This window comes from Dermacentor albipictus, chromosome 3, assembly GCF_038994185.2.
Source record: "Dermacentor albipictus isolate Rhodes 1998 colony chromosome 3, USDA_Dalb.pri_finalv2, whole genome shotgun sequence".
NCBI lineage: Eukaryota > Metazoa > Arthropoda > Arachnida > Ixodida > Ixodidae > Dermacentor > Dermacentor albipictus.
The window spans coordinates 69578698-69722876 of NC_091823.1; the positions used below are offsets into that span (position 1 = coordinate 69578698).

General features: G+C 47.0%; 2 protein-coding genes across 2 annotated transcripts in view; one reads left to right on the plus strand and one right to left on the minus strand.

Annotated features, from left to right (window-relative positions):
* The first annotated feature begins 28069 nt into the window (after nt 1-28069).
* On the plus strand, nt 28070-70204 carry LOC135918990 (phospholipid-transporting ATPase ABCA3-like). Its single transcript, XM_065452721.1, has 26 exons — nt 28070-28243; nt 32280-32557; nt 33931-34194; nt 36101-36339; nt 40343-40580; nt 41502-41690; nt 42867-43048; nt 43789-43926; nt 45386-45661; nt 46641-46796; nt 47411-47621; nt 48582-48742; nt 49346-49642; nt 51078-51238; nt 54476-54695; nt 55684-55920; nt 57944-58118; nt 59971-60096; nt 60605-60768; nt 61509-61629; nt 62767-63017; nt 64637-64852; nt 65526-65713; nt 66647-66820; nt 68009-68151; nt 69767-70204. Coding segments are annotated over exons 1-26 (5088 nt in total). The 5' UTR covers nt 28070-28241; the 3' UTR covers nt 70048-70204.
* A 71038-nt stretch (nt 70205-141242) lies between these two features.
* LOC139057709 (uncharacterized) overlaps nt 141243-144179 on the minus strand; it is a 531286-nt gene continuing 528349 nt past the window's right edge. The window contains exon 6 of the mRNA XM_070536455.1: nt 141243-141482. Within this exon, the coding sequence (XP_070392556.1) occupies nt 141243-141482 (240 nt within the window). The remainder of the gene's footprint in view (nt 141483-144179) is intronic.

The following is a 144179-nucleotide window of genomic DNA, read 5'->3' on the forward strand; positions in this document are numbered from 1 at the left end:
GTATTTTAGCTAGCTTTTCGTAATGCATTCACTCACATTTGAAATGAAAAAATTTTGCATGGAAGCTGCTCTGTACGAAACTAGGCTGTTTACGTCCGAAATTTCATTTCAGCTGGTCTTTAATGGGATACTGAATAAAAATTTGAAAAATGAAAAACACACTAGCATTGCACTTTTAAGGCACTATTATTCCAATGCACAATGATCATAATTGAACTAGTAACGTAGCACGATGAAAACCACAGAGACAAGAAAGGTGCACAAAGACAAGTGCTACTCACAACTGTTTAATGGAAGGATAGAATTGTACATAAAGGCACGCACTAGTAACACTGGAAGTCGAGGTTGAAGAAGTGTGCGTGGTAGCTGCGGCAGAAATGAACAGTAAACGGCCGTTCACTTGGAACTGACTGCTTGCCTTTTCCTCTCGCGACAAAGGTATGCATCCGCCCTATGCCTACTGGTCCTGAACCAGAAGCTACCAACGCCAGTGCCTTGGGGATGGCAGAAATACATCGAAGCAGCCATCGCCTCCAAGGTCTTCCACTGCAATAGTCCCCTGGCAAGCTCGGTGAGGAAGATGTCAACAACAGCCGCAAGCCAAACCAAGGGGATCCCAAATGCTGCTGTACCATGCATTATCAATGCGCCTCGCACGCCTAACCCGTTCCACTGCGACCCCTTTGAAGACGTTGAAGACTGGTTGGATCATTTCGACCGGGTCACCACCTTTAATGACTGGGCCGATCACCGTAAGTTGTCCTCTTTCCATTTTGGATGTGGCAAGAGTGTGGTACGAGAACCACGAAGCTTCATTTACCAGCTTTTAGGAGTTTTACCGACTACTTCGCAACGCCTTCAGCAATCCCGAAAGGAAAGAAAGAGCCGAACAGGCACTTTCTTCGAGGTTCCAAATGCCGAATGAAACTGTCGCCATGTTCATCAAAGACATGACGCGATTGTTCCATCGGGCTGACCCACTAATGCCAGAAGACAAGAAGGTGCGCCTGTTAATGCGAGGTGTAAAGGAACAGCTTTTCGCGGGCCTTGTGTGCAATCCTCCAAGAGTTCGTGAGGCAACAGTCATGGAATGCATGCTTCGGCAGTGGCTCTCGCAGTACGAACGCCAGACCACCATGACTGCTGCATGCTGTCTTGTACCTGCAAATGATGACAGGGAGTCCCTTACCAAACTAATATGGCAGATTGTTCGAGAAGAACTGCAGAAGTCTTATGCATCAGCTCCGGCACCTTCGAGTGCCGTGGCTCTTACGGACATCATTTGGGAGGAAATTGGCAATGTGGTTCATCCCTTGCCACCAACACATACTGAACCCCCCACGTTTTCGTACACGGATGCTCTTCGGGTTTCTGCACCGTCGACAGGCTGTTTCTCGCAACTGCCTGCTGGGATTCCTCGACGCTTCCCAAGTGTAATCTACGCACGAATCTGCAAGCAGCCTTTCATCCTGGTCCACGCAAGACAGTATGGCGTGCTCCCGACAACAGTCTGTTGTGCTACCACTGTAGGGAGGCTGGTCACTTGTATCGCGACTGCCAGTACCAACGCATTGGTCAGCGAGGATACCACCCGGACGCCCGTTGCCCACGCTATGGTTACCGCCTGCACGAAACCGAGGAATACTTGGAAAGTAACCGGCTTCCACCTGCCCTGCAGTGAAGACAGTTACGGTTGCCATCACCTCGTCGGCACGCGTCACCAAACTGCGCTCGACCTGCCATTGATTCCGCTGGAGTCAATGGTCGAAACCCGCGCCAAGGAAACTGAAAACGGCGACCTCTGGGGTTGAGGCCGCTGTCATGCGAGCCATCAAATATCCTCCGCTGACGCCACCCCCTTTTGACATACTGCTGACGCCTTCATTCGAAACTGCCAAAAGAACTTCCGCTGTTATTACTGTTTTGGTCTACGGTTATCTGGTAACTGCACTTGTTGATGCGGGAGCTGATTACTCGGTTATGAGTGCCACACTAGCCACTCGGCTACGCAAAGTGTGGACAGCGTGGGATGGCCCACATCTGATTACGGCTGGAGGACACCTCATGTCACCATTGGACAATGCACCGCCAGACTTGTAATTTGTACTTCGACCTTCGTAGCATCTTTCCTTGTGCTGCCCAACTGTTCTCGGCTGGTTATATTGGGCATGGATTTTCTCCAGGAATATTGGGCGGCCATTAACCTGCGTGACTTGTTCGTGACTTTTTCTAACTATGTTTCTTTAGATTCGAGTGTGGAGGATGAACATCATCGCGCATATTTACGCGTGATCGATGACTGCGTGACGTTACCGCCTCAAAGTAGGATCTTCGTCCTCGTTGTATGCCCCCAAGAACAACTAGAAATAGGCATCACCGAAGGTAACCTCACCATTTTGCTGGATCGAGAAGTCGGCATCGCACGAGGTCTCATAGAGCTCCAAAATAGGCAAACCACGATCCTAGTTACCAACTTCAGTAATGAGTACAAGCACTTTGCAAGGCATACCACCATGGCCTACTTTGAAACAGTGGCCAAGTCCAACGCCTGTGCTTTTGTAACTACAATCGCACTTCCGGAACCCAGCGATGTGGACTTGACCAGTCACAGCAACATCAATCCACACCTAGAACAACTCGAAAAGGAGAGGCTCCTCACTCTACTATCATCATTTAGCGACTGTTTCGTGACCACGTCAAAGGTCAAGCAGACTCCTTTAACCAAAAACAGAATCGTCTCTGAACCGATTGTCCAACCTGTTCGTCAACACGCTTACTGCATGTCGCAGAGAGAACAGGATGCTATTCATCAACAAGTTAAACAAATGCTAGATGATGATGTCATTCAACCATTGACAAGTCCTTGGTCTTCACCTGTTGTACTAGTTAAGAAGAAAAATGGTTCACTACGATTCTGTGTAGCGAATCGCAAATGGAACAAGATCACGAAAAAAGACGTTTACCTGATTCCTCGGATTAACGACTCTTTGGAGCGCCTGCGACATGCCCATTACTATTCATCAATGGATCTGCGTATTGGGTGCTGGCAGATTGTGACAAACGGGACCATGAAAAAATGGCGTTTGTAACATCCGACGATCTCTATCAATTTAAGGTCCTCCCTTTTGGATTGTGTTCCGCTCCGGCCACATTTCAACGCATGATGGACACAGTTTTATCTGACCTCAAGTGGCACTCCTGTTTAGCCCACTTTGACGATGTAGTTGTTTTTTCCACCACGTTTGAGCTCCACATCGAGCTGCTTGAGGCGGTTCTTCAAGCCATCCGCATCGCTGGCCTGTCTCTGACGCCCGAAAAATGTCACTTTGGATACAAGGAGCTTAAATTTCTAGGTCATATTGTCAGCAGCACCGGTGTGCACCCTGACCCTGACAAAGCCATGGCAGTTGCTCTGTTCTCGATACCGGAGACAAAGCATGATGTCTACTGATTTTTAGGGCTTTGTGCGTATTACCGTCGTATTGTGGCCAATTTTTGTTAGATTGCTGAACCTTTGCAACGACTCATCAAGAATGACATCACATTTGTTTGGGGCCCGGCACAATCTGACACCTTCCACGACCTTCAGTGACGTCTACAGACAGCACTGATCCTTGGTCACTTTGACACAGAGGCCAACACAGAAGTGCATACTGACACTACTACTGGCAAGTACTACTGGCAAAAACTTGCAAAAACCTTAAAGCAGTACATCAGAAGTTGTCGAGATTGCCAGCATTGCAAAGTTCTACCAATGAAACCAGCCGGTCTGCTTCAACCTGCACGACCTCCTTGCTCACCTTTTCAACAAGTCGGGATGGATTTACTTGGCCCAGTTCCCAAGTGTTTGGCTGATAACCGCTGGATTGTTGTCGCCACCGATTACCTCACTTGACACTGCGAAACATAAGCCACTCAGCGAGCTACTGTTTCAGATGTAGCCAACTTCCTTGTCAAAAATATAGTCCTTCGACGTGGTGCTCCTGTTGTCGTCATCACAGACCGTGGTACGGCCTTCACCGCACAGTTGGTCTGAGATATTCTGCAGCTGAGTGGAACAACACACTGTACGACAACTGCGTATCACCCGCAGACTAATGGGTTAACTGAGCGTCTCAACAAAACGATTGCAGATATGCTTTCTATGTCGCCATGGTTCATAAAAATTGGGACGAACTGCTCCTTATTCGCGTATAACACTGTGCTTCAAGGAACCACAGGGTTTCCTCCATTTCGTCTGGTCTACGGACGCGATGCCACAACTTAGCTCTATGTGATGCTCCTTTCAACTTCGTCTCAACCTACCATACCATATACAGACGCTTTTGTTCAGCGTGCTGAAGCAACGTGGCAACGAATTCTTACTCGCCAAAGTCAAGATGATCGTCGATACAACATACACCATCGAGACGTCACATACAACCCGCATGATCTCGTATGGTTTTGGACCCCTATACGTCAATGAGACTGCTCAGAAAAATTATTGCACCAGAACTTTGGACCTTACATAGTTTTGCATCGTCTAAGTCCCGTCAACTATGAAGTTATTCCAGCTGAAACGTCGCACCACTCTTGTAGACCACATTCCTCTGACATTCTTCATGTTACCAGGATGAAGTCCTACCACTTGCGCTGACTCCCATTCATAAACTTTGCGGTAAGGCCCTGTCGTCATGTCCGTCGTCTTTCTCATTTCTTTTATTTTCTCCTTGTGGCATTTAACATCTCCCCAACTTTTTTCTTTTTGGCCTAACTTTTGTCTAGTCGCATCGAGAAGTCATCTCTCTGCTTTTTCTTTTCTTGGGGAGGGAGGGGTAATGGCACGCACTAGTAACGCCGGAAGCCGAGGATGAAGAAGTGTGTGGGGTAGCTGCTGCAGAAACGAACAGTAAACGGCCATTCGCTTGGAACTGACTGCTTGCCTTTTCCTCTCGCGACTATATATGTATATCCTCTTGTCACGCATGTGCATACCAAGCAAAAAGAAGAGGCACATGCACATCAAAGGCGGTTGCGCAAGAAGTCAAATTCAGCATCAAGTAATGAGATAGAAGTTTCACCTACACACCGACTGCTGTTCTTGATAAAGAAGGCCTTCAGTGCAAGTCTAGAAGAGGCATGGTGTGGGTCTGATGCTCGATTTTCTGAGACTACCATTCTGGGCAGGAACAGCAATGCCTCTTCTAGACTTCCACGGGAGGCCTTCTTTATCAAGAACAGAGATAGGTGTATAAGCGGGCCTTCTATCTCATTACTTGATGCTGAATTTGACTTCTTCCGCAACCGCCTTTGATGTGCATGTGCCTGTTCTTTTTTCTTGGTATGCGCATGCGTGACAAGAGGATAAATATCTACAATTCTATCCTCCCATTAAACAGTTGTGAGTAGCACTTGTCTTTTCCCACCTCTCTTGTCTCTGTGGCTTTTATTGTGCTGAGTTACTAGTTCAATTACGGAAAAACCAACTAGCCCAACAATCAACTCTTCCACAGTGATCAGAGCACATAATATTTAACAGATGGCTTTATTTTCAGAGTTTTATGAGCATGCGCGGGCTGCAAACTAGCTTTCGCAGGTCGGTGCACTGGTGGGAAATGATGTCATGCCTACCCGTGACAGCAGCGTATAGATGCGGATAGCCTGCACTTCGCATAACTTGGCTTATGTTCGCACGCCTTGTGCTGTGTTCTGTGAGTGCACATAGAGAGAAATAAAAATAAAGGGAAGGACAGGGAGATTAACCAAACAGAAATATCCAGTTTGTAATCCTGCATTGAGTAAGGGGGCGAGTAAAGGAGGAAGGAAGTACACCATCGGGGCAAGCGCAGGTGAACAAAAAAGGGAAGTTATTGCAGAAGTGTAAGTGCTTGCACTTGTGAGTATCTAACTATGCAAAGTGCTATCTGAAGGGGCGTTGTCTTGAGTGTGGCCGAGCTACCCTGAGTTCGCCATCAAGGACATACTGCACCAAGCTGTTTGCCATCACTTGAATAATTCCGACTTTACTTTTATGATGCAATATAAGCATTTGGAAAGTTCCACCATGCAGTCACTTAGAGCATGTCTTTTGTACCTTGTATACCTCCCTCCAACCCCCCTTTTCAGGACTATGGGTTTGTAACAAAGCAAAGCTTACCATATTGGTTTGCCTAGTGAAGCAACCTAAACAAGCACATACCAACAGCCCGGTAGGAGAAAGAAAACAGAAGCTGTACATATGGAACTGGATATATCAGTCCAGTCTGTGGAGTGTTTTAACTAACCGGCCGAAAAAGGTGTACTGCCTCTCTGGTGACCCTGAGAGCACAGGTTTAGCTGGTGGGCTGCCACTGTCCTCACGGTCATGTGACGAGTGCACAGTCTGGAGCTGGACTGTTATTGGCACTGGCACTGACACTGCCATGAGCAGATCCAGGTGACATTTGTTGGCTGGCGCATGGGACAAGGTGCCATTGATTTCTTACCAGGCCTCTCACAGGCATCTGCACAATGTACGAACATGGCCTCCGGACTATACTGAGGACAGTGGTCCTTGTCCAGGTATCTTGAACCCATACTTCCTCCCCTTCTTCGAGGGTGTGAAGATCATGAGCAGCATGGCACCTGTTGAAATTCTGTGCCTCACGATACCTTTGTGCCATGTCCCTCTCCCTCAAGTTTGCAACGTGCGGCCATCTGGAGCTAACTTTTGCTATGGGAACTGGAATGCAGGTTCTGAGTGAGTGACTCAAGAGAAGTTGAGTGGGACTGTAGCCAGACACTACAGCAGTGTTTTGGTATGCCAGCAAAGCCAGGAATGAGCTTCTGGCTTTCCAGAGCAAGTCCTCAATTGTGCGGAGCATTCGCATTGCTTCACCATTAGACTGGGGAAAGCAAGGACTGCTTGTGCTATGCGTAAACCTGTAGCTGTTTGCTAAGTCCTGAAAAGCTTTGCACGCAAACTGAGGCCCTTTGTCACTAAGTGCAGTGTCGGGAATGCTGTGTCTGGGAAGGGTGCTGTTCAGCGTCATCATTACAGCCTCGGATGACGTGCACATGAAGGTGATGACTTCCGGGTAACAAGAACTGTAGTGCACCACTAGCCGAAACTCCTGGCTGTCCAAATGAAACAGGCCTGTGGCCACTCGCTCCTAGGATACTGGAGCCATTTCTGTTGGCATCATCGGTTCGGCATGCTGAACCCTCGTAGTAGCACACACACACACATACTGCAGTTTGCCACTGCAGTTTTCACTTGGCTGCTGAGTACTGGCCACCACACAGACTCTCTAGCTCATGCCCAACACCAGTTGACACGCTGGTGACCGTTGTGGAGGAGGTTCGTGTGTTGGTGCAGTAGACCTGGCACAAAAGGCATTCTTTGATTGCTGCTGATAAATATTTTCATTTTTTCACGTGTTCTAGAGCATTCTGTAGAAAGCATCCACTGTTTCGCCGGGCATCTGTGCACGTCGGTGGAACCGGCTAGATTCGTATACTAGATTGATCAGAAGCAGCAGGTGGCCTGTGAGCACTTCTCTGATGGCTTCGAAGAAGCCTCGGTGTCCGTCATGAGCGAAGCAAGAATGACCTGTGTTTGAGTGCCTATGCAGTACAGGATCGTGCGAACCTCTTAGTCTGTTTGGAAGTAGTGGTAAAGCTTGACACGAACGCATAATCCTCAAATTGGAGTTGCCTTGCTGGCCACTGACTTGGCTTGTAGAATGCGAAGGGTGGTGGAGAATGATGCTGGCAGAAACCGATGGAGCTGTGGGCAGCTTGGTGTTCGATTCTGACACCATGAAGGGGTGTTGCTCTGAGCTCGCCGGTAAGGAGCAACTGCACCGCACCATTGCCGTGGCTTGAAGAACTCCGACTTTATTTTTACTGCGCAATATATACGTACATTTGGGGGACGCCACCAACCATTCAGTTTGGGCATGTCTTTTGCACCCTCTACACTAAGAAAAGCGATGGCACGAGCGGTAATTGCAACTGCGACATAAGACAAAAGGTATGACATAGAATAAGGAACCAGCTTTAAACAAGGGTGTAGAAAAAGATGAATAAACGGAGCAGGCGGGCACTGCGAAGAGAAGATGTTGGAACAGTGAGTAACTCTATGTCTGGTTTCTTTGCGTCTCGTTAGTTTTATACATTTTGGTGCCGAAAACCTTCGTGCGGACTTGTTGCCTTCATCGCACGTCTCCAAGGGCCTTCTACTCCACCGCTTCGCACTGCAAGTGGCGAGAAATGACTGGATAACACATTGTTCATGATCGGCGTGGAGACCAGACATCTATCAAGAGCTAATCGGATGGATCGCCTGAAGACCAAGCGGTCGGCTCGACGAGCACAGAATATGAAGATTCTGAAGGAAGCACAGCTGCTACTTACAGATCCTACCGTGTACAAGCCCAAGCTTTCAGATATTTTTGACCGCCTATCTGCTAGCAACAACGAGCTCTCTAAGCTTAATGATGCACTTGAAGAGCACATTGCCTACGATGAGCTTGAAGCAGAATACATAACTGCTGCACAATATAACGATCAAGCTATCAGCATGCTTGCCAAAATTCGGTGCAAGATCGACGCTTTGGGACACGTGTACAGTACAGCGGAGCCTGCTACTCAGAATGCAACCCCAACAGTTCCTGACGCTGTGCCCAGAATTGGCTCAAGGCTACCGAATCTTGATATGCCAACATTTAAAGGCAACATTCACAAATGGGCACCTTTCTGGGAGCAGTTCGAGCAGACTGTTAATCCCAACAACGCTATATCGACAACAAAGTTTTTCTATTTACAGCATTATCTTGCTGGGGAAGCGGCAGCGGCCATGGCCACTTTACTGACTTCTGAAGCTTGCTGCTCAGATGCCGTAGAACTTCTCAAAGAATGTTTTGGCGATCGTCAAAGAATAGTGCAGCACCACCTGACAGTGCTTTGCCATCTACTTCATATAAAGTCTGGAAGCAACATAGCGGCCTCAGGCAGCTGTATGATGCCGCGCAACTAAATATCCGCTGTCTGACTGCGCTAAAAGTACCCACTCTCAGTTTCTCTGCAATGCTGATAGATATTCTACACAAGGCATTGCCATACGAGATCATTCTTGCATATCACGAGGAAAGCGGAGTCAGACTTTACGTCAACATGGGCCTGATACGAACCTCTTGGAGCCAGCACTGGCAGCTGCAACATCGGAAGCGGAGTTAAAAGAGCTGCTCATGTTCACACGTGCTGAGTTAGAATGCGGAGAGCAGTGCAACACATCGTCACAACGATCTGTCGATGACCGTGCTGAGAGAATTCGAGGGAGCAGCATCACTTCCATACTGCACAGTCCATCATACAGCTGGAGCAATGTTTCTTCTGTCGATCTAAGAAGCACGGTATATGCGCCTGTGGCGCCAACCTATCTCTTGTTTCCAAAAAAGTGAAGCTAGCTAAGGATAACCGCTGTTATAGATGTACATCACGAGGTCACCAGGCACGGTCTTGCCATGTCAAACTTACGTGCTCAGCTTGTCGTGGAATAAAGTTCATGAGAGTTGCAATGTGGGCTTGTTGGTAACGCATCTTCAAGGGGTGTACGGTAGCGCGATTAAAAGACGAGACAAAAGAAGACACACAGGGACACACACAGGGACACACACAGCACTGTGTGTGTCCCTGTGTGTCTTCTTCTGTCCCGTCTTTTAATCGCGCTACCATACAACCCTTGTCATGGAAGGCACGCCTAGAGTATGTGTGATCCGAACTACAGAAAAAAAGATACTACAGCGGAAACTTTGAGACCAGCGGTAGCTTCAGGTGGCATAGCAGGGATAGTCTTGTCGCAATCGGTAATGCTTTGCGACAGAGATTCCACAAACGCTTGCGCAAAGACGGACGAAGAAGTGTACCCGCAGGCTTTTCGCACTTTTGTCATTAAAAATAACGGGTCCAAATACATCAGAGGGGTTATGGATGGAGGTAGTCGGAGATAATTTATTACAGAAGATCTGGCTGTAAAACTACAACTGCAGGTACTGGGAGAAACCAGAGTTTCATTCAATATGTTTGGAAACGCATCCCCACGTTCCGCTGAAATACGAAAGGTTGTTGAAGTACCACTGCGTAGTCATCACTGTTCTGACATCCATATTGTTCAAGCAATTATAGTGCCAGTTATCTGCCACGACATTGCTGCGCCGACAGCTGATAACTTAATTTGGAAGCTGCGATGTGAGGGCAAATTTCTTGCTGACGAATTTTCTTGAAGCAGATACTGAGAACGGCCTCAACTTGTTGATTGGAGCTGACCATCTTTGGGGAACCGTGACTGGAGAAGTTGCAAGGAGCATAGAAATTCCAGGACTGGTCGCAATCAACATGGCATTCGGATGGACACTGCAAGGACCGAGTCGCCAAAAAGCCTTTCTTGACTGCGATGCTAACATCATGGTCTACGTTCTGTGAGTGCAAAGGATTACTGACGATGACACAACCTCGCAGATTCTACAGTTGTTCTGGCAGCTCAAAGCAATGGGTATCACAGATTCTGGCGAACCTCCCTCCCCTGAGTCCATTGCACAGTTACGAGGAACAATTCGCAAGAAAAATGGCAGATACACCGGGGCGCTGCCTTGGAAAGAAAATCAGAAATAGCTACTTGGAAGCAACCGTGATACCGTGCTCGCACGTCTACAAAAACTGGCAAAGAAGCTATCAATGAATGAAGGATTATTGGAGCGATACAACGCAGTCATCCGACAATACCTGGAGCTAGGACACGCTGAAGTGGTACCTAAGAGTGTTCCTATTGATCGGGCCACCTATTATATGCCTCATAGGGAACTTATATGAGAGGAATCGCTGACCACCAAGCTCCGGGTTGTGTTCGACGCATCGTCACACGCTCAAGGCTTTCCATCACTCAACGACTGGCTGGATAAAGGGGTAAACCTCAACCCAGAGTTACTACAAGTACTGTTTCGCTTTCGGTGGTTTTCGGTCGCCATCCACTCGGATATTGAGAAGGCATTCTTACAAATTGAGACACGGGAGACCGACCGAGATGCATTCCGCTTTCTCTGGTTTGATGCCATTCCTGTCACCCAAAACAGTAACAATGTCGAATGGCGCATGACTCAGGTACCATTTGGATCAACATCAAGCCCTTTCTTGCTCATGGCGGCTATTCATCACCGCTTGGACAACACTTGTGAGGACAAAGCGTTTGCTTCTATTTTGAAGAAGTCCTCTTATGTAGGCGATTTACTGGTGGGTACAGAGACATTCGAAAATGGCCTGAGCATCTATGAGCGATCGAAGGCAATTATGCGAGATGCAGGCATGAATCTCAGAAAATGGAAGACCAATAACCAGCAACTACAGAACATTTTCGAAAACCAGGAGGAGCAAGTGGAAGGTGCATCAAGGGAATCAACTGCAGTTTTGGGAATGCACTGGGATACCGAAACTTGTTACTTCAAATTTTCTTCCAAATCTATAGCCCAATACTTATACCCCTGCCACACGGGCACACTAAAGTCCTTTAGGTAAGGGGACATCTACCGGAAAGGCGTTCAAATGCAGTGACACACGACAAAGGAGTATCTCCTTTATGGCAAAGTTCCTTTTCGGAAAAGGAGATCGTGCAACTACTTTTCGAGCGGAAAAGGAGTTACTCTCGCACACAGCGTGCACAACTCGTCAATAGATGGAAACCTGCCACACAACTATGGTGCCCATAGGTATTTTTTTATCTTGCGAAAATGTTTGAATTGTTAGCGGTAATATAATTTGTCGAATAGTGAGCATTTCCTCTAGCTATACTCTCAAACGCTCGCATAACGTCGCTAGTGCCGCCATATTGAATTCCGGCAGTGTCGTCGTCGTTTGCTGCGCGTATGTGGTGTGTTCACGTCGCGAGATGGAGACTGCACAATCAGCGGCCACAGGAAATACCCAGAAGAAACCACAGTTGTTGGAATAACATATTGAATAAAACTCGTTACGCCTGCGCGCACAAAGGAAGGGACGACATAGACGTGAAAAAGGACGACAGAAACGGGGGCATCACCAATGAACAGCACGCACAGCAAAACACCGGCTGCACATAGTTGCTGGACCAAGTTAAATGGCTGCTAACAACGCAAAAACGCGAATAAAATAAACGACCATAAGCATTATTAGCCATCAACGATGAAAAAAATGTATTTTTAGGTTCTACAGTAGCTAAGTGTAAATAAATGCGCAGCTTTTTAGGAATGTTTTCTCTCTTGTGCCTTTAACAGCCAGCGCTATTTTTCTTGCGGCGTTCATCTGAGGAACTACCTGAAGAAGTTCAGTGCGGTGCCGTGTGTCATCGGCGCAACTCCTTTCTGCAAAGGGTCCTTCAGAGTAGCAAAAGGGGTTTACTGGAAAGAACTTTAGTTTTGCCCGTGTGTCAGGGGTATTAGCCTCAGCTCAGCCGGACACAATACGTACACTTCTCAAGGCTGCTTCCCAAATTTTTGACCCTCTTGGTGTTCTCTTGCCTTTCACCGTCACTGCAACGCTTTTGTTTCAACGTCTGTGAGTTTTAGGGCAGTCTTGGGATGACCAGTTACCAGAGGAGATCAAGACGACATGGACAGCATGGTGCACAGACGTAATCCAGATTGGCTTCAAGATTCCGCGCTGCGTGAGAGATGGGCTATATGGAGCGGTCGAGAAGGCAGCGCTGCATATATTCGTCGACGCCAGCCTGAAGGCTTATGGAGCATGTGCCTATTTGAGAACAGTTGATGACGGCGGAAATGCAGCTACTTCACTAATAGTAGCGAAGTCTCGAGTAGCACCTACCAAGATTTTAATACTGCCAAAGCTCGAGCTTATGGCTGCAGTAGTAGGAGCCAGATTATTAAAATACATCCACTCACCGTGGGATTCAATGCGTTTTCCCTGTGTCATGTGAACAGATTCAGCGATCACACTGAGCTGGATCCGGGGTGACCGTAACAAGTTGGGTCAGTTTGTAAAGCACAGAGTGACTGAAATCGCAGCATTTGCTGACGCCCTGCTATGGCGTAACTGCCCAGGAGAAGACAGCCGTCAGATTTATTGACTAGGGGAGTATGTTTAAAGATTCTACGTACATGTCGCAGCTGGTGGAGGGGATCTGAATGGTTATCCCAGCCAAGATCAACCTGGCCTACAGACTCGGACATGAGCACACCGATCTACGAAGAGTCAGAGTGTGACACACAACATGTACTACTTCTTCAAGCGCCGAGAATAGTGGACACCCGGATTGACTTAAGGAAGTTTGGCAACCTACAGAAGCTCCTGCGCATCACGGCCTGGGTATTTGATTTGTGGATCGATGTCGTCATATTCAAACGTCACTCGGTGCAACTATTTCGACAGAGGAGCTAAACAAGACTAAAATGTTCTGGATCTGTCGGGTCCAGCTCGAGGTATTCATTAATGACATTGAACACCTTCGGCTTAGAGACACTGTCCAGAAACGCTGTACTGTGTAATCTCCACCCTTACCTTGATCACAGCGAGCAGCTTCGACTTGGTGGCTGACTTGAAAGAATGAACGCTACGTATGACGAAAAGCACCCCATTATTCTACTGCAAAGGCATCCCTTCACGGCCTTAGTTGTTACTGTGGCTCACTGTAGAGTTTTACATGGCGGTGTGGCAAGCACTATGATGCAGATTCGACAGAGTTAATGGGTTATACATGCTCGACAAGAAGTTAAACGCATCATCAATACTTGCTTTCTCTGCAAAAAATAACAACGGCAAACTTGTAAAGGTGCAATTTGCACCAATGACTGAATACGGGCTTCTCACATCACGGCCGTTTGAAGTTGTGGGATTAGACTTTGAATGCCCACTATATGTAAAGCAACATGAGTCTGATGGAGTTGCATACAAAACTTATAGTATTGTGTTGTTCACATGTGTTCACATGTTCTAATTGACGAATGGAATCTCTACGAGCTCCTTCTTACTAGCGTTCCGTAGGTTTTTGGCTCGTAGAGGAGTGCCCGCAATGCCGTACTCCGATAATGCTCTCGCATTTAAGAGAGCATCGCAAGACCTATGGGACATTTGGAACACCATGAAGAGCTCTCCATTTGCATCTTTGCTCTTGACGCATCACATAGAATGCAAACTTATTATGCCAAGTGCGTCTTGGTGGGGCAGCTGGTGGGAGAGACTGATCCGATGAGTCAAGTCATCTTTACGCAAAGTGCTGGGAAAGAGCAAGCTCAACAGCAAACAAACTGAGACTGTACTGCTGGAGGTAGAGGCAGTTATCAATTCAAGACCCCTAACCTACACGTATACGGACGTTAGAGAGCCCTCTCCACTATGTCGTGCTCATTTTCTGGTCGGGAGCTCATATCTTGCCTCTCCAGAGCAAACCAACAGTGACGAAGAAGCTCGAAGTGCACAGGCTATGTGACGTGACCTCAGCAAGAAGTTGCGATACCGCCAGAAGCTCGTGGACCACCTGTGGATCCGATGGAAGAAAGAATACCTCCTCAAGCTGCGGACACTTCACCTCTACCCATCGCATTCTAGTAGCAGTCTACAAGTAGATGATGTAGTACTCATCGAGGAACCTAACATCTCTAGAGGTATTTGGCCACTGGGACGAGTCGTGGACATCTTCCCTGGTCAAGATGGAATAATCCGAGCCTGCCGTGTGAAAGCTCAAGATGGCAAGCTTATAAAAAGGCCAGTGCAGAAATTGTACAAGCTTAAATTGGACAACGCTACTGGAGGGCGGGAGTATGTAGAAGAAGACGAATAAACGGGGCAGGCGGGCACTGCGATGAGAAGAAGAAGAAGAAGTTGGAACGATGAGTAGCTCTTTGTCTGGTTTCTTCGCGTCTCATTAGTTTTATACAAAGGGAAACTGTATCTTCGACAGTGGTAAGAAAATAAGCACTGGAAGCACATGCAACTTATCGAGGAATCTGACAGATGGTGTGACTCGCATAGGAAGCAGGAAAACAATATGGCTGGCTGTTCCGATTGTATTACTCTCTGGTTGCGCTTATTTTGCTGCTGCTCGTGCTGCGTTTGCCTTTACCAATATTTGTTTTTTATCAGGCCAGGTGACCCAGAGGCTTTGTCTAGCACTAGAAATAACACAATATTCATGGGACAGCATCAATTTATTGACAGCATCAAAGCAACAGGAAGTTGAAGGTGCTCATTCCAGTTGGCACTTCGTGGCATTCATTACAGTATGGGGCAAGCCGCCAATGAATGCCTTGGAATTCACCACGAGCTGGAATTGTGAAGCAAATTTCGACACTTTCTATAGCTAACGTAGCTTTTTCTAAACTATTGTGCTGCATATTAGTGAATGCAGTCATAGTTAAAATTTAGGTTATCAGTGCACTTTTGTGAAACTTAAGTTTCTTTTGTTTAAGAGATAGAGAAGAAAACATGTTGCAATGTACAATGCCTCCCAACATTCTATTTAGGACCAGCCTCTCGTAGTGTCAAGTTAATCAAATATACTTGTTTATAACTTTTTGCAGACTCTTACGAATTTAGCTAGGATATCTGTACAGTGAGGCAAGATTACCATGCAAAACAGCATGCAAAACTAACATGAATATTGTTTATTTATTTATTTATTTATTTATTTATTTATTCATTCATTTCCTCAAAGGTCTCTGTTGAGACATTACATGAGGGTGTGGGGAGTTAGTGACAAAAAGATACTACAAATTACAAAGGGATATTTCCTATGGGTCGCTTGAATGCAAGTGGGTCGATGATAGTGGCAACTTCGGCGGGCAGGCCATTCCAGTCTCGTGTTGTGCGCAGAAAAAAATGATTGCTGAAAAGTAACGGTATGGGCTTGTGGGCGATATACTGTATTAGAGTGACTGGTGCGGGCAATGCGGTGTGCTCTTTTTATGTACGGGCTGTCAAAAGGCAAGGAATGAAAGAATTTATGAAAATGATTAAGACGGGCTATTCTACGGCGTGAGGCTAGAGAGGGTAGGTTTATTTGGGCTTTTAGTGCCGAGATGCTTGTATTGTATGAATAAGTTGACAGGATAAATCGTGTCGCGCGGTTCTGAACCGACTCGAGGGCTTTAATAAGGTTATTGTGGTGGGGGTCAAAAATAGCTTCGGCATACTCAAGCTTAGGCTGCACAAAGGTTAGAAAAGCAAGTTGTTTAATAGCGGGAGGAGCGAGGAAAAGGTTACGGCGTAGATAACCTAGAGTACGATTAGCAGAGTTTATTATGTGGTTAACATGACAGGTTCAAGTTAAGTCACGCGAGATGTACACACCAAGATAATTGAATGAATCCGTTGTTGCAATCTGCGTGTTATTGATGCTATAATTAGGGATAACGTAATTACGACGACAATGAATAGACATTAACATGGTTTTAGCTACATTTAATGACATGAGCCAAGTGGTACACCAGTTTTGTATGCGCGATAGGTCATTTTGTAACGCCAAATGGTCGCTGGGGTTAGTAACTGCTCGGTAAACCACACAATCATCAGCGAAGAGTCGGATATGAGAAGAAATATTACAAGGTAGGTCATTGATGTATATTAAGAAAAGGAGGGGACCAAGTACGGTACCTTGAGGTACGCCTGAAAGCACGGGTGTTAAGGATGAAGAGTGTGAGTTAGCGTATACGAATTGCTCACGGTTAGTTAAAAATCCTCGAACCCAGCTTAGAACACAAGGATGAATGTTACTCACAGCTTCATCGAATATCTTTACTATGCCATTCATGCTAATTTTAACAATGCACACTATGTGGCTAAATGTCCTTGCATCTGTAGCTCTTCTTGAGTGAACATAAAAACCATTGGTACTAAAAAGATCACATGATTGTGCACTAATTCTGCTGCTAGCTGGTTGACTGACCGCTGCAGACCATTATTGAACAGCTCTTGAACAGGTTCATTAACTGTACGATAGAATTGACCAGGACGGAAGCTTGCACAAGATGGTTCAACATTAGCAATGATAAGCAACACAAAAGGCATAGATTAAAAAAAGAAAAAAAAAGACCTAAGACGGGCACAAACGCTGTGAGCTTTACATTTTAATTTCATGCACATCTCCACTGATTTAGCATTATTGAAGTTCAATAGAAATAACCCTACTATGCATTTTTTGTAGCCTCACTAACCATTCCACTGGCTCGTTCTGCACTTCTATGCCTCACTGTTCAAGCACCTGCCTAGGCATGTTCCTGCAGTAAAAAAATTGTTCATCCTACCACAGATTCTGCAACATTGCTTAGAGTCTGTGTCGGAATAGTGTTCAGTCTATTCACAACGTCCTTGCTGTTAAAAGAAAGACGGGAACTGTGGTAGGCGAACAAGTCATGAGGATGCAAAATGATTTCTCAAGTCTCATTTTGCAATCATTCTAGGAAGATATAACTGCTAGCCAGTACATTGCCATGAAGGTATGAGTACCACAACTTCTTCATATCATAGAAGTCTAGGGAAATGTAAATGTTCTTTTTAGGAATGTGAATGTGTTTTTCCTGACTTCATGTAGTCTCTGCAAGTTGGAGCTTTTTTTGTGTGCGCATGTAATGCAAACCATGATCTAGTTGGAAGACAGCAATGCCTGCATTTCTGGTACCCTCCGTGGTTGCTTAGTGGCAATTGTGTTGGGCTGCTAAGCATGAGGTCATGGGACCAAATCCCGGCCATGGCAGCCACATTTCGCTGGAGGTGAAATGCGAAAGCACTGGAGTACTTAGATTTAGGTGCGCCCCCAGAGGTGCACTAAGAGCCCCCAGGCGGTCCAAATTTCCGGAGTCTCCCGCTACAGCGTGCCTCATAATCAAATCATGGTTTTGGCACGTGAAACCCTATTATTAAGTTTTAATTTTTTACATTTGCAGCTTCTCCTGCATGCTTGTGTACTGTCTCTTGCTAATGTAAGTCATCAGTGCTACCTCCTTTTAACACCTATGGTGTGGAAAATCTCAAAATGTGAATAATCTGAGGTGTGTCATGCTGCAGGTGCTGGTGAACAAAAGTTGGGTGTGAGGCGCTAATATATGTGTTGGCAAATTTTATGGCTAACTTTGCATTTAATGCCTCGGCAAGTTCGTACAGCAAAGGTGACTAACAATAAAACTAAAATTCACTGCACATGTACATGACACCTAACTTGCTGTGCAATCAGTGCGGTTTTATAGGCTGTCTTGAATAGAAATTTTTTTTCTTGGGCAAATAGTTTATCCACGTAAAATTTTTGTCCCTAGTTTTCACTATCTGTTTTCTATATTAAGATTTACTAATGTTCTTTGCTGGCTAATAACAATTCGTCTCTTGTGTTTTCAGTCTTGAACAATGATATATTCTATGTATTAAAATGCACGAGAAATATGGTTAGCTGTTGCGATCACGAAAGCATGTTACACACCAGCCATTAATAAGGCTATGCAACTAGACATTCAGAGATGAGCAGTCTCAATCAGCAAGACGTTAATCGCAGTGATAGGTGCAAACGCCTGATAAGCTACAGTAGGCACCTAAAGATGTGCTGCCTTTTGGTAAAATGATTGGCCCCCCGCACTAGCCTTGAAGGTGCCCCTAATTTCACTCCATTTTGTTCCCAGCACGAACGTTTTGTGACAATAGCAAACACAGGTGAGATTTTCATGCAGTTTCCAACTCTATTATTTTAAATGCTTGTTGCTCCCATGAGACAAGCTTAATTTTATACAACTTGGAACCTTGTTATGCTGCTGTGCACTATGTTGCATGCAAAAGCTGACCTTTTCCAGATCTGAGCTTCAAAAAAAGTCACACCTTCCCAATTATTTCGGGCTTAATATTCCAAACACTATATAGAAACAAGTACTTATAGCCTTATCTATCAACACTAGAGCTCTTTCTTGCTCCTATTGACAAAATTTCATCTTTGCATATGAGTGATGTTGCTTGCCAGCTTGCAAATTGCCAGAATTCAAAGGTACTACTTGTTGATTACTGAAAGGTGACCTCAGACAAGAATAGTAATTACTACTGGCATTACAAGAATATTAGTCTGATGCTGCAAATATTCTACTCTTCTGCAAGAATAAGTGCCTACAGCTGCACATTTGAGGATAAATAATCCAAAGCGAAAAGCAAGCTTGGTTATTTGGTAGTCACTCGTAGAATGTATAGTAATGTTAGCATGCACACAAGACATTTTAGGGTTTCAAGTAGGTTTTATTTCACTGAGCTACACTGCAATAGACCTATGCACTGAAGCTTCACAGGGCAGGTGGTAATTGGGTGTCAACTCTATTCACAAAAGCATTTTTAGGGGAATCGGTACTTTATTTTTTGTTCATGCTGCTGAATTGGTGATGACTGGTGCTACAGGCAATTACATGTTGAAAGTTGTCACCTTTCAAAACCAGCAAATTGATGACATTCAGGTTCCGGTATTTGCTTTTTTCTTTGCAAGTTAGTACACACAGTTGCCTCTGCAGGTGCGAGGTGTTCCTGATACTACCTGCTGCAGTGAGTATCAGAAGCCCAGCGTCTGTTTTCTAAGCTATTTGCTCGCTAGATTCCATCCAACTGCTATGCAAGCAACAATGTCCAAGCAGAGATTCAGTGGTATGCCCTTCTGCAGAGTTGAAGCAGCTGCAATCCGGATCTGCGTATGATGCAGACCGCATATCACACAGCCAAAAAAAACTTTTCCACTTCTGAACGCGTCACTTCAAACAAGCAAGATAATCGGAGAAATCATAGCACAAAAGACTTCTTAGCTCATGAACCAAGAAGCCATTAACCAGAAAGCCGTGCCACAAATCACTGCAAATTTTAACCTCAAGCGTCACATGGAAAGTCACTAAATTCATGCCACAAATCACAAAAATTTTGAACCACATAGGTCACGTGAAAAGTCGACGATGCTGAATATTATTTGGCGTTTACGATCGCTAAACAACAGACTTAGTATTCAAGGTATTATTAAGTACTCAATGTATAATTAAGAATAATAATTTAGTACTCTTTGGCATATGAGAAAAACATCATGATAAGTGTATTGATGAATGGATGGGTGCTATGAGCGTCCCCTTTGGAACGGGTAGAAGGGTTGCGCGACCAATCTCATTATATTCCTGAATGTCCTACCTATGTTAAAAAAAAAACCACAATGAATTGTAATTACTGAAATTTCTGAACCCCTCTTGTGAAGTTTGTTTTTGCACACCTCCATTGTTTGTTGTTTCCCTACTTTTCTTCCACCAATCTTCCAATCACTGCTTACTAATCTCTACTGTGCACATGTTTACTTTTCCCCTGCTCTCTCTAAACCCATGGGCTTCAAGGAGGCCAGAGACACCTAAATCGTCTGCTGAGCAGATGTCCTCACATTCTAATAAAACATGCTCCATCGTTTCCCTAGCTTTACCGCAGCAAGCACATGCTTCTTCCTTTGTATATTTCGCTTTATAGGTGTGTGCTCTAAGGCATCCTGATCTTGCTTCGAAAAGTAATGAGCTTCCCTTTGAGTTATCATTAATTGTTTCTTTCCTGATTTCGTTTTTTCCTCTTAAGTAGTTACTCATGGCAGGTTTCTTTTCCATTGCCGCCACCCATGAGATTATTTCAGCCTCTCTGACTTTCTGCTTGACGTTCTTTGTTGCTGTGTAGCTCACCCTACAGGCCGCATACTTGCTGGTAAGCTTGCTAGTTCTTTTCCTCCATTTTGAATCAATGTTTTTTTCTGTATAAATGCATCAACACTACCAGCCCATTTACTTTCTTCCATATTCCTCAGTAGTTCTTCATAATCAATTTTGCTGTGAGCTTCCATAACTTCAAAACTTGTCCAGCCCATATAACCCTGCACAGCTTCATATGTAGTCTTCCTGTGAGCGCCCAATGCGAGGTGGCTCACTGACTTTTGGTTGGCATCGAGTCCTGATTGTACTCCTGGTTTTCAAGCAAACAACCGCATTTCCAAAAGTAAGTCCTGGAACCATTACACCTTTCCACATACCCCAGAGCACCTCGTACCTATTTTATCCCCATTGCACTCTGTGCTTCATTATGGTTGCATTTGTCTTCCCCTTTACTGTTATTGTTTTTTCCTGTGTTTCCATATATCTATTGCCATCGTTAATCCATATACCAAGACATTTATATTCTTTTATCTGAGGTATTTCCTGGCCCTGTATTGCCACTGTCTAATCACTGTTTTCATTGAATACCATAACACCTGATTTTCTAACACTAAATTTCAAACCTAAATTCTCGCCTTCCTCTGCACATATATTAGCCAGACGTTGCAAATAATTTTGCTCATTAGCTAGCAACACAATGTTGTGCGCATAAAATAAACATGGAAGCTGCTGCACTACTACTGTGCCGGACTGTTTGTATGAGAGATTAAACCCGATATTACTTCCTTCTAGCACCTTCTCCATCTTCACCATGTACATTATAAATAGCAGTGAAGATAAAGGGCACCGCTGCTTCAGTCCCTTGTTGATATGAACTTTCTCCTCGCTCCTCATCCCTTTCCATTCAACGCAAATGGTATTTTCTAGGTAAATCTCTCTCAAAAACTGTAGACAATTGTTGCCTAAGCCTTCCCCTTCCAGAATATCCCAGAAATTGTTGCAGTCTACGTTGTCATACGCTCCTGTAATTTCTAAAGAGGTATTCTGCTTTCTACTTGTGATATTTCTATACACTGAAGAACAAATAAGTTATCATCCAAATGCCTACCTATCCTGAAGCCATTCTGAAGTTCTCCCAAGATGCGATTATTCTCTGCCCATGCTTGCAGCTTTAATTTGATTGCCTACATTCCTAACCTGTATATTACCGATGTAATGGTCAACGGTCTAATACTAGTGAATTCTATCTTTCTCCCCGTTACCTTTATGAATTAAATTCTACCTTGTTGCCAACTTTCTGGTATTCTTCTATCTTTTAAAGTTTTTTCCACTTATTTCACCAGAGCTTCCTTACTTTTTGGTCCTAGTTCATTAATCAGCCTAACGGGAACCTCGTCTAGCCCTGTGGCTGTGCGCTTAGGAATTTTGGGGACGGCAACGCCATCTGTGAGTGATGGCTCACACTACTACACGTATAGCACGGCCGCCTGGATTGGCGCGCGCGGCAGGCCCCGCGCCAATCCAGGCGGCCATGCCCACAGCAGTGGCAGGTAGAGGGGTTGAAATCTGGGCCAGTTGGTACATACTTGAACGGAAAAAACCAGTCGTTGTGTCGTGAACTTCTCCTCTGGTCCTTTGTGTTTTTGACTGGTTTTTTCCGTTCAAGCAGGTAGAGGAGGTAGCCGATCTGCACATGCGAGCCGTTGGTTGCCGGCATAGAGGGCGAGGGGCTGCGACGCGGAGAGCCGCGATGAGACGGGAGAGAGGGCACCGAAGGAGATGGCCTCACATTGCTAAAGCCCCTAAAACTTTCAGGGGTTTTACACATCGCGCATACGTTGCACTGCCTGGTAACCGCTCCAAGTTGAGGTCGGGTACCCCCCAAAAAAGGTGCAGAACGCCAGCTTGCCTCTTTCAACCCCTTATTAAAGCTGGTTCCGCTCAAAGGCGCATTGTGTTGCAGAGCACCTCGTTCAGGGCATCCTTGAGCCAGACGAGAAGGTGCGCGTGAACACTGCCTCGTAAGCTTCGCTGTAGATAGATTCCAACAGGCCACATTGGATCTGCAGCATTTTTTTATTAACTCGCACGTTGTTGCCTGTATTATAAATGTGATATATCAAGGCAATTGGAGTATCCCGAATCCCATAAATAAGTAGTAAAATGTTGTGTATAATGTAATCAGTCTCCATCAAAGTTTCCATAGCTCTCGTTTATTGCTGGGCGAGGTTCACAACCGACACCATGCGGCCAGCGTTCTTGGTGCATGGCGTGCATTGGCACCTTTCTGCCGCCATCTATACCGTGTCGCTATACTTCTTCCGAGTGGTGAACACAACACAGGAAGAAGGCAGAGACACGTGTTCAGTACTACAGCGCGTTGCACTGTAAATAAAATGCCTGAAATGAGAGTAGATGCACTTTAGTGCGAAAGCATTATATGCCCCATTACGCAAAAATCCATTAGCGTCGGCGTGATCGTAAGATGGTACCAAAAATGGATAAAAGTCAAGTGAGTGACTTGTCCACGAGACGCACAAAGAGAATTCCAGGAAAGTCGCTTGCACAGCAGAAACGCCGGCGGTCGATCGACGCCATCTCCATCTCTGGGACAGCAGGCTCAACCTCCTCAAAAGATGGTAACGCCTTATTAGCCACGACCATTACAGACACATAGCGGCCCTCTGTAGGAAGCCATAGAATACGCCACACAGCTGGCCACACACAGTTGGGTACAGTTGCAGCTCCCTTAGGGACACCTTGAGCACTGCTCGGGCTTGGGTAATTCGGTGTTTACTCCGGGAGAGGCCGTTTTCAAAAATCTGCCCAATCCGTCAGTATGACAATCCTCACTACCCTGCGTAATTTTGGTGACGTTATTGACGTACTGATGATAAAGTGGTCGCTGCCTAGATTTTCGTCTAGGTTTGACCACGCGACGTTCTTAATGTAAAAAGGGAACGTGAGGTTCGTGAAAATATCCCTATTCACACTTTTACCCAGCCTCATTGGTGCCTTTTGGTGGGTGGCCAAGTGAAAGCCTTGTGAAGTGAAGGCCCCAGTAAATCCATATAGCAACCCAATTGGTGACGTCACTGATATATCCAAGATGACCGCCAATGACGTTGATGGCGGCCTTTATAGTAAATCAATAGCAACTGAATTGGTGATGTCACGTGACTGACGCCATAATCCAAGATGGCGGCCAAATTCTGGTGCCAATGGTGACGTAATCCACTATGGCGGATAAAAGTCAATTCACGGAATTATGACGTCATAATCAAAGATTTGGCATAGTTTAGGAATCTGAAATCAAAGATGGCGGCCCAACGCGAGTGAATATGCTGGATAGAAGTGAATCCACGTAAGTGTGACGTCATAATCAAAGATGGCAGCATAGTTTTGGAATCTGAAATCAAAGATGGCGTCAAATTCGGGTGCCAATGATGACGCAATGTCCCAACATGGCTGATAGAGGTGGAACCACGTAATTGCAACGTCACAGGGCGAACTGGCGCCATAGTTTCGGTTTCCGAAATTCAAGATGGTGTCATTAAAATTAGTTGTGTTATATATATATATATATATATATATATATATATATATATATATATATATATATATATATATATATATATATATAAACAAGGGTTACCCATCCAGGGGCAGTTGTGTACCTAATTTGGCATGCAAATAAAGAAATAAGGCCGTATTGGTGGTGGCATATAAATAAAGCCATGAATAAATACAGAAACATGGTATACATGGAATTGCTAATTGAAACACACAGATCGCACCGAAAGCCGAATTCTAGGCCCACCTTTACCCCCCAACGAAGCAAATTCCGATTTCGGACGTATTTTGAGGGATTTGTAACTCGACAAGGGGTAGACGTATACATATGGGACCGGCACCAAACGATTTGTCTCGACGAGATCAACAGGAAAATACGGGTAAATTAAACTAATCACGTGAGCGTAATTTGCCCCATGGCGCTAGGCGTCCATCGCTCTTCTAGGCGGCGTGCGTACAGGCGTATGTAAAGAGCCGTCTCCCTCGGGAGCTCCGCTCAGATGCGCTCCTTTCGCCGATTCGCCGATACGTTCACTACCACAGTGTGTTTGAAGGACATGGATGATCCTAAACTATCGATGTCTTATGCCGCAGCCGAAGACCCGGGAGTAAACAAAACACCTAACGCTCGTCGCTTCAACGCCTTCCAGACGGTGGCGGAAATTTTTTAGATCTGAATGTCTGGCTTCGGGGCCCAGGACCGGGATGAGGTACGTACTTGCTCTGGACGAGGCTCTCGATTTGTGATCACGATTCCACCGACGTCTCTAGTTCTGAGCTGAACCAGCGCGGGCGATATGCTGCATGCTGCTTCGCCCTATACTTACGGCAAGGTCTTTCTTGATTCAAGGCAGATCTCTTGGGTAGTGCCTTAAGTCGACGCTTGCACTTTGTCACAGGTGGCGTGGGCTTTGCGGCAGGCGGCGCACATGAGACTGCACTCCGTCTGTAGGGTTTTGCGTTCCTCACGTGTGGCACACCGAGACGTTCGGGGTGGGGCACACGTCCGGGCTGTGGCTGGTTTGATCGCAAACTCAGCAGACTTGGGTGGTTGCTTTATAGAGTAACAAGGAAGCTCAGCTTCTCTGCATATCATATTGACCGCAAATAAAGACTGGGACAGCGGAAGAGAACAGAAAAACGACTCTTCCGCTGTCCCGTCTTCATTTGCGGTCAATATGATACGCAGTAAACACCAACTAGGCCAAACTGAAGTTCATCTCAATTCCTCTGTAGTTGACGTATTTCGGCAAGTAGTCGCCCACGAAGGCGATGACTGCAGTCTTCGAGGGGTCAAGCATCCTGGTTTTCAGGACTTCCACCCCATGGGTTCGAAGTTGGCTTTGAGTTCTTCTGGACTGGTGTTGGGCTCGATCCCGTGAATAACACCTTCCGACGGCAAGCTCCGTCTGGAGTGGCCACATAGGCGTTGAGAGGGTGAAGACGGCTGTTAATGGCGAGACAGGCATCGCACTTGGCCTTCTGCATGTTGTTGCGGCGTCGACACCAATACAATGTAGGAGCCCAGTCGTAAATGAAGCATATAAATTGGATGCCGGTCACCTGGTTCTCATCCTTGGGTAGCGGCGGCGGGTGTCGGCGTCGTCTTGGGCGGAAGCCTGCCTTTTTCTGGGTTAGTTCTGTGGAGCTGGTCGTCAGGATAGGGGCAATATCTCGTGCGGTTGCATTCTTTTCACTCGCCATTTTCTTCTTTTGGCGTAGCGTGAGGACGGCTTGCCATCCCACTTATATTCTTTCGGTGGATGGGGGCCGTCGGACGTGGCGGCTTTCCTGTTCTTTTTTGGGAAATCCAACAACGATATATCCGGGAAATCTATGGCATTCGGTCCAGTGCTTCAAGCGCAGCACTCGTAATGGGTAGATTTAGGTGCTGGAGAAATCCGGTTGCTTGCTCGGAGGCCGCCATATGGTGGCTCGACGCGACCACGCCTAGGCTTAGCAGCGGCCTTGCTAGGCCTATGTCGTTCTCGCTCGCTCGATCGGGCGATTAAGAGTCCGTTGAAAGGAAATAAATTGGTCTCTCATGGCCGAAACTTGTCTCAGACCGTGCGGAATCCCTTCGCGGACACGACGAGACCCAAAATTCGAGTTCAAAAAAGGGGTTGGGCGCACAGAAAACGCAGGTTAGCGGAGCGCATGAGAGCGCGTCAGCTCTCGCCGGCGATCCAAAGGAAACTATCAAAGTGTTAGCTAAATAAAGAACAAAGAGAAATTCACACTGATCCTGATTTACTTCACAAGCGCAAAGGTTGGGCAGCTTGGAATACATTTCTAGCTTCACTTCTAGTACAAGCACTGCATAGGCTGCTTGCGCCGTTTGGATGAGGCGTAATGAGCTCCTTCAGTGCTCACATGTCTGAAGCTGGCCAAAGCTTCGTGCCATCGACCTAGCCACTGTTTACAATATGCGCCGAAACAGGTTTGCTGAGCCGCACTGGGCATCGTGCGAATCCATTGTAAACACGGAGGCAGCTGATCGAGGACAGCAACGGACGCGTCAACACGTGATCAAACATGGCGGCGGCCACGGGATCACGATGAAAATATATAGCCTCTGTAATGAAAAAGGTCTATATACTTAAGCCATCTATCAAATGGTGGTTCTGATTGGTTGCCCAGCACGGACGTGTCCACGGCAGTAGACTTGCAGGACGAAGCGACGTTGTCCTGGTACTTGAGCGTACGTTAAAGGACGTGAAGAGTAGCCGCAGGGCGCGTACGGTTCGCACCTTGTCTTGTGTCCTCGACAGTGGCGCGTACCCACTATGGGGGATTGACCAAGGAGCAGGCGGTTTTCCGTATGGTTAGAAGTAGAGAGAAACTAGATTTGTATAGCGGAGCGTGGGACGATAGTACTGCAATTTAGAAGTGTAATTAAATATTGTTAGGAATTCCGATAAAATAAGTAAACGTAAAGAAATGAAATAATATAAATTATGGATAATTTTAGAAATTCAGCAAAGTACTCTTTTTGTGTCTCTAATAAAATTGTAAGCTGCCAGAAAAGCATCCCTGTGGCTGGATCCCAGTGAAGTCGCCCCAAAAGAAAGAATGGTTGGCGAGGTTAGCGAGAGGCCAAGTTTGGTAAATGAGTATTCTAATAGTTTTCTTTGTTTTAGAAAGCGGCGGCACGAGAGAAAATAATGTTCGATCTGGACAATATTGGTGATGCTTATTGTGTAGCAATGATGCAGCAATGAGGATTCAGGAATGGAGTCTGACGACGACGACGATGATGATGATGATGATGATGATGATAACCTTAATATCGGCGGCACCTACGCACTCATGGGGAGTGGCCAAGCGCCGAGCGTATCTTATAAATTTATTAGAAATACGTAATTGTGATAAATATCTTAACGGGAAGTAGGACAGAGATGTTATTACTTGAACGTCACTATGAAGGAACAAAAACAAAAAATAAAAAGGAGTGATCGAAGAAAGAAATTGCCTGTGAGATTAAAATTCAATTGATGAGGTTTGCTGATACATTTCTGTACGCCGAGGCATATATTATACCAGTGGCAGTTTCCCAGCACTGAAGCACAGAAGACAGCAGAACAGGAGAGTCCAATATAGCAGGCCAAGCTGACAAAGTGTAATTTGCCAAGTCATTTTCCTCGAAGAGGAGGATAAACGCTGGCAATCCAGTAAGCAGTGGTCAAGTGACTCGAAGTTGCTAAAGTGGCATAATGGAGAACTCTCTCTCTCTCGTCAGACAAGACCGAAGCATGCGTAAATTTAGGGGCGGAATTTGACATCACAGTCTCGTCAGTGTAAATACTGGAGTTTATCATGCGCATATGTATAAAGCAAAGAAGAAAACGAAAAATGGCACCACGTGCGCTTGTGCCAAGCGCTCGAGGTGGAGAAGACGAAGATACTCATCGAACGTGGCGCGCGTGTCAACGCGCTAGACCGTGCCTCCACAGTACGACCTGCTGGCCTGGATCGCCCGCTCGCTGTCCTTACGCGATCACTTCACCTTGACAAGCTAACTACAGGAAAAGCAGGAAGCCGTCCACGATGTGAGTAGCATGTTGCTCTTGTGATAGCAGTGACACTTAAGTGGTGAATTCCAATGGCGGATTCGGAGCACTTCAGGTAGTTTTTGTGCTCCTTGCGGAGCAAGTCTATTCCGTTGGGAGATTGAGAGCTAGTGCCTCCCGTATCTTTCATTGGCTGATTGAGAGCAGCTTCGCCACTAGATCCGCTCCACGGTGCAACGCTCTCTACTTCCCTACTCCGCAAAAATTGAATTGACGGAGGCGACCGGCAGTCGCGTGATGTCAGGCCACACGCAGCCAACGTTTACTGCTATGATGTGCGCGCCCGTGAAGTCGAATCGCGGTCTCTCGGAAGCATTGAGTAGTGCTTCGTATAGTCTACTTGCGCTTTCACTGCTTGCGGAGAGCGACGATTCATCTAGCTCAAGTTCCAAATAGACCAGCTGGGACTCGAGCTACGAAGAAGCTTCGGAATATATGTATTCAAGCGATCTTTCGACATCATGTTTCGGCCACCGGCCTAGAGGCCGAAAGTTGGCGCGTTTCGTCTCCGATGTCGTTCGCCAGTATTCGGACGGAGAGATAACGACTCCTTTTTGGAAGTTCTCATTCTAACAGCCCTTACCTTTTTTGTTGGAATGCAGTTCCGAAGGCACTTCAGGCTGTCTCGATGTGTTGCCACCGAAGTGACCGCAGGCTTCGGTGCGTCCTCCGATGTGCCCGACGCACAATCACGGCGGACGAGAGACGCAGACTTACAAGGGGCGTCTTCCATTAGAGCGCAGGAGGTTAAAAAACAAACACGAAACTTCTAAACACAACGCGTGCGCAAGTTCAAGCCGTAAAGGCCGGACAGGATAAAAAAGGCTAGGAATACTGGGCGTTTCGGAAGCGGATCAGCGCTAGCCTGAGTGCCTGCATTTCAGTCGCACATTTCATTCTGTTGTCCTCCGCCGTAGCGGAGTGCTCCGGCGCAGAGTTCGTCGGCTACTCTGAATCTGCCATTAGAATTCACTATTGGTCACAACCATCAGCCACAAGTGTCACCATGTATAGGGCGTAAAAATATAGGAGATAGGCAGTGGGAGCTAAGGCATGGTGTTCGTTGCAGAACCACAATAACAGAGGGGGAGGGTGGAGGGGGAGTCATTATTTAAGCAAAAAGAACACAAAGTTTGCAAAAAGTAGATCTTCAGTTCGATATTCGAGATAGCTCATGACCGAGCACGCTACTTGACTGCATGTCGCCAAGACGCGCGAGGCGCGTCTTGCGCGTTCCCCCTCCTTTGTTTTTGCGGTTCTGCAACCGAACTAAGCAGGCTTCACAGAAGCTATTAGTTTCTGGAAGAATGTCATGTACGTACGATGCAGACAGTTCCTGGAATCTTACGCCAGAGATATGTAGCGTGCATAATGATTCACACCTGGAATAATTTTGTTCGTTGCATTTGCTGTTCAGAGGCACCGATGAATTGAAACGCCTCATTCATTTTAGTGCAAGTAAAACAGAATGGGGACGATTAGTTTGATTGCCCATTTAGATCCACCTTTTTATCATGGATGACGATATATCCGCTCAAGGCACTAATATGCAAAATATAGGCACCAGACTTACGGTATTGCGGTTTCCATGCTAAGCCCTGACGCATTTCCTAACCGGTAACTAGGCAGGGTCACTTCACGTGCACCAGGAGCAATTTACGCTGTCACGACAGGGCAATAGCCAGTCACGTTCAAGAAAGGAAGCCCTGGGTGCTTAGGATGTGATGCATACATTATGTTTTATTGCGTACTTTCTTCTTATTCCATTAGCACTTCTTATCGCCCCCACAACATTGCATTTCGAACCCGCAAGTCTGCTGTGACGTGAGCACGCAGACCTTCTTTCGGAGGCCTTCCCTCAGAGGAGTTGCGGACTTCCTCGCTCTAAATGACGCGCGGCCTATTCAGGAGGCCATTCAGAGATGCCAAGACAAGAACAGTACAGCGCGGATTGTTACATCTACAACTACCCGCCGTGATAGCCAGTGGCCGTGGCACTGCGCTGCTGAGCGCGATGTTGCGCATTCGATTACCCACTGGAGAGGCCGAATATTGGTTGGGGGCGCTATGCAAAAACGCTCATGTACCGTGCTTTGAGTACACATTAAAAAAAAAAAACTACCTAAGGTTTAATTTTGACTGAAGTAGTCAAAATTAATCTGGAGCCCTCCACTACGGCGTCCCACATACGCCCTTGTTGCGCAGTTTTGGCACGTTAAAGGGTCACTAAAGGCAAATATTAAGTAAAGATTAAGTGATAGATTAGTGCTCGAGTATATCTAAGCCGTCAATATTATCGCGAACAGAGCCTTAATAATCGAGAAATTGAGGTAAATGCAGGACATGATTGAGACTCCCACGGGACATTCAAGTACTTCTCCGATGACGAAAGCACTCCTCAGTTAAATTGTCACTAGTACCACTCGTTACCACTCGTTACAACCACTCGTAACCACTCGTTACAAGAACACCCCTGTATCGCATTATAAGATGAAATAAAATGCTACTTGTCCAGTTATATTTCATTTTTATAAAAGATCTATATTTTATTTTTGGAAAAGATCTCATTAACCCTTTACAGCGATGCGGGTGGCCGGAAGGTTTCGTTTTCGCTCGACTCTGCGCTACCCACGCTTTCATGTTTCAGTAGTTTCGTTATCGAATAGTGCTGCGCTGGTTTTGCTGGCTCGCCAAACTCGTACATATTGCAAGTAGCAGAGAATTTAACTTCCATGTGATACCGCGGGATGCCCGAACGGGCCACGCCACTTGACCAAAAAGCAGCTACAGCGGCGAATCCACCGCTCTGCCTAGGCTCGGTACCCCATGGCCGCGCGTTTGCGTTTTGGGCAAGAAACCGCCGTCTATCGGGCGCCGTTTCACTCACCGGCGGCAGCAAAGGGCGGTGATGGCGTATGCAACGTCACCACTCCCCCAGTTGGGTGGCAGGATATTTGAATAACTAAAAAGGTATTCGGACCCTTCAGGAGACGTTTTCTCGTAAACTAAGTCTTCTTGGCACGCAACAAGCGTTGCGAGGTTTCTGGAATGATATATAAACAGTCTACGTCGACTTAGTATTTGGGTTTAGTGTCTCTTTAAACTTCGTAATTCAAATCATTCTTCAGTAACTGAGCCAATGGTTACTTAAACTCAGCTTGGCTATCACACTCGGGTTACTTCAACCACGACCGCTCGATGCTTCATTAAGCAGCCGTGCTTTAGCTAGGCGTGGGACAGCACTCTGCCCTGCTCCTTGTTTTTCCTATGCTTTGTATGTGCCGTAGTATGGCCACGAAGAATGCATCGCCAACTAGCGCGCCGTCAAACATTATTGAAGGTTATCACGAGACAGTGGCACAAGCACCGGAAAGCATATGACAATGCGGAGCTTTGGTATCTCGTGGTCAGGTGAAGCACCAGCATCGAAATTCTAGAAAGTCATGAGACTGTCGTTCATGGATGTGAAGGTTTCAACTGGCCTTCTTACACAAAGTTTCACATGGCGAAAAAAACACTCCCTGCTTATGCACAATGCTTTGATTTCGCAGTTTAAATTCGTATTTTGCTGTGGAGCGGTTTCATTTGTCAGCGATCAGTCTGCACCGCTCACATAGTCACAACTTCTTGCGTGGCAAAGAAAGAAAGGGGGGTGCGGGGTGCATGATACTCTAGCCTTGTGCATCGTGTCAATTCAGTTGTCTAGCGTTTATGTAGTCTATTGAATACATTTTATTTTCATAAGGAAGCGTGAAAATGATCCTTTAGAGCTGGTGTTCCTGCCGTAGTGCGCTAAGCCGTGTTCAATATATGCGACCCCGAGATAAGAGAGGTTAGAGATAAAGCAGAGGAATTGGTAGGAAGTGCATTTCTGGCCTGTTACTAAGCTTTGGGGTAAAGGGGAAGAAGAGAAGCAGGGAAGTAGATGAACTCTTGTAGACGTCTATCTACATATAGCCTATTCCTGACCACAGCGAGACTCGCCGATGCCCTTGTCCCGGCTTTTCCCGTACAGGGTTCTGCGCTGGCGCCAGATGCGCCTGCTGCTCTGGAAGAGCGTCTATCTGTACAGGCTTCGCCGCAACTGGGCCATCACGGCGCTGGAGGTGCTGACGCCGCTGCTGCTGACGCTGGTGCAGAACTACCTGCACTGCAACGGCTACAGCGTGGGCGACACACCGCTGCCCATACCCACCGTTGGGACCACGTTCGCCGGCAGCGACACCGACGTGCCCAGCGTGGTCAGGCCTTCGATCAACTTCCCTTCCTCCATTGGCTTCGTTCCGGCGCCAGGCACGTGTCCAAGGGCGCTATAGCGTAAAACTATTCCTAACCTTTCTATTCCAATTCTGCAGTTGACCGCGATTGGTCAAAACAATTTTCGCCCCCCCCCCCTTCCCACTTCGCCTCTCTCTCACGCGACATCACGGAAACTGCGAGAACGCCCCATCTAATATGATGCTTGCACACTGATTATGCAGGATTAGACCGAATAAAAGAAAAATAATTATTTCTGATTCGGCGCCGTTTTCGTCATAATATTCTGCCATTGATTGAACGTTTTCGGGCTCCGCCCACTTCGTCTGTCTGTCAGGCGATCTCACAAAACCACGAAAACTCACCGCGTCAAAGTGACGTGCGCGCATTAAAGGCGCATTAATATGCGAAACAATTTTTTTCTGAATAGCTGGAGGCTGCCCCGTTCCGAAAGGAATAGAAGATGGCTGACCGCCGATCGCTCTGGCACTGGCTAGTCGGAGCTGCCGAGGAGCATAGATTTACTTACGTATAATAAGAATTTTTACGTGGCAGTATAACGTTACCGAAGCCTTTAGACATGTATACAAGCTCCTTTTCGCTTAGGATCCGTTTTATCGGCATTAACCTCCCGTAGCACGCCGCCGCAATTTTATACCAGCCACCGCAAGCTAAGTAAGTAGCAGAGGATCAATCGCAGACGCCAGCACCACCTTCTTCATCCGGTTATCTGTACTTTCGCTGTGCTGGCCTGCCCCATCGAAAACCTCTCCACTTGAGCGTGGTTGTCGCTTCTTGTCAGCCAATTCGACAAGAAAATCTGCTCAATGTAGGCAATGCTGTTGGCTTTGAAAGCATAAGAAGTGACCTCCTATAAACGAGGAACGCGTTTGATTGGGTTTTTCAAACAACGCTGCGGGTTACCGCCCGTTGCTAGCATAGGTGGTCATGTAAATTTGGCGTCAGGAGATTGGAATGAAAATAGATCGGAATAGTTTTACGTTATAGGGCCCCAGCTCCACAAATGCTTGCGCGTGTTTAGCGCTTTCTTGTTTGGTTTACACCGATGCCACTGATTTGTGCTCGTACAGATAATCGTTCGCTTCTTTATGCCAGAGCTAAAACGGCATGCTTAGCTCAGGACCGTTAACAGATCCGATGGCGTGCAGTACTCGTACGTGAAACAAAAGCCCTTCGACTAACATAAAAACGTACGCGCTTGATAGCTGGCGCTATTTTCGATAACAAATTTAGAGAATCTTGTTTTCAGTGCTTCTCAAAAGCACATAAAACGTGTTCTGACGAACATAACTTCGCTGTCACTTTGTCAAACGTGCCGTGGTATCGCTCGAACTAAGAGCGCGAGTGGTGACTCGGGTGGTGCGCGACTTCACCGATGCCAAACGCAGGCAACGTTACCGGCGAGGAGGTACTGCGCCAGGCCTTTCCTGCTGTCAAGCTGGAGCCGTTCCCCACCGAGTCCGAGATGGTGGCCAACTTGTCCGTGCGCACCAACGCGCTGGGCCTGGCCAACAACTACGGTGTCGTTTTCGAGCGGGCCGAGCAGGGCGTGCTCAGCTACAAGCTTCGATTCCCGTCCTGGCAGGAATTCTACACCAGGCAGACCTTTGTGGGCAGCGGTGCCAAGAAGCAGCCGCCCTTTTGGATGAACGGCAAGTCATCCAGCTGCCCGCTGGGGCACAACCACATGTGTTTTTAGTTCTGAACTACCCGATCGGTTGCCTTTTAACACTGCCATCACACCACACAGCTGACTCGATGACTTGAGCGCGTTCACCTCGCCGCAACGTCATTTTGGCGATGCGCTGCTAGACGAGAGTGTAATTTTGGAAGTGTTGGCAGTATCGACGGGTAAATCGGCCGACACAGTAGGTATTTGTCATTTGGGGCAACGCTTGTGAAATGATAATTCGACACTAGCCGAAACAAGAAGGCATTGCATCCAGGACCCGCGGCGCTATTCTGCGCATGACCAAATTCTCCATGGTATTTTGAGCCAATCGGAGAGGCCGCAGCAGCCCTCTGTCATTCGATCAGAACTGACAAGACGGTGAATTTGACAGTGTGGAGGGCTTGGACAGTGTCCGCAGAATTGCGCCTCCCGAGCTGCCTGCCTGTGCGACGCGCTGCGCATTTGGTAGTGAAGCACTGAGAAAGTGGCGTTGGTGAAGCGTTGGTGCCTGAAAAACAAGATGGCTTTCATTTGCAGAAGAATGACGGTGCATCCCTATTACAAATGACTCGAGGACGCTTATGAAATATGAAAAAAAAAAACGAAACACAACAAAGTGGGCTATGAAAACTACTGCCCACACTGCATTCAGTATTTTATTGACTTTTGAAGCACTGCTATATAGGCTACACGTCTCGACGAATGCACTCGCCAGCAAGTGTGTTCTGGAGCGAGCGTCACTAAGCCGTGCCCTGTGATATCCTGCAAACGCAACTAACGTCGATGTACACTCACTCGAAGTGACGCTTGACCCGCCTGACAGAGGTATTAGAGGCAGTAGATGAGGTCCTCGTCTCGGCTCTTTCAGCAGAGCACTCGGAGAGTACACAGAGAGAGTATCCTGCAAAGCAGAAAATAGAATAGGTATAGGTGAAAAGCATACAATTTGCTGAGGTAAGGCACATCGTTGAGGGATATAGAGAAATTGGCCTGTGTTATATCATTCAAATGAGTATAAATTTAAGGAAGCCGAGTTGAACATCCCATAGAACAAAACGTGATGGTCATCACGATTGGCGGAGAATGGAATTGAGGGGTGGATGACAGCAGGAAATTCGCGGTGATAAAGTGAATGGAATAAGTGTACGTTAGACAGAGGCAAATTGTAAACACGTCATAGAGTCCTGCTCCGTGAATTAGACTAAATGATGTTAATGATGATACAGTTTATACTGTTAGATTTCCCAGAGACCTTGTGCTACCGTCTTGGGCAGAGTGAGCTCTTCAATGCCACGGAGTTGACTTTTTAGTTGCGCTTTGTTAGCGTAGGAATGTTGTCACGAATAATCCCTTCAGGCGCCGATTAATTATTTTTGTTGAAAATTTAGTTTCACAACGTTTCTTGCATCTTCATAATCGTGGAAAGCTGCAAGACGAAGTAAGATTTTCAATTCTCCAGTTAGGTTTTACTCTCCACAAGAATGCCAATTATGAGAAAAATTAATTTATGATTAGCATGAATGGAAAGCTCATATTCAGCCACTTGGAATATATGCCTCAGGTAAACCATTTTGAAAATGAAAAAAGGGGGTGGGAACGCACTACATGGCGATATACTGACACCGAGATCAAACACCGAGCCATGTATACATCTCCGAACTTGTTTTACTAAAACACTTCACACATTCAAACTTGCAGCACACGTACTATTAGGATGCATGCGACGCGTTTTTAATGTCGTTATTCTCATCAGTGCCCCCGCTTCTGAGATGGTGTCGCGCACAATTGTGCCCGCCGTGACCCTGTAGTGACCCTGTAGTCATTACAGGGCACAATTGTGACCCTGTAGCTCATCGCGAAGTCGCGCGATTCCCGAATCCCTGCAGGCATCCTTCTGCCCATGGTGTCCGGGCTGAACCTGGCGGTCGCGCGCTCCGAGGCCGCGCGCCTGAACAACCCGCTGCCGCCGGTGTACTTCCAGACGCGTCGCTTTCCGGCGCCCAAGGCCAAGGGTTGGGGCGGCGGCGCGCGTCGCATCGCCGACCTCTGCGTCGTGTACGGCTTCATCGTGATCGCGCCCGTCGCCGTCAAGCGCATCGCGGACGAGAAGTCCGTCGGCATGAAGGTAGTGGCGCGGCGGCCGACTCCTCCGCGTCGGTTGCGCGATATCGGGTCCGGCCCAACAACAGACTATGCAGCTTCGCAAGCTATAGGCCGAGCGGACGCCCCGGCGAAGTGTCGTCCTTATTGCGAAGCAGAGGACTAAAGCCTGGACTGAGGCCACGGTGCATTCGTTTATCGCAGATCATTGTCGGAGCATGTAAACGTTTCGCTTTAGTGTAGTTTTCGTTTAGTGTGAAATAAACGCCTCTCGTGCGCGTTGTGAAATGCTGTATGTCATATCGAGTGGCTTCGGAAGTGGGGAAGAAACGGGGGGGAACACTCACCTTCCCTTCCACTCCGTCACTTGCGTAACTAAATTTTGCTTGAATGCCTGCACTAACAATAAAGCATTTATCTGCGTACGCTGCGATCCGAATAGGCTTTGGAAGTGCGCCGTGAAGGCGCTAGCGGCCAGACTAAGTTAACGCTGTGTCATTGACCAATCGGCGAACAGACAGGCTTATTGAAACAGAGAAAGCTTGCAATTGGGAGGGGGGGGGGGTGCGTCGTAATATGGTTAACAGCTATTTATCGGAGGTTGCCAATATTTAACGGGCATTTTTGTATTTATGAACATTTATTTCCTCTCACTGTTCGCTAACGAACTGCTCTAAATTATGAGGGTTAGGAATCCGGTCAAGCTGCTATTTCAGCAACCTTTAATTCCTGTCCTTGCGTCTTTTCCACTGTTTCATTTTATTTGTTTTTTTTGTGTAACCACTATCATAGTATATGAATATTCGATCATTTTAACATACCATTGTGCGAAAGAGAATGCTCAGTAAACTGACACTAAATATTCTTGGAGGTTGTAAAGAGATCAGATAATGTAAAAGCTTTGCCCGCAGAGCACGATGTAGACATGAGCGCGGGGACTTGACGTAATTGACCCGAGTTTATCCCCACCGGCACCCAACAAACACTCAACTCTGTACTATGCCTTCTCGCTCTGCTCTCGCCTGCACGTTCTTATACTGCGCCTATTTTTACACGTTATACTTAGTTTGCTTCTCTAACGGCAAGCAGAGTTAACTCTGCTTGCCGTTCTTCAGTGAAGACGAGAAATGGGCCCGAGAACTCGCACGCACAAAATATTTCTGTTCGGACCCGCGAGACATGAATGCAAAGAAATTGGCCTCTCCGTACAAGTTTAAGATTTTTCTTTATACCAAGCACTTAATTTCTTGCGATAATGTGGTGGCCAGTCGAAGCATGCTATCATATTTGTGCTATGCCGAACGCACGTGCAATATCATTTTCAGTGCGCATTGGCGGTGCAGTTTGCCTCACTAGCCCAGCTTGACAGTGTTTGTACTTTGGCTGAAACCAATGCCTAGCACGAAAGCTACACTTTCAGTGTCCGCACGTGCCTCGCTCCGTGACATGAACAGCAAATTGCGGTGCCGCCATTATACCGGGTGTGTCTTGTATTCAAAATCAGTAAGTCCATAAAATTTACTCGAATTACGTCCCTAGATTGTCCACCTAGGTGTACATCATTTGCAAGAAAAACTAAAGCAATCCACTCACTAACTAAACTATTATCTTTCTAATTACTTATTATACGCACATATTTATAATGGAAAATTGAAGGGAATTGTTATAAAAAAAGTCTGTTTCGCCCGAAAGGCGAAACATCGATTGCGACAGAAAATTAGTGGACAGCTATACGAAATAAGGATAGTAGTTTGATCGGCCGTATAAACGTGTAAACATAAGCATACTAGCTAAATTAACAAGCATCGTGTCACGCGCGCACAAGCAAAGAGGAACACATCTCGCTCGATGACCGCGGAAAGTCGCTTTCAAAACGATGGAGTGAAGAAGCGCAGCAGCAGCAGCGAGCGAATAGAACTTCGTTCTGTGCTGCGTCTCGCATCAACGCAAACGAAGCCGCGAAAACATAGCGCGCGGCTGACTCTGTCCCCGTCACAGATGGCTTTCAAGATACAGCGACCAGGGGAAGAACGCCCCCCCCCTCCCTCCCTCCCTTGCCCTCCACCCCAGAGCCTTGCATGCTACGGAAGACGGCGCGCATCCTTTCCACTTTCATTTCTTTGTGTGCGCGAGATTGAGCCGTGATCGCCGGCTTACCCTTGCATGCTTTCCCTCCCACATACAGCATACGGCGCTCGGGACTATTTTATCGCCATTGGACTGTATAGGGAACATCACGGCGACGCCGACGGCGGAAATGCGCCTGGAGTGTCCACATAAATGCTATCGCTATAAAAGCTAATGTACATGTTTTTACATTGATAAGAGCCATGTATAGACCGAAATAACTAACGTCGAATTTTTAGTTGATTACGCCCGCAGCACCACGAAGCGACGCTCTCCGTTCGACCACTGCGTGATATCAAAGCGTCTTGTCAAACTGCCGTCGCACTTCCTTCTTTCCACGAGCTTATTCCTATTGGCGCTCTGTGCCCATAGGACGCACAGTCACTTCAGCAGTAGGGTCGAGATAGACCTCTGTATCGCACAGTATGGCGAAGCGTTATTAATGCGAAAGCATCAAATGGCTTATTGAGCGAAAAAAAAATCGCAGTTCCGTCCGAAAGCGAAGCACCGATTGCGATAGCAAATTAGCAGATAGCTGTACGAAGTAAGGATAGTAGTTTTAAAGGCGGTATAAACTAGTAAACATTCGCTTACCAACCAAACTAACAATGATAGAATATGTAAGCGTGACTTAACGAGGACGCAGAAAGAAACACGCACAGACAGCGCTGTCTTTGCGTTCCTGCTTCTTTCTGCGTCCTTGTTCAGTCGCGCTTACCCATTCTATCATGGATTCAAACCAACGAGCCCGTCAACGTGTTTTAACTAAATTAATTAGCACGGTGTCACGCGCGCACAGGTAAACATGAACACGTTTCCCTCGATGACAGCGGAAACTGTCTGCGAAAACGCTAAACAAACTACTGGCACAGTTGGCACGTTAAACATACCACTGGCACAGCAGATTCGTACTAATTTCATGCTACAGTCATGCTATTTTCGTGAATACTACAAGACCCGCTGCTGGTTTAAACCGCCGTATTCAGAAATGTAACTCAACTTGAAGCACATGCTTAACTTGATCTGAACGACGCCTGTCGTGAATGCATCGAAGGAAACACAATGAGTGTCCTGGGCTTGTTCATGCCAGGCTTCAAGTTCAAGCATGGGCTTCAAGTTGAGATGCGTTTTTGAATACGGGGGTTAAAGTCAAGCGTGGTCTTGAAGTTAAGATGCATCCCTGAATACGGGGGTTCATGGCTGCAAAGAGTTTGGCGATTTCACTTGTTGGATGTGTGCAGCTCGAACACAAAAAGCTTAAAAAAGAATCAGTACATCTTGAGTTTGCGGATAAGTTCGAGCACATTGCCTGCATCCTTCCTTGTCGTATGTTTGGTGTCGCTGCCCACATTTTTAGGCGCTACAGAAGCAGGACACCCTCTTGCGCTGTCAAGCTTCAAGCTTAGTTCGTTGCCGACGAAGACATGAAAAACCTGGACCAAGTTAGGCGCCTTCGTGACTGCGAGATCACTGAACGAGAGCGGGAACATGCGTGGTGTGGTCCCATTGGCCATATTTACTTTGATCCACGTTCAGAGCTTACATATTGGAGGAGTCCGTCGAGGTCAAGAATCATATGTGCTGAACCAGAATGCGCCTCTATGTTCGTCCTAAGCTTTCAAGGAGAGTGAGCTAGTCATTGCAGGAGTGGCATCGGGTTGAGAGGGCAGGAAACATGACCTATATGTTGAATGTTCAAGAAGGCCCACAGATGATACTCGGTGTTTTCAATAACCATAGCATTGAGAGATCAGCAGAGTTTCCTGATAAGGTTTTGCATGTGATGCTTAATGTGTGTCGTGTCGCGCTTTCCAGATAAGTGCGGTAGGGTAGGGAATGGGTTAAGGATGCTCCCTCTCGAAGGTTTACCTTGCGAAAGTTCTCACTCTTTGGCATGGCAGGAGCTGCTGCACATCGCGGGTGTGTCCGACGTGGCGTATTGGCTGTCGGCGTACATGAGCGGCCTGCTGGTTATGTCGGTGGTGGCGGTGCTCATGACGGCGCTCATGAAGCTGCCGCTGTTCTGCGCCCCAGCGCTGCTGCCGCAGAGCGACTTCACGCTGGTGCTGGCCATGATCATGCTGTACGCCGTCTACTGCGACCTCTTCTGCCTGCTCGTCAGCTGTGTCGTCAAGACGCGTGAGTAGCCTCACATTTGTTAATAACACGTAGGAACATGCAATCCACTTTCTCAACTTACCTCGCTGCATCGTTTTTATGAACCCGCAATAACAATAAAAAATAAAGTAAAACTCGGTTCCCTTCTACTGTGAAGAAGGATGACCAGCGACGCTGTGTATGTGGGCCCCGAAATGACGAACTTCAGCTTCGCTACGGTTCGGCACGGTCTCGTACTACTTCGGGATCGGCCCGCGTATGGGGAGTGCTTAATGCATGCTTCACCTGCGCCGCGGTTCGGCCCAGTATTGCGCTGTCTACGGTATCGGCCCACGTGTGAGGAGTGCTTAACGCCTGGTTCGCTTCCGCCACGGTCGGCCCGGCATACATGGGCCGATACCGAATGATGGTGCTAACACAATCTTCGGGATCAGCCCACGTAGGAAAATATTGTTGGTCTATGCGTGGACGCGATCCGTCCGATCCTATCCATATACTGCTTCGCTGTAAAAACGAGGGTAACTGAAATGCGTCCAATTTAATGCGTTGACGCTGGTTTATCGCTTGACAAGACGCACATTAACGCGAACATGTAAGTAACCGGCGCGTTGAAGGCAGTGGTGATCGCGAGGCGGCTGGCGGACTCTCTGCATGCACCGCATTGCGCCGGCTCGCGTTTGTTGCAAGCCAGTAATGCGAGCTTTTGCTTTGGGATATGGCACGAAATGCCGACACCGCATTGCGAGGGTTAACGTGCTGCTTGAAAGAGGTAGTGCATGTCATTGCGCTGAAGGATGAGCTGGCTAATGCGACGTACTATCTTGTGAAGCCAAGGTACCTGCACATTCCTTGGGCCTGTTTGCCCCTCTATGGCATAAAAAGAAAGGGGGGGGGGGTGCGTGTGCTCTTCATCCTCACGTTCCTTCTATTTGTCGGTCGCAGCGGTGTACGCCGTGTTCGCCACCGTGTGTCTTTGGACACTTACGTACGAGGTGCCCATCTTCTTCATGGACGTGCCCGGGTCAGCCGAGTACGTGGACCTCTCCCTCGCGCAGAAGATACAGAGCTCCATTTTCCCCAACATGGCCGTGCACTGGATATTCCGCATCATCTCCCTGCACGAAGAGAACAGTTAAGTGTCGCTGATTACTTAGATTTAGGTGCACGTTAAGGAACACCAGCCGGTCCAAATGATTCCGGAGTCCCCCACTACGGCGTGCGGTGGTGGTTTTGGAACGTAGAAAGTTGATCCCCATCTTGTATAACGGTCATTTTTCACCGGTTTAAACCGTTTTTGTTTCATTTGTTTATAATTGAAGTTTTGGGTGTCGACCAATATTACTGTTTTTACAGTGATTCCTTATCTCTCACGAGTGACGGATGAATCTGCACACGACGACTAATTATGAATAATAGTGAACACTTCACCACAGCCTCGTTGACCACCATCATCCGATAGCTTTCACTTTGCGCAACAGTGTAACGAGCACAAATACCGACTTCCTGTGTATTGGGCCTTCTCTTTTTATTTTCAGTAAGAGCTAACGGGATTGTGACGTGGCTTTGTAGAATTTGCTTATGTAAGAAAGACGTGCTTTAGAATAGGAAGTATGTATAGTGCTCATTTTTCTTATAACCATGGTAGACAAATTGCCGGCATTCTTCTTGCAAGACCTCTGTTTGGATTTAAAACCTGGCATTAGCCTTAAAAAATGAAAGTAAAAAAAAACATTGAGTATTGGCACTGTGTAGTTCAGAAATTAATAACCACGTACTCGGGAGTTCGGGAAATATATGGTCCCAGAAGAGGAAACATTGTGTGGTACATTTGGTGATGTTCTTGCACGTCAAATTAGCGCGAACTCTGGAGTTTGCGACATTGTAATTTGGCAGCAGACATACGCAACGCTAGACTGTGGCTACACGCAATATCCAGGCACAGGCTTGCCGAAAGCTGTGGTTGATGAGCCTATTGCTGTTGAAAAAATATAAATCTGGGGGATGTTTGACGTCGAGGCGAAGCGCGACAGTGGGTGAAGTGAACGACGTGAACGTATGGCCGCTTCTCGAAGTTGCAAAAAAATGAGCATTGGCCTTTACACACGTACTGTCCAGGTGAAATCATTCCGCGCCTTCAGCGCAGCACGAATCGACTGCCTGTGCGGCCCACAAACACCATTACGTGAACCGGCACAGCGTGTGCGCATCGCCTTAATACCGCTTGGGTAAAGCCTAACCGCGCACATTGATTAAAAATGAAATGAGAGGGAACGTTGCTTAGTGGCACTTCTCGCGGTCGCCGCACAGACGACGGGGCGCGCTGGAGTAACTTCCGCGTTACCGGCTCGCCGTATGACAACGTGACGCTGTTCGGCATGACGCTGGTGGTGTGCGGCTACTGCCTCGTTTACGGCATGTTCGTCTGGTACCTGGACAACGTCTGGCCCTGGCAGTACGGCATCCCAAAGGACCCGCTCTTTTTCACCAAGGTGAGCTATTACGTCGTGGCGCGAAGCCTTCTGTAAGCAACCCGTTGTGTGCTCGAAGTCAGTGCACGCCGTATAGTTAAGCAGGCCCCCGAAACGCCAGGGCAGGATTCACACAGCATTTATTGAGAATTGCTCGTCCACATCGATATTTTGCTTGCTATTGAGATTGTAGAACTTTTAAAGTATTTGAGCCCTTCATCCTCCAAACAGCAACCATGTTGCGACTCGTGGCTATAGTTAGTTAGTTAGTTAGTTAGTTAGTTAGTTATAAGTTGGATGCCGCGGCATAAGGATTCGCTATTTTTTTACGTTATTGTTTTTTTTCTGCACTGTTACAGCTTTTGTGAAATTGTAACAATGGGAATTGTGTCATTTTGGGGTGAATTTGGGTTTTCGGGGGTAGGCTCTCTCTCAGGCTGTTTTGCCTTTTCGCCGGTCCCCTAGCAACTGCATATATATTTTTCCTAGTTGCCTGAAATAAACGTCAAACTTCGAACTATGACGGTGCTGGCATCTATACCATCTGTGCGTCCGCTATCCCCCTTCACTTCCCCATTTCCCCTTATCTTTTGACACCACTTTCACTGGCTTTGAATTCTGACGTTCTGATGAGTGAGCACAAACGGGCCTAGTATTGTTCATGGATTGCAATCGTTAAGTGTGTAAGGAAGCATACACAGTTGAATGCAAGAGAAGTAGCGTTCAGATCATTCGCCACAGATTTCCTGTGTTTTGCGCAGTGGAGCTACTGGTTCTACCGCGGTCGTGTACCGGTGACTGTCAGCGAGTCGACCACAGACTCTTCGGAGCCCAACGCCCCCATAGAGGGTGTCGGAGACCGCACCAATCCAGGCATTGTGCTCAACGACGTCACAAAGGCGAGTTGCTAAGGCGCATGCAAAAATTCGACTGCGCAATTAAGACAAAGTGAACTTGAAGGAGGTCTCGCAGCGCCTACACTGGGAAGAGCACGGCGTGTTCAAGAAAGTGTGTTCTGGAGCGTGGCCGCCGGTTTTCGCGCCTACTGAAGCCTCAGATCCAGAGCTACCTAAGAGTGGAGGTAGCTGCTGTGGAAAGCAAGCTTTGAAACAAACTAAGTTTATATCCGTGAGAAGTGTAGTTGCATTGTAAGATGCGTGAAACTTGAGCGAGTTCATGTAATCTAAAACCTGCATTCGTAGCGGTGAACGGTTTATAGTCGCTGAGCATGAAAAGGAAAACCTTCACACGGCGAGTTTGCATGCTGCCCGTAAAGTGCTCTTCGCCCACAGTACTTTTTGCTGGAAAGCCAGCTTTTGATTACTAAACGTACTGGTAAACACGCATACTGGCACGGCATTTTGCAGAGTTGCTTTGAACGTAGCACTGAGTGCAAGTCCGATAGTCATCTCGTAGGGGACTCGAGCTCAACATTAAAACTACCAAGAACACCTGGAAAATGAATTTGAAATGGACTGTGCGGGAAAACATAGGGATGCTCTAAAGAGTTCAGCGCAAGCACATGCTGATAGTGAATACGTCGTGTGACGTAGACTGACATACGAACATGTTACGCGCCGCCCACAATATGTTTGCTGTCCGATGCAAATTGTCCTGTGATGTTCGATAGTCTCTCCATAAGAAGGGTTCAGAAGGCTGTGAAATAAAAACTTAGCAATGCTGACATTTGCGTGAACTCTGCAATTTTCAAATAATGACACAATCACGCTTAAACTAGGAAACATCGCTTATTCGTTTTTAAATGGCTTTTCGTGGATAAAAGGAAGAAATTAGGCTGTAAAGCATAAAAATGAGGCTTTGGACCATGTACGATGAACAAGTCACTGCTCCAAGATATGAGAATCACGAGAACAGGCGCGCACCTTGTTGAAGCTAAAGTACAGATTGCCATTTGCGTTCTATGTGAGCAACATTGATTTTGCAGATATATAAACAGCTGTGCAGCTCACATGCTCTCGCGGGCATTGTGCGTTTTGCAGTTTTTCTCCTCACACCTTTTCTCTGTGTCGTGGTCCATTCACGCCTTATGCCTGAAGAAACTTATTAGCGGCATTGTTAATGAGAGCTTAATTTCAAACGGACTATGTGTAAAACAAACTCATTTCACATACGAAGTAAGTATCCAACAATTTCACATGTAGACGTTTTATCTTAGTTCTCGTATAATACGAGGTGGGAAAGTCTATTTCCTGTTCTCGTCATGATTCTTTCCGGCCAGAAGAGATTTCGTCAGATCGTCGACTTCATTATATGAGGTTATTGGATATATGACACTTGCATATTTTTTGATAGAGAAGCGCCTCCATACGATCTTTGATCTGCTCTATGGACTTTCAGATGTACCACAACCAGACAGTGGCCGTTCGTCACGTGAGCCTGAAGGCATACCCGGGTGACGTCACGGTGCTGCTGGGTCGCAATGGTGCGGGCAAGACCACGCTGCTGCGCCTCATCACGGGCCTCGAGCAGGCTACCGAGGGCTGCGTCTACGTGGCCGGCTACGACGTCGCGCTCGAGACGGACTCCGCGCGCCGATCCATGGGCTTCTGCCCGCAGGAGAACGTGCTCTTCCTCGGCCTCACCGTCCTCGAGCACCTGCAATTCTTCGCCAGAGTGCGCACTTTTCGCGACTTTCAACGCGGCCTCATGTATATCATAAACTAGCTGATTGCTTTTAGGGTGAATACGAACGGGCGGTGGGTGAACTTAAATTTACTAAGGCCAAACGCTAAATGAGTTTAGAGTGACCTATTGTTTTTTCTAAACTAATTTGCATTTCTTTGGCGGAAAGGATGGTTAGCTAAAGGAATGAAGGTCAAACTTGTGTTTTTTTGAACTTCGTGTCCAAACGGTGGCACCGACAACGTGGGTGCGACGTTCCTGATTTCACAGTATCTTCGCGCGCGTGGGTGTGTGTCTTTTTTTTAAAGACCAGGCCTTCTTTGTTGAGTTCATTCGAGCTTACCGTATCTGGGATCTGGCTATCTTGTAGCCACTTCCAGAAAAAAAAGGAAGGGTCAACCAAGTGATGTACGATACGAATAAGATACGAAATGAGTGAATAATGAATATGAAGAAAGGACAGAAAGAGACGGAATGGAGAAAGGTAATCAAAATTTAGTCTTCGAATCATTTTAACTGCCATATATATATCACGTTGTTTTCTTTTGTGTCGATACGCGGATAACCGTTTCTTATTACGTACGAAGGTCTGCAAGAGGTTAATGCTTTGCTTGCTTTAGCAATCTTGGCAATCAACGCAGTTCTTTTCTTATTGATATATTACAAATGAGACGCTGTCAAAATGCCTCACCTTATGGTGAAGTGGTCCAGTAATTTCAGATTGGATGCCGCTTACGGTCTCTATATCTTGCGTCCTTTTTCGTCATCTACCGAGGTATTGCTTGCTGGCCTACAAGTTGTTCGGCGAGTCTTATCAACTACTCTAGCTTGGACTGACATTTACCATAAGCCTCCCTTTAACAGGCACGATTTCTAGTAAGTCGACCCAAGTCAGAACTGCGTCTTATTCTTTCTGAGTCGTACAATACGCACAAAGGGAAGTGTTGTAAATGTATTTTGGCGCGCGCAGATACGCAGCGACAGCTGGGCGACGGCGGACGAGGCGATCGAGGAGATACTGGAGGCATTCAACCTGGCCGAGAAGCGCGACGCCCTGGCCAGCTCCTTGTCCTGGGGCACTATGCGAAAGCTGCAGCTCGGCGTCGCCATTGTCGGAAGCCCCTTGGTAAGTGGATCGTCGTTATCACGCTAGCGGATTTTCTTTAACCGTTCAGCTATAACCGCCAGTCAGAATAAAAAGAAAATCGATACTTGTGGATGAAGTGGCAGCCACGTAACGATAAATTAACCTGTGTAAAATAGATCCGATAGCTGTGACGTGAAAAAGATTTGAAAGTTGGGCTAGTTAGTGTTGCTTCATATAAACAGCAGCGCGACAGAACGGCACCGAACAGAAGCTTGTCTTGGCTTCGTTAATGGCTGTTGTCTTTCTGTCGCGTTGGTGTTATAGTAATGAACTGTGACTTCATTAAGGAGAGAAGAAAGGGGCAGAAAATGCTTTTCGAGAGGCCTCTTATTCTGCGTTTTTCGTGTTGCCCTCGTGATTTCAAGCTGATCTATAAGAGAAAGAAATGCGGAAAGATTTCATTCGATCGCTCTCTTCAGACCTCCTTCTGCTTTGGGAGCTGCGCATATGAAGTTGTAGAGAATGCGGCCGCGCGAACATCACGAGTCTTGTCATTTCGAATATAAAGTTTCATGGCAGTGTATAGGCTGGTGTTAGGTTTACTTGTAAGGTCCCGCTATGAATCCGACCCGCAAGCGAACGTGTTTGCTCAGATCGTGGTTCTGGACGAGCCCACGGCGGGTGCGGACCCCGAGTGCAAGGGCGCACTGTGGGAATGCGTGCTGCGCTTCCACGAGGACAAGACGATGCTGCTGACCACGCACAGCATGGAGGAGGCCGACACCCTCGGCGACCGCATCGCCGTCTTGTCGTCCGGAAGGCTGCGCTGCTGCGGCTCGCCGCTCTTCCTGCGCACCACCTACGGTACGCGCGACCGCGACCCGGCTATCGTATAGTGGCAGCGCACTGACCCGTGCTTTCTAGCGCAATCAGTAGACAACCAATGACGGCTCTTGGGCCATATTAACTGCTGCTTGGGTCAACGGCTATGTCATTCTGCGTTCTTTTGTGTAGAGCGAAGTCGCCGTTTCGATTTCCCGTCGTTGTGATCGCATCCCGGAGGAGTGGGAATAATAATAATAATAATAATAAAAAAAGAGCCCATGAACCAAGATTTCGGCGCACGTGAAGGTACTCAGGTGGCTTAACGTATGCGCGAGGCATATGACAATCACAGAAAAAAGCAAAAAACAAAAACGCCGATAGTGCTCTTGGCTTCCGCAGAGCTGAGAAAGTCGACCCATCGTGGTGGCTTTTTGCTGCTATGGCGTTGCCATAGGTCGCTTGTTCGATGCCCAGACCCGGCGGCCGTATTTCGATCGGGGCGACATATACAGAAAACGTTCCTGTGGCGTACATTGGGTACACAGTAAAGAACCCCAGGTGGTAGAAATTAATCCGGCATACGTCAGTACGGCTTACGTCATAATCAAATATTGATTATGGCACGTGAAACTGCAGAATTTCTTGCGAGAAATTTGCCATTACACGTCGCGCTGATGAAAATTAGCTATATATATATAGGATGAAGCGAACAAACGCTTTCCGGGGTTGCATAAAGTTAACCTGTCGAAGAGCGAGCAAATAGCCGAAGACTGCAGATTATGACCCGGATGATCGTGAACTTCGAGCGTAATCTTTTAAATTTGCGCTGTCGGCCGTAGAGATGAAGCATCGTTCGGAAGGCGTAGACGCGAGCGAAATGCACTATCGTTGCGGCCTGACACCAGTATTCTTGCGGCCTGACACAGAACTATCGTGATTATTCCTTTCCGTTGCGATTCCAGAGTTGGGCATGTGTTACACGATTAACGCGTGGCGCAGGCACGGGCTACTGGATCAGGGCAGGCATGAAGAACTTCAGTCCGGCGCGTGCTCTTGCCGACCTGGTACGGCGTTACGTTCCCCGAGCTCAGATCAAGGCCGACGACCACCAGACGCTCAACGCGAACGTGGGAGATCCTGGCGTCAACACGCTCATTCAGGTGAGAACGCTGGGAAGCGCTGCTCGAAGAGGGCACACGAAACTCTCCCCACGGTATGCCTTCAAGACTGCTACCTTTTAAAATCTGGAAGTAAGTTTCAAGGACAACGGGACTCCACAAGCTTTGAGGGCTGATGATGAGGCCGATGTATTTGTCCGATCAATATACCTCCGCTGGGTTCACTTAAGAAAATCCTGTAACATACATAATCCTTTAATTTGGCTTCACGCAGCAAGATGTTGCGACGAAATTTTGAGAAACTGAGCAGCAAAGGCGGAACGAGCGTAAGACGACAGACAAGTTATTAAAGTGTGCAACCGTACCAACTTGCCCAGCTGCCTATACTTTTGATGTCTTCACGTCACTGAAACATTGTGTAGAAAATTCAGTAAATCCACCCTTTTCTCGCTCAAGTGGTCAAAGATGTTTAAATTCTAAGCACACCGAGATTCGTATTCGTCGAAGGCAACATTCTTCCCACGTTGTTGTGATCTAATCAGATTTGGAATGCTTTGGTCCCACGAGAACGGCAATGTTATTCATTACCATAACGTTTCGCGCGAGAAACGCGCTTCGTCGTTCGAACTCGCTCGCGATGTGCAGCTGCTCCGTGAGCTGGAAGAGAACCGGCGCACGTACCTGCTCGACTCGGTGTCGGTTTTCGTGGCGGCGCTCGAAGACGTGCTTCGCTGCGTGGACCGCGATCCGGGAGAGAGCGAGGACGAGGGAGCGCCCGAGCTGCCCGACTGCCCGTGTGCCCTGGTCGACGCCAACAAGGTGGCTGCCGGCGGCATCAACCCGAGCGGCCAGCAGCGCCTCTATGCCCTCGTCGTCAAGCGGCTGCAGTACGGCCGCCGCGACTTCAGGCTGCCCATGCTCATGCTCCTGCTTCCACTCTCGGTCAGTGAGGCCCGTATTCTCAAACGATCCTCTGCGCCACGGAGTTGTTCTCAGCGCCGCCCCTGGACGGCTGGGAGACGATATACACTTCTCAAGAAACGCCGTAGATGTTCATGAAGCGCAGTGACCATTTCTGTTGAGGAGTGGCGCTGTGGCGTACTTTTCTTGGGTTTCTTGAGCGGAGTTTGAGTGGAGGAACTTCTGGAATACGGTGGCGTGTATTTCCTGCAGCTACACTGGCCTTGTTCCACGCGTCGGGCCAGCGTCGCGTAGCCTGGCAGCGATCGATTGACCGTGGTCGTTGTTCTTTCTAGTATGTTGTATCTTTTCGTTCGTCCGAGTCGGCTACTGAAACGTGTTGCATTAATGGGATTGGGGCCTTCGTATGTTCGGTGACGTCGAGCTGTATTAAGTTAGTTCGTTTTTCGGCTCATGTTCGGCGAGTAAATTTCACATATCAGGATTCATAATGCTCGAATCGCAATCGCTGCTGAAACGGGATTCATGTAGGTTCGTCAGTTTCGCACGGAACGGAGTCCAACGACGAGTACGGCATATCAGGCCGGGTGAAATAGGCGTGTTGAAGGTGCGCAGAAAATGCAGGCCGCCTTGGTGTGTACGGTATGCGGAGCGAGGCTGTTTGTCGAAGTGGCACTAGACATTCATTAAAGTGAGGTAACATTAGAGAATTGGTCATAGGAGAGCCATGCGTGAAATTCCTATGCGTGACGTTAGGTCGACACGTATAAACAATGTGGTTACGTTTTGGAGCGGAGGATTCTTTGACGGATATTAAAGCCCAGACTTGAGCTAGTCAACAGCTCATGCTTGAAGCAAACGATCCAGCGAATGAAGCTGCGGCTTGTCGAGTCATGATCCATGTGCTCACTTGTCGAAGAGCCTGTAATCACGTTTCTCCATGGGCAGGGATACACTTCACTGCCGCTTAATCATTACTACAGACAATGAGACCATGAGAGAGGGCTAAGAAGGCACCAGGAAGGATGGGGTGCATCATCGGAGAAGGAAAGCACAGTAAAGGACGAGACGCATTGCGTTTTCGTGGCGTGTGTGTGGCGTGCCAGTTGCCTCGTGATAAAAGAGTCGCCGGTCACTCCCATCTTTCTTCGTGGTCATTTCTTACGATACGGTGATAATATAGAAAACAGCATCAGAACACTTGTGGGCCAAACGGTTCAACGTCTTGAAAACAGTAGCGACCATCTCGTGCTATCTTTTCGCGAATTCCGTGCGAGGCATAAGGCTGCGACATGGTTGCCGCACTGCTAGTTGTCAGCATGTCATAATTAAAGAGTCCACGTCAACGCTTTGCTTTATAGAATATGAATTCTCACAGAATGGCCTAAAACTGATGGTTCTTGGGTCTCGGAATCTAGGAACCCAAATGCGGACCGTTCCTCTCTTTCGGCTGCAGGTCATCTTGCTCTTCGTGTTCATGAACCAAACGCACATCTCGAGAAAGCTCATATACTCCGGTGCCGTAGAGTACTCCCTGCGCAAGATCTTTGGTCGCACGGTTGCTTTCTACACGACCGACGAGAGCATGAACAACGTGGCCACTGGAAGATATGCGAGGTAAGCCAAGAGCCGGGCCGGACGTGCATTTTTTCTTGAGCCTTCAGCGTTATCTGTGCAAACGAGCCTGCTGTATATCATTAATGTCACTATTTCCAAGGGGCGATTCACTTTTAGTCGTTGTTGTCGGCAATACTTAGTGATATCGAGTTCTTCTGTACTATTTGAATCCTCGTGCTGTTATGAGATATCGAAGTTTGGAAACTTGAATATCAGAGGCTGGCGTCCGTACTCTCGTAGACGACCTTACGCAAACCGGAAAGGCACTGTCATCTCTGGGGTACAAATTGTGGGTTCTGATAACGACAACGTGAGCAGCTTTAAATGGTCGTATAGGCTAATGCTTGGCGCTGGACTAGTTACTCTGGCGCAACCATGTGTGACAGCCAGCTCATGTTCTTGTTAAAAGACCAGCCTTTTAAAATTGTGGCGTCCGTGGGCCGCAAATTATATGATAATGTGTACCATATCGTAGCAAACACGCAAAAATAATAATCCGATTGTGAGGTAAAAGTAGAAAGGCAGTTTCTGCGTGTCCTATTTCAGAGCAGTGCACGTCGCATCTTCTGGCGACCTGTGGTCCAGAGCACAAGCGAGAAAAGAAATTTCGCTATTAACTAACAAGTACTTTATGCAAAGTGCGTTCCTTCCTTGAATAATTGATGAAGTACAGTTTTTCTTTAGTTAGTAAGCTTAAAGCACATGCTATCGCCCAAGGTCGTCCTCTTTCACTTCCTCACAGCATGGGAATCACTATTGTGTTTAATGGCACACATTGGGATGAATATCTCAAACATGAGGCTGCAATCTTAGTACTCCTAATCAACAGACCTCTCTTCAGTACGCCACATTACTGGAAATATGTATAACATACCTGAAAACTCTCCCGATTTGTACGGAAGACTCGCGAATGCTGACCAATCCTTCCAGTTATACGGACATGGCTATAAATCTCCCGAGAAATTGCCCCAACTCCATCGCGAAAAAAGAAAAGTGTCTTACATGACAGGTGCATTGTTATTGTCATTATGCGCTACGTAGCTAGCCAAAGTCATATTTCAGTCCGACCCATATGTGTGCAGGCAGTGTGGGCCTCACTCAGTTTGCTTCAGCTTGAGACATGCCTTGAGTGCGCATGCGGCAAAGGTTTAATATGCGTTGCATAATGGCCTGTTTCCTTAGCCTCGTGAGGCCCGGCATCCAATATTTGTTCATTGTTTTTAAAAAACAAACAACGCTTTCAAGAACCCCGCACGCTCCTCCATTGCTGTTTACAAGTCTTTGCTACCATCCGACTCTGTTTGGCCCAAGTAGGACACAATTGAGCGGCCTGACATCATTGCGGAATGGTGTCTTCGAGCGTGAGCGTGCTTTACGGCTGACGCCCACGTGACTATCCGCCTTACGACCTTCACACGAGCCGCAGATGACCTAAAGACACAGCAACATGTTCTTAGAGGAACTGAGGTAAACGAGAATAGTTTGTTTTGTAGGTGGCGCAACTGTGCCTCCTTTTTTTTTTTGCTAAAGAGTCAGGGGTTGTGTGAAGGACAGTGGACATTGAGGCTCCAGAGTAAAGCCTCTGAATTTGATTTAGGTGCGCATAGCTGGCTAGCTGCTCACTTCGCCGCTAGAGGGAGAGCCAGCGATTAAGTTGTCATTTCAGAGGTTTTTCATGAAAAAATAAAAATGCTCCTAAGTATAATGCCCGAATATCTAAAGCCCTATACATTTGTCCATAAAAGATGTAGCGAAGAACGCTGCAAAATTCCGTAAATCTGACCCCTCAAAAAGGCTTGAAACTGCTATTGCACATTTTAAGCTGTGCATCTTCGCATTGAGGTCGATCGCAGTTGTTTCCTGTAATTTTACTCAGTGATGATGAGAATGATCATGATGGTGACGATAATGATAAAAAGTAAGCCCCATCATGTTTCGCTTTGAAAGCCGTTTTATCTAGAGTAACAAAAGAGGAAATATTTGTATGAAAATAATAGAAGAAACGCGATTTGTTTGCAATAAATAAAAAAAAAAGTTATGTTCTACCAGTTCAGAGTCCCAGTGCCCGCGTAGTTAGACATTAATTACTCTTGAAACAACAATCAAGTAAAAAAGGATACTGCTTCCTAATTGGTCTGAAGCCCCCGCAATAAATTCAAGAGCGTTAAATAATACATACTACGGAGAGTTTTTCTCGGGGCCCACAAAGTTGACTAAAACCATAAGGTTTAGTCAGCTTCGCCGCAATAAAGCGTTGTTATACGGTGAAGCATATAAAAATTATTTTGGTGGAACATAAGAGGAAAAAGTGGCGAATTTCTTAATTACAAATACGTGCAAGGGCCGTCATCAATCAAAGTACGAGCCCCGAGACGTCTAACCGTACTGACGAATAACGAATAAGACGAATAAGACGAATAACCGTACTGGCAGCTATTCAGAGCTGTTTCTGACGTTGATGTGCCCACCTCACCCCCACAAAAGCTATATAGTCTTTCCTTTTCTTGTCCTCGTCGTCGTTCTGTTCGTTCTCTGTTAATCGATATGTAGCAAAATACGCAATAAGTCTCTGTTAATCGATACGCAGAAATATAAGTTGCTCGACAGTGCTCCAGGCATGCCCATATACTGTGAACTGCATCGCGTGTGTTAAATGTGATAAGCAGTTAATGAGAGAATATTTATTATCCAGGCAGCAAGTGCGTGTGTATTACTTTGCTTGACGTTAGTCTTACTGATAAACTGTTGCTTTTCTATTTTTTCATACAATGGCCGAATAAACAAGAAGGTGAATCGAGGGACCCGATTTTAGTTATTCAGCACTGCATGAAGCTAACAGACAATGAAGCGAACAGAAAATGAAGCCAAGGAAAAGCATTGGAGAAATTAACGGTTTGTCCTAATTGAAATGTAGAAACAACAGGGAACAGCGAAATGAAATTGCAGCAAACGGAAGGCAATTTGTTGACGGCGGAAGCCTAGCACACACCTTTCATATTGCGCATGCGATGCTCTACCAATTGAAATACTCTTGTAGCGCGCACAGTCGAGGACCTTCTTGCGTGTGTATTCGCTACAATAGTATTCCAAGATACCATATCAACAAACCCGCGTTGCAACACTAGTTTACTAACTGAGTTAACGGCGGTGTAGCCTAATGCCTTGATAAATATCTCTTGAATGTCAGCCGAAAATAATAAAAAAACGAATTGCATGGCGGGGGTGCTGTAACGTCAGGTACCTGAACGAAGACGAAGGCGCCAAGGTGCGGCGGTTGAAGCCGGGCGAGCCCTGGGAGTGGTTGCGAGGCCAGGCGCTGGAGAACTACCAGCGCTACCGGCGCAGCTTAGTGGTGGGCGCCGGGTACCGGCTCACCAGCAACTGGTCCACCGTGCCCGCGCAGGCCATCGTGCGCGCGCCCTCGGCAACCCTGAGAGAGGAGCAGCCAGTCGTCGAGGTATGCGGCAGAGCCAGACTCAGCGCGGTAACGTTGAAAGAGGTTTCTGTTTTGAGGCTTGGCGGTGGTTCAGGGCACAAGGCGATATTTCGCTGGGCAAGTCACGGGTTCAATTTATAGATGACTTTAATTGCCCTAATATACGCAAAAAAAAAGAAAACGACAGTGCTGTAATGCCATGTTCTATACTTCTCCCATTGTTTTCGTAATGACGCCGTCACAAGAAGACCGTTTCTTAGAAGTGCAGAGAGGCCAAATACAGGCATCAGAGTGACACTCTTTCCTCATGCTACAGAAATAGTTCCTGTATAATTTTTCTTTTCTTTTGGCATCTTGTACGCAAGTAGAAAACGAGGGCGTGCTTTGAGCACCAGGGGCATTATAACGCAAAACTATGTTTTTGTTCCAATCTCCTGACGTGAAATTTATGTAACCGCCGACGCAAGAATCGGGCGGTGATTCGCAGCGTTGCCTGAACTGCCCAATCAAACGCTCTCCTCGTTTTTAGGAGGCCACTTTTGTTAGCTTTCAAAACGAATAAGATAGCCTACATTGAGCGGTTTTTATTATCTATTTGGCTGACAAGAGGCGAGGAGCACGCTCAAGGGGAGAGCGTTTCGATGGGGCCGAGCCAGCGCACTGAAAATAAATAACCGGATGAAGAGGGTGGTGCCGGCGTCTGCGATTGGTCCGCTTGCCCTTGCTTCGCTTGCGGTGGCTGGTTGAAACTTTCGGCGGCGTGCAACGGAAGGTTAAGAATGCCGCTAAAACGCTGTCTGGCACCGCCTGTGAGAACCAAATATCTTGCTACTTCGCTTACTCGGAGCAGTTTTCCACGTAGCTCATCTCGGTCGACCGATTTGAAGGTTGAGACGGTCGATTGGATCCAGCACTTAATTCGCTATTACTTTGAGCGTGGTGGGAATCGGAGCAGTTTTTTTTGTCCGAATTTCGCCGGAACGCGTGGAAACCGAGTTGCACTGCACAGGTGACCGCGTGGCACAGCGCGTACTCGCCGCACTCGGCGGTGGTGTCTCTGACGGCGGCCACGCGCGCTTTCCTGCCGGGCTGGAAGGTGCGCGTCGTCAACCACCCGCTGCCCAAGGAGCACCCGAGTCCCGAGCCGGACCCCATGATCGTGCTGGCCACGCGCGTCATGTGCGGCGTTTTCATTCCTGTCGGCCTGGCCTTCCTCGCCGCGACCTACGTGCTCTTTCCCATACAGGTATACGCGCATTCGGCACGCTCGTTCGGTACAGTGGCGGCGTTGGAGGAGAAGCTTGTTTAGACAAAGAAAAATACGTTTTATGGCGCAAATCGTAGGCAGGAAGGGAGGAACAATGAGACAAGACAGAGCGCACTAAAAAGAAGTTAGCACTGAAAGCTTTAGCAGTAACAAAAAAAAAATCTACGGATTTTCTTTTTTCTTTGTATAAGCAATGTTACATCCCGGCTACGGCGGCCGCATACCTATGGGGGCGAAATGCGAAAACACCCGTGTACTTAGATTTAGGTGCACGTGAAAGAACCCCAGGTGGTCGAAATTTGCGGAGCCCTCCACTACGGCGTGCCTCATAATCAGAAAGTGGTTTTGGCACGTAATACCCCATAATTTTTTAAGCCATGTTTCACCAACCAACCCACGCAGCCATCCTTTTGGAGGAGAAGCTTGCGCTTATTCTGCCGAAGGTTCTGGCTGGAATATTGCGTACGGAGGGAATTGCGTTATAAGTCTATTATCGTTCTTTTGCCATCTGTGTGGTTTTTCACTGTTTTGCGACCTCTAAGTAATTCCTGCATCTCATTTGATGTAACTAGTGCTGTATACTTATTATGCGCACCGTGTTCTATTTAACTAGCGTATTATTCATGAACATTACGTCACGTGTCGCATCGTAAAGGTCTCTGGAAGGCCCGTCAAGTCGTTTCTAACAAGATTCCCGCTTAGAAAGCCCGCCAGTATGTGTACAGATAAATAAAGTAATTGAAATGGGGACGCTGTTAACGCCCGGACGACAGGAATACGGCCTTCTTTCTTAGCGAGGGTATAACAGTGCAGAAGTAGGACACTCGGCAGGAAAACAAGCGATGATGGCAAGCGCTGTACTCTTCTCTCGTTTTTGTTTGTCGACTGTTCTTATTTTCGCTAACGATGGAGAGAGAGAGAGAGAGAGAGAGAGAGAGAGAGAGAGAGAGAGAGAGAGAGAGAGAGAGAGAGATAGAGGGGAAACTTTATTAATGAATGTTCCGGCAGTTTCGCTGTGGTGGCCTCAGGTGGAAAATTAACGGCTAGCACGCTTTTGAGAATTTCTTCCGAAGTCTTGCGCATAACGCCTCATTGGATGAGGACGTGTGGCCCTAACGTCACTGCGCGCCGACGTGGGGCTTGTATGGACCCTATTGTACGTGGTGACAACCTCAGTAAGCTGTGTGACAACCTCGCTGCAGAATAACCCGTTCTCAGCGGCTGCTAATGTGTAGTTATTGGGCTGTACGATTCCGATGAGAAGTTCCATGGACCATCATTCCGTGAGGCCACATTCTCGCGTAAATTACTTCAAGCTTTACATACTTGCTTGGTGTATGCAGTATTTCACTGAACGCAGCATCAGCGATAACTTAGTTTTTGGGATCCGGCGCAACCGTGTACAGTCGGCACCAAAAGTTTGCGGTCCACGCGTGCGTGTGCCGAACGGGCTCTTCGCGCCGCCTGCGGTGCCTGAGCTGACGTCTGTGAGGAGCACTACGCTGGAAATGTGACCTCTAGCTTGTTGTCTGCTGACGTGTCAGTAAGTTTGGTCGGCTCTCGAGGCTTTGCTATTTTTGGCTTTTTCACTCGTTTTACTTTCGGCAAACCCCGGTTACTTGTTTCAGTCTCGACAGTAACCGCATGCCGCACGGCAGTTGTCGTACGGTAGGTCGCGCAAAGGCATCTTGGCACGGGCTCTATAGAGGTCCACGTATATCTTTACTCGTCGAATGTACGCGATAGTTATGACAGATCTGTACTTTTATGTTCGGAAGAAATGGCAAAAAAAAAAAACTGTCGCCATTAAGTCTCCCATCGATTTGTGCAGCTTATCTTTTTGTTTCTGCGCACCTGCTATGCAGCGGCAACGGTGTACGACTGCCAAAGAGACTTTTCGGCATAGAAACGCAATTCGCAGCGCTTCATGCGGCAGTCGAGAGTCACGGTGGCCGCGCTTTTCAGAAGTTGACTGCGCATGTCGGGCATGACGTCGCCGCAGGAGCGGGTCCAGAACGTGAAGCTGCTGCAGCTTCTGGCGGGTGCGGGCGCTCTCCCCTTTTGGGTCTCGTCGTTCATCGTGGACCTGGCGCTGCACGCGGTCTGCTCGCTCGTGCTGCTCTTGCCTCTGGCTCTGCTCGACTGGCACCACCTGTACTCGGACACCTACACGCTCGGTGCGGGTGCGCGTCTTCGTGCAGCTCGCACGAAGAGAGAATAAAGCGTACCGAGGGGCTCAGTATTAAGTCAACTACATATGAAGCCGAGACAGACGGAAGCCTAGGAAAGCACAAGGAACATTGAATCCGTTTGTTTATAATCTTAAGTATTCCAACCTAATCTTAAAATCCTCCGCTGCGGCGTCCCTCAAAACGCAACTGTGTAGTTTGAGTTCGTTAAAATCCACAATTTTAACGTAGTTCAAATGTCGCAAGCACTAACGCTTTTGAATTGTTCCAACAGGAAATAAAGACAGACACAGACCAACAGGACTAAGCGGCCACATTCAGCTTACCTTCCGTGTCCTAGGGCCCTATAACGTAAAACTATTCCAATATGTTTCTATTCCAATTTCCTGACGTCAAATTTGCGTAACCACCGACGCAAGCACCTGGTGGTCACCCATAGGGTTGTCTGAACAGACCAATCAAACGCTCTCCTCGTTCATAGGAGGTCCCTTTTGTTTGCTTGAAAAACGAATAACATTGCCTACACTGAGCGGCTTGTTGTATCTAATTGGCTAACAAGAGGCGAGGAGAACGCTCAAGTGGAGAGGGATTCACTAGGGCAGAGCCAGTGCACTGAAAACCGATAACCGGATGAAGAGGGTGGTGCCGGCGTCTGCGATTGGTCGGCTTTCCCTTACTTAGCTTGTGGTGGCTGGTTGAAAATCGCGGCGGCATGCAACGGAAGCTTAAGAATGACGCTAAAATTGACCCTCAGCAAAGAAGAGTTGGCAGAATGAGGTAGTAAACGTGTCGAAAGTGCTTAAAAACGTTACACGGTCACGCAAGAAGTATTATCATACGCAAATACACCCATGCTCTCCCGCAGGTGCGAGTAGCCAGCGTCTCAGCGATCGGCAGCAGCTATCTTTTATTCCTTTCGGAACGGGGCAGCCTGCGGCTATTCCGAAAAAAATTCAGTTTTGTTCGGCATAATAATGCATCTTTATCGCGTACACGTCACTTTGACGCGGTGACTTCGTGCGGTTTTGTGACGTCGCGTGACAGGCAGGTGAAGTGGGTGCAGCCCGAAAACTTTTTACCAATAGCCAAGGGCTAATGGCGAAGAGGGGTCGAATCAGAAATAACTGTTTTTCTTTTTTCTGTCAAATCATGCACAATCAGTGTGCACACATCATATCAGATGGGGAGGTAATGCGGTTTTTGTAACGTCGCGTGACAGACAGGTGAAATGGGGGGTGGTCGAAAAAAGTTTTTGACCAATCGCGGAGGGCTGATAGCAGAATCGGAATAGAAAAGTTTGGAATAGTTTTACGTTATAGCGCCCCTAGTTTCATTCTCTTAAAACATTTTCGCTAAATATTCTCCTTAAAAGTTTTTTCATTTCCCTTTTGTTTCACATGGCTTTATTTTTTGGTATTGTTACAGCTCTCTGGCGCTCTCGGTTTAATGGTGGACCAGACGCGAGGAGCTGTTTCGTAGTGTCATGCGCTTGCCTAAGTTACATATAGTGTTTCCCGCCGTACTCACTGCAATGGAAAATTGACACATATTCATGCCATTCCAGTTTTTTGTCTGGAGCGCTTGCCTCTAACAGCTGCTACAGATCAGTATGTCAAAGCTGAATGTTGTAATGACTGGTCGAATATACCTTTGATAACTGGTATTGCTAAAGGGGCCGTGTCCACAAAGCTTCGTTCCAGTTTTGCCAAAATATATATATGAATAAAAACATTTCATGCGACACTTCGAAGAAATTTCAGAACGACGTTTGGTTACCACTATATTAATCTGTACAACTCATTGCAACTCTGCCAACATTGTACAGTTGCCTTTTCTGCAGCTTCCGTCTATACAATAATGCTGAGCTACGGCTGGGCCTCGATACCGGTCGCCTACGTGGCGTCATTGGTCTGCGACCAGCCGTCAACAGGATACGTGGCCATCGCCTGCGTCAGCATCGTAGCTGGTACGAGCCATTGTCGTCTTCGAGTTTTGTACTACATAATGGCTGGAGGTCCCGCATGGCCTTTCAGCGCAGTTCGCGGTTGCTAAATACTGCGTGGTGTCATTTAAGCGATTATACTTGAATGATCCTTGTCAAGCGATTGGATCCGGCTAGTTGGTACAAATCCATGACGGTAGGCCTGAGTTTTCATAACGTAAAATGACTTGATGCTTTGCCGACCTAAGCGAATACGGAACTTATTCCAACCTAATCTTATTTTAACATCCTCCGCTGCGGCGTCCCTCAAAATGCAACTGTGTAGTCACACCTGGACTTCCTTTGATCGTGCCACTCCCGGCGAAGCTTTCGGTTTTGCCTAAAAACTTGACGACGTATTTTTTTTTTCGTAGATGAGTTTGGGCCCTTCTAGAAGAGAGAAAGCGCACAAAAATGGTTGTTCATTTGGTACTAAGAAACGTTTCTGTAACAGGTGGTCACTATATTGAGCGCGTATTTGACGACCGTGCAGGTATGGTCCTGAACACGGGCATGTCCCTGCTCTACCTGCTTCCCCAGCTTACGGGCCACTGGGAGAACAGCACCCACGAGACGCCATACCTAGACAGCGCCCTGTGGATATTCAGGACTATTCCCAGCTTCGCGCTCACCTGGGGCATCTCCAACTGCCTGCAGGTACATCAATACGCAGCGGGTGAACCGTGGAACAGCTTAGGACTGACTAGCAATCACTGCGGGGAATCGGCGAATGCGTTCACTGCCCAGAACCGAGAGCTGAGAGAATTATTGCGTACTGAAACCGACGTCAATGTTTTCAGCCCGCGTAAAGTGAAGTGACGCTCTCTGGAATTCGCTTGCGTTGTTTGCTCCCTCCGGTTTGCATGTATATAACTATCTGCTCCCGAGTACGTGCCACGGATGGTCTGGACAATGTCACGGTCACGCTTGTAATTGTGAGGCGAAAACGGCTGTTCTTCTCGCCTATAGACCACGCGTGACGGCAAGGCGCCTCTTCCAGCCTAGCAATTGTTCAAGGTCTCCTTGCGTAGGATGGAACCATATGCAAAGGGCAACCACACGGTGCAGCACAGCAAAATGTGAAAGTAGCAGCGTTGCAAGCTCGGAAGTAAGCTGCCGCATGTTAGAAACTCCCGGGAGATGGCACAAACGTGCCTCCAACGTGTGGCGCTTGTCCTAGACTAACCAAATGCTTAGAAAGCACTTCTGACACTATTGTGCAGTGACTATGAAAGTCATGCTATACGCTTATATATGAAAAAAATAAACTTATTATTCGAAAGCTACGAAACACTCACCAGAAACTTGCTTGCATTTGTCGTAATAGCCCCTGAAAGAATTTCACTTGTCTTACTGTTGGCATATTCTTGAGCATAATTTGCCATTTCATTTCGCAGATTGCTCAGGAGAGCGTAATGTGCCGCTACATGTCCACGTTCGACAGGCTCGTATTTTGCCAGAACTTCGGGCTTGAATCGATACCGAACCACCTTAATCGCTTCATCGAATGCTGCCCTGGTAGGTCTCTCTTCTCGTTACGGAAACTTTTGTTACCTTTCATTGTCTTCATTGCCTCTGGATTGTGCAAAAAGAATGGCTCATCGAAAGTGTGTAGTTCAACTGCATGAATACCTCTCTGTGAGCCACAATGTTAGTAGGTTCGCGAGAACAGGCTATTCCATCGCAAATCTCGTCATCCGCTTCTGTTATATTAAATTCTCGCGATTTCTATTAATAAATTCTTCACATAGACAGAGACATGCATCTTTTTCTGCACAGGAAAAAAATTCCTCTTACTGCTGCTTTGTTCTTGCAGAAATTTTGCAGCAAATCGCATTTTATAGTCCCTCGCAGTGAGTAATGTCCCAAACATGGAGGCAGTGACGTTACATTCTCGTTTCCGGCGTCTGCAGTACGACAAAGTATGGCCTTCGACACCGGCTTTCATTATCACCGGGATGTATAATGTGAACAGTGAGAGCGGCCCAGGCTACGGAAAGTTCGCATTCTTTTTCTTGACATTCTTCACAAGTAATAGTGTCAAGCGTTTTAATTAAGAATGCGGACCACAAAATGGGATTTTGCTGCGAAATCTTAACAAGAGCACTCAAAATCTCTTTTGGTAATGATCTGAAAAAAAAGAAAAAAGCAGTTTCTTTTTTTTTGTACGGCACAGCTTCTAAGCATTATTTCTCGCCGAAAACGATGCCTCCAGGCCCTTGCGTTTCAAGGGCTCTAACGAGGCAGTAGTGATCTAGCCAATTTAAGCACCTGACATACTTTGTACATTGTATCATTCTTTCGCAATGGATTTTAATTCTCACAGTACATGTCATTTGTCATCGACATAATCTTATCACGGACAGATTTTACGCACTTTAGAGCGACTGTTGTTAAGGCCCCTTTACAGCCACGGCACGTCAACTTCATAGAAGTCGTAACTACTGTGCGAACTCATCACCACGGACATGGCGCTCTTTGGCCATACCTGGCCCTTGCGCCCATAAACACCACGCATTCATTCATTCATTCATTCATTCATTCATTCATTCATTCATTCATTCATTCATTCATTCATTCATTCATTCATTCATTCATTCATTCATTCATTCATTCATTCATTCGCCGAAAACGCGCTCACTCACGCTGGCGCAGAAAAGTGCCGCGACTGCACCCTGTCCAAGGGCTGCCTGACGTGGCAGAAGACGAGCGGCGGCCGCGACGTGCTCCTCATGCTGCTCGTGGGCGCCGCGCTGCTCGCCTTCGTCACGGCGCTCGACTCCGGCCTGGGATACGTGGCTCGCACCCGGCGCAGGTCGCGCGGGGCGCCCCCTTCCGAGCACCTCGGCGTCATCGAGGAGCGCACGCGCGTGCGCAGGCTCATCGGGGACGGCCGCGTCGAACAGGCGAGTGATTTTCGGCTCGGAAGGAAGTGACTCCAAAATCTGACCTCATTTCTTGTCTCCCGTCCAATTCACATCTGGAAGAAAGATAGGCGACTGAACGAGATGGAGACTGCGACCAATAGTGAGCCTTCCTTTAGTCAAGACAGGATGTCACTCGTGCTCTCACAGGTATCTCTCTCTCGAGCTGGCTGTTCTAGTTACATTGAGCAATATTTGATGCCGTATTCGCTGTATTTGAAGCTACCCCCCAAAAAAGGGCAGTGGCAGGAAATAACAATTACAAGCAAGTACCTGGCATGTCTCACACTTGTTTGCCGATCCTGCGAACGCAGATTAAATCGCATATGGAGGCCAACTAATTACGGGGGCTGCGATTTGAGTAGAGCGCAAGGAGAACGGAGATTTGAGTTTGGAATGGAGAAGCACCCATTTGTTTGTTTTGTTTTGTTTTGTTTTTGTTTACCGGTACAAGATATGTCAGCTCAAAAGGATGCGCCATACCCGAACACAGGCATCAAATGGTGCTGATATAGATGAACCCAAAACCTCTCCGTGTTACAATGGAAGCATTTTACTCAGAGCGGTCTGAAGTGTGTGCACATCACCAGGCATAGTCAGAGGAAGCAGTTTTATGAGGATAGGCGCTAAGCACGGATATCGCAGATATTATTCGCTCCACAGATGGCTAATAATCACAATATTTAGAAATGTCTGTCTGTACGGCATCTAGTTTGCACTAAGCTGACATCAGACCTATCTAAGCTGTAGAGTAGACTCGGAGAAATACGTTGAAGAAAGTTGTTTCGTGTGTTTGCCATTCTGTGGCCTTCACAAGCGCTTGTTCGCATGTTCTTATGAAGCTGAGCCTAAAGCATGCATACAGCCGGGAAACTTAAATTGCGTCGAGGAATACTCGAGGGAAGCTCAAGCAGCTGAAAGTCCTTTCTACTCGATATCAACTTTATATGGAGGACAGATGCAAAAGGTCCCCCACAATTTATCACACTATTACTTATAGACCACTGAAATTATGCGCTTGCGGAGCAATAAAAACAATATTTTTGCGCAGCTGCTTGCTTTGAACAATGATGTTGGTACAGCACGTATATTTTCAACGCGTAGTCTTGAAGATCGTGAAGTGTATTAGGATATGAGAGGGAACACTTTAAAAGATTGCTACAGACATAAGAGCTGAAATCTCGCTTCCCGATTCTTAAGCGATTATTAAGCTCTGCTGTTGAAGAATGTACCCTGTCGTGCGGTGTTCATCTCAGCTTAACAATGAAATAAAGAAGGATACGTCGGAAGAGGTGGAACGAACATGTAATTTTACGTCGGTCGCTCGGTACCTTGAAAGCAACCACTTTCTGTTGAGATTACGCTGTATTTGCTCTGCCTTTGATTGGAGTCCTCTGAGCAGTAGTGAGACGAGCATCCATTAATGGTGTTGAAACTGACATGCCGCTTTTCGACAACTTTGGGTGCTCTTGATTGCCTGACGGCAGCATTCCTTGCAGTTGCGTCCTCTTGAAAGTATCATGTGTAGCGCGAGAAGTGGAAAGAGATATATCGGATACTAGTATGGCATCGCGAGACAATGGACGGGCACTACGATGCAGTCCGCGCTCTTGGTGAGCAACCTGAGCAAGAGCTACGGCACCATGGAGGCGGTGCACGGCCTGTCGTTCGCGCTCCGAAGGCACGAGTGCTTCGGCCTGTTGGGCATGAACGGTGCGGGCAAGACCACGACGTTTCGCATGCTCACCGGAGACCTTAGGCCCACCGCGGGAAACGCGTTCATCGGTGACGCTGACCTGGTGACCAAGAGAAACAAGGCAAGCTGATTCACGGAAATTCACGCTCGTTTGTTCACACCGCGTTGACCACGCTGCGCCTCTTCTTCACAGCTTTCGAATAATTACAAAAAAAAAGAAAGGAACTGTCGTGGCTTTGCATGCATTGCAGACGTGGTCCAAAAGCTTGGAGGTGTGGCTATACACGCGCGGCTACAATGCTACCCTTTGAAGTTCTGAGCTCAGTGTGTCTTTCTCGATGGCTTTAATAGCGTGTGAACAAACTGTTACATGTGTCGAGCGGTTACTCGTACATACAAAGGACTCGAGACGCTGAAGATGACTCTCATACTGGACTTCTACTGAACAATTCGAAATTGGCACACATTTAGAAGGTGACGTGACGACTAGCAACCAACAACGGGCAGAAAACGACCTGTCCTACTTGCTGGGAGGTTGCACTAGGAACCTTCAAGCCAGCAGAAGAGTAGATCACGTTTGGACATTGCAGTAAGGAGAATACCTTAGGGTAACCAGCTTGATGATATGGTTGAAACACTCCCCGTCCAGCAGCACTGGCGGTGATAAAATTTGTCTAGGGTGCGAGAATACACAGTGAAAAACTATTTTCTGTAGGCGGCGGGTGTTACAAGTAATTGTGATCTACATATATAGAGCTTAATCTAAGCGCCATTTTTCTCCATTGTCGCCACAGTACCAGGCACGCATCGGCTACTGCCCCCAGGCGGACGTGGCCCTCGACTTGCTTACCGGTCGAGAAATGCTGGCGCTATTTGCCAGGCTACGTGGGATTTGCGAGAAGAGCGTGCCCGACGTCATTCACCAGACGCTGGAATTCGTGGACATGACCGAGTACGCCGACTTCACCGTCGGCACGTACAGGTGCGCGCTGCGCGCGCTCATACTTCGTTCGCTCGTTTTGGATGAACGCATTGCCTTGTGTTATTTTTGTAGCTGTAAGCTACAGTACTACGCAGAGTGCCACCCTCCAGTATCGGCTTGAGCGCTAGAGCACAAAGAAAGCGTTGGTCCGACAGTAACTGCTAGTGTGTCCGAAGGGCTATACGTACAGATGTCCGTGTGAAACATTGCATTTTGGTTTTGCTGTTTTAGCTGCAGTGCCGTAAAACGCTTATTGGCATTAGACGTGACGGGTTCACCGTACGAACATACATTCCCGGTGGAGCAGCACACAAAGACTCTACTTTGGCGCTGATTATCTCGATTCCGCGTTTCGTTCAATGATCGCGATAGTTTGAACAGGTGGATGACTGAAAATATCGCGAACGGAAGTAAGCATCTTCAAATACCTAAGGTAGAAAATTGGACTGTTTTATTGTATAGGACCAGACATAACGTATATATTAGCGCAAGAGTACATTCACTAGAATGCAATCTGTATGTCCACAGTTCTTCTTACAAAACAAACAGTTACATGGATGTTGAGTCAGAAGGGATCGGCAGTGGGGGAAGCGTCAGCCGGGAGCCAACGTTTTGACAAGGAGTCTGTCTTTGTCAGGGAAAGTCATGCCTTCGTCACGAAGTCGTGAAAAGTATCCTTGTCGAAACGTTGGCTCCAGGTTGAGGCTTCCGTCGTTTAAGCCCAATATTGACTACTCTTGGTCTTGTATACGTTGATGCTATATACGTAAACTTCCAACTCAGGCGATTTAATGGGTTGTTTCTCACAACATCCAAAGCGCCTGCGTTGCTCGGTTCGCGAGGAAGGTTCTCTACGCCGCACGTAAGGGATTGCGCGAGTGCTTTTGGCGCAACGTATAATTGACGTATAAATGAGACCTGTCGCGCGCGCAGCGGTGGCACCCGGCGTAAGCTCTCGCTGGCCGTCGCGTTTGTGGGCAACCCAAAGGTGGTGCTGCTCGACGAGCCGACGGCCGCCGTGGACCCTCCGGCTCGAAGGCGCATCTGGAGCATACTGATCGCCGCCAAGCAGCACCTCGAGCTCGCGATCCTCTTGTCCTCGCATTGGTATGCATGATTTAAATTCATAACGTTCACTTACTTTAGATCCTGGCAGTTTGTTGCAGTGGAGCGTTACCATAAGGCATTCTTTTTATTGGGCAACTTGTGCTTGCAACCCATAAAACTACCATTTTGTAGATTGAGACACTCAGAGTTATCATCACGAGTCCCAAAGTGAAAGGTTTCAACTGGACTTACTTTTACACAGTGTCATGGCAAGATGGCACAGAAGAAAAAGTCTGCACAAAGCAAGTCAGCACAAATTATAGGGTTCTAACACAAGTTTTTTTTTTTGGGGGGGGGACGAGTATGTGATTTCTGAATTACATGGTTTTGTAGCGCAAAAATACCGAAAAGAAAGATAAGCAGCTTATCTTTCCGGTATTTTCGCGCTGCAAAATCATTTAACAGGGTTCTAGCATTGCACAACCACGCAGAACAATGAAAAAATACTGAATTTATGGACTGACATTTGTTGGAACGGCAGCGCTCATGCCTGCACCCGAGGACGGTCTCAAGACGAATTACGTTTGAAGGACATCTGTTAGCTTATGCAGGGACTCCTGCGAATGACTCACTGCAGATGTCTTCCTACCTCAACCAGCAGCAGCACTGTCAGCTATACGAGCGCTTAGCGTTTGCAGCCTTGCCAAACGCCGCATGTACAGTTGCTTGCTTTGCAGCAAGGCTCGAGCTTGAGATGCTGTTTCTAAAGACGGATATTTGGTGATTGAGATTGAAATCTGTTGACTGCCGCCATCGCAACATTAAAAAAAAAAAACATCAGTGTTCTACGTTCATAGACGGCAGATGTCCTAAATGTCTGCATTTTCGAGCAGTTGTGTCGCGAAGCCTAGATTACTTGAGTAATAAGATTCACAATGCGCGAATATTTCTTAAATTCTCAACAATTTACTTAGCTTATGACGCCATGAAAATGGTTGAACGGCACCATTTAGAAGATAAACGAGGCGGATAAACGCTGCGCGAGTAATTTGCAATGACAGATCTTCAAGGGAATCGTTCGATCAAAACCGAGAGAACGACGTTGACAGAACCCATGCGCTGACCCTAATTAATTAATATGCTGACTTAGCTGTCATATATAAAAAAGAAGCGTGCGGACAGCAGCCCCCGATTTTCGTCTGTCGTCCTTAGCGTGTAACTTTATGACGGGAGCTCGTTTATTCGCAGCATGCGCGAGTGTGAGGCCCTGTGCTCCCGCGTGGGCATCCTTTCTGACGGCCGGTTCGCCTGCCTCGGCTCTACGCAGCAGCTCAAGGAGAGCATCGGACACGGCGCCACGGTGCTGGCGCGCAGCGCGTCACCGGACCCGCGTGAGTGGCAGCGCTGTTCGCTTCGCGTGCAAATGTTTGAAGAATAGCTGTATCAAAAAAAAAAAAGAAAAGAAACCACACATGCCCCACATCTAGTAATTCCACATAAGCATACGGTGATTTCATATAAGAACCCGTACTTTCCTCCTCTGTATGATATTGGGCATGTGCAGCGTGATTCACATATGCAGTCTATTCAACATAGGGGATCCCAAATAAAATCCCGTATGTATATAAGACAAGTGTGATGTAATTATATGAACGTGTGGGCATTACATATGTTTATATGAAATTATTGCTTAGGGGGCATATCCGTTTTTTCGATAAGGTAGCAAGGGAGCTCTAGCAATTTTCAACGAAGGATGACAACCGCAGTGCCATTCGGTTTGGAGATATATAATGGTAAACAGCTAAAAGCGCAGCGCAACTTTTTTGCTACTTTTACGTGCGGTATTTTTCACCACGCCACATAGCTGCTGCAGTAAGACAGTGATTTCGCCTGTTGGGCCGGAAGAAACGCGTTGGTGTCCGAGTGCATTTCCTTTGCCACTCTTCGCTGGGCCTGAATAGTGCGATTCAATATCGATTCTATTTATGACCAGCCAGTAAGTGCCAAGGATAAAGTAATATAGCCTGAGATTTGCTGTGTTGTAGCGCCTTTCGCGTTATCTTTTTTATGCTGCACATTTTTTGAGGGGCTACTTCGTACAATTGTCCGATAAAATGTGCGATGAAATGTGCGATAGTCAACAATATTCAGCACAGCATAGTCAACACAACTTTACTTGCCCATTCGCTCGACCCACCATGTATTCGACATACCCCATTGTTTACGTCACTATTCTGCACGGTGCAATCAACATTGGCCCTGCGTGTGCAGTCATAAGACCCCTCTCAGTGGGCGCATGTACTAGATGCTTCACGATGTATTTCGAATCAGAAAATTTCCACTTTTGCAACGTGCCAGTTTGAATCGAGAAGGCCAAGAATCATTCCCACGCTGATAAGCTTTCATATATTGAGTGAGGCTCACTTCCAACGTTTCGACTATCTCCGGCAAAGCGACGTGCGAAGCAAGCTTTCTACAAAGCCCGCTAATGCTGCGGAGAAGCTAGCTTTCAAGGCGTCGCTATATGGAGATTAGTCAGGCCTTGTAAGTTCGCAGACACAGTAATCGCCTGTAAGGAAGGCAGTCTGCCCGTGCTGTGGCACATCGTCGGGGCCAGAGAGACTTAGGTGGGCGCAGTGCTCAATCGCAGTTCAAAGGTGTTCCTCCCGTGCATTCTTGTCGAGCGCGCCGCGCATTACTAGCGTGGCGATGTTGCGACGACCGGCAGAAGCCAACGAATCACCATTCGGGAGCTCGAGCTGGCGTCGCATATCGGCCGTATTCTCGATCGAACGCTTTCGGGGATACTTTCACTCCTGCGTGACGGGACGTCCGACGCGACAACCCTCCGGGAGCGACGGGCATTCCGACGCGCTGGCGTAGCCAATCAACGCCTACCGAAGGCGGTGTCCCCGAAATTGCCCGATACACAGAATACGGCCTCTTACTCGCTTTGTCGCCTTCGGACCAGACAGACGCGTAACGCGCAGTGCGGGAACGGCGCAGAACCCCTGCTCGCGGCCATGGAGTTGCGCTTCCCGGGCTGTCGCCTGCGGCGGCGCCAAGCCGGAGCGCTGTTGCGCTTCCACGTGCCGGCGCGTCCCTGGCACGAGCTGTTCACCGGCATGGAAGAGCTGCGTGCCGAGAAGCTCATCCACGAGTACCTGGTCAGCGACGTAAGCCTCACCGAGGTCTTCCGGCACTTCACGAAGCACAAGCGGACGCCCGTGCCGACCCCTGTGCCGACGCCCAGCATTTCGCCGCCCCGCAGCCCGCGCCAGGTCTAGCGGGCGCCACGGTGGGACTGCCGCCGTGGTCGTCCGCCAGGAGGCCTACCGAGCGTCGCGCTTTCGTGGGCGCATATTTATTGTTGAATATGTTATTGCAAGTTTCTAAGCTGTCTTGATCTGCGAGCCACAAGAGTAAATGGTCTGCACAACGCTATGCGTTGTCCTCTTGGTAAGTGCGAGGAGATGCGCGGCGAAAGAGCGGCGTTCACACCCATAGGCGCCTTTTCGGCGCATTTCGTTTAATTTGACACTGTTGCTTGGTCTCCTGTTTTTTCTATACTGCCACACATGCATGAAAGCTACGCCTTTATACACTTGCGCGTTGACAATAACGGTTCCGACCACCGTAGGACTCCTCGATTGAAGCTCTTGAATGGCACCACTACACATCGGCGTTCGTGTGTTAGCATGGGTGGGGCTGTACAATAAATTTCCGAATGCTGAACATTTCTGGCGGCCATATTAGAGATATCGCGCTTGCGTGTTTAGGAGGAATGCCATTATTGGGCAATCCTATGGATTTGGTGCATTGGCTTCTTGAACGTAAGTTAGCCATCAGTTTCTTCATATTATAGCAAACAGGAGTTACGAACATGAAACGGGTAGGTCTTGTTCGTTCGTTCTTTTGATTCACTTTTGTTGAGGCATGGTACGTGGTAGAAAGTACTTGTTAACAGCACAACGACACCGACGGTGAAGACGATGGTGGCCAGAAGAAGATGACACAGCAGCAATGACGGCTACACGTCAATGACTACATTCAAGCAACATTACTGCAATTGAGAGTTTCAGCAACAATTGAACACAATTTCCAAGTGCACTATAGGCACACTCCACATGGAAAACTCTTGCGTAAGTCGTAGTGTCGACGCTATGCGAATGTATCTGAAACATAATTCAGATTTAAATGTTACAGTACTACTTGGTGTGATAGGATCATTGGTACAACTCCGACGCTATAACACATTACGATGGCACAATAGTAAGCTAAGCAAGGCAGCTGGGATCATTATGTGCAACGATAGCATGCTAAGGTGCTGTGTACAAACAGCTCGCCATCACTGCAAGCGTATGTGTAGCTCACTTCGGGAGTGCCAACTGTTAGTTGGCCCACCTGATTCGACACAAATTTAATTCGTCTTTTTCCTTCATATCCTGTATGTGTGCGCTACACAGGCAGTTTTAAACTACAAATTTCACCAAAGTTTGTTCTGAAAATAAATAGCAATGCGCTAAAATATAATTACATATTGGTTTAAATTGACGAAATTAAAGGTGCACACATATGGCTCTAGAGCATGCATCTTGTTGAGTAGGGCCTTTCAACGAATTCAACAGTTTTATGTGTACTGCAGCCTGCTCACTTAGCTTCTTTCAAAGAAATCGGCATGGTGCTTCTAGCACTTCAAGCTTGTACTACGAATCTTTTAAACATCCCTTTCTTTTTGGCAGATTCTGTGAAAAATGAGGCTATGTTGCGAGTTATGCTCGCAGCAGACTGCGGAACTAGTCTTGTTATTTATATTCAGCAAAATATATTCAGGTTTGTTCAGCAGAGTTCAAGTGGCAACGTCTCTGCATTTTGCATGCATTGGAAACGGGGAAAAACTGAGCGAGTTGAGCCTGAGCACAAGCTCGGGTTGGAACTTTGGAATACAGCGCCATGATGCGGCAACGTGGCAGTACGCATGTACCACCGGTTTGATTAGGCGGCGGCAGATGGCAGGCGCTGTCTACGAGCTCCCCCGCTGTACCTCCCGCGAAACTTGGTGTCCAGAAATGACCAACCGAAGAACGTAGCCGGAAAAAAAGAAAAAAGATCGAGCATATCCAACACACTTTTTTTTTTTGAATCTATGAAGCGAAGATTTAGCCAGATGGTTAATTAAATGATACGCAAATAAATGCGATGCGTAGAACGGTGTGTTTACCCTATGCACCGTGTAATCTCTTGCGATGTTTGTTTATGCACCGCGAAGGTTACAATTTTAATCTCGCGCAATTTTTGTTTATGCGCTACACCGTTCAAAAGCTATTCCGAAATACAAACATCAAATTGGGCGGAAAGACGCTGCGAGACGTCTACGCGGCGATGCCACGAGTGATCTTGATGTTTGTGGAGGGTAGGGTGTGGGATGAAAGGTGTGTGACCCGAAGAGGACCACGCCCAAGTACATTTTAGGATTATATGCCGCATGTCACAGGGGTTCATTTAGACTCAAATGGCCTGTAAGAATAAGTTGCCCTAATATAAAAAATAAAATAAAAATAAAACAAAGAAAAACAACGAAGAAGCGGTTGAATATTTTTGCTATTCCGTTAAGAGGCCAATGCGATACTTATGATCTGTGATACTTATGATATTGCATTATATGTGCAGCTTTTATGTAATGATTGTTTCATTATACAGAAAAGAGGTTCGCTCACTGAGAATATACTTTGTCATTCGGAATTCTGTTCCATATGAGTGGCAGAGATGCGTCGAGAGGAAACGGTAGTCCCAAGATAATGGCATCGCTCAGCACTTCAGCAACAGCAGTCTGCAGTGAAGTAGTAGGCAGCTGGGTGTGAATGAAGACGCACTGTAAACGAACGAGTCTCGTCCCGATGACGTACATATATCTAAGTGCGTCGCATCTGGAGCACATCAATATGTGCTGGTGACAACGGTGAAAGGCATACTAGTCCTCATATACGTATACTGACGCTGTACAGGATACCACAAACCAAGAGCTAGTTCGTCGAAACGCGAGCGACGGTCCATTGTGTACTTCGCGTAACTACCGTCCTCGCTTAGCTGCGGTGGCGGATATGCGACTATCGGCGTCGTGACGGCACTTCGATAGCGAGAGAGAGTATACGAAACGTAACCTCCTATCACGCGTAAACGGAGCAGAGAACTACGCCGATTTGCAGGTCAGAAGAAGCGAGAGTGTTCGTTAACTCTAACGCGAGGTTGAAGTCCACGCAGAAACGTCAACGAGGCACTTGGAAAAAAAAAAAAACTGTGCTTCGAAAGCATAACGACGTGGACGTATACTCCGTTCCATACATATCAGTCCACGCTGTGGAAACTACGCGTGAAGTGCGGCCAATAAAAGTTATCACTCCGCGCGTTCCGTCAGGCTTCGCTGCGCGCCAACAGCGTTCGCTCGCGCGAGCATGCACGTGAAGCTCCTCGCGACGGCTTGCAAATACAAATACCCGAAGAGACTAACAAAAAATAAAAATGATCTAAAACAACGCATTAGCCCGCACACGTAAGGTTGAGCCGCGTTCGCCGGCTCACGCTTGCACGTTTTCCCTCGCACATACAGCATACGGCGCGCGGCGACGATTTTATCGCCCTTGAGCTTCATACGGAACCTGACGGCAGCGGCGACGCTCACGCCGACGGCATAAATGAGCCTGCAGTGCTATCGCAATAAGAACAGTTGCGCACAATTGCGGTCAAAAAACGTCGAACTATATCCAAGTGCGAACGAAGCCACTGCAAGAAGTATATCTAGCCTCCACGGCGTTGACTGCTATACATGGAACGGAGTATAGATGCAACGAAGCTTCGGTCACTACGGAAACGCTACCAATCTGCGAATGCGTTGGGATATGCGTCTGTGACCGCGGCCCTCGTGTGTCCGGGGGGTCGATTTAGTCGGCGGTCCATGACTCCGTCGTTCAACTTTGTGATACGCTGTAGAATGTTTTCTGATCAATCGAAGCGAGCGAGCCGGAACTCGTTAAAGAGATGATATTATTTACGGGGAGAGTAATTACGGGATAGTAGAACGGACAAATGGGCTAGTTGGCGCGCATCGGTATTCATTACGAGTGCGAGATGGCGTTCATTATGAGTTCGGCAGCTCAAAACACGACAAGAGGAAGAGGAAGTAAACGGTTTTATTCCGCTAGCCATGCGCGCACGCGCATCATGAGGTTCAGCTGCGCGGCGTGTAGCTGGGCTCAGCTGTGAGTTAGCGTATGTCTTTTTTACTTATTCGTATTTGTCGTGTTTTGCGCCGCCGTACTCCTAATGAAAAACGGAGAGGTCGGCTCGGGCAGGTGCGGCACTATACTGCTACTCTGCTCTGTGGAGCGGGAAGGGAGAACGAACGAAGTGGTTGAGGATGGTGGTGATGAGCGAAGAATGAGATGAGTATACAAGGTGTCCCGCGTAAGTTTAGCCAAACTTTAGAAATATGCAAATTCCACGTAGCTGGACAGAGCAGAAGTAATGTTTGCCATCGCTTGGACATGCTCAGATTATTTGTTGCATTCCGCCTAATTACATAAATAGCCGTTATTCATTAATAAAATTCTCAAATATTTTAATTAGATGCAAAGTGTAAATGAGAAAATTGCAGAGCAGCATGAAAAACTCCCGATACAGCTTTTTGTTGCTCAATAAATGCTACATAAAAGTATATTTTCTGAGCGTGCAAGAAGCCCGCGAATACACACAACGTGCCTCGAGCGGCCAGCCGCGCGGCAATTCTGCATGCATTCGCGGGCTTCTTTCACGCTCGCAAAACCCCTTTTATGTAGCACCTATTGAGCAACGGAAAACTGTATCGGCAGTTTGTCATGTTGCTCTGCAATTTATATACACATCTATCGTCCCTTGAGCGCTGAAATTTGGTTATGATTATCTCGAATTAGGTGCGATATTGAAGACTGAAAAGAATGGGAGTGCAATAAGATGCTACCGCCTCCAAGTTTTCTATATAAACAACTGCCCCAAGGCTGTAATAAAAATATCTATAAAGTGCTAAAAACGTGCAAGAAAGATGGAAAAGCAATATCAAAAGTAAGAACAAATTATACATGATCTGACGAATGAACGGAGTAACGAATATTAAACACTATAACAATTGATTGGAAACATAGCTAATTAATTTTTGGTGAAGAAAAGCACCCCAGGCAGCTTCCCTTAAAAATGCAGCGTGAAGGCGGCGAAGTACCCAAACAGAAGGATGTCCCCACCGCAACACGAACGCCAACATCATTCTTCGTGCACCCATTTTAGCGTATCCTTAGCGTGCGGTACCTTCCGACCGGCTGTTATCGAAGAAATAAAGGAGCTCGCATGCATCAGGATTAGTGTGGTTCGCTTTCGGAAACAAAAGGGCTTAGGCCCCGTGCTACGGGTTTCTCTCTCCAGACACGTGTTACTTCTTTCTCTTACTTTCTATTGACCCATTTTTGTTTTGCTTTCTGCTTGGAACTTATCGCCCCGAAGATGCGATAGCGACGCGACTACAGCTACGGCGAAGGTAGCGCATGGAGCAGTAGTCGTTGACGGCTAAATTCGTAAATAAGTTACGAGGGCTCAGCGGCGAGCTCTCCCGTGTGTTCTTCAGCGAGGCAAAATGCGGCGATGCTTTCTGCTCGCCGTAGCGTTTGTTCCCTTTCTTCTTGGCGCTATTTGCCGTCGTTGCTGAAGCTTTGCCGACAGTGATGGAACCACGTCCGTAACTCAGCCGGAGCGCAAAGCTAGAGGAATGGCTTAAGATAAATCTATCTGCGTTCGTGTTGCGAGAATCCGCTGCAGCGTTCGGCATAAATTTTGCGTGCGATGCAAACAGCTCGCCTGGGACGTTCCTTTGCCTTCCCAGAATAGTAAATGGCCACTATCTTTTAGTTTTCTGCTTTCCATGTGTTTAGAAAGAAGATCGCTATCCGTCATTTTGCAGCAGCTTGGTCATCGGTGCTTGGAGAAAACATAAATAAATAAAAATAACTAGTCGTCGATGATCGTGACAATTGGATACTGGCACCAGTTATTATGCTGAGTCACTCCGCCTTCGCTCAAACCCATACATTTCACTCGCACGTGCGAGGTTGCGTACAAAGCGTACAGGCTACACGCATCCTATTGAGGAACATTGTGAGCTCACTAGTGTAACATAGATGTTGAAAATTGACTGAAGCTGCTTACGTTCATATCGTTGGGTCGTGAACGTTTTCGCTTTACTCAAATTCGGCTTTTTTTTCTGCAAGTGCTCATTTTTCCATTGGCTTAATTTTGTCACTCGCGCAATTGTTATCTGCACAATTAGTGACATATATATGTACTGCATTAAGTATGAGTTCGCCAACCTTTAGTACGACCACTGATAGCGATCGTTCAGTGCATTTTATTACATCAAAGTAAATCAGAATGATAACCTATCTTTACGTTAGTGGGTTCTTCAATAGTGTCTCAAAAATAAAAGATAGCTTGGAGCCGGATAGTACAATACCAACCGCTGTCTTGGCGATATACAAGCAAATTAAATGTTTAACTTGTCAGCGAACGTAGTTCTTTTTAAATCTGAAGTGCTGGAATAAAATACTTGATCGGATTGAATTTATGTAAATATTCGGAAAAACTTCTACATTGCGCCGCCTGCTATTGTCAAATTGGCATGAAAAATCGCATTAACATAGTAGCTAAAAGTTTAAGCAAAGAGAATACAGAATACTTGTGAAGCAAGCTTACAGGTTCATGTCACAAGTTCAGGTTACACGTGAAGTAACGAAGACGCAAACGTGAACCTTAGGTTTCGGCATTTACACACAGCCTTGCTCTAAAAATATATGAAGGAGAACGGGGATGGTATGGACTAAGCTGTAACTTTTATACTAATAATGTGTTTAATAAAGCACCGGGCTATCTGGGTTGCCTCCAAGCGCTGGTACGAAAAAAAAAAACGAGCAGAATGAATACAAAAAAGGCCATTCAAAACTGCCTTTGCCGAACGCTGGAGGAAAGCCTAACTTATAAACATCGATAAATTACGGCTTTCTTACTGCTTTATGCGTTCTTGCTCATCTCGAGACATTCCGCGAGAAACCAAGAGCCTTGGGGGAAAATAAGAAATGTGGCCGCTCAGCTGAAAACGTGATGAAAGAAAGCGCCCTTACTCCAACTTTGGAGTTAGCTGCATGGCTTGGAGTGGGGGACAAACAGTTATGAAAAAAAAATTAGAAAGGCATGGGTGTGAAAGAAATATCATGCAAGGAAGATAAGAACCGAAGAATCTTGAAAAGACAACGAAAGAAAAAAAAAAGAAAAAGAAAGGATCACATTGATGGGGCAGAGAATACAGTAAGTAAACGGCGGTGGTTGTCTCGGTCGTGCACAGGAAAGAGGCTCGTATAGATAAGCCACCCACACTGGCAGAGCGAATAGCCGAGAGCAGTGGCCAGAAATGGAGATAGGCCGCAAGGACGAGGGAGAGATAGAGAACAGCAACGTGCGCCCAATCGCTTAGAGGCGCCACCTTATCCAGGAAAGCCGCGCGCCCTGGCGGATATTATACGCCGGCGCATCGAAACGTCGTCCCTTACGAACCGGCGGCACGAGGGGATTCGCCCCACGTCCAGAATGAAACCCGTCTTAACCTCGCCTTCTCCGACCGCCGCGCCATCTTCTTCCGTGCCTCGTTCTTATCCTTCATTCCTCTGCAGCCTCCTCTCCGTTCACCCGCACTGTACTGATATTTTCCCGGAGACTCCTCCCGAGTGAAATATACTTTGCGTGATGTTCTTTTTGTCCGAGCACGCGTGGCTGTTGCGATGATGGGCGCCAGCAGCCCTTGCCAATGGCGTACTCTCTCGACTGTACAATACTGCTTTCAGGGCTTTCAATCTCCCCTTTGCGACGGCGTATACGCTTTCGTGCTGCGTTTCTTCTCCGTTATTTTTGACTTGTGCACGTTACTTTCGCCCCTTTCTCTTTCTTACCTATCCGTATAGCATTCCTGTTGTTACGCTGCTCTCTCGGCAGTAATGGGTTTTGGTGGGCCCGTATTGCGGATTCTAAGTCCTGGCCGATACTATAAGGCAAGCTCGCCTGAAATAGGGACGGCAGGGATGAGCACGATTGCTGCAGCTCATTTCTTTCAGGAACGTTTGCTGGAAGAGGATGAAGAAGCCCGGGAAAATTCATGGCGAGCGCGCTTTCCTTCGCGTCATAATAAACAAATAATAGTCGAAACACGTACGCGCGCGAGAAAGGGGAGCAGACACCACGACTCAATATAAAAGAAAAGGTTATTCTTTGGAAATGTGGTAAACAACGCGCGTTTTTATAACATTTGGAGTTCTTTCTTGCGACGCTGCTTGACACTTTGTGGAATATTTTTATCCTAAGATAGGAGCGACATACTGTCTTTAGCAGACTGTCGACTCAATGCCAAGATGCACCGCTCCCGGTCTTCAGCCTTACCGGCCACTCACTTGTTGACAGCAAGAAGCTGATGCGCGCGTGTATAGACCAGGTTGAAAACTGTGTTTGTGTGCTTTCTTCGGAGTGGAAGACAGGTCTTCGGCAAGGTCAACGTCACCGATCATGATAAGATGACCAGGCTTGGTTTGCATCCTCCCTGAACCTTTGGGTAAGTGGTGTAATGTACGTGCGTTGCAAACAAATGTTTTGAAGAGGGAATGCTGTGATTTATTCGATTTGCAACATGACAACGACGCTTTGTGGAATATTCATTTTAGGGAGACAGCAGCTATAAGCTCGGAACTGGGTGTGCTATGCACGTCCGCCCGCCCGTATTTTTCTGTTACGTTCCCGTCGTGCAGGCGTCGGAAGACAAAGCTTCGCTGGCTATCACCACAGGGGGCTGAACTTATAACCCCGTGGTAACGCACCAGGGGGTGAACCAAATGAAAACGGAACAGTGCCCACATGTAACATTTGCCTTACTGGCTAAATTCACATCTTATAGTGTGATGTCTCAAACAAAAAGGAAAAAAAAAGAAACAACAACATAAAAACAAAAGAGGGCACTATCATCACTTCCTCATAATGATACTCAACATTATACAGGTCAGAAGATATTATACAATTAGGTGACCAGGACTCTGGGTGTTGTGTTTTCATTTGACCCACTTATATATACAATCGGGCGTCCTTGGAGCTCGGCAGTATGAATGCGCTTATACGCCGATGACTCATGCTACATAAACGCGCTCGTTCTCGGTTTCACACGTTTGTGTTAATTTGAACGGGAGGACCTTCATGGTTGCCGCTTCTGCCGAAACGTGACGAAGTGTGTGTGCTCGAAGATCTACTGTTCTGCTGTTCTGCATCTATTTTTTCTTCTTCAGCGAAAGCCGTCGTAAACTCCTGACAGTTAGATATTCGCGAAGTTGACTGTTGTAACATGTTGTACTCGTTTTTCTGAAAGTAAAAAAAAAAAAAAAACGGAGACGCGGAATGTGACCACGACCAGTAATACTACTCACAAGCAGCCGAAGCATACGCTGTACATCTGCGGTTAAGAGCAGCGTACTTTTCGTGACGTTTACTTCGAGTAATTATCTGGCAGTGAAGACTACAAGAAGATACGTGGGTTGCAGGCGTGCTTCTCGAGAACCGTGCCTCTCGGAAAGCGAGCTGTAAAGTGCCCCGAATAGAATGTTTCGATCCGACTAGCACGTATTTCTCATCCAGGATCAATCGCAGTTGGCATGCGGGTATCGAAAGGAGACAAAAAATATGCGGTTCCCACACACTGTGGGAATCGATGTAAGAGAAGCTTTGTATGCTGTTTGCCTTGATTGATGATAATTAGCGGTGATGTTGGCGGCGAATCTGTAATTTCTTCAGCGTTTAGTCTAACACGAGAGTGGTGAGTTGATGTTAAACGTGACCTTGCGTGCACCACTGCTGTTTGCCTGCGTAGTCCACAGAACACACAGGGAGACGTGTTTGCTTGAGGCGTCGTTGTTCATAATCTCTATAGGAGTGTAGCATTATCATTGCCTCACATGGCACGTCGCATTGTGGCAGAAGTGTTGAGCTTTGATTGAATTATGGGGCTCTACGTAATTCAGTTAATTTTATAAAATTGTATGTATACATTGTATCGATGCATGCGCGGTCTGCACCACGTTTCGCTGCGTATCGAAGACGCTCCTGTTCCGCGCGACGCTTCTTTCGGCATATCTTATTTTGTTGTAGCGCAAGCTGAACAAGGACAACAGAAAGGCACATATGGCACACTGCGCTACGTGTGTCATATGTGCCTTTCTGTTGTCCTTGTTCAGCTTGCGCTACAACAAAATAAGATATGCCGCACTAACAAGCCGCTATAGCTATCTTCATCGGCTTCTTTCGGGCCTGGGTGTCCTCGGCGCTGAATGCACACTTTGAAGCCATTTTTCCGGCGCCTGTTTACGCGCTCCTTCTGCATACGTGGCCAGCACGCTGTTGAGACGCCAGCTCCAAGCGCTCTCTTTATGCTATGGACGATTGTAATGTCTACACTATCACAACCCAGCACCCGTCCTCCACAGCCCTGCACCAGAATTTTTGTCGCATAGAAAAGCAAGCACAGCACGTGCCGTACGCATAAACTACGCATTCCAACCCGCGGCGGCGCCGGTCGGAATGGATGGATGATTGGATGGATATTATGAGCGTCCCCTTTGGAACGGGGTGGTGGGTTGCGCCAAGCTCTTGCTACTATACTGCCTAATATCCTACCTAGGTTAAACAATGAAAAAAAAAAAAACATTCTCAACTACCACGCCCAAATTTTCAGATCCCCTATTGCGAACTGTGCTTTTGTACGTCTCCGTCTTTTGTCGCTTCCCTACTTTTCTTCCACCAATCCTCCAGTCGCCTCTTACTAATGTCTATTGCGGACATGTTTGCTTTACCACTGCTCCCTCTGAACCCAAGGGCTTCAAAGAGGCCAGTGATGCCTAAATCGACCGCTGGGTAGACGTCTCCACGTTCTAATAAAACATGCTCCGTAGTTTCCCTAGCTTTACCGCAGCAAGCACATGCTTCTTCGTTCTTCTTATATCTCGCTTTATAGGTGCGTGTTCTAAGGCATCCAGATCTCGATTCGAAAAGTAATGAGCTTCCCTTTGAGTTATCATAAATGGTTTCTTTCCTGATTTCGTTTTTTCCTCTTAAGTAGACCTCGTCTAGCTAGCCCTGTGGCTGTGCGCTCAGGAATTTTCTCTTCTGCTTTCTTCCAGTTTAAATTTGTCAGCACCAGCTCCTTTTCCACTTGGGTCTCTTTCATGCTCTTTTTCTCATCAAGTACGGGATGCGCGGAGGCGAGCGCCATCTGGTGGTGTTGCAAGAAACCCAGTGGCGCGCGCGGCAAGACCATCGCAGCAGTGCCCGGAAGGTCGGGAGAAGAAAGAAAGCTTCGCTTAAAAAACAAACAAACTGCGAGCGGTTTCGTCAAGGGATTGTACCTGCGCAAGTACAGCTTCTCAGTTATGTATCCGTAGGCGCCTACATTCGAACCATTTTTGGTAGGCATGCAGTCTACAGCCGAACGAAATTCGGGACCGTGAATACCGTTGGTTATTTAAGTGGCTTTGGGGATCACACGGATACAGACCCCGCGGACACCTCTAGCGACGATCATGCTGAGACTCCCGTGCACAGAACGTGCCACCATCGTTATGTGACACCTGAGAGACCCGCCACTTATTGCACCAAGCCACGGATGAACATAGAGGAAATATACAGGGACATCTTAATCACCCTCGCCAAATACGTCCTTTACCTATGTGCCCGATGGCGGTGACTTCTAAGCCGACCAGCCAGCTGAAGCTTCCGGAAGAAGACACCAAGTGCAGAAGGAAACCCGCTGCCATACGCTGCACGATCAGAATTGGTCGATCCGAAACAAGATTGCCCAACTGTCTGCAAGCATCAAAATCGTCAAATGACAACCCGCCTTTTGGTGTCGCTATAATAATGTGCGAGGCTTTACTTGGAGCCTATGCAGCGTTTCTCGATATTTCGCTATATTATTTCTTGTTTTTGCCTTTTATCGGCATCTGCAATTGTATTATTGCTTACAGGCTCCACGGAGTCTGCAACACGTATTCGACTACCAGGTCTTGCGGCGTCTGCAGGTATACTAGCTTAGAATCATTAAAATAATGTATGCTATAGCAGTGGGCGGTCAGCAAGGCAATATAGACCTGTGGCACCTGCAGAATCCCGGTCGCACCAAATGGGCGCCCGTTTTCAAATACGATGCAGTACGATACATACATACATACATACATACATACATACATACATACATACATACATACATACATACATACATACATACATACATACATACATACATACATACATACATACATACATACATACATACATACATACATACATACATACATACATACATACATACATACATACATACATACATCTGTAAGCTGTTGCGCCCTTGTTTCCAGCTCGAAAGATGTGCGGCGCTGATCTTAAGAGACATGAGAATCGCGCAGTCATAGTAGAAACAGCGCAATAACGGAGGTCACAGCATTATACTAGACTCTCCACCCAGGACCCAATTCGTGGTCAGCGATTCGTGAGTTGGACTGTAGTCGTCGTCGTACTATCGTGTTGTTCGTCGTATCGTAATCGTTGTTGTCGTATACGAAACATGCGGACGGGATATAAATTGCAGAGAGATACAAATATCCGGACGGGTAGGCTGCAGCCATAACAGTGTAAGCTTTGTGGATTGAATAGGGATGGTGCCCTTCTTCGGCCTATTTATTTCTTCGAGAACTGCGATACCACCCATTATCTGGTGCAAAACTCAGCTGACGACGCCTATTGAGACATTTTGTCTTTCTAAAGGTCAAAATAAAAGTAAAAGGAACACGTGGGGAAAATGAGAAGCGGGGTTTTATTGAGAGTGGCGTCTTCATTCTTTCCGTGCATTAAAACCTCGGTAGAGACCCTTGATTCAGAAGAGTATGGGGCGACAGTGAGCTGAGTCGCGCGTCTCTAGGCGAAAAATTCTACAAAGGCGCATCCGCAAAGTATGCCGCACTCTAAAGAAAAGAGAAGGGTCCTCCTCATCAAGGGCAGCGCTATTGTTCACCGTGAACGAGCAGTGGTGGGACGAAATGGGCCTCCATCGATTTATCGGGCGCAGAACACCAACTTCCCTTTCGCTTCGTTCCTATATTCCAAGTGCACCGATTCCGCGTCAACGCCATCGACCCGCAGACTGCGAGAAGAACCTTGAAATGACGGCCAGTCTGCGAATGACGCTGTAGGAAATTGGGGCCCGCTTGAAACGTACGCTATAAGGCCATCCCAAATCTTCGCGACGATTTTTCCGGCTGTAGAAGTCCTTAATGCAAACTGGAAATGGGGAGTTGGACTGAAATGTGTGCATGCATGCACATTGTTGTACATTCGCAGGAACATTCTTGTAGATTATGCGCATCGAGAGTTTCACGCTTGTGTACAAGTGAATATCTACCGACACGCGTAGATTCACAAATGCACAACTGGAGATTCGACTTGCCGATTCACGTATTTGTACGGTACTGCATGTATGCAGTCTTGCAAATGCGCATTCGCGCTAAGACAAAATAATAATAAATAACTGAAACCGGAAGAGAGGATGTTAAGAAAGTCAAAGAAACGTAAAACCGGTTTCATTCCACAGTGGATATGAGCAGGGCCCGTTCTTTTTTTTGTAAGGATTTATTTGAGTCCCTTTGTTGCCCATCACCCGTTCCGCTATATGAAACATCACGAAAAACTTATGTGGCCATGACAAAGACTCATCTAAGTAAAAAAGAAAGATTAATAATAATAATAACTGCGGAGTTTTAAGCAGCCGTAGACCAGGAGTACATGAGCCAGCTTTACTTTTACAAAAAATGTACCACACTAAGGTACGCGCGATATTCAGGAAACAGAGGTACGCAGGCACGACTACAGGCAACGAAGAAAGAAAAAGCAAAGGTAACAGAAGGCAGTCAACGTTGCGCGGGCAGCTATATAGTCCATTTCATTCCTTTCTAGTTGTGTGTATGTTTTTGCGGTCACTTGCTATGTCAAATATGACGCAGTTAAGTTTTAAACAGAGTCTGTTTAAAAAGGCGTAATAATAATATTTGGGGTTTTACGTGCCAAAACCACTTTCTGATTATGAGGCACGCCGTAGTGGAGGACTCCGGAAATTTTGACCACCTGGGGTTCTTTAACGTGCACCTAAATCTAAGCACACGGGTGTTTTCGCATTTCGCCCCCATCGAAATGCGGCCGCCGTGGCCGGGATTCGATCCCGCGACTTCGTGCTCAGCAGCCCAACACCATAGCCACTGAGCAACCACGGCGGGTTTAAAAAGGCGTGAAAGTCAGGCTAGTTATGCGTAATATTTATGTTTGACTTGATTTCGGGTAGAAGAGCGGAGCTAATATGCCAGACTGTTGCAAGCCCTTCGGACAAACAAGCCAAAAGAAAAAGACGTAACTTACATAATGTAGGGTAAGTATTTTGAAAGGGCTTTCGGCAGGTTTCAACAGGCCACAGCATACACCTTGTTGCCACAACAAAGCCGGCAACTGTATCTTCCCGGCACTTAACGCCGGGACTACAATTAACGTGACATCCGCTGTACTAAATGGCACACACACCTACACAAAGAACCATTGGGGCATCGCATGTTGCATAGACTCCCAGTTTCTGACCATTAGGCGACCGGGGCCCCACCTTCCCGGTCGGTAATGACACACGCGTGAGACGTTACACGCCTTTGCCATTCAGAATGCCGCCCTCGACATGGTAACTTGCTTGTCATCAATGTTCCCCATCTGGTCGGCGCCTCAACCAGCCGGGAAAAGTCAGCTCATTGAACACGCGTGGCCGCAGTTGCGGCAATACCGACATCAGGTACGCCTGATGTGTTCGTAGCTGCAGCCATTTGGTGGAAGAGCAGCAATTTCCGCATGACGGTCGCGAACTGAGAAACTATATCACATACAAAGACATCTCGTGTCGGTGACTGCTATAGCGAACATATTGGCTATCAAAGGTTGTACACCGCAACCTGCGACTTCAAAATGTCGCGAACGGTTGCAGATGCAATAGAATCGTTCATGCGATGCTTTAGAACCAGAGTCGGTTTATTCATATCAATATTCAAGCTGAGTCTACAAAACACGTTTATATAAGGAGGCGCCGTAGCCAGGAACTCAACGGAGATCTCTTAGAATCTACCTGATCAGGATACAATGAAGAATTCCACACCAGGTTGGTGTGCATAATGATCAGGATTGAATACAGGTCAGTTTAGAGGCAGAAAGTTTGGCGAGTAAAGTAGGTGCATGGAAATAGGCTTGCGGCACGTGGTGCATTTAATGTCCTATAGACACGCGTGTCGCCACAGCAAGGTCGATGGTATATAGAAGACCACCGGGAGTGGTTGTCGAAGCCAATACTGAACCCACAAACATGGACTTCAGCGGTTTTCGAATCTAGGAGTGAAGTGTTGAAGTATGGGTTTTCTGGAATAAATTCAGACGCACTGCTGAAGCCGTGGGGCAGCGCACTTGACTGTCTCTGAAGGTTGTGTTACCGGTTTCGCACGAACGAATACTGGAGAAGAACTTGAGTCAAGATCCTGCAACAAGATACCGCTGTAAGAAACCTATGCGGCAAACACAGTTGAAGGCGTTTTTTCTCGAAATGAATTGGTTATGGTTTCAATACTGGATAAACGCAGACTTCGAAATTTAAGGGCTCTTGTTCACGGATATTTTGACGCAATGACATAGTTGAGCCACCCGAAAAACGTGACATTAAGGACAGCTATACTTCTTGAAACGATAAGGTGAATTTCACTGAATACAGTGTAGACCTGCTTTCGACTCGTCATTGAAAGCGACGGAGTTCGAGACAGGATGCTTCCTTTATCGTATTTCTTGCTCCTAACGTGTTTATTCTCGGCGCTGAGCTTGTGCTGTGGAGAGAAAGCGTGTTCGTTCACTTCAGCAACTGACTGAGACGGTGACCTGCTAAGAGGGAAAGTGAGAAAATCCATAATTGGTATCACTGGATGCTATGAGGAAGTAAACTGTGTGTGCAGTTATACGGTGACACGCGAAACGCAGCACGACCCGGTTTGCGCTGGCGGTGCTGACAGGCAACAAAGCATCGGCGTGGATCGATTCTTGGCGCGGTCTGCTGAACATTTCCGCCAGTGAGATTACGCGGTTAGTAGCCGTCGCAGGAGTCGGTAATGGGCTGGTCTCCTTAAGCCAACCTCGTTATCAGTTCCACTGTTGTTGACTTTACCCTCCGGCCTTACTCCTACCCTTATACCTCTACACCGCGTTTGCTTCGGTATCCATGCTTTAGCGATTTCGTATTTGTTCGTATTTCATCGCTGTTTTTCTTTAGCTATATCTTTCGGCAACGAACAGCGGGTGGTTCCACTACACCAAATTTGTTTACTGCGTAAGGCTCTACCGTCTTTTCCAGCACGAACATCAGCTTTCGCGACTCAGTGACAGTGATTTGCCGAAAGAGTGAAATCACGAATTAAGTCAGGAACGGATCTAGAAATTAATTCCTGTTCAATTAGAACGAGAGCTGTACAGTGGGCAATAATGTCAGTGTACGACTGAAGTTATTTAGTGACTTAAACGGCAAATACGCGTCGTATATTTAATATACGCAACTGCTTACATCGCCCATTTATTAAATTTCTGAGGTTCGGATCGTTTCGATTGTTCTGATGTCTGTTTTTCTATCTGTTTTCTTTTTTAGGCTGATACCGTTTTATATTATTGCTACGAGGTTCAATCATTGTTGATACTGGTGTATCCATACCTCTCTTTCGAAATGGGCATGACAAATACCGCAGCGACAGGCCCGCACTTCGCATGATATAGCAAAATCCATAAATTGTGACCGGTAATAATGTACAGTCGAACCCGGCTATAACGAATAGGCCTGTGAACTAAAAATAGTTTGATATATCAGGTAATTCGAAGTACCTACACTCGCCTGTGATGAAAGATTAAGTGGACTTTCCTTTTTAATGTTTGCGTTATATATGGATTTGCTATAGCTTCAGCGGAGAAAATAAGCTAGGAAGGCTTTCTTTCACTGGAAAACATACTACGCGTAGTTTAGAGTACTTTGGTCATGCGCCACAAAGTGTTCCTCATATTTACTGAGAACGGCGTGATTCGATACGCCCGGCTGTGTAGACCCATTCCAGTCCACTTCTTTCATTGTTCGCACATCGCCATAATAGCACATGCACCTCAAAGCGGCGGGCAAAGCAACTCGAGCTTGTTCTCATCTGACAGCAGGCAAAATTGCCGTGCGACCGGCCGCTCGAGGCACTTCGCCTGCTATTGCGGGATTCTTTCACGCTCGGAAAAAAACTTTTATGTAGCACGTATTGAGCAACAGAAAGCTGTATCTGGAGTTTTTCATGTTGCGCTCTACAATTTTCTCATTGACACTTTTCACCTAATTTTAATATATGAGAAGTTGAATAATTAATTAAGACTAATTATGTAATTAGGATAATTCAAAAATAATTTGAGTGTCTCCAAGCGACGGCAAACAACATTAGCTTGGTTCTGTCCAGATACGTGGCATTTGCACATTACTAAACTCCGGCTAACGTTAGCTGGGGCACCTGGTATACGGTCAACACGCCACTGAATGGCACAAACGATGCCACTAACACGAACAGCGCTTCTTGAGCTATGCGCGTGTATATGTACGAAACTACCAGAAATCTTAAGCGAAAGCTTTACTGGTCTCGAGCTTGCGATTTCGCCGTGGCGGTGCTTCGAGGAGGTACATGATGTCACAACGCGTGCCTCGTCGCGGATATTTCTTTCTCTCTCTCGCTCCCTAGTCACTACTGCGCATGCTCCACTAGTAGCACCGAGCCACAGATGTTCCGCCGCTGCGCGGCGCGGCGCCTTTCCGCAACCGCCGTTTGGTATGACGTCACACCACGTTCCTCGTCGTTGCGCTCGCCTCCGCTCGCTTCGCCAGCTGCGTCGCATGCCTGATAACATGGAGGATTGAAAAGAAGAGCTCGCGTGCGCCGCAACCACAGTTGAGGCGGCAGTATAGACGGCACAATTCTGATAAGCAGGAGGAGGCCTGGAATGTGCATTGGAACGAGATGAAGAGGAAACGAATCGCCCAGGAAACAGACTAATAGCGCGCCGAATGACTGGCTAAACGCCGCAACATAGCTAGACAACCAGACTAACCTGGCCTTACAGTCAAGATTAACCAAGGCTAACCATGCTACGCCTTAGCTTTCGCTACATATATCCTGGCACAGCCGAGCTGAGCCACTGCCAATTTTTGTGGGCGCTTTAGGAGAAGTGTAACAGCTACTTTTCCTATACTAGTCATGTCCGGGCTTTTTGTTTTGTTACGTACGCCGAAGCGTGCGGCTCGTTGGTGGCGGTGGTGGAGTGGAGGCAAGCGACGTGCTTTTCTTTTAATTCGTTTTGAAATGGAAAGTACTGCCCTGGGACGGTTTCTGGGCCAAAGTGCTCCCTAGAGTGCTGTTAACTTAAACTGTACGTGACTTTCGCGGCTCTGTGAGGGTGTAAGAAGGAGGGATAAGGGAAGCATGCCAGAAAGTAACATTATCGCTCTCTGCGGCTTAGGACACGCCCCAAAGTAGAATGCCGTTAACGACCATGCTTTACCTGCGTAATTAAAGAGGGCAGGGCTGGATAGAAGTTGCTGAGAGAGCACATACAGAGCTTGAGAGGGAACGGAGAACTTTAGGCGAATGGTGATCTCTGTATATTGATGGGCGTTGTTTAATGCTACTCATAAGTATATATTTCTCTTCATTTTCAAAAAATAATCATTTAATTTAATTGAAGTAGCCAGCATTTAATTTACTTGACCTAATTGATAAGGGGTCATTGCAAAACTTGAGCAGCTTGTCTAGGCATGAGCGATAACTGCCTTCGAAGCAACCTAGGTCTTGTGTCGAAAACAAAGGAAGGTTTCGCAGCAAGATGGAGGCTTGAACTAATTAACAAAGATAATATAAGCTAGAATAATATAGAATAAACCGCTCCGGCTTATTCTCGTCCTCATCTCCCACTGAGGATAGGGCAGAGGGAGCTACGCATGCATAGAAGCCGTTAAGGAAGGATGATGAACCCCCATATTACACGGTAAACTGACGGTGTCCGCGAGGACGTGTGCGTTATTCTTAAGCGTGTATCAACATTGCGGAGTTGCCTGTGGACAAGGGCCGCAGATATTGGGAGCGGTTGCTTTGCTTTTGTTCCACAGTAATACTCAAGGCCATATGGCTTTAGCGTCACAGGTTAACGGTTTCCACTATTTTGACCCCTGGAAAATATGTGACAATATTGTTAGCGAGGATTAAACATTCAGAAACACGAATCACACGATGAAGGATTCATGGTGAAAACTAAAGGCTCTTGATGACACATATGTTTACGCGCCGAAAACTAATGCTTCTGAGCCTTCGCACCAAGGTTCTATATACCGCGTAGTGGAAGAAACTTAGCCAAAGAAGCATTGCTCGTACGTGTGTCTGCATACCTGCGCAGATTTCCTAGACCGATAGTTTCAAGGAGTCAACTGCTATCATTATGACGTCACTCTTTCTTCACTTTGCTCCAAAGGTGGCAAACAGGGATATCAGTGGTATCAGTGGTGAAATTCTATGCTCTTCAAGCTGTTGCAGAAATCGAGGGAACGACCTCATGATAAACTCCTCTGTGTCACACAAAGGTGCACGAACTAAGCACGTAGTAAAAAAAAAAAAAACGAAAGAAAGAAAGAAGAAGAAGAAGAAAAGGAAGAAAACATTTGGTTATCGGCGCTGCATAACTTGCAGATATGGACGTAGATTTGTCAGACTTGTCCTACTTTTGTACGATTCGTGCTTAAAACATACTGAGGAATAATAATCCGCGGTATTGCTACTAACATGGCGACTGCATGCCTTCTTAGAAGAATTTTCAGGAAGCATCAAACCATAGCTACGATTGGCGCCTACCAATTTTCATTTTTTAGCGCCGATGAGACTGCTAAAGGACGAATACATGAAAATTTCAGAGTTGCAAGAAGCGATATGGCTTACGATGCAGTCATTTCACGTGACAAATGTTCGTCTGCCTCGAAGACGCCCCTTACTCGTTTTCACGGCGTTTTCGCATTTGCTTGCGGCGACATCATCTGTCTAGTAAACGGCAAACTTTGCTCGGCTTCTACGTCTTCCTTCGGGCACGGCGTGCCTCCTCCTTTAAAGAGATGTATAGCTGCCCTCTTAGCCCTCGAAGAGCGCGTTGCTTGCACTCGTATCGATGTCGGTGCACGCGAATTTCCGACCACCATATTCGCAGTTCATCAATTTTAGCCTTCGCTGGGACCGTCCTCTGTGGCGTGCAGCGAGATGATCACTTACAGAAATACTCGCATAGGAGAGAAGAGACCGCAACCGTAGCTGCAGTTGTGGACAGTCAGTCACGTGCCATAAACGTCTTAGTACAGATGTAAGCGTACAGAAAAAAAAATGAAATCGGTACAAGTCGACAAGCAAGAAGGCTGACTAGGAAGGGAGGGGGGGGGATAGACGAACGCTATCGCCCAATAGATAGTTTACGGTCATGCTACATACGAGCACGAACAAACTTGCTTTGGACATCTGCACAAAGAAGGTAGAAAATGCAGCCGCGTGCCCCCTGACTGAGACAAGCATGAGCCGAATGGCGCATCCAGCAAAAGCGACCGAAAATAGTAGTTGCACTCGCCCTTAGCAGGATCTTCCCAAGATATGCATTATCTCCGCACAGTGCCTTGTTCGCAAAAAGTCAGATGATTGCACGGTGCGCTACATTTTTCTTTTGAACAAGGGACCCCGTGGCGGTCCCAAGATGTTAAAAATACTATCTTTCTTGGAACGTTTTGTTTGTGAAAGTATTCTCCTTCTTCGCCTACACTGTTCTTTCATTTAACCGCGCACTACCATCACGTGACGAGATCTAGCCGAACACTCAGAATAAGCGGGATCGATGCACCGAGAACAATGTACGCCAGAAGCCGTAGAATCGAAGCAGCTCTGAACAAGCGACAGATATAAGACAGGAGCTGCATTTATTGTATTCCGAGGCTGGGTGCAGAAATACGGTAGACAAAATAAACGTTAACGGCACCGCGGAAGCGACAGGGCATCTCGCGTGCACAGCAAGATGGCAGGCTCGATTACTAGTCGATCTCGGTCGCTTTTTCCCAGCTCTCAACTGTCCACGTTAGCGTGGGACCCAAGGAAGGAAAAGAAAAAGAAAAAAAAAGGAGCTGAGAGAGTGTCCGTATACCGAGGACAGGGGCTGCTGAGTCGCGTCTATCGTGCGGTCTGGCCCGAACAACGTAACTTTTTGCGTGAGTCGCATCTGTCGTGCGGCGGTCTGGCCCGAATAACATAACTTTTGCTGAGTATGCCTCTGCGGTCGTACGTAGTTCGAAGGAAAAATGCTCAAGGCGAAAGACGAACAGCTCAATAAGGACCGCTGGAAAAACCAAGCGTTGCAAGCAAAGTAAAAAAAATAATTATGAATAACTGGTGGCATACATTTTAGTACGCAACCAAGATCACACAGCCGAAAAATAGCCCCTGGTCTTGGTCAGCGTATATATGAGCGGCCGTTTTCACCCTCGCAACGCTGTTGTTTTTCCATCGATCAATGGGAAATTTGGTGCAGTCGCATTGTAAACTGTGGTCGTATTTGTTTACATTTCTTGTTTTCTTTTCTAGTAAAGCAGGAGGGCGGGGGAGGAGGGATTATAGGGGAAACAACATAAAACGAAATTTTCAAAGCTTTCCGCGTGTCAACTGATGACGCGAGCGCAAACTCACAGAAATTGATAGTGGGATCAATGCCATGGATATACGGTTATAGAAAACAGACAACAACAACAATAGATGCATATTTTATCGCTGCACTACCTGAATACATCGCGATTCAAGAAACGGGACGAGTGTTTGGTAAACAAAGCAAATTTTTTATCGTTCGGTGACGTTGAAGCCTGACTTATCGTTTTAAACCTAATACTTCGATAATTGCGTGCTATCTCTGATTGAGAGATTATGTCGAGCTGGAGCATATTCGTCGCCAGAACCCTGTTACGATGAAATCACTCGCTAGAGAGCGGATACAACGATTAAAAAATAGGAAATATATTAATTGTGATTTGGCTCATTCGCGTTTACCGTGTCATGGCTCTTTCCGACGACACAAGTTCTCGTCTGTTCCTTAACCCTGCAATGTCCAGCGTTTCGTTAATGCTACGCTGAGTTTGATAACATATTTGAATGGGAACTGCGCGAAAGACGGGACAAGCGACGACTAAAGACATAGAACCGCAATTTGATAACATTGTTTTAGGCGCGGGAAATCTAACCTATAGCTTATAATGACGTACTTGATATGCGCTTCAGTATAGCATTAATTCGGAATAGCCTAGAAATTATTGATGTAGTTATATTTATAATAAATTCTTTATTAATATACATTTAGTGTACTGATATATAGCAGAGTTCACACCTAAATAACGTTTCTTTGTATTTTTGTACAGATTTACTATCGATGACCCGAAATAGAGATGAACAAATTGTGTTAATTCTTCCTTGATGTCTGACTATGTTTGGGCATAGCGGAATTTAGACATAGCAGCTTTATTTGTAATACTCAGTTTCTTTCTTTAGGTGAGATTTTTCAATTTTTTTTTTAGCACACGAGCCCAGAGAAGTTACGCGGTGTATTGAGACACGAAAAACGACTTTTACAAACTCTAAAATCGAATCAAAGCCACGCTTAGTGTAAGACAATAAAGATCAGACTCCTTTCGAAGAGTATACAATGTTTACTGGGGACGTGGAAGAATATGCGATAAATCTTTGCCATCTTTCATAATTTGCTTCTGAGGAACGAAGACAAATTGTTGCGTCGCGCGTCTGCGTCATGAAGGAAAAGAAGAATAAACTCGCCGACGAAGGAAGCCCCATATTTTGTTTGTCGGGTGCTTTGGGACCTTGCGGCATTTTTCTTTCTGTAGAACCATTTGTCTTTCTTTTAATGCAGCATAATTGCACTTACAGGGAGAACCTGCTCTAAATCTGACAGGACCATGACGAAGCAACCGTCGTGATTATAGAATTTTTAAAGACTGCGCACCTAATATCGAAAGGCGAAACATTTCTGTTTGTGTAACTGAAAAGACGCCTTAAAAATTTTTAGAACAGGCAAAGTATATAAGGCTGAGCAGCTTCGGGAGAAAAATAAGCATTATTTCTGGTTTCTTGTGCGCGAGCAGATTACTTTTTATTTCTCACTCTTGCTTGAAATTTTGTTCATTGTTACAATGCGGTATTTGAGTCTGAAATTGCACGCAAGGAAGATGTGTATACGTGTTTTTTTTTTCTGAACAGCTAGTTTGAAGCATGTGAAGCATGTGGTTTCTTCCACGTGCACACTCGTGAGTATGTGCCATGTTGAAAAGGAATGAACATGAACATTACGTAGCACATTTACTTTGCGCAGCACGTAAAACAAATTTAAAGAAAGAGAGAGAGAGCTGGTTGGCCGCTACTACTAGGAGGGGCACAACGCCTTGCCAGTTCCAGAAGGGAAAAGTTATATACAAACATAGCCGTATATCGTGTAGCCACGAGTATGCGATTACCACACTGTACCAGGCTGCGTGCGGAGAAGGCGGCCACACTACACGCCTCAGCGCCAAGATAAGGGACTAATAAAGAAGTGCACGACATGAGTTCTGGCACAGCTTTCGAGTCGCTTTTCTTTGTCCTTTGTTTTATCGCTGAGTATTGTTTGTTACTTCGATTCCAATCCAACTAGCTCACTTTGCAGCATTGCGGCCCATGTAAGCGGGCAAATATTTATTGGTGGGCTAGCTGGTTGGTCAGTAAAGAAAAAAAAAACTGCGTTAGAAGATGGGACAAGATAGGAAGCAGCGTACAGTGGAGTGGTACCATGAGTAACCTTAATAATAAAAAAAAACTACAACATCTTGTGGACCTGAAGAAACCATCCAACGCACCTTGTGCACGTGCCCTCAGCATGACTTTCAGCGCATCATCTCCCTACGTATAGCGCTAAACCGGCTGGACTCCAGAATGTTTAATGAGACGAAAATCCCTCGACGTCAGCCACATCCGTCGCTGGCGCAGAAAGCTAATCGTGCGCTTCTGCCGTTCTTGAATCGTACTGGCCTCATTGACCGTTTATAGTACTCCTTTCTTTCCCCCCTCTTTCTATTCTTCCCCATTTCGCTTACCGCCAGTGCAGGGTAGCAAAACGTACTTTAGTCTGCTTGACCTTCTTAACTCTCATCGTCTTGCTTTTTTATCTTTCTATCTCTTATGAAATGCAACTGTAGATCGCAGGACGTCTCTCATTTCAGCATGCCCCCTCCCGTTGTTTTCCTCGGTTTCATCAACAGCTCCTGCAGGAATTCCTTCTCTTGCCGTTGAGCCTGATTTTGCACCAGAATGAGGATAATCGTGCCCCGCCACCATAGCGACCCCTTCATCTAGAACTTCGCCTACTTGCACGCAAGAAGTCACAAGATCTCTGGATTTCAAGTGCCTTCAATTGCAGATTACGTGAACTGGACCCCACGCTACGGCTACAACTGCCATCTAGCCTTTCCCGCGGTGAAACAACCTTGTTGTGTCGCTTGTGGCTGGGAGTGGCGTTCACGAACGCATACTTCTACCGTATGGGAATGGCCGAGAGTCCGATGTGCGACTCCTGTGGGTGCGAGGAGACCATCGAGTACCTATTGTGTACCTGTCCTTGCTACGATGTCCAACGCCTCTCTCTGCGGGCAACTTTACGCAGACTGGTCTCGAGACCGTTCACCGAGTCAAAGATACTCGGACCGTGGTCACACCAGTCACTGGCTCGAAAAGCGACTCGTGCACTAGTGCAGTACTTGAAGTGCACCGGCTTAAGAGGCCGTTTATAGTGTCCTTGTGTATGGTGTTCCTCCCACACTTACTCAATGCTTACCCTCTCCCTTTCTTCGTCTTTCTATGCCCCTTTCCCCCAACCCCAGTGTAGGGTAGCAAACCGGATGCTGTTCTGGTTGACCTCCCTGCCTTTCCTATCTTTGTTTTCTCTCTCTCTCTCTCTCTCTCTCTCATCTTGACTCACTTCCTACCTGATTTCCATCATCGCCTAGCTCGCGAGGTCCGGCAATCCTTTGACAACGCCGTACATGCGCAATTTCCACGCTTTTCTTCCCTAACAGCGTTCGGAGCTAAAGAAGCAGCGACACACATTGGCTGCGCTTAAAAAAATCGTGCTGACTTTTGATTTATGGTAATAGTTTTGCCACGCATTTGTTGGTAGCGTTGTTCTGCTCCTTTCATCTCACGGTGTTCACGAGTGCGCCATCGATAACGAGGTCAAGCCGCCATCATTCGAGCTGCCGGGTCAGATATCAGTTTTGGGGGCGTTTCTGTTTTTGATGGCCACGCACACCTTTTTGTTTAAAGTGTGCAGTACCTAATTAGGCCGATGTTGACGGCCAAGATGACGCCGCAGTGAAAAAATGGCTGTGGCTTAGCTAAGGTTAAGCCCAGGATGCGAAGCATACTAGCCTTTATTTTAGTTGTTGAACCACTGTTTAGCCTGGTGAACTGCTGTTGCTTGGCTATATTTGGTTCGGCTAGATGAAGAAACAACTCGTGCGTTACACTGCTTCGCCTTCAAGAGTGGAACGCGACAGCGTTCCCGTCGACCCGCCAAGGGGTGTAAGACAATGGGCTACGGCGTAGCGACTACGCGCCCCGCATTGGACGCGGTGAGCGTCAAGCAACGCAGCGTTCGGCGCGGCAACGAAATGTGCGCCTGAGCAAGCGACGCACGCCTGAGCCTTAGAAACAGCTTGTTTCTAAGGCAACACCGCATTCACTAGCAGCGCTTTTGTACCGCTTTGAAGCATCGTACTCGTGGCTCAGTGGTAGCGTCTCCGTCTCACACTCCGGAGACCCTGGTTCGATTCCCACCCAGCCCATCTTGCAAGAGTTGAGCCAAAGCCCCCTAGAAAATCAGTCTCTGTAGCACGCCGCAACCTTCGCTTCTCATTCCAACGAGCAGCTCTGTCTCCAGGAGGCATCTCACCTCGTGAGTGTCTAGCAGAGGCAAGCGCAGCTGCTTATATACCGCCGCGACGCCGCGAGCGACGGCGCGAGTTGGAGCCCCGTTTCTCCTCTGTCGTGACGTCACGGTGTCACGTGGTATTGAAGGCGACACCGCCGCGCCTGGGGAGCTGGGTTGAGCTCTCGTAATATGCTTCGCATAAAAAAAAAAAATGCGCTGTAGTGGTTGCTTCCCAGATACGCTGATGAGTGCAGCAGCTTACAGAAAACTACGTACAACGCGACACCGAACTTGCGCTTCGGCGCCTTCCCCTAGCGAGATCGAGGCACTGAACCGGAATCTTCCAGTTCGCTCGCTCTGCGGGTTCGTAGCGCGAATCTGTATGCGCCTCCTCTCCATTCTCCATAACGCCTCGTACGCTTCAGCGGCCATTCTGCCGGCATTGCCACTACCCGAGAGCGTATTCGCTCGCATCTGTACCCGCCGCCTGTTGCGGTCGCCCTGGTGTGCAAATCCTCATTGCTGAGCTTTGAAGCAAGCGAATAGACGCCTGGCGCGTCGCGTTCGAGGATTAAAAAAAAGAGGAAAGAGATACCGGCTTCCACCAGAGCCACGCCGTATCTTCATCTATCTTCGGTACAAACGGATAATCACGTTCGTCGTCAACACAGAATGCGGACGTTTTCGTTTTCTGCTTAAGGACTAGAGTGCGAACGTGCGTTCCCGTGCAAAGGTGTAGGACTGCAAATGTTCTAAGCACCACGACTAGAGGTAGACGCTAGCTTCCTGTGTACATTGGCTAGTTCATTCGCCTATATAGTCTCAGTATTTCTGTCAGCGTCTACTTTAACTTTTCTTATGAAGCAAAAGAAAAGTGAAAAGAATAGACGTCGTAAAAGAGAAATAGAATGCATTCATCTAGCAAACGCTTGCGTCCTGCCAATTATGCGCCTCGAGTTCAGGATGCGCCTTTTCCTTTGTTAAATCCTGCGTGCACTCTCCTTACCCACGCCATCCTTGCCTCTTCAACCACCCGCTCGCGGCAAGCTCTTTGTGGGCGCTTTTCCGCCCTGATTGCTGAACTGAAAAAAATGCTTGCCGCATTTGCATCCTACGCGTTGTGTATGCAAAGCACTCGTAGAGCTTTATTTCGTAAAATTCTCCGTCGAAGAAAGAGGGGCATTAGCATGTGAACTAACCTTTGTTAGAACATCTCTAAGGAGAGACGCTAATTATTCCGCTTCAAGTGTTGCTACAGAGTTTTTCGGCGACCTCAGCAGACTTCACAGAAAGCGTGCTACGCGACGCTATGCCGTAATGCGTTCGCTGTGCAACAGCGGTGGCGAGGAGGTCCTCAGACGCTCAATTTTCGGTGTAGTCGTTTACGGAAGGAACGGCGAACGCAAATGCAGAACGCGCAGTCGCATTTGCATCTCGAAGAGGATGCACCGAGCTTTCTTAAAAAAACTGCGTACAAGCTGGACTTCCTCCTATTCTTCGTGTCTTTGTTATAAAATGTTGTTTCAACATTTTATTTGCTCTATATCTTTTTCGGGCGTTACTGAACATTTCTCACGTGCACAACCCCACGAGGGTGGTTGCCGCCTTTGTACAGGTGAAACAACAAAGAAACTTTTCTGTTGCTGGTTGATTCGTGGAACGTGTAGAAACAGAACATTCTCGAAGCGTTTCGCTTTTGTTTTTGTTTTTGCCAACAATGTCATCGCGAAAAGCATATTAACTGTGCACGCTTCCGTTCAGATGGCCTCTGGGAGTTAGCATTACGGAAACAAATAATATATGGCCAATAGCCAATGTGCTGAAATAGGAATAGTGAATATATGATTTCAATGAAGTTAGCTTCAACTTGCGCAACTTATTTTCCCTCCTTCGCCTACATAATATTAGGCTCATCTCTTTGTACCTTGTCTTTTGGCGTTACTGCACATCACATCGCGTTGACAAGATGTTGCCTATAGGCTGAAAAAAAAAAAACCACACAGCGAACGTTGCGACCTTGCAGAATCAGAAGCCATTTTTGCACCGAAGCTGTTCCTTTGGAGAAGTTGCTATGAGAATTCCAGTTGACTGTAACTATGGTTCAGTAATTATTTGCGACGCTTCCAATCAAACTAAGAACGTGACAGTTTCGCCACACATTTATACTTAATATGACTCCCATGTTTGCCAAAGATAGACTTTGTGTTTTGTACAGTTGTTTTAGGACTCTGGGAAACATTGCGGATAACGGCAATAGCAGTGTTGAACGCTTGAATAAGTAGTTTTCTACAAAGAGTAGTTAACATAAAATGTTTAAACATTTATCGTTCGTCACTCCCTACAAGCTTCCTCTTTCAACAAAACATAAACAACTTGCCTCGCATAGTTCACCTAGCGGACCGGGAAAAGCAACTGCATAACTAGTATAACGCATAAATAGGGGAGAAGACGAGAATTGAGTAATTACTTTCGAAACATAAACAAAAATATATACACTTGAAACTTTCGGCAGGCGACACCCGTAGAGTGGCCCTATTTCATCTAAATATGAAATTATTACCAGTTTTCGCCCTCCGAAGGACGGGGGAAAAACTTTTACGCGTCTCACATAACGTCTATAAACAGGCCGGAAACGAGGGTTCAGCAATTTTTCGTTAGCCACTCATTAATTCAAGCATTTCAAAATTTTCCTGCGCATTGCCCCACATTTTCTCAAAATATAAACTTTGTGAAGATCTACTTTTATTTCTCAGAAAACCTCGAAAAAGGGCGGATAGCGTTTTCAAACGCTGCTGGTCGCACTAACCGCCTTGTTCGAAAAAAATGAGAATACATAAAAAAAGTAGAGGACGAAGAAAGAGAAACTCGCAGATAACTATGACGTCCTGTAATTAGATGATTTTCTATCGACATCACTTTATGGGGATCCCCTCCGCACACGTCAGTGAGATTGAACACTTGCACAATGCAGCAGAACACTTGCACAGTGCGCTTGTAGAATGCAGCGCGCCCGTCCCGCAACCGCACAACTGCCGGCCACTTCACTTGTCCTCTGTACGTCACATCCGTAGGTTGCTCCTTCATCCCCTCGCCATCGCTCTCGCCGCGCCAGCAGCTCCATCGAGGACATATCTCCCTAATTCGCGAATGGCATCGTGATCTGTATAATGGTACTCCCGATGCTCTTACCAACCTGTTGATATACGTCCAGTGCCACGTGATGAATTGCTGGACACTTCTGTAAGTTTAGCGCTGTTTTTCTCGGGCTGTTGAGCCTACAAAAAAAACGGAGGAGCTGAAATACGGTCGTCGGAAGCATGTCATTTGCGTGGGTGCTTTAAAAAAAAAAAAGCGGCATGGATGCCTGTTCACGTTCCGCCTACCCTGCAGCACGTACGCAGCCGCAGACGCGGGCTGTACGGGTGGGCGAGTGTCCATTGGCAAGCAGGATGTGATGGACCATAGCCTAGAGACTACGAGGCCTCACAGGGGGCGCCAGCATATGTCGGAGGCAGTGCAAAGGCACGCTTGGTTAACGAGCCCACGGTAAAAGCGCGCGAGGCACTGCTATATGACATAAAGCCCTACTCGGTATACCCGCATTTGTTATGTCTGAGGTCTTAGCCTTTAAAGGTAATTAAGGAAAGTTTAACGAATCTGGCGATTTGAAACGGCTTGAAAATTGGAGCCTAAGTATAAGGAACACACTAAATTAAGGGACATTAATTTTACGGCAACAAGTTTCATTAAGATATGACGGTCTATTAACATGGACCATTGACCGCAGTGGCCAGAAATAAACGCATAGACGTGTATTATAGTAGAGCTGTTCCCCCTATTTCTACCCCGCCACTTGAATGCGCATAGCCCAGCTGTGTACCCCAGCCACGCACCGTGCAAGAGAGAAGGACGACGGTATCGGTACCTTGTTCGCTCCTTGGTGCGTCGAATGGGAAACATGCCACCGCGAAAAGAAGACGTACGTGCACATAATCTCGTTAATTTACTGTAGCTGCGACTGTTATCTCGTTATTTGTGATTGTTGTCCCGTTATTTCGAATCACGTTATTTACCGTAACGATGGGCTTCTTTTCACAAGCTGCGGAAGGGAACCAATCGCGGTCGTGAAATTCGATCCCGATCACACTCTCTCGCGATCAAAAGGGTCCCGTGTGACTGGGTATTACAGGTCGTGTCAAAACTAGTACCCATACTCAATTTTATCGAAAAAAGAAAGAAAAACGATTAATGGTGTGTTTCTCTAAAATTTTGGTTGGTTTCTGTGCTCTCTGTACCCGCCGCGGTTGCTCAGTGGCTATGGTGTTAGGCTGCTGAGCACGAGGTCGCGGGATCGAATCCCGGCCACCGCGGCCGCATTTCGATGGGGGCGAAATGCGAAAACACCCGTGTACTTAGATTTAGGTGTACGTTAAAGAACCCCAGGTGGTCGAAATTTCCGGAGTCCTCCACTACGGCGAGCCTCATAATCAGTAAGTGGTTTTGGCACGTAAAACCCCATAATTTTTTTTCTGTGCTCTCTGTGAAGCATTTCCGCGAAGCACGTAAATTCGAAAACGTCCATTTTCTTTGTGTCAATCTTCTTTGTGCCGATTCATTTGTTTGAAGTTACAAACACAAAATCAAGTCCGTGGTGCCGTTTTAGCCTTCAGCCAAACGTAAACGCTAAAAAAATAAATAAAGAAGAACGAGTACTGCATCCCAGACATCGCGCAGATTCAAAAAGCAAATCATAAATCAAGTGTGCGCTGTCAAAATGTACGAGGGATTGGTTCCAGGCAGAAAAGATGGCTATGGTGACTCAGACGTTGTCAATATCAGTTCGTAAAAAACACAACGCCCGCTCGATGCACGACTAGCCGGCGCCTAGTGGACCCATCTATAAACGGAGCCATACAATGTGCAGTTGTAAGAGCCGCGCGATGGAACGGCGCCCAAAGAAGACTGTGGCAAAGCAAACTTACGAGTGAGTGAGTCATTGTCGCAGATAGCTGTTGTCCGCTGCCAGCTCGCTGGTCGCTGAGTCGGCTGTGATTTCCGGACTGTTTGCCAAAGCAGTCAAGGAGAAAAGAGAGTCGGCGTGTTCGTTGCAGACTTTTTCAGTCTCGCCTCTTCTGTCATCGGCACTGAAAACTGTTGGCATTGGGAGCCGATGGTATACTCTTCTGACTAGTGAGGGTGGCTGTGTCTGTAATGCGCCAGCATTTCATCTGCCCCTTATCAGGTTTTGAAGTCATTTCGAAAATAATGTAATGTTTCGCATTTTGCTACCTTCGTTCTATGTGCGTTTATGCGTGCAATGTTACGGGCCGCGCATTGGACGCTCTTTTACCCGTGAAATAACTGCAACATCTAAGCGGGAGCAAGTTAAGGGCAGGACGCAGAACAAACGACGACAAATTTTGCCGACGAACGAGATTTGTTATGTTCTGTTCACGCCATTGGTGAAACTCTGCTGAATTTTACTGCATTATTGAAAACACCGTGACACTAGTTACGACGCAATAAAATTGCTTGCGCATTGAAACAGGAACCGAGTTCAGCCTGTGTAAAGACATCGACGAATCTTACAGCCTTCACACTATTTCTAATATCAACGTACAGGACTCCGAGAAAGCAATCCGACATCGTCTCGTGCACAGTAGGACAATCACTCATTGCATTAAAAACGGCTGTAAGAAACTTGACTGCCTTTTAACGTGCAAATCGCGGCCTTCGGTGAGTTATAGCAACCACCGCAGATGCGCTGAGAAATTCGGCAGCTTCTGTAGAAATGTTTCATGAACATTTACTATAACTTCGACATGCAGTCATACCATTATCTATTTTTGTTTGCTGCGTATGGTTTTAAGCTAATTGATGTTGTGAAGCACAAAATAAAACGAGGGCGACACATTAGTATAAGCTCAAAACGCTAAACGGAACGTGAAGTCAAATAAATGACAGAGAATTGGCACTAACTGATAGCACATACATGTTGCCAGGAAATGTACAGCACACTCAGGCTGTTACGGCACTAATAGACAAGGTTCCAGCACTCAACTGCTTTGAAGGGGTATACTGTGTGGCCACTGATTATTTTCGAAATACTAGAGCGAGATATTAAGACGGCAACAAAGTACAGGACTAGATCATGAGTGGTTGGTGCGAGTTTAGCAGCTGTTGTGCTACTGCTGATCGGGTTCTTGTGTCCCAACCTTCTAATATAGGCACTCTGAGCGTAATACAAACAAATGATTTAGAACCAACCCCGGTTGCTATCTAAGAATCCGTTCAGCGTGCTTTGAGATATTGTTTTTTTTTAGCACAGGGGCTGAGAAAAAGTTACGCGGAGTATCGGGACATGAAAAACGACTTATACAAACTCTAAGACCGAATCGAAGCCACGCTTGGCGTAAGGCAATAAAGACCAGACTGGTTTCGAAGAGTACACGTTCGTTTTACTGAAGACAAGAGAGAATATGCGATTAATCTCTGCTATCTCTAATTAGTGGCTTTTTAGGAACGGATATAAATTGTTGGGGGGCCCGTTCGTGTCACAAGAAAAAGAAAAAAAAAACCCGTCGAAGAAGGAAGCTCCCTGCAGGCTCGCAGGTTACTCTTGGGAAAACAGCCGTGACTGCCAACGGTTCTCCCTCGCCAACGGGGATTCGCAGAAACTTGTTCGTTTTCGGGGATTCTATCGTCTCGTCGCAGATGTACGGAACGACAACGGTTTTCACTTGCACCAACGTGTTGCCGCGTTATTGGCCCCGAAGCGTAACGCTGACGACCTTTGCACGTCGAGTGTGTGTCCGAGGTCGTTCAAACGTACTGATGACCGAATCTGTCTCCCTAATCAAAGTCCAGGGAAGACACGGGGAAGACGGGAGATGGAAATTCAAGACGATGAGCAAAACGAGAGCAAGGTGAAAGCGGGAGCCAACTTTTCGACAAGTGGACTTGTCTTGAACAAAAGATGGAAGGGCGGTAGGGATGTTTGACAGGTGGTGATTTAAGAATTTAGATAGTGACTCGGTAGGTGTGTTTTTATCAGACACTATAGGCCGACCTGGGATTTCTGCTGTAATGATTTCTAATTATATAGTAATTATATAATATATAGTAATATATGTATATTTATATAATAAATATATCTTCTTCCGAAAATACATAAGGTTTTCGTAGAAGAAATTAAATACAAGTAAAAGCCCAATCCTGGTGTTCCCATTAACGGATCCGGTTTCAATCTCTATATTTTATGAACAAGAACCCATTCCTCAGGTGCCTCTTGAAAAAAGACAAGTCTACTTGTCGAAACGTCGGCTTTTATCTTTTTCTCGTTCTGCTCATCCCTTTTTGGAAGTAGTGAAAAAAAGTTTGAAGTACGAATTATTTGCAGCTTCGCGGAGGAACAATGGCTCGCGGTTATGAGTGCGTGGGCGGAGCTTCACTGCAGTCCTAAGTTGCATCTGGCTATAGTAGCGTTTTTATGCGAAGCATATTACGAGAGCTCAACCCAGCTCCTCAGGCGCGGCGGTGTCGCCTTCAATACCACGTGACACCGTGACGTCACGACAGAGGAGAAACGGGGCTCCTACTCGCGCCGCCGCTCGCGGCGGTATATAAGCAGCTGCGCTTGCCTCTGCTAGACACTCACGAGGTGAGATGCCTCCTGGAGACAGAGCTGCTCGTTGGAATGAGAAGAGAAGGTTGCGGCGTGCTACAGAGACTGTTTCTAGGTGGCTTTGCTACGGTGCAGCGACCACGCGCCCTGCATCGGACGCGGTGAGCGTCGAGCAAGGCAGCGTTCGTCGCGACAACGAAATGTGCGCCTGAGAAAGCGCCGCACGCCTGAGCCGACGCCGACGACACCGGCTTTTTTAATTAGATTTGGAAGAATTATTGAAAAATATGTATTTGTGGAACAATCAAAGGTTATTTTGGATCCCTCGTTTACTGCTCTACCAAGTTAAGTGCCAAAACCGACTTGTATAGTCATTTGGGAAGTTGCGTAACGATGCGTGGCCTCGAGTCCCGTACAACCGCGTAGAGCGCAAGACGCTGCGGTTCTAGACGCACTGCGCCCACCGCGGAAGGTTAGAAAAATACCTACATAAGCACAGCAGAGAAGTGGCTACGTCAGGCGGCTCGACTGATAACTGTAGAGGCGTCATTAAAAACACACAGAATTGTCCTCCTTTTCCGGCGGCGTTTTCACTACTTCCTTTTTAAATAAAAATATGTTGATCCATAAATAATTTCATAAAGAATGGTTAAATTTGTTAATTTTCGCTTTTTCTTCCTGTCTGGCTGTTGCCTTAAGTAGAATGCTTAATTTCTCAACTCCTTGCTACTCTTGTATCCAGTTGCCTATTTTGCACGAAACGTGCTGTACAATTAGGGAAAAACCAGACGAGGTAACGGGTGACAGTCATATTGCTTATGGGTTTATTGGTTATTCCAGGGTTTGACGATGGACGCTGTTTCGCCCTATGTTATTTTCCACCTTATCTAACTCATATCGCCGGTATATGGTTCCGAGGATCTGCCAGCGTCGCGGCAAGCCGTCACTCGAGGAAATAATGAAGCAAAAGGAAAAGTTAAACGAAAATGGCGTTTTCTCCGGCTGGAACTCTTTCCACGAGCATACAGACCAGCTGACAACTAACCGAATCTCCTAGGCTTCCTGTTCCCTGGGTCAGTCTAAGTAAAGAAGGTTGAACTAGCGAAGCAACAGCGATGCGTGTGGCCGTTGAATAGATGGTGAAAACTGATCGCATCTCTAGTTAATCGCGCGGACATCGAATCGATGAAAAAATTGCCCTTCACACCTCGGGAGATGCCGATAACTACCGCCATCCAAAAGGAGTGAAAAAGGCAGCAAAAAGTTGACCGCCAAATTGCTGTCAAGTCACAAGATTGATTTCGCGGCGCCTTAGGAATAAGTGTGAAGAGTGGTGGCGAGGGTAGGGGGTGGGGGAAGAGGGTATACCGCCTAATTTGGGGGGAGGGCACCCTCCCCCCCCCCTTTGGGGACGTGCCTGTCCTACACCAAAATCTGGCCTTTATAACAAGATATTATAATGCCCTCTTAAACATAAACAACATCTTACGAAAATACCACCCAATATTATCAAGTAACGAACGTCTTAGAAAAGCGTTCCCCGATGTAAGAAGGGTTGCGTATCGTCGCAACAAAAACTTTAAAGACATGTTAGTGCGCGCAAAAGCCAGCCAACATCATTCCCCCGTATTGAAAGCATGTTGTCGTCCCAAACGCCAAACCTGCAGGCACCTTCGAAGTGACATTAAAATTAGAAGCAACACAAATAGTTATACACACGAAGTGAAAATTAGCTTTACTTGTACAAGTCCGCATGTGATTTATATGCTTGAATGTTCCTGCTGTAAGGTACAATATATTGGGAAAAAGGGACAATAAATGAACGTTATGACGTATTAAACGGACCTCGCGCTGACACAGCTAAAAAAGCTTCCCAAAGCCGTCGCCAAACATTTGAATCAACCAGGTCATAACATTGATGAACTTAAACTCTACATCTTACAGTCAAATTTCCGTTCTGAAAGAGAAAGAAACAGAGAATCATACCTTATGCATAAGTTTAGGACATTGCAACCAATAGGCATAATCGTTTCAAAGAGTGTTTTAGAACCTATTCTCTTTGCTAAATTTCAAGCTATAGATGGGCAACAGCACTTAGTTTGGTTGTTTGTGGTTTGCTTCCTCCTTTCTTTCTTTTTTTCGTTTTGATTAGATGTTTATTTCATTAAAGCATTTTGTTAAATTTTTTTTCACGAGCGCCATTTTTTGTCGCTCTTTTTATTACCTCTTTCAGAGAGACGATAGCCAATGACCTCCAGCGAAGCAGATAATGGAGAGGTGCTGTGCACACGGCCGTTGACATGCCGGCTGACACACGGCCGTGTCACCGGCCTTTTGCACATCACTCCTTTATTCTCAACTCGACAGCCGCTAACACACCTTTGGTCATTGCCGCACCACCCGCCTCCCCTTTAGAAGAACCCTACCTATGTGTCGAGGAAAGCATGTGTCGCCTTGAAAAAGACAAGTTCACTTGTCGAAACGTTGGCTCCCGCTTTTATGTTGTTCTGGTTTTTCTCATCGTCTTGAACTTCCATCTCCCGCTTTCCCCGTGTTTTCCCTAGTTGACACGACGAGTGATTGCGAGAACGCTCACATTACCACCGTTCTACCATGCGGTACCGCACCGTACCTCTGGTACCATTGTGGGATTATTAAGATTGTGTTTTTACATAATCTTCGGGATTGGCCCACGAAAACGATTAGGCACAGAAAATCACCAGATGGTGCTAAAAAATAGAGGAAAAAAAAAACACAACGCTCTTACAATCGTAAAAGGAAAGGAAGTTCCGTTTTATTGTTCGTTCTCATCCAGCACAACGTGTTATCCGGCGTTAATTCGATTGCGTCAGAATCCAGCTGCAGCAAGGTGCAGGCGCAGCTTGCGAACCGATCGCTGCGCGGAGTGTTCGTAAAGTGAGATGTCAAACACAGTGTTCAACGTGTGAAAGAAACGCGGAAGGAGCCTTGTTCGCTAATGCAGTGGAAAGGTATCGCGGCTGTCTCCTTTACATGCAAATGCGCTTTGCCATTCTAGCGCGCGTTTCTCTTCCGTGATAAACTATTACATAAAAAAAACTCTGCATGAGAACGCTTGTTTGCAGCCTTTGTTACAAGGCGCACGCTCTTCGGCATTGTGTTGCGCAGTACTGCTGAGAGTTTTTTTGAGGTCGTTGAAGTATGCATGCCACAGCTGCACGCCGGCTGGAAGAATTAGATTCCCTCTTTTACAAAGTTGCTTCGTTGTCATGCTAACGGCCTCTTTCTTTATAAATTCAGAGCACAGAGCAGAAGAAAGAGGAGACGCAGTGTAGCACCATTTTCCACGGCCCTCTACCGCTGTGTGAAGTGATGCGAGGAATGGTTTTGCGTTAGCAACGGGATTCCAAGTGCGGCGGGTAATTTTCGCGTTGCTAAGCAAGACCGGAAGGGACGCGTTCAAGATGCACTGAGAGTAGTTTGTTGAATAGGTAGGACCACAGTAGTTAACAAAGAGACACGCAGCAAACGACAGAACCGGAGTTCGAGTGAAGCGTTTGCCAACAGTTCTTCCAAGGCTACAGATCTGCCTGCAGCTAATGCCCTCCTTCTCCTCATGATTATGTGGAGCACTCTACGAAACATAGACTAAAGGTTTTGCGAACTCTAGGCGCGCGATTCTGAGGTCAATACGTCCTTTGTGCGCCGTGGATTGCCTGTTGCGCTTAATCCTTATCGGTACCGTCATCAACCTACTTTCATGTCCGCTACATGACGGAGGCCTCTCGCAGTGATGTGGAACTAATCCCTGTCTTGTGGGTGACAGTGCCATTTATTTATTTATTTATTTATTTATTTATAATACCTTACAAGCCCAGTAAAATGCATTGAGTAAGGGGGGTCACAGTGCATAGATGTCTGCAATTATCCCAATCTCATTACATCACCTTATGTCATTTTGTCGTCGAGTGTGTTTTCTTTCCCCTGTCACCCATTCTATTACGCTAATGCGCCACCTGTTATTTTCTGTATTCATTAGGGACCCGCCAAGGTTTACCTTGTATTAACCTCAACTTCGGCTTCCCGCGTTTGCTGTCTTCCTGTCTCTTAACGTTACGCCCATCATTTCTTTCGTTCCATCGCTCGCTGCGTGGTCATTAGCTTTTTATGAAGCTTCAAGGAATCGTGCACATTAAAAAAAAGTAAATAGAATCCTTACATAAGAAGTATGGCGAGGTGTAGATGAGTAAATTCTTTTACTGCTGTTTGGTTTTCTATGGCGTTGCTCTCACGTTATACCTGCGTGCGTTTTTTATAAGTGTGCTTTCTTTGAATAAAAAAAAAAACAAAACGGTGTCAGCTGCAAGTCAGCACCATGTAGTTTCTTCGCTTTTCTTTTTTGTAGTGTGGTCCGTTCGCGCTGCTTTTTGTTCTAATTCGACGAACCAGACACGCACAACTCACGTCCGCCGCTTATGTTCATTGCCTGCCTCGTCCTGGGCCAGCTTGGTTTGCATTTTGTTCGGTCCTTGTTTGCACTATATCCAGTGCCACCAATCGTAAAAGACAGCAGCCAGCAACCAGAACACGAAAAGTGGGAAGAAGAAGCAAAGAAGAACTACGACAGAGCTAATCTTTTGATGACTGTCAGTGGTAATGCGCTTAGCATTGGAGCAGTGAAGCAAGACACCGAACTTCCTAAGTTACTTTTATTTAACATTTGTAGTGGTCATCGTGAGACATACGTTGCTTCGGCTCTGGGTGACATGCTGCGGTAGCTGTGGCACCTCCTTTCCAAGGTCGCAAATGTACATGCAGGCACAGCGATGACTGTATGACGCCGGCGCAGTGACAATGGAATGACGAAGAATGAATGACGTCGACGGAACAACAAAGGTGGTATGACTATGACAGCTTGACGAGGATGAGGTGACGATTCTTAAATTATGGCGATAGCACGACGATGACAGCGTGACGACAACGGTGACGTATGCGGACCTGCGATGACGAAGAATGAATGACGTTGATAGAAAAACAAAGACAGCATGACAACGATGGGTTTACGACAATGAGATGGCGATTCTCAAATGATGGTGATGGTATAACGACGGCAGCGTGACGATGACATGAGGATAATGGCATGACAACGAATCCATGGTGACAATGGCGCGATGAAAACCGGGTGAAGGACTGGAATGTCGGCAACGGTACCACCACGACCGCATGACGACGGTGGAATGATAACGGCGGTATGACAACGAACGCATGATAGCGACTGTCTAACGACGACGCAAGTAATGACGGTGGCATGACAACAGTATATGGTCATGATTAAATGACGAAAGCATGGTTACAATCGAATGACAAAGAAGGAATGCCAGTTGTTACTTGACGATGCGCTATGACAGCGACAGCATGGCGACAATGAGATGATGTTACTGAAGTGATGACAATAGCAAAATAGCCGTGACGATGATGGCTTGACGACAATGGTATGGTGATGACTGTGTGACGACGAGGGCGTGACGACAGTCGGATGACAATGTTTATAATGACGAAGATGGAGCGAAGCTACAATGACAGCATCACGACTGCGTTATGGCAACGAATGCATTACGATGGCTGTGTGACGACGATGACATGAAATTGGTATGAGGATAATGGGATGAAGACGAGTGTACGACTGCAGTGGTGCGACGACGACTACACAATGAAGCCTGTGTGACGATGATGGTGCAACGACAGTTGCATAACGAGCGTCGGACGAGGAATCTGGAGTGACAACGATGGAATGACTACGACGGCATCCTGAAGGCGGTGTCATAAGGAATGCATGACGACAATGGCGTCAGGACAATGACGTGAAGATGGTGGCGTGATGACGATGGCATCATGAGAGTCGAATGACAAAGCAGGAGTGAACATGATGCAACGGCAACGACGACATCGCGATCCGGAGCACATACCTAGCGGGCCCACGTTATTAGACAACTTAGGCCACTGCCGTCATGCCGACGACAGCATGACGTTGAAATGCCGACGATGGGACGACCACGACGGAATCACGGCCACGAGCTCGTACGTAGTGGCCCGATCTGGTAGAAAGCTTGGACCACTTGGTTGGCGTAAGAAGATTAGATAGATAGATAGATAGATAGATAGATAGATAGATAGATAGATAGATAGATAGATAGATAGATAGATAGATAGATAGATAGATAGATTCTAAGCACCTGAAGTAGGCAAAAAATGCGGATTGCATTAAACGTTACGCTTCAATAAGCGGCTGAGTGAGTATGAGCAGTTGCTAGAAAGCAGGCGTTTCAGCTTTTCCTCAACGGTTTCTTTGTCATTCTTTTCGGCTCTTTGCTTGCCAATGGGGTCGTCCGCTTTACTAGCCCTATCATCCACTTCTTGACGTAGAAGAAACTACGACACGGTTTCATGCCCGTAGGTCCAGAGGGCTGCAAAGGCTACTCCGTGTCTGTTCTAGCCCGGGGCGACGAATATTCGTCATGTGCTCCTAAAGACCACGAATAGTAGGCGCGGTTAGCGTTCCCGATGCCGATACAGGCAGAGGCAGTCGTCACCCCTGCGTCCCGCTATGCAGTTATGAAGCGACGGGGTGGCGCTTCTTTCGCGAGCGTTGTTTATCTCGGCGAACTGATTGAGCAATCTCTCTACGGGAAGACTTGCCTCTTGCCATTTTTTTCGGAGAGTACGAACTTCCTGTTGCATCTTCGGGGCAATCATTCGACGTTGCTTCTTGAGAGCCAGGACAGTTGGGGCATTTGAATGAAGAAGAATCACAGTCGGCGGTATTAAGTTGTCTGCCGCAACGCTGGCTGGTCACTTGATTTCTGCACCCAGCGCTTACCTGGCCTATCTTGAGACTCTCCCACAGCGCAGAGGCCTCGGAAGAAATGGTCGGACGCGATGTATCACGTAGTCTGCTTTGACCGACGCCGGCAAAATCTGTGAAGCAAATGCTAACTTGATGCGCCGGGAGTTCCCCAAGCAGTGAATCTCAAGAATGCACACCAATGAACACAGCAGATTTTAGGGGACAACTCTTAGGCGCCTGTTCCTGCTGTGAGCGTCGGCGTTGTCCCTCATAATTGAGCGAACGAATACAGGAAAGGATGAAAGCGAACGCAGGGCGCAGCGGAAGATGAAAGACGGCGATGGGAAAGAGAGCGCTATAGGAGGAAAGCGGAAGAGGAGGGTATGGTCAAATCGTGATAGAAAAAGGCGTAGTGCCCCGTGAGACGGACTTTGCGACAACGATGGCGATGACATGACGCCAGAGTGGCGCGTATCGTCTGTATGGAAACAAAGCGCTGCGTGAGCGGAGGTCTGTCTGCGGCGGCTGCTGTGAATCGCGCCCGCGTGTCACCCACGCGCCGCCTTTCACCATCTCCCGATTATCGAGACAGTCGCGCCGCATATCGCTCCGTTTGCAAGGTGCCGCACGAAAGAGATTTTCAGCGTTAGCCAATATATCGCGAAATGAAAACGTATACAGCTGCACGAAAATTTCGTAGGGAGTATCGTAATAGTCAGTCGTCTTATCTTTTAAGTCCGCATGCTTGACTTCAAGATAGACATCAGAAATTACACCAATCGTTGACTTCTTCTCGCAGTTAATAAAGGAATAAACAGGGACTGCTTTTAATGTCGGAATAGTGTTTAACTTCTCCAGTATAGTTGAATATTTTTTTTTCTACTGTCGGAACGTTCTTTGTAGAGTTGATGCCGATTTCGTTGATTTGCACAAAGGCTACACTTCCGAAATCTTTTTTAAATACTGCCTACTTAGGATGTTCAGGTTGTGTGATACCTTAAGCGGCACATAAGAGACCATAAAGGATTGCTGCTCCCTCTGGTTAGATGAAGTCGGTTCTCTCTACATCCGGAGCACCTTCTTCGTACGGCGGCTCATGGCATTGTCAGAGTCCATGACTTCCGGTGTTGAGTTGTCCCAGAAATCAAACTAGCCTGAGTTTCCAAAGGCTCGTCGTCCAAACATGAACAAGGTCAGATGTCTGCCTCATCACTAACAGACAAAGAATATGTATAACTTCGTAGCACCTGTCTCACGAGTGATTGACTATTTCGTTTTTCGTCGCTTGGCTTTGTACTGTTCCTCTGGTGAAATTATTATCGAAGTGGTACAGATAAGAGGGGCAGCAGGCTTATGTATCTTGTGGTGTTTCGTTTAAGCGATATCAGCTGCGAGTCTGCGCTCGTCGTTGCCTGTCACTTAAGCTCTTACCGTCTTTAACCGCGCAGTATCCAAGATTTAAACTGTACCAACTTTTCCGACTGTCTTCTCGTTTGGTCCTCCTTACAGCTACGTGCTACATGTTCGGGAGAATCGCGTCGTGTTCTCCACGTACATGACCTGTAGCGCATATACGGATACATGACCAAGCGAAGCGCGCGGGCTTTGTTTGTCATTGCTCAATACGGACTACAGACTACGGACTACTACTGTGGACACGAAACAGTCGCCGAAAGTCACCCCGCTGTCAATCTTGTAAAAGGCATGAATTAATATCTTTCTGGAACTAATCGAAGTACGAAAGGTTCTGTTGAGGTGGAAATGGTGATGATGCTATCTCTGAGCTTTTAATATCTGCACCTGACGGTGAACGTACACGTGAACGTCTCGCGGGAGAGTGCGCTTACTCGCGAGCGTAAATAAAGGCGCAGACAGAAGATGACATGCACGCATCAAGCTCACCGCCTCAAACATGTATCACATGGTATAGACACCCGCAATACAGAAGCTTCGTATTTCGCACAAAGAAGACACGCGAAGCGAAAGAGAAACGCGAACCGAGCTGATGTTGCCGGGGACAGCTTTTACCGAATGCGGCAAAATAAGAGACCGCATCCTGCTTGTGTTCCAGCTGTCGCAACGTGACAGTGTTTTATAAGAATGTTTCTCAAGATATCAATGTTGGCTTTTCATGCGTCTAACGGAGACAGACATGCTCGAGCAGGTCCGGCCTCGATTTTAGAGAAGCCTTCTATATTCGGGGCACGGGAACTGTCGAGTAAAGTTTATCCGAGTCTTAGATGTGGGCCTCGGATGACAGCTGACGTGCCTTTTTCAATTGAGAGCGGCTCCAGCGGAAAAATCTGTTGGGCTCCGCAATAGCGAAAGCGCATACCAATACCCAAGTTGACAAGCACGACGACAGCATGTCTCAGAAGGAGGAGGAGAAGAAGCCGTAGCTCCTGGAAACGAAGAGAACTGGCCAGACGCTGGCCTTCTCACGCTCTCCTTTCTCAGCCGGAGAGCGCGAGAACGGAGCGCCTCCAGTGGAACGAATGCGACATTTTCGAGTGTAACACGATGCTTGAAATTCGATCTTCACCACGCTTATAATCCATCCAGTTTCAGCGCCTTCACGCGTGTAACCCTAGTATTTCAGAAGAAAACGTAAATTCCTTGATGCCTGCACTTTTAATTTTCTTTCGAGTATTCCTGATGCCATCAGAACGAAAGAAAGAAAGAAAGCAGGAAAGAAAGAAAAAAAAAACGAAAGAAACCTTTTCTGGGCTTTGCGATAGTGAGATGATGACGGTATGGCGTTTTTTTACTCTTTTGCTATTATTTGGTATTCTAATCCATCCTAATAGCTCATATTACTAGTTTAATTAAATGTATGTTTCTTTCTGTTGCATTCCTATTTCATTTTGAACGTTTCGTTCACTTTTATTTGGAGTTCAGTTGTTCCTGTGCTCAAGTAATGCGAGTTCCTTTCTAGCTATCGGGGAAACCTTGGTAATACATTTAAGTTCGACGTGTTCATCCGCTAAATTTGCACAACTGCTGAAGGGAAAAACCTTGTTGGGGTTAACATCGTTCGCGCATCCCTACGGCACCTCTTTTCAGTACCTTTTCACTTATTCGTGCTTATTGCTGACGGGAGCATGTTTGCACAACCTGCTAAGCGGTGTTTAAGGTGCAGGTCGCGGTGGAGCGGGAGTGGCAGGCTCTAGTTTGAATATGTTCAGCTAAGCGTGAGGATCCTTTAAGAAACTCCCTTTATATCCTACCCGTGTGTGCGGTTTCACGCGTGGGGAGGCAGTTGCTTTCTTGCTGCAGAACTTAGCGTAGAATCTCGCAGCTATGCGCGGACTTGTGCACTACCTGTCTTAAACACCTTGACAGTGTCGTAGCAGGAGAGCCGGATGCTTAACCCTATTAACCCGGCGAAACGCCCGACTGCAGGTTCATTTGCATGCAGCGTCGCACCTTGCATGAGCGCGCGCTGCGTCTTTAATTGAGCGTCCAGGTTTTGGTGAACGAAAGAGCGTGAGTGATGTTTACTTATTTGCTCCAGTTAGTTGCTCCAGTTAAGGCTTCAGCAGTAGCGAGAGAAAGCCGTGCTATTGTGAAAGACCGTAGTTGATTATGCATTCAAAGGACCTCGATCTTTGACCGAGGAACATGAGAACACGTGTTGACGGTGTTATACTTCTAGCAGTTAAGAACGTATGTATCTCGCGCTCACATACTTCGTTAGCTACGGGCCCGGGTTCTCTGGTAATTTGCATGATGGTTATGGATCGCTGCTATTGGTCACCTCCGCTGCTTCATTTACATAGGAAGTGCAGACGGTTTCTCTGGTACACGCGTCTCTAGTCTTTAAGCCCGTCTCAGCGTTGTTATAAGAAGCCGGTGGCTCTTAAGCAGCTTTGCATTTGCGCGCTTAGCAATTCCTCGGGCACAGGAGCTGAAACAGATTTGCCTTGCTAAAGAAGTCTCAGTTGTTTCATTAAACTCGAGTGGAGCATACATAAAATCAGGTTGTGACTACTGTGTCCTCGTAGAGTGAGGGCTTAGTCTAAGTGAGGCAAGCTGGAGCGGCTTCTGTTAACAAATTATTCTACACATAATTATAGAGAGGTCCAGCTTGAGTGCCACTTCAATTTTCTGACTAAAACGTGTCGAGCCATGGACGCTGATATCTAAAGCATTCATGAGGTGGGATTTGGAACAGTAACATGGTTTTACAGCATAGTTCCTTGCATTAGCAGACAATGCATGGTCCACGCGCAGGCTCAGCCACGAGAACACATTGACCGTGTAGTCTGCTATCTGGAACATGTTGACTGCTGATGTGTAGACAACGTTTCTTTGGCGACATGCACATTGAGCGCTATAGACATCATTGTCGATGTCTGCACACGTGAAACGCCGATAATCATTTCATTGAGCAACCGCTGAACGGACTTCTACAACGGTTATTGAGCTAAAAATGATATTTAGGCTAAAGTTTCGCGGTATAACAAAACAGAATTTTTATCAAATCAACGGAAAATATCCCGAAGGTGAATGAAAGTAACAAAATTCTGAAATTTCGAGCACGCAGGTTGGTACATTAATAATTCAGGAGTTAAAAATCAGGTGTATAGTTTTCATCAAGTGTGTGAAGTGCAGCTCATATACAGCGCTTAGAGATCGCTAAGAAGACTTGTTAAATTACAGATTACGAAAAATGGTCGCTTCTGTTACGGCAGTTTTGCAGAAGCCCTGCTTATACGATACTATACTATACTATACTATGCTATACTGTACTATATTATACTATACTATACTATACTATACTATACTATACTATACTATACTATACTATACTATACTATACTATACTATACTATATAGCTGTGCACTTTAGCAAATGCCTTATTTAGTTTTGCTTCGTTTATTTGCTCAGGCATGTACGGTTTACAAAATGTTTGTCCCTTCTGCAATCGTGTGACTATAGTGCTGAAGAAATGCTGTGTCAAACTCTCTTTCCCTCTCTAAAAAGTCGATACACACATATATATATATATATATATATATATATATATATATATATATATATATATATATATACAGTCATATAATGAAAAGCCAACAATAATGACAACAATATAATGAAAAGCCAACAATATATATATATATATATATATATATATATATATATATATATATATATATATATATATATATATATATATATATATATATATATATATATATATAGTCATATAATGAAAAGCCAACAAACACTGTCACCAAGGACAACATAGGGGAAATTGCATGCGCAGAAGCATTTATTAAGCGCATGCAATTTCCCCTATGTTGTCCTTGGTGTCAGTGTTTGTTGGCTTTTCATTATATGACTACTAAATATCGGGTCCCTCGGTTAACCCCCTTTCTTCTCGTTTATATATATATATATATATATATATATATATATATATATATATATATATATATATATATATATATATATATATATATATATATATATTGTTGCCTGACAAAGTAGGGCTAGAGGGCGCACTTTTGTTCTGCTTAACCTCAGCACTGACTCAGGATATAATGAGGCATGCACATGATTATAATGTCGGCTCATATGTATCTCTAAAAGACACAAACACTCTTAATGAAATAACGCATGATATTATTCAAGGCACGGTACGCACAAGCGAATCAGCGCGCCATTTTTTTGCTTCCCAGTATAGGAGACCACGCTCTCACTCGGAACTCAATCGGAACATGGAATTGATTGTAGAAGCAAACGAGACGCAATCGTGTCAGAGTGAGTCTCAGAGTCGCCGCCATGCAGCAGCTAGCCGCAAAACACGAGACGGAGGAGGCTCTTCCCACAAGTGAGAGTTCGTCACGCCATTGTTGTCTCGGTCATCTTTCCCTGTAAGCTTCGATATCCGTTGCACTCCAAAACCACTCGGTCTGATGATAGAACGGAGTCGATCTGCCGCGTATACGTTGCGGCGAGAACTCGTTTACCACGCGCGCACTCTTGCTTCGCCACGAGGCTCGAGAGATTGACAGGCGGGACGAAGCGGGAGAAGAAAGCATGGTAGAAAAGAAGCGGGCTACACTCGATCCGACGCCATTGGACAAAGTGGCTCGGAGGAAGACGAAGTGGATGACGGTGCCAGCAGCACCACGTTGCGTCTGCCTGAAAAAAAATAAAAAAAATATAGCGTCGCTTTATCTTCGAAAACGATGCTTTGAGCTCAATGAAAGGACAGGAATCGGTGAACGACGGCACGGCACTGCAACGAACGAGCCCAATTAGCGTCCCAGAGCAGCGCAGATGCTGTGGGAGTCGGTGTAGGGAAGGCATCCGAGTGTATTTATTGCAATAACAATTATACGGGCGTACGAGCTGCATTCACGCCGACGCCGTTGGCGTCGCCGTGCAATCACGGCATCGACGCGCATGCGCGGTCCGCACGTGGAGGGTTTGAAGGTTTCCAGGGACGCGAGAAACTCGCAGTGCGTTTGGCTGCAAAAACGAGGAAGACAAAAGGACGCACCCTCAGAGTATTCCTGCGGCCTCATCTCGTGCGAAATGGAGGTGCAACACCTGCAACCTGCAACGCCACTGGCGGCGCCCCTAATGACATCGGCGTATGGTGCTTCGTTAAAAGTGGCACCCTATATACATGGGCGTCTAGTACAGGTACCCTATATACATGGGCGTCTAGTACAGGCACCCTATATATATGGGCGTCTACTACAGGCACCCTATATACATGGGCGTCTACTACAGGCACCCTATACACATGGGCGTTTCGTCCATGTATATAGGGTGCCAGAACCAGAACCCCGGCAGGTACCAGAACGTCCGGTACCTGCCGGGGCGCTCTTCCTTCTGTCGTGTAGCAGTCGCCCTGCTCGCCGCGCCGCGGCAACAGACCTCACCCTCGTTCAGATAGAAACCCGCCCGAGGACTTCAAGAGCAACGCTAAACTTGGCTATCGCTGTCAGCTTTTTTTTTCATTGACATAATAAAGAAGCTAACGCACGAATGCGGTGAGGTTCATTTATTTTCTACTGTAGATATAGCACTTTTCACGTAAGGTGCTATGAACGCTGTTAATCTTTACTGTCGGCGCAAATTCAAACGCGAGCGATTCCGAAACTACTCGAATCCGCCGTTCCGTTCGCACGCACGCACGCACGCACGCACGCACGCACGCACGCACGCACGCACGCACGCGCAAAACGCCAAAATAGACGTTGTGGTTGATAAGAAGGCACGTGGTGCTTTACTTCTTTCGACGAATATTTTCTTACGGCAATCATTATTACAGAACTCAATTATTACAATATTTTTCATATTAGAAGGAGCTTTGTCAATTTTTTGAATGACACTATGATTAATAGACAATCGAAATTCTTACAGATATTACATGTTACTGAAAAACAATAATGGACACTCATAGCGCTTTGTCCTGTGCCTGTTTTCGTTCTCCTGTGCCGTGCTGGTAAAAGTTTTGGTCCATTCGTAGTCCGGTTCTGTTGCGCTGGGAAACTTTGGTAATGTATTGGAAGCTTTGTGCTCTAGGGAATAGGGGAACATGTTCACAAGCATCCTTGAGAAAATTTTATGCTGCTTGGTAACTCAAATAGCGTTCATTCTAAGAGAATTCCAAAGACTAACAATGTAAATAACTAACCTTGAGTCACACCAGAAAGGAACTTCGAATACATATATAGATAGACAGAAGTATATATAAGGAGAGAAGCCAATTTAGTGGTTTGAAAAAAAACAAAATCGGCCAAAACTGTGTTTTTAAACGCCTTTTGGAACAACTGTACCCTTCTTTTGTACCTAAAGAGCAGCTACGCGCTCATAAATCAGCCCGTATATCTACTGCTTGCAGTTTGAAAACATGAAGCGAGTAAAGCATTGAATGCAAAGCGATCTGAGCAGCAAAGAAGCAGAAGATAAAAAAAAAGTTTCTTGGCCTGTTCTTCAATCTTTCTCTGCATTCAGCAGGGTGATTGCCAGAGAGCTGCCTGAGAATGTCTCGCGTATGCGAAATGAAATTTATTCCGAGTCCCCAAGACTAAGGAAGGAATCTGCCAGAAATCACGCTCGCACCATTGCGAAAGACGACCGCTTCTTGCCTGAGCAGTCACCTGCCATTTTTCTTCCCGCAAAGAAGAGAGAAAAAGATAGGCCACGAACTCGTATCGAAGAAAAGTACATCTCGTCTTTTCTTTTCGGACAAAGCTTTGATCCGGGATCGGGTTTTCTCCCAGCCGTGACAAAGTTTCTGCCACCGATTGAACTAGTTGGAAAGCAAAAAGCAAAAAAGAAAAAAAAGAAAGCAACGGAAATTTGGGACTGACGTGAAAACGGGCGATACATTCGCGCTGCCTATGCCTCGCCATTTGTCACGAGCTAGCGTATGGCGATAAAAGAGAGAAAAAGTGAGGGATAGATAGAAGGAGGTAGAGCGTACGCTTACGAAGTGTGGGCTGAAGCCGAAAGAAGAGTTCAAAAAGTACAAGGTAATAGAGCCTTTGGTGGGGCGAAGCAGTAGTCGGAAATCGGGGGAAGCGCAGGGGGAAAAAGCGATTGAAAGGCTTAACTCTGTGCAGAATCGTTTCAGATCATGTGACCTCATCCTTGATGCCTAAAGAAAAGAACAAGCGCAATGCCTATTGTAGTGCCACGAGTATAGATCTTGCAGGCACAAAAATGCTTGCATCCGTTTAACGCAAGACGAGGGTTTTCTGTCTGATGCTAGAGATTGAGGGTTAACGTCGCTGTCATATTTGCATGCTGTTCCTATATTATCGCTAACCATTTGTGAGGGTGGTACTGCGGTGCCGCATTTCGTACCGTCGCTCCTCTGCACGGAAACTCTGTAGCTGGTAAACCTGTGTCGCATTGCGGAATCACAGTCCCCCAATTCAAGAAAAGCAGATTCGCGCCAAAAGAAACCGCGTCGTGCTCCTGGCTGCTGTATCGGAAGGTTTTTTCCCCCCGGCAAATGCCCGCCTCCCGTTCCTGCCGATTCGAACTTCTTCGCAGTCCAATTACATCTTCCTCACGGCCTCCGCTAGACGTACCGAGGCTCTAACGTGGCGCCAGCTACCGGAGGCGTCCTACACTCAACCGCTTACAATTACCGCTCTCAAATTGGCGCTTCGGAAGACTGAAATATACGGATTGATTCTAAACGTTCAAGGTACCAAGGAGAAGTTGTAAGCCGCTTGCTTACAGCAGCAGTTATAAAGTTTGGAGCACGCTTAAGCTTCGCCTTCAAGAGTGGCATGCGACAGCATTAAAAGGCCCCTGACTGCTTTTCATGTTCCTAACGTTCACTAGGAAACGCTGGCGGCGAACGCTATATGCACGAAGGCGAGCTTTCTAGTAGAAATGCGGCCTCTTGCATGGGTTGGTCTCCTGTTATTGTTCCGCACTTTAATATTTCAGTCTGAGAAGAGCTAAGATAAAAGATATGCGCTGTCGGTCTTTTATTTTTCATTACATTTGTTCGTGGGCTGCGTTCTCAAGCTTCCGAGGAATAACTTTGTAAAGAATAAAAGACAAGTTATGAGCAACGTTGGTTGTAGAAGAGTGGTTGGGTATGCTTGTGTCGGAATTTGGTTCAGAAATTCATTTTGCAGACGCGGACGGCAGATCTGCGAAACGGGACCCTTAGCGCTGTCGTGTTAAAATTTGAGTAGTTGCTCTAAAGAGACTTTTCGAAAGGGTCTGAAGCCACCTTGAAAAATTTTCGGTGCCTTCAACTATGTGCCTTTAATATGAGTAAAATCTTGAGAGTTTCCTAGCATTATTCTTTAGGGCGCGCTTCATTTATGCAAAGTTTGGTCTTGATGCGCTCTGTCCCAAACAGTAAGCGTTTCACTCGCATGGCCATAACATCACTCGCAGGACCCTAACAAAAATTTCATGATAATAACTGTGTTTTAAAGTCCGTAAAGCTTTGAAATTTCTCCAGCATCGTCGACAGCTCTAAATGACAATTAAGAGAACATTAGTAATTCTTTTACGACGAGCCTAATTATCACACATTTATAACTTTATCCAAGCATCATGCTCGACGTACCCAATATTTTTTGTCCTCTTAATTTCTAAGCACCTAGCTCCAACAGTTCTTTCAGTAATTCTTCCCCATCATTTGGAGCAGACATTCTTGAAGGCGTCTAGTCACCTTGACAGCTTCGCCGTAAAATGGTAATCTGCTATAGCGCTTTGCAAGAAGAGGAGAATGTCTTCTGCTACGGAAATTGCGATTTGAGCTATCTCACAGAGAATCGTCAGCACTCACCGTTTGATGGTGGCCTCCTGACCAAGGCCTGATCCAGCGCCATGCTACTTTGTTTCGATTATTCGCCGAGAACCGGCGATTCAGCACGGAGTGGTAGATGGCCCGAGACTGAAGCTATATATAGCTGGATTATGGTGGGGGTGTGACAGTGAATGATAGATGAATTTAAAGATTTTAAGAGGGGACGTCAGTGGAAGATCGGTGAAACAAAACGTTCAAGGGTTGTGACTAAATCTTCTACCTCCTCCCTTCCTATCTGCCTGTATTAAAGGAAGAAAAAAATATAAGAAAAATTTATTGGTCCTTTGAGTATGCCTTCTGCGGGAGCGCTTTGAGGAAGGGTTCAAGTATATGTACGTGGAATGGAGACGTTCTCTTCTGCCACCAAACACTGGGAGCTTGTACAGAATGGCTTTGTACATGCGTGCCGAGTGACGAGAGGAAATGGTGGCGTTCCTGTCGCAAAGCAGGATAACCAGAATAGCAGAACGTCGGCCATGACGAAAGGCGAATTTGCTGCAAGTGGTAATGTGAAACAGCACTGCGGTTTTCTTTCTATGTGCACTATCCATCTGTTCATGACTAATACGGAGGAAGTAGAATTGAAGAGTCGAAAGCCTTTTGAACGCTTTATTTTAAAGAAACGCGCGCACGTTCAACGAGAAGACAAATATGAAAGGCGGTGATGACGATTATGTAGATATGAAAACAACTGAGTTTGCACTTGGCGCTCACAATATGCTCTAATAAGGGCTGATTAAGCTTTGCTAGACGCCAAATTGCTAAATAACACGAAATGGCATAATATGTGCATGCTAAATTCGCATAAATACTGGCAGATCAGAGATGATTTAGACAAGGCTTATATATAAGTATAGCGTATTTACGCTAGTGTTTTACCTTAATGAACTGAAGATGCTCTCAGACCGTAAGGTCAGTACGATATACGCAAGTTATAGCTTTGCACGAACACGGATGATATCGTTCCGCCCTCAAGCTCGGCTAGATTAGAAGATGACACTACTCCTTTTCATGAAAACGAAACACACAAGTGCCTTTCCACCAAAGAAATTAGCCAATATGGATGTTTATTTGTCCCAAGGAGGGTGATATTCAGTGCTATCGAACGCCGCAGAGATGCCGGAAAAGAGGCCACAGCGTCCCTTCGCTTCGCTATTACTCAAATGTGGGTTCGGTCTCATGTGACCACTCTGTCAACTTTTTCATGACGTTCTTAGATCTTAAACGCTGAGGCGGAGGCTACCGTGATCGTGGAGGACAAGTTCCCACCATGAAAAGCTGTTCATTGTTACCTACGCTTTCTTTTTGATGCCGGCACTTGCCCATTCTTCTGAAGGTCACGTACCGCCTCCGTTTCATCTAGCCCATTCCACCACTCTACCCTCGGGGGTCTCGTAGAAGTCCAAGGAGCGCACGTAGTCCAAGCGAGTAGAGTGTGTTTGGAACAGAGACTTTGTAGCGAGTTTCTTAGAAAAAGTACGACAATGTGTCTGTATGCGTGTGTGTTATTGTGTGTGTGACGGTGGGGGGTGTAGATGAAGGGACGGTTGATCAAGTCCGCCCTCTTTACGGACGGCGTGCCAGACAACAATCGGTGTCACGAAGTGGTGCCAGTGGCAGCTGGTGTATAGGCGTGAGGCCGGGTGCATTTTCATAAGCGCGAAGTGGGCGTGACGCGCCGGGCGTCTAAAACAGTGCTTTCACGCGACCACCCACACCAGCTCTCCGAATGGATATAACCGACAAGGGCTCTGCCGTTTTGGGATGGCCACAACTGACGTCAGCGTGTGCACTGGGACCGTCGAGCCAGCTCTTTGTGCCTTCTTTCCAGCTATCCCTGTCTGACCCAATCGTCATATCTTTTGTACCTTTGCGCTTGCCTGTTTTTTGCTCACCTCCGAACCGACAACAGGGCCTATACGTTGTGCTGCCGTTATTGCAGCGCTCCGGTGATGAATCACCAAGCTGCCACTATTGCTATGTTGCAGTCAGTCTCCCAGCCATATCGCAGCTCCCCAGCCATGTTGCTTGTAGGCATGGATATAGTAACACAGGGCTGTTTCTTTTGTGCCTTTTTGCTGGCCTGGTGTGTCTTCCTACGCTATTCAGAGGCGCCTATAGCGTCAAGTGAGATGGTACTGTGGCTTGATAGCTGTCAATATTTTCATTGATATAAGCAAGCAAGCCACGTAGTTTTGTAGGAAAGAGAGAGAGAAACGAAGAGGGAAAGGTAGGGAGGTTAACCAAACATGTGCCAGGTTCGCTACCCTACACTTGCGGAGAAGAAAGGGGAACAAGAAATAAGGAGAGAAAAGGAACATAATAGTGTTAGAGGCATGTTCTAAATTAGGGACAGAAACAGCGCTACGCAGTCGCAGCTTCATTTTCCCCCAATGAATCTATCTCTCTAAGAGAGAGAGAAAATAATGATAGAAAATAATTCAGTGACGATTTAGCGGTTAGCAGATATTGGCGATTTTTTTTGTACCCGAACGTATAGCTCTGGTCGCTTTTTGTAATGAGCTAGTTTGTTTCGATTAACCAACCGACTGTAAAGAACATCGAAAACAAGGCAGCACCGTTGGAAGTTCGACTTCACTGCGAATAATTATTCGCTAAAAAGCGCTTGTTCACAACTTAAGGACGCTAAGTTCACCGGGTGCTGATATCGCGAATTTCTCGACCTAATCATTCAGCAGGAACGTGAAATTCAAGAATAAGGCTTTTGCTTACTGAACCCCACCAAAGCTAGGCCCGCATACATGAAAAATATTGTTTCTTCTAAAATGAAAAACTCAGACCAATTCCTGATGCTCTACATATTATTAGGGAAGGCGGCAAGTCAATTGTGAATATAATTTAGAACGGAAAGCTTTGCGAATTCGGTTCTTATTTGCCAGTTCTTCTTTCCTCCAAGCAATCATCAAAGCGTCAAGCCGTACCAGTGCGGTTATTTCTGAAGCACGAAAGCATTTCACCACTGACTATAATAGTTTCTCGTGGGCGCGCAGCTTATTGTGGCAGCTGCTCTACTTCCGCAAGGTTTCCTGCAGAGAGGGGGTGCGAAGGACACGAACATGCGAGGTAAACCACGACCGCGTCCGAGGCATAACAAGCGGGCAGCGCGGAATGGCGAGCAGAGGGCCGTGACTTTCTGCTCGCCGAGATTCAGGCCGTGAAAGGGCCGCGCCGCATCATCACTGCCACAATCACGTGTTCAGAAAGAGGGGCCAGTACAATCAGGGAAGCCGTCCTGCGGCACGCATAGCGTTTCGGGCTTACGCATTTGCCTCGCGGCACGTGATTCTTTGTGCAGAGAGCGCGTTAAGCGGTGGAGCCGTGTTTCTCGCAAGGCAAGTACCTCGCGTGCGACGTCCCGCACATCTCTCTTCGATGCGAACGTTCTTTCTGCGCAGTTTCCTTTGTTTCTCAGATCACCAGTTTGTGCGATGTTTAACGTGACAACCGTTGCGCACAGCCGGCTCCTTTCCATGGTACCAACATTCGTATACGAAGATTCGTGCGATTCGAAATTGAAACTCCGACCTAGTTCCACTCGGGCGTTGATATATGTGGCCCTTGCCACCGGCCCCAATGACATATCGTGGCACGCGCTCTTGGATCCGCTGCTGTTGCGTCTGCAGTAGCAAGCCGCAGCTGCTATATGGATTGTATAAGTCGGCTGCCTTGTTCGACCAACGCGCGTTCGATTTGTCTGCACGCTCACGTATTTTTTCATACGTTGTTTTTGCACGAGTATTGAGGTAGCTCCTCTGCGGCATCAGTTGTAGAGCCACAGCGGAGTTGTGCGTTGGTGCCTGAAGTAGTGCGCGATACGCAGTGATGCCGTGATTCCGCCACGTGCGTTCGATTTGAACACACGCGGCCGCAATTTTTCAAACATTTGTCAGTATTTAAACAGCCCTTATGTGGCGGATTACTACATCTCATGCCACGAACAGTACGGAATTTTTGTGTGCACTGCATGGAGCCATGGAGTCTGATGAACCTGCAACTTTCTTGGAAGGTAGATCATCTCCATGCCGTCTGAAACACTTGCGTGTCACTGCTCACTTGAAAGACCCCTGAACCACCTTTCGTTAAAGCCTCAAAAACATTTTGGAATGAGTATTGTGCCTCCCAGGAATGTACTACCGAAATTATTTTTCATAATACGAGCGTAGACACTACTAGCGCAATATTTACCTTTCCCATTCGCCTTCAGCGTCCTCTGTTTCGAAGGGGTGGTGGCGGTGCCCAGTCTACGACGTTACGGCGAGGTGGGGGTGGGGGCTCATCTAGAAGCACCCTACGGTGAGAGCGGGTAGCGCAGCCGTGGCGGCACCGCGCGGCGACCGCGATATTTAAGTTACGCAAGAGACGCATCTGCGCGCAACTGTATTGCACGGTAGGGCTAGAGTTCGCGCTCGCGCTATAGTATGCTCCCGTCTGGCTGTGCTACGTGGTGTGGACCGCTTTGCTCTGTACGGTTAGTGGGCAAATTCAGACTGCACATGTTGAAGCTCTATCCATAACTCAATACAAAGCTGTATAACCAGGGACGACCGGGAGTGAGCGGGCGCTGGCGCTCGTCCCGTGCAGATGTTGAAGTTCCTGGATGTTATAAATGTCGCCACAACTGCCGGTAGCGCGTCGTTGTTTGTGCCAAGAGAAATATATTTAGATTGCGCATTCCTGATGTGTCGCGTTGCATTAAGTGGTCGTGTGACACTATACGGAAAATCCGCTAGTTCGGCCTCTCTTTCCAAGCTCCGCTGGCTCCTACAGCTTTCGCTGGGTGATAGTCCTGCATGTGATGTTTGCGCATGCGAGGAGAACATTGACCACATATTGTGCCATTGTCCTCAATTTCAAGCCCAAAGACAGTATTTGTCCGACACATTGAGGAAACTAGACGATCGTCCTCTGAGTCAACAGACAATATTAGAGCACCGTCCCGACCGATCATCGGCTAAGAAGGCAGTGAAGGCACTTTTGTGTTTTCTCAGAACTTCTGGTTTGCTCGAGCGACTTTAACTGAAGTGCTGTCCGTACACGTACATACACCTTCTCTCTCCCTTCTTTCTCTTCCCCTTCTCCCTTCCCCCAGTGTAGGGTAGCCAACCAGACTATTGACTGGTTAACATCCCTGCCTTCCTGTATTCTTTTCTCTCTCTCTCTCGCTTTCCCTTTGCGTGAACAAGCACAGAGAGCCCGGCAACAGAGAGAGGGGGAATCGCCACGTATGCACCTTGGCGATTTTGGAAGCTATGTACGAACGTTGGCTGATTAGTTTCGAACGGAGAACAATGGCGCGCGCGGTTCACGGGGCTGGTTAGCTGTTCCTGGCCCACACCAGGGGGTGCGGTGAATTTTATGTCCAGTCGCGTAGCTCGGCGTCGAGATCAAAGCTTTTCGCTACTTCTCGAAGTTCCTGCTTTAGTAGACGCTAACCGCCATTTTTCGCGAGGCGCGGCAAGCGTAGCGTACGTGTGGTCTTGGCTTAAGATTCTAGTGGTTCGAGGCTAGTTGAGTGTTACAAACCCATCGAAATTAGCGAGACCCGACGGTTACGACACCGATAAGCAGTGTGGCCGAAGTTTCATTGCTACATGGGCTAGCGCGGCCGAGCGTGAGCAGATAATAGATGAATTCGTCTGGAAGGGCGTAGAATTCTTATAGAAATTCGAGGCGCAAATTTTTGCTTACTTCAGCCGGATTTGCAAACTGCGTCAAATATTATACACAGTAACAGAAGAAAAAAGCGCACTGATCCAAACATCCTCTTTGACTGAAGTCAGCTATTGGCAGATAGCAGCTGTCGATGGGAATCTTGCATTTGAAGACATGCAAGTCGCCCGCAGCTTCGAAACGGATGAATAGAAGGCCTCTGTTTGAAAAAGTGAATGTTCGTGAAAAAGATGACCTATCGCCGCCCCGCTTTTGAGCTGCACGTGCCGCGCACGAGTGCGAAATTTGGCTGAGATGTTCACAGCAGCGTATGCTATCCGCGGAATGTGTTTTTTCACCAAGCACGAGGGGTGGCTCAGGTCCCCTTTAAGACAAAAGTAATTTCTTTGCAGCGGTAGTAGGAACTGCAGAAAGCGCTAGACACGATGTTAATGATTCAGCAAGAAATAGTTTAAGATAATTGTAATGAGTGCATTGAAGATCGTAGCACTAGCCATGAACACTGATTTTGAGCATGTAACGTGCGAAAATCGTGACTCAGAAGTTATAAGTGTGCGTTTCATTTATTAAACTAAGCTCTTTGTCAACTGGTACCCTAAAGCGTGCTGCAAAATGCGTCACGCTAGAACGGTGAACTAACAAGTTTATATTCTCTAACTTGTTATTCTTTTCACGAGCATTATAGATAGATATAAACGGGTACCGCGTTTTTAGCGCACAAATATGTGCCCCTTTTTTCCACTAGGTGTCTCAGCATTCGCTAGTGCTTCCAATGTCTTGTGTATGGACGTACATTAACAAAAGGTAAAAACCGTGAAGAAAGAATGCGTGAGCCGGAGGGTTTTCTGAGGCTCGGAGTGTATAACTTTTGGTATTTTGTGAAGTGTAGCATCAGTAATAGAGCTATGTGGTCGCTATAGGTCTAGGGACGCACTGCGAAAAATTTAACCTGCAGTAACCCATGCAGGGGTTCAGACACTCTCAACACGTGCACACACAACACATGCACATCTATGCAAGGGCATGCGCACTTGTGCACATATACACAACCACCAAAGACCCGAACACACGCTCGATAAATTGTGAACATATTCAAACGTTTTTATTGAAAGCAATATATATAAATATACAAATAATTACATATTGTGTCTGAAGTAGGAGAAGAATGCAATGGGGCATAAGGTTCACCGCAGCAGATCTGTCTTGAATGGGTACCTCTTCGGGTGCGGTTGTGTCAGATGTAGGCTTTGAGTCCTGCTGTCCCAGTGTAGTTAAGCACGGATTTCAAAACATTTTTCTGTGGTCGGTCGACCGCTCCAGGAGTTTACAATGGTATAGCGATGTTCGTGTTTGCGTCAGGAAACCTAAAATGTTGTTGCGTTCTGTGATCATTGAGGCGCAGTCTCAGCGCAGGTTTCGTATATTTTGCTTTTCGTGGACTGAGAAAGCGCCCATGCCTGCCTATAGGCGTCGCTCGCTCTTGCCATGGCATTTGAGAAGTAAAGGGGAGGGAGGAGGAAAGAGATAAGGAGAAGGCAGGGAGGTTAACCAGAATAACGTCCGGTTTGCTACCCTACACCGGGGGAATGGGAAAGGGGATAGCAAAGATAACATGGAAAGAGAGGAGGGAAGGAAAGAAGGAAATTGCGGTGAGTTCGCTGACGTGTGTGGGCTTACAGAAATTTCATTAATAGTCACAGATGGTCGCACAAGCCCGTCGTCCTTAAGTAGCACAAAAGTGCCTTCACCGCTTTATGGGCCGACGGGCGATGGGGGCGCTGTTCCAGCAGCACCTGCACAGAAAGCGGCCGATTGTCCAGTTTTTGAAAGGCTTTGGCAAGTTCTTGTCTCTCAGGGGTGTATCGTGGACAGTGGCACAGCAGGTGGTCGATGTTTTCTTCGGTGCCACAGACCTCGCATGCTGCGCTGTCACTCATTCCAATTAATGCAGAGTATGCCTTTGTGAAGGCAACTCCTAGCCAAAGGCGACAGAGAAGCGTAGCTTCACGTCGAGGAAGTCTGAGTGGAGGTCGGAGTTGCAGGGAGGGGTTTAGTCGATGCAGTCGTGTAAGTCGCAAGTTTGGCGAGTTCCACTCGGTCAGTGTGAGACTGCGTGCCAGGTGTCGAAGCTGCATTGCGGCGTCTGTCCTCGAAAGCGGAATTGGAACGCTGTGCTCGTCATGATGTGCTGTGCGAGCAGCGTTATCGGCGCAATCATTGCCACTGATTCCACAATGGCCAGGTACCCATTGAAAAACGACCTCGTGACCTTTTTGTTGGACATGATGGTAAAGTTTCGCGATGTCATATGTCAATTGGTCATGGCATCCGTGTCGGAGAACTGACTGCGTGCACTGTAATGCCGGTTTTGAATCACAGAACACAGCCCATTTTCTAGCTCTTTCACATTCGATGAATTCCAGTGCTCGACGCAGGGCCGTTAGTTCTGCCGCCGTTGAGGTCGTGACATGCGATGTCTTGAAGCGTAGTGTCATTCCTCGCGTTGGTATAACCACGGCACCACCAGAACTGCACGACGTAGTCGATCCATCGGTATAGATGTGCACATGGTTCCTGTACTTTTCATGCAAAAGAAGTAAGCTCAGCTGTTTTAGAGCAGGGGCCGGTAGATCTGTCTTCTTCTGTACTCCTGGAATCATTAGATGTACTTGTGGACGGCTCAAACACCACGGAGGAAACGCTGGCTTGGCCGCAGGTGCGTACCCTGAAGTAAACGACGCACGATGTGCACTGACAATGCCGCTAAATGTCGAGCAGGGCCTTGCAGCAGTGAGGCTTGCCAAGTGGTGGGAAGGGGTCCTAGCACAATGCCTGAGATACATACGCAGTGTCTCAACGGTAATGTGCGTCGTGATTGGGTAATCCTGCGCAAGGGCAATGGTTTCAGCCGTTGATGCACAGCGTGGTAAGCCAAGACATATCTTAAGGGCTTGGGCTTGAATACTTTGAATCATACGCAGGTTAGTCTTGCAGGTGTTGGATATTGCAGGCAGGCTGTATCGCAGGAATCCAACGAACAACGCCATGTACAGCTGTAACATAGCGTGTACAGATACTCCCCAACTTTTCCCTGCAAGGAACCTGAACAGGTGACAGATAGCAGTCAGCCGCTTTTTCACGTAATTCACGTGCGCAGTCCAAGATAGGTCTCTGTCAATTACGACTCCCAAGAACCTGTGACTTCTGCTGTATGGTATAATTTGCCCGTCAATAGATACGCCGTAAGCAGACATTCGCTTCCTCGTGAATGCCACCATTGCGCACTTCCCACATGAAATTTCAAGTCCTTGTTCATGAAGGTAGCAAGATGTCATTGTGGCAGCCTTCTGAAGTCGAGCGCGAAGCTGAAGTCGTGTCACACCTGATGCCCAAATGCAGATGTCGTCCGCATAGATGGAAAGTCGTACGGTGCTTGGCAGGTTGTCAACTAATCCACAGAGGGTAAGGTTGAAAAGAGTCGGGCTAAGCACTCCGCCTTGAGGGACTCCTCGGCTACCGTAATGCTCGGATGTCGGGCCATTTTCTGTGTCGACATAGAATGGTCTTCTCTGTAAGTAGCTGCACACCCACATATACATCTTACCACCAAGTCCGACGGCTTCTAACGTGCTAAGGATGGCTTCATGGGTGACATTATCATATACCCCTTTAACGTCCAGAAACAAAGCAGCAGATAGTCACTTACAGGCCTTTTGGTGTTGCACAAACGTTATCAAGTCAACAACGTTGTCTGTTGACGAACGGCCACGTCTGAATCCAGCCATTGCATCTGGGTAGATTTCATGGTACTCTAAGTACCATTCCAGACGTGTTAAAATCATCCTTTCCATTGTTTTTCCGACACAGGTGGCAAGTGCTATCGGACGGTATGAGGAAATGTTCAAAGGCGACTTGCCAGCTTTCAGAAGTGGAATGAGGCGAGTTGACTTCCATTCCTGCGGAACCGTACCCGTCTGCCAGGAGTCGTTGTACAGGAGCAAGAGTGCCTTCCGAGCTTGGTCTCCTAGCTTACACAGGGCACGGTATGTAATGCCGTCAGGTCCTGGCGCTGAAGAACGCCTGCACAAAGCCAGCGCAGCTTCTAGCTCTTCCATAGAAAAAGGGCATTCCATGCGGGGATCGCGTGAGAACGGTGGGTGGTCCAGCGTTCCCGTACCCGTTCCATCGGAATTTGCTTCGCCAGCAATCTTTCTGCAGAAAGATTCAGCGACGTCAATATCTCTACATTGTAGATGGAGTGCTAGAGATTTAAACGGGTGGCGCTGACCAAAGGTTGTGCGAAGGCCACGAACAGTCCTCCATATAAGCGACAAAGGTTTTCGCGGATCCAGGGACTCGCAAAAGGATACCCATTGCCGTGAAGCCAGCTTGTTCATGCGACGCTGTATTTTCTTTTGTGTTCGTCTAGCCAATCTCAAATCATAATTGGACTTCGTGCGTCTATATCTTCGCTCCGCGCGACGGCGAATTGCTCGAAGTTTCGCTAGTTCGATGTCGAAATCGGTGCGGGAAGAACTCTTCGAAAGCAAATGCGTGGTTGTTTGTATGGCATCCTTTATCGCGCCCTGTAGGTTATACGAGGTGCCGTCACGACAACAGTCTTCCATTATTATTTTGTATTTAGGCCAATCGGTGCACTGGATGGTTCTGGAGGACTTGGAGCTAGTGAAACCTTCAATCTTCAAATAGGTTGGGATGTGGTCACTACCCCGCGTTTCTAAATCCGAAAACCAGTGCACTTTTCTCGTAAGCGAACGTGAAATGAAGGTAAGGTCCAAACAGCTACTATACGCTGATCCACGCAGATAAGTAGGCCTTCCATCGTTTGACAGGCAAAATTCGAGGTCATTGGCAAAGGACACCAACGTTCTGCCTCTAGAGTTCACTTTGGAGCTTCCCCATAGGTAATGGTGGGCGTTAAAGTCACCAGTGAGCACCCACGGCTGTGGAGTCGATGTCAAAATTCCCCGTAAGCGCTCACAATCTAGACGGCTTGTGGGAGATAAATAAGCTCCAAGAATTGTGAACGTGAGCTTTTTCTTCTTCACTGTTAAGCAAACGTATTGATTTGCTTCGTCAGGAGGCACTAGGTGATGTACATAAGTCAAGTCACGGCGTATAAACACAACGACCTTGCTGCACTCTCCGTGGGTAGAGGACATAAAGCACTCATACCCGGACAGTCTGATGGGAGCTGACAGGTGGGGCTCGCAAATCACGATAATGGGGAATTGGTGCGTAAATACAAACTGTCTGAAGTCGGACATGCGTGACCTAAGCCCTCTGGCGTTCCACTGAAATACAGATGCATTCTTGACCTCCTCTTGAAACGACGGTGATTCTCGGGCCGTGGTTTTACCCTAGAGCCGCAAGCACCGGACTCAAGGTGTCCAGCACCTGCAGTGCGCTCTGTGCCGACGGGGTTTTCATGTTGCGTATAGTAGAATGCGCATGGCGTCCATAAGTGACTTTAGCATCACTACGACTTGGCGATCCTCAGGCGTCGTCGCATCCTCGGTTCGTGAGGTCATTGAGGGCGGCGCACTTTGATGTGACTCCGATGCAGGTTGTGCTCGTGGAAGTGTAGGCCACTCTTCAGGAGGTGAGAGTGTTGCCCCAGTCTTCGTTTTCGCACTGTCGGTCTTTGTGGAAGTTGGCGTTGATACGATAGCCGCTGTGCCGGAAGAGTGCGTATATCTCTCAGTAGACGTAACTCTTCGTGCTGCTCCACGGTGCCGATGTCGTCGTCGCCTGAGAGTAGCGGCAGCCTCTCTGTGTGTTGAATGGTCCCGTACCATACGTTTGAGTACTGCTCGCTCGTTCCTCACCCGCGGGCAATCATTGGATGAGGCCTCATGGGTACCATGGCAGTTAGGGCACTTCAACACAGTTGCGCGGCAGGCATCTGCTGAATGAGATTCGGCGCACCGTGGGCACACGAGGTTATTCCTACAGACACCTTTTACGTGTCCCATCTTGCAGCATTTGTAGCATTGCAGGGGCTTCGGTACGTATGGGCGGACTGGATGGCGGACGTGGCCAACTTTGACGTGTGAGGGAAGGCTGTCTCCCTCAAACCACAGCTTCAGGCAACGTGTGTTGCCAAGTCGTGTGATGTGCGTGATAAGAGTGCCTTCTGTACTTGGTTTTATTAATATAGGTAAGTCGTCGGTTGGTATAGAAATATCGACATCATAAATGACGCCGACAGTGCCATTGCAGCCTGTAGGTACCATGGATCGCACTTGTACTTTGTCGATCTCCGTTACGTGCCGTAGGCTTTGCAGCGCACTACGGTGTAGCACATCGACTGCTAGGATATTCTTCCGTGCATTTATTCTCACGTCCTTTATCTCGTTTGGCGCGATTCCCTCAAGAAACGCAGAAAGGACTTGCCTGTTTAGAAGTCGAAGATTGGACACTGGGTCCACAGGCATGAAGAGCATGGTGTGCGGCCAGCGCTGAGGTGTTGTCTTCACGGTGGAGACACTTGGCGACGATGACCTCCGTAGCAGTCTTCTTTTTGTAGTTCGGCTCATGACAAGTGTGAAATCATCGTCCGACGAGTCGACGCTGTCCGAGTACAACTCGGTTGCCTCGCTGTCCGTGTCACTTGACGCATTTCCACGTTTCCTGGACGCGACACCACGTGATGGCTTGACTCCAGGAAGGTCTTCGAGGGCTTCTTCATCCATTGCCGCAACAAGGGAGCGGCAGCTCCCAGAGTTTCGAAAGAAACAAAGCGAGACAAAGGTACAAGCGTTCTATGATAGAAACACTTCGTCGTCGTTCCCCTTGAGAAGTAAAGGGAACTAGGGAGCCTACGCCCTACGCTTAAGTGTGTGTGTGCGTGTGTGTTCACGCGTATGTGTGTGTGTGTACGTGTGTTTGTTTGTGTGTGCGTGTGCGCTTACGATGTGTACGCGTGCGTACATGCGTGTGCGTGCGTGTGTGTGTGTGTGTGTGTGTGCGTGCGTGCGTGCGTGTGTGTGCGTGCGTGCTTGCGTGTGTGTGTGCGCGCGCTCGTGTGTGTGTGTGTGTGTGTGTGTGTGTGTGTGTGCGTGTGTGCGTGTGCGCGTTTGTGCGTGCGTTTGTGTGTGTGTTTGTGTGTGTGTGCTTATGTATACGTGAAGGCTGCCTAAAGGAAACATTAAGCGAGTGCCATGCCGCTGCCGCGAGTTCCCGCGCATCTGGTCTGGCGTGCCGCTGGTCTGGCACGAGCAATTTCAGCCCGCATATGGTCCCAGTTGGATCGCATCGCGTGGCAGTCTTCACGCTTGGGCTCGCTTCGCTGCCTCTAGCACCAACCCGACACCATGCTGGCCATGGTGATGTGAGTGCAGCGTGTATTTTGTCTGTCCCTTGCGCTCTCTCGTTCTAGGTAATGGCTTTGATCACGCAGGACATGGTGCTCTTGTCGCTGGCTCTGCGATGCTTGACATTTCACGGTTTTAGAATACTGCTTGACTCCCCGTGCACGCCTGCTTTCCTACACCATTCGTTTCTTCTTTCCTTTACGTTTCCTTGAAGTTCAGAGTAGTAGTTCATAGTAGTAGTTCGTAGTAGTAATTCGGTAATAGTACATAGTCGGTGACTATATATATATATATATATATATATATATATATATATATATATATATATATATATATATATATATATATATAGCAGACACTGAAGCTCTCTATATGTTTATATAGATGTATGTATATTTGTAAAGTATTAAGAGCGCTGTGCTTTAAAGAGGATGTGAAGGAGCACCTAAAAGTAGCTTAATGGCAGCACACCCTGGTACAGAACCACTAGCGCTCTGAACGAACGGAGGCACAGGTGCGGGTTCTTAAAGAAGGGATAATTTAATTAGGCAGGGAGACTAATTGGAGGAGCGGACAAATAGGTTCGGGAAGTGCGATTCCTGCTTACTTGCAGAGGGGAATGAAAATTATGCGCGTAATTTCGTTGAAATTCACGGTAGAACTGAAAGCTTCGTCGTTCGTAGAACAGTTAATTATGGAAATAACTAGAAATGGAATGAATGAATAAATGAATATTTGAAGTTTAATGGCGCAAGGTCCAGGTGTGGCCAAAGTAGAAATGGAAGAAAATGCTCGTAAAATGGAAGAAAGGTAATCCTGAACTCAATTTAAGACACCATCATCAAAAGAAGATGAATGAACACAGAGAAGCAGAAATAACATATATGTTGAAGTATATTTGAAATAGGAGGCTCTTCTGACAGTCTATGCTCTAGGAAAGTTTCCTGTGCTGCTTTACTTTTAGCAGTCAGTGGTAGAAAATATTACTTGAATGCAGTAGTAGCTCAAAACCATGCCTAGTAGATGAAGTTTCAAAGCGTCAAGATGTACTTACGGTCGAAAGGACAGCGCAATATCTGCGTGATTTCTTCGAGCACGTCAAGGCATAGTCTGCTGCGTTTCTCAATGGCCAAGATATACTGCTGCTTCTTTAGAAAGGAGAAAAGCACGAGAAGCCTTTATGCAATTACACGTTGTCGCTCAGTTGACGCCAGCGTAAGTTTGCCGTGCATAGAATAAATATCAGCGCATAAGAGAGAGATAAGATAATGCAGAGAAAGGCAGGGAGGTTAACCAGAGGTAGTTCCGGTTGGCTACCCTGCGCAGGGGGAAGGGTTAAAGGGGATAAAAAGAGAAACAGAGCGGAAGAGGAAGATAGAAAGAAAGAGAGACAAGCACGAACAAAGCGCGTACAGTAAAGAGCGGTAGGGGGAGGCATTCTTAGAGTCTGTCGTGAAGCCCCGTAGACCGCAGGAACCTTAATAACGCGAGTAAGGCCTATAACGCGGATGTTTTTTCGGAGCATTGACCTAAAGCTTTTAGTTCTGATAGTGGACGATTGTCCAACTGGTCCAGTACTCTGCACATCACTTGTCTCTGAGCACTATAACGCGGGCAGACACAGATAATATGTGCGAGCGTCTCGTCGATGTTGCATGTGTCACACGTGGGGCTGTTGGCCATTCCAATGAGGAAAGCATATGAGTTAGTAAAGCAACGCCTAGCCACAGACGGTAGAGCATGGTCTGTTCACGTCGTGGTAACCCAGGCGGGAGGTGCATCCGTATGTCCGGAGACAACGAACGCAACCGACACATGGTGAAAACATTTGAGTCCCACAGGGGCAAAGTACAGTCACGGGACATCAATCGCAGCCCAGCCGCGGCGTCTGTTCGCGAAAGCGGAATGAAGACTCGTTGACCACTTTCATGCGCAGATCTGGCGGCTTCGTCGGCGTGGTCATTCCCGCTGATGTTACAATGTCCTGGAAGCCACTGAAAGATTATGTTATGTCCCTTTTCATGGCTTTGATGATATATTCCAGGAATTCCAGGAATCAGAAAGAAAGCTGGAGCGCCACTGCAAGCTTTGAAACAAGCAACCTTGGAGCACATTCACAACGTGCACAGATTCCGGCAACATGTGTACGCAGATGGTTCAGTAAAACCGAACAGCTCTGCTGCTGCAGTCGTCATCCCTGCAACATCTGAGGAAATCAAAGTAAGAACTTCATGTGCGACCACGTCGACGGGTGCAGAACTCGCGGCGCTTCGTGCTGCACTTGTTTTCATCAGCGCATAAGCTCTGTGCGACTTCAAGGCGTCTCCTATGCACCGCGACTCCAATGCAATATTCTAGTAAACTCAAATCATGGACTTTAATGTTCTGAAACAATACACAGACTATCAGGTTTGTCGTAGTGAGGGGGGCTTCGGGTTAGTTTTGACTACCTGGAGTCTTTTAAGCTACACGTAGGCCATAGTGGACAAGCATTTTGGATTCCGCATGTTCGGGAATTTTCGACATTGCCCCTTCAGCCATCTGTCGAATTTAACCGCGTTGCACCAATAGGCAGAACTTTCAGACTTAAGTTTCAAAAGGCTGGCCTATTTTTAACATCTTTCAGTTAGAAACGCCGAGGGGATGAGCCTTTTATTAACATACGTATTTACGGTACTTTGTCATAACGTCCTTGCTGCATTATAGCAGAATTTTTGTCAGGATTATTATTATTAGTATTTGTTTCGAACACATCTATACAATTAACAGGAAAGGGAAAGTGAGGAGCACGCTGGCAACTGCCACCAGAAGGGGCACAACGCCCGCCTACCCTTCAGAAGGGAGGTGACAGCAACGCAGAAATGGAAGATACGAAGGAGGGGAGGAAAGAGCAAAGGAAGAGCAACAGGACAAATCTAAAGAATAAAGTAGAACACACAGTACAGATCACGCACAGTAGGGCTGGTCACTGGAAGTCACGCTACTACAGAATGTTTATGTTACAGAATGTTGTTACAGAATGTTTGCTGCATTATAGCAGAATTTTTGTCAGGATTAAAACACTGCTATGATTCAGTGGGAAAGTTACGAACAAGTGCCGTAAATACGCATCGTACTAAAAGGGCGTGCCCTCTCGGCTTTGCTAATTGGAAGTTGTTGAGCTTCGGTCGGGCTTACCCGCCGTGGTTGCTTAGTGGCTATGGTGTCGGGCTGCTAAGCATGAGATCGCGGGATCGAATCCAGGTCGCGGTGGTCGCATTTGGATGGGGGCGAAACGCGAAAACACCCGTGTACTTAGATTTAGGTGCACGTTAAGGAATCTCAGGTGGTCCAAATTTCCGGAGTCCCCCAATGCGGCATGCCTCATATTCAGAAAGTGGTTTTCGCACGTAAAACGCCATAATTAAATGTTTTGTTGAGGGGCAGGCCTCTCAAATATCATTAAAAAAAATTCTGCTCACCGGGTTACGCTGGTGCATTGCAGTAAAATTGGACAGCTGGCAACGGGCGGCAAGTGTCCAAAATATCTGGGTGTGGTCTTCATTGGAATGGGGCAGCCGCCGCCGGGCATCGAACCTGCGACTTCGCGCTCAGCAGCACGACGCCATAGCGACTGAGTAATTGTGGCGTTTACGCAGTATCCTGGGCAATGATCTACGTGAAGCCGCTTAGGCCTCAGTACTTCATGAGCAGCTTCTTTTCATAGTCTGAAAGGTGCCCCAAATAAGTATGCGGTCTTTTCGCAAGTCGTTATGTCACATGTGATGTGCAATATTCTAAGCTAGCACAAAGTGTTAAATGCAACAAGGCAAAAAGAAAAAGCAATTATAACTTCGTCTGACGAACATTTTTGAGTCTAAAACGAAGTGGATATTGTCTAGCAGCACTGCTGTTACACCGAATGAACAGTAAATGCGAGGGTTCCACCATGGTGTAAATGGCCTTATGCGACAGACCATAACAATACTATTGCAGACTTTTTGCGATTACTCCTACCATTATTGTCAGTTAGCTCTCACTAGCCAGCGTCCTGGGTTGTCTGGCTCTTAGAATGTATTGGCCCGCACGCACGCACGCACGCACGCACGCACGCACGCACGCACGCACGCACGCACGCACGCACGCACGCACGCACGCACGCACGCACGCACGCACGCACGCACGCACGCACGCACACAACGCAACAAGCGCTGCCTAATTAACACGTTCCTTGACAGAGAAACACGCTATAAAAATGTAATGAGGTGAGTATCCAGGGTGCGCTAATGTAAGGCGCTGTCTGGAATTACTCTCTGTGATTGCCACCGACCACAGCAGTTCTGCCAGATGAAGCAAAGCCTATGCTGAAAATGAATGCTATCGTGCGAAGAAGGTCGAAGTGTATATATGTCATAGCGCATATATTAGGCGTTTAGTTTTTACGCCACTAAATCTATTTCACATAGCGAGCGAGAATGGGGCGATAAAGCATCCCTGCTTACTCGTTTGCTCTTTACGGCAATGTACTGCTTTTAGTTGCCTCATGAGCGGTCACGTAAGTGCTCATTCGTTTCGGTGACGGCAAAACCCGGGCCGCCGTGGAGCAATATGCCTCCTCGTTTCAAGCGCCCAAGTTTCGTAATGGAGCGAATATTGACGGGAGTCCAGTAACGAGGGGGCTTTTCTAATGACGCTATCAAATTCACGGCGCGGACATGCAATCTAATGATAATATTTGGGTGTCATTTTGGTGTTTCTAGTTATTAGCACTTCTTTCTATAGATATTTTTCCTTGTTTAGCGGTTTGCTTAGCTATATTTTGATATTACGGGTATTTAGCAGTCAGGTTCCTTTTGTGATAGATGTAAAAAAAAAAATTGGAAGCTAGGCTTTGTTAGAGACCTTAAGGCACAGGAAGGTAGGCATGCATGTTATGTCTAATTGTATACGATGGAGGAGGGCGTCGAACATGTGGTCAATCTTACGTCCTTGTAAAAGTTGCCCGGCAGGGGTGCGAAGAAAAAAAAAGAAACGTTGCCATCAGCTGTTTATCAGCAAAACAAATTGTTTGTTCGCGCATCCAGTGAAGAACTTGTGAGCTGCATCACCGACAATTTGTTCTTTTACTACGCTAGAAAGTATGAGTTCTTTTGCACGAATACTCCTCGTAATGATTTATAGGAGCGAAATGAGAAATTCGACAAAAGATTACAGCTACCACGACTTCACAAATGAAAACACTGGCTCATCTAATCTATACAGCAGGCTATGAATACCCGGGAAAAAAGTCTTATTCTGTTTCGTGGTTGTTCTACTGCGGTTTCAAACATGACGATGATCGATTAGATTAATCAAGAGCCTGGGAAACAAGTGCACCAAAAGAGACGAGTTCCAAGACAACCACAAGTTGAAGAACGACATAACAAGGGTGATTGCAATTTTGTAAAAGCCTTTTCAAACGCACGGGACCATCCCAAATTATAAGTGTTGTACAATTACGACTTTTCCACCTTGGGCAATGTTCTCGATCATATCAAAATCTTTTTGACCCGCAGGGATCTGCGAGAGAACGTGACCGGGAAGCGAAAAGTATTGCTCCTTTCGATGATTAGAGCTCCGCTTAGCGCCTCCAACAGCGAGATATTGACATAGAACTAGAAGTATGGCAAGGAGAAATGAAAGAAGTATGATGAAAACAGATATGAAGCCAAGAACACCAAAGGAACAATAAATATTACGTTCAATGTATGGGTATAGAACGTAGACGAGCCGATTAGACGAAGCCGTGCTAGCGAAAGAGGCTCGCGGATAGGCCCCACTTGGGCACGAACCTTGCGTGAGGCCGGAAGCAGTGAGTGGAAAGTGTTTGCGTCTGAGAGATAGAGGGGAGACGAGAGATGATAGAAAGCGAGTCAGCACAGGCCGCCCAATCTCGTGCAGGCGCCCTAATCCAGGAAAGGAGCGCACCCTTGCGGATATTATACGCGGACGTCAAAGCCTTGCAGGAAACTGGCTGTACGAAGCCGTTGATGCCACGTAGGGATTGAAAGCTTTGTTCGCGTTCTTTGACATCCTCTTTGTTCATGCGCATTGTGCTGAAATAGACAGAGCTTGGCCTCGTGCAAAATAACTTTGCTTTATAGTTTCTCCGTTGGCTTTGCTGATTTCTCGTGGTTTCGAGAATGGGCGCAGCAGTTGTTCTAATAGTGCGCTGAGGGCTTTAGGTGTTCATACCTTCTACGTTCTTCTATTTAGCTGTAATCTTTATGCTCTCAAGCGCACTGCTGTAAATGGCTTTCGTCCACTAGTACAGCCGCTTCTGAGGTCCTTCTAATATTTGGTGGTGTTTTTTCTATAATTTCAATCATACAGACACCGGAAAATGCATGGGTGATGAAGTACATTTCTTGCAGCTTTCACATGAGGCACTGGGGTAGTCTTCCTGCCACTGACTTTGTTGCAACGTGGTGATTTTTTTAAAGCATGCCTGCTAACATCACGGGAATAATGAAATGCTACCAACAAGCAAATATCTCTAAAAGTTTTTTGATCTGATTAGTAAAATTATAGGTTCCTTTGAAATTGTTCCGTTACAGCTTACGGTAAGCTTTTAAAGCTCGCTCTCAACTACAGTTACTTCATCAGTAATTAGGAGCTGTAAGTTGGCAATAGCATAAAAAGGGTGTCGACAACAAATTTTGGCATAAAATAGCTTCATGATGGAAGAAATATGGGATCGACAGAAACGACCACACGCGAACTTTTGCGAGCTTAACCGAAATGTTAACAAGAACAGAACAATGCTTTTTTTCCTGGTTATAACATTCGGTCCTTTAGAAATCGGTGCGTCTTGTATACTGGCATGAGAAAGACCTTTACTTTGTATTCTTTAAAGTTGCTCCTTTATAAAGACATCTTACTGCTGGCATATATCATTGAAGTAACCCATCTTCTCACATAACCCAGAAAGTGTGTAAACATAGCATCCGGCTTTAAGCAACTGCACTTGCCTGTAAACGGAGTCTTTTAGAATTTCATATAAGGTATCTTCTTCTTCGAGCCTCTGACCACAGAGAGTTGATAGGCATGATGCGAGTAGCTTCATAAAATCGTTGCGTATTCTGTCATTAGCGCGTTGTACACATACTTTGGGGCTCTTAGCTTTTTGGCACATGACAGCGGTTCACGCAGATAAGTGTCAGAATTTTGTTTATTACTTACTTCGATTTCGACCTGCGAAAGAAACACTGGAGCTTCTCCTTTAACTCGTGCTTCTAAAGTCTTTAAGCAAAACTACAGTCTGCTCACAAACGATGACAGGAAGCAGGCCACAAGCAACAAGCCTCTTTAGCGCTAAATTTGTGTTCGTGAGTACAGCAGCATATTGTGCGGAATAGTTCAATAGTTGACGTAATTAGATGATGATGATGATGATGATGATCTTATTTATCATAAGGGATGCAACACCTTTATTTCAGAGAGATTTCCTGGCATCAATCCAGCGCTCGCTGGATGTGTACCACGAGACGCCGCTGGTCTTCTGCAGATGTCGCTTGAGAGCCAGCCAGGGCAGGTCAAGCACGGATGCAAAGCTGCGATAGCGGGAGTTGCGATCAGATGGTGTGATATTCCTGAAGGAAGTGCGGTTCATTGGGGTACCCCGCACAGTGACGTCAGGTGGGAGGTCCAGTAGAGCCGCAGAAGTGGGGCGCTTCTGCAGCAGGTAAAAGAGTGACCGTTTGAGCATACCTGATCAAGACGGCATGCTTGCGGGAAAGTGAAAGATGTGATGAAGGGAACTCAAGCCCGTTAAGCCTTAGCTGCTTAAGTATGTTTTAGAGACGATGTAAAGGACCGCCTGCATGTGGAATATCTGGCAATCCTGAGTAATTCAGCTCGGGCGAGCGCGTTAGCTTTTTTGTTACCGGACATTTGAGATTTACCTTTGGCATGCCTCTTAAATCGGTAAACATGAGTGTTGGGTGAGAATTATAAAGATAGCTTTCCTGGTGTCATTGATTGTGAGCCCATTTTAGAGTAGTCGAAGAAAGCAGATAATCTTGTGGGACAGATCACGAAATTTCATGGAACTGTGGAGAACGTAGCTGCGCAACTGCCCCCGTCTATGCTCGCTGAGTCATCAGTGCGTACCCGTAGGTTAGTATGTAGGTAGTGCCATGCCGGGCCGACCCGCGGCGGAGCTGAAGTAGGCGTTAAGCACTCCCCTTACGTGTGCCGATCCCGAGGATAGTGCAATGCCGGGCCGAATCGAGGAGGAGGTAAAGCAGGCCTTACGCACTCCCCATATGTGTGCCGATCCCGAAGATAGTGCAACGCCGGGCCGACCCGCGGCCGAGCTGAAGCGGGCGTTAAGCACTCCCCATACGTGTGCCGATTCCGAAGATAGTGCCAATGCCGGGCAGACTCGCGGCAGAGGTGAAGCAGGCGTGAAGCACTCCCCATACATGTGCCAATCCCAAAGTTAGTGCCAATGCCGGGCCGACTCGCGGCAGAGGTGGAGCAGGCGTTACGCACTCACCATACGTGTGCCAATGCCGAAGATAGTGCAATGCGCAGCGGACTTGCGGCAGAGGTGAAGCAGACGTTAAGCACTCCCCATACGTGGGCCGATCAAGAAGATAGTGCAATGCCGGGCCGACCCGCGGCCGAGCTGAAGCGGGCGTTAAGCACTCCCCATACGTGTGCCGATTCCGAAGATAGTGCCAATACCGGGCAGACTCGCGGCAGAGGTGAAGCAGGCGTTAAGCACTCCCCATACGTCTGCCAATCCCAAAGTTAGTGCCAATGCCGGGCCGACTCGCGGCAGAGGTGAAGCAGGCGTTAAGCACTTCCCATACGTGTGTCAATCCCGAAGATAGTGCAATGCCGGGCCGAAGCGAGGTGGAGGTGAAGTAGGAGTTAAGCACTTCCCATACTTGGGCCGATCTCGAATAGTGCAATGCCGGGCCGACCCGCGGCGGAGGTGCAGTTCTCCATTAAGGGGCCCACATACACAGCTTCGCTGGTCACGCTTCTTCACAGAGTGGAAGGGCACTGAGTTTTTTTATAAGTTGATAGTCAATATATTGGATGCAGTCAACCCGACCGACCGACCGACCGACCGACCGACCGACCGACCGACCGACCGACCGACCGACCGACCGACCGACCGACCGACCGACCGACCGACCGACCGACCGACCGACCGACCGACCGACCGACCGACCGACCGACCGACCGACCGACCGACCGACCAAAGCCAGCCAGCCAGCCAACCAGCCAAGCAAGCAAGCAAGCAAGCAAGCAAGCAAGCAAGCGAACAAAAACAAACAAAACAAGTTTTGCGGAAGACAAAAATTTTTAAAGCAGGGTGCAACCCAATATCAGGGCGAATATCTTATACATTACCTGACTGCACAGCGATCTCGGAATCCCGCTACAATTCTGAAGTACCCCACATGCTGAATTAGGCGGGATGAAGCCCCCTTCATCAAAAGGCCTTTCATCGTTCACCATAAACGAAGAATGGCGGTGCTTGGTAGCCGTGAACCGACCAACCTTTGACAATTTCCTCTATAGGGCGCCCTGCTGCCTTGCAAGAGCACTAACTGCCCATCGAGCTAAAATTCTGCAGCTGTCACTCGATGCCCACTTGCGGACAGACAGACAGACAAAGAACTTTAATAGCAAGGTCCTGAGACGCTTTGCCCTAGGGCAGAGCTGGAACAGGACTTAATATGCGAGCGAACGCATGAGTAATGCTATTGGACGGGCTGCTGGTGACGGGTTGAATTCTTGTTTCATTTTTATAGCACAAGATAAAACGTGAACCGAGACGCTAGTCCTCTCTTCGTGCCCCGTTCAAGTTTGCTCTGGCAATATAAATGAAGGATCCAGCGAACAGGTGGCACGCTATAGCACGTTGAGACACTTCTGTATCAATATCAATATATCAATATATCAATATGTGCATGTATCATTATGTGGTCTCCGCACCTTCTACTTACAGAGTTGACTCCGTAAGGTCTCACTGAAAATTTAAATTTAGCCAGGTTATGCTTCGTCGAGTTCTTAGCTTCAATAATTAAACCAACGTGCATGAATAAAAAAAAAGAAACATGCATGCAAACAATCCATGAAAACAGCCCGTTTTCGATATTTTATTGGGGCTGATGATGGTGACGATAATGATGATGATGAGCCTCTTTTCTCCAGAGTACCCAGGATAGGCCTGGAATCAGGCTACACAGTCGCCTTGTTTCCCTCCTATTTCTCGTGTTCTCTTGTGTCTGCCCTCCTAGATTGAATTGCCTTCTCTATATTTGTTGCCATTCCGTTTTAGCCTGGTCGTGTGCCTGCATCACGATAATAATAATAATAATAATAATAATAATAATAATAATAATAATAA

Bases quoted from the DNA above. Each gene is read 5' to 3' on its own strand.
- LOC135918990 (XM_065452721.1), top strand. The intron at 43,049-43,788 runs GTGAGCTATTAC...TGTTTTGCGCAG, and splicing joins ACCCGCTCTTTTTCACCAAG to TGGAGCTACTGGTTCTACCG. The intron at 61,630-62,766 runs GTAGGTCTCTCT...ACGCTGGCGCAG, and splicing joins CTTCATCGAATGCTGCCCTG to AAAAGTGCCGCGACTGCACC.